Consider the following 106,133-nt stretch of genomic DNA (forward strand, 5'->3'; position numbering starts at 1 on the left):
GAACATAACCTAAACAGGTCAGTAAATTGGGACACAGGATCTAGAGAGCAATAAATAATTAAACAAACCCAAATAAAAACTAGCTTGAGGTTACAAAAACAGTCCAGCCTAAGGGAACAGAACTAGGAGGGAAAGGACCTAGGAAGGGCCAATTCCCAACCCATTAAGAGCCCCATTAGGCTAATCCAAGCAGTCCATTCAGGAGCCTGCAGAGTAGGTCACGCCCATCAGCAGCCATTTGCCTTCCTGAGCTTTTGTAAACTCACCTGGGAAGGCCAGCCCCCTTTCAATCAGGAAGGAAGGAGGGGGGAGGAGCCAGCCAGGAGTATAAAGCTAGGCAGGCCATCGCGTGAGGCTCTCTGCAGACGCGTGTGGCCTCTGGGAACCCAGTGCCTCAGGAACTAAGTGCCAGGTAAGGCACAAGAGTTTAGCATCTGGGCGAGTTCAGCAGCAGGGCGAGGAGGCCAGGGCCCCAGACACTGCCCTTCCTCTTCCCTTGAGAAGAGGGCTGCTATCCAGTGTACGGTTTTTAAAAGGACCCCTAAATAAAACAACAACAACAACAAAAAAGCTATGCAGTCAGACAGCCAGCAGCAGGGTGGGGGCTATCCAGTGTTCTGCATCGAGTGCCACATGTATGATTATATGCCTCTGGGGCATAAGTCATGGGTGTGTCCTCGGTGCAAGGAGCTCCAGGCTCTCAGGGAACGCGTCCGCTCCCTTGAAGCCTTGGTGGCCGACCTGGAGAAGCGCAGGCAGCCAGAGGAAGACCGTGGGGAGACTTCTGGGGACCATCAGGCTTCGTCCCAACCTCAGGCGTGCAGCTCCTCGGCTGCCCGGGTGGGAAGTCTCGGGACTGGAGGACGTCATCCTGGAGAGGAGGGAAACAATCCACTAGGGGGGACCCCTTCTCCAGGGGATGGGCCCGTATCCGAGCGCACTCGGGATACTCCTCGGCGGGAGGGGGGTCGGGGGCTTCTTGTAGTGGGGGATTCAATTATTAGAAACATAGAGAGGGGGGTTTGCGACGGATGTGAGGACCGCATGGTGACTTGCCTGCCTGGTGCGAAGGTTGCGGACATCACTTCTCGTCTAGACAGGCTGGTAGACAGTGCTGGGGGAGAGGTAGCGGCTGTGGTGCATGTCAGCACCAATGACGTGGGCAAGTGTAGCTGGGAGGTCCTGGAGGCCAAATTTAGGCTTTTAGGCAGGAAGCTGAAAGCCAGGTCCTCAAAGGTAGCGTTCTCTGAAGTGCTACCTGTTCCACGCGCAGGGCCAGCTAGGCAGGCGGAGATCAGGGGTCTCAATGCGTGGATGAGACGGTGGTGTAGGGAGGAGGGGTTTAGATTCATTAGGCACTGGGGAACGTTTTGGGACAAGCGGGGCCTGTACAAGAGGGACGGGCTCCATTTGAACCAGAATGGAACCAGACTGCTGGCGCATAACATTAAAAAGGTGGCAGAGCAGCTTTTAAACTGATCCCTGGGGGAAGGCCGACAGGAGCCGAGGGGCATCCGGTTCGGGACTCCTCATCCCTATGGGATGAGGATGGGGAGGTTAGAGAACAACAAGACAAAGGCAGGGTAGGAGAAGAAATTGGGAAACGTAGGGTGATGGGATGTGATAGACGGTTTGGCACAATGAGAGGATGCGGGGACAAAGGAGCTAATAAGCAGCCTATCCTGGGGCATTCCGTGTATAAATGCTTTTATGCGAATGCCCGAAGTCTACGAGCAAAGGTGGGAGAACTGGAATGTCTGGTGACAAGGGAAAATATTGACATAGTGGGCATAACGGAAACCTGGTGGAATGCGGAGAATCAGTGGGATACCGCAATCCCGGGCTATAAACTCTACAGGAGGGACAGGCAGGGGCGTGTTGGAGGTGGGGTGGCCGTTTATGTTAAGGAAGGGATAGAATCCAGCAAAGTAGAGATTGAAGGTGGGTCCGACTCCACTGTAGAATCTCTGTGGGTTAAATTACCAGGCTTGTGCAGCAATGTAATACTGGGGGCGTGCTATTGTCCTCCAGACCAGAAATCTGATGGGGACCTTGAAATGAGGAAACAGATCAGGGAGGTGACAAGGAAGGACAGGGTTGTAATCATGGGGGACTTCAATTATCCTCATATTGACTGGGTCAATTTGTGTTCTGGTCACGATAAGGAAACAGGATTCCTTGACGTGCTAAATGACTGTGGCTTAGATCAGCTAGTCACGGAGCCCACCAGAGGACAGGTGACTCTGGATTTAATTTTGTGCGGTACGCAGGACCTGGTTAGAGATGTAAACGTTACTGAGCCATTGGGGAACAGTGATCATGCTGCGATCCGTTTTGACGTGCACGTTGGGGGAAGAATACCAGGCAAATCTCTAACAAAAACCCTTGACTTCCGACGGGCGGACTTCCCTCAAATGAGGAGGCTGGTTAGAAGGAGGTTGAAAGGGAGGGTAAAAAGAGTCCAGTCTCTCCAGAGTGCATGGAGGCTGCTTAAAACAACAGTAATAGAGGCCCAGCAGAGGTGTATACCGCAAAGAAAGAAGGGTTCCACTAAATCCAGGAGAGTGCCCGCATGGCTAACCAGCCAAGTTAGAGAGGCTGTGAAGGGCAAGGAAGCTTCCTTCCGTAAATGGAAGTCTTGCCCTAATGAGGAGAATAAAAAGGAACATAAACTGTGGCAAAAGAAATGTAAGAAGGTGATACTGGAGGCAAGCGAGACTTGCCTGATACTGATACTTGATACTTGATACTGATACTTGATACTGGAGGCATGGCCAGCAACATTAGGGGGAATAATAAAAGCTTCTTCAAATATGTTAGAAGCAGGAAACCCGCCAGAGAAGCGGTTGGCCCTCTGGATGGTGAGGGAGGGAAAGGGGAGATAAAAGGAGACTTAGAGATGGCAGAGAAATTAAATGAGTTCTTTGCATCTGTCTTCATGGCAGAAGACCTCGGGCAGATACCGCTGCCCGAATGGCCCCACCTGACCGAGGAGTTAAGTCAGATAGAGGTTAAAAGAGAAGATGTTTCAGACCTCATTGATAAATTAAAGATCAATAAGTCACCGGGCCCTGATGGCATCCACCCAAGAGTTATTAAGGAATTGAAGAATGAAGTTGCAGATCTCTTGACTAAGGTATGCAACTTGTCCCTCAAAACAGCCATGGTGCCAGAAGATTGGAGGATAGCAAATGTCACGCCTATTTTTAAAAAGGGAAAGAGGGGGGACCCGGGAAACTATAGGCTGGTCAGCCTAACATCCATACCGGGTAAGATGGTGGAATGCCTCATCAAAGATAGGATCTCAAAACACATAGATGAACAGGCCTTGCTGAGGGAGAGTCAGCATGGCTTCTGTAAGGGTAAGTCTTGCCTCACGAACCTTATAGAATTCTTTGAAAAGGTCAACAGGCATGTGGATGCGGGAGAACCCGTGGACATTATATATCTGGACTTTCAGAAGGCGTTTGACATGGTCCCTCACCAAAGGCTACTGAAAAAACTCCACAGTCAGGGAATTAGAGGACAGGTCCTCTCGTGGACTGAGAACTGGTTGGAGGCCAGGAAGCAGAGAGTGGGTGTCAATGGGCAATTTTCACAATGGAGAGAGGTGAAAAGCGGTGTGCCCCAAGGATCTGTCCTGGGACCGGTGCTTTTCAACCTCTTCATAAATGACCTGGAGACAGGGTTGAGCAGTGAAGTGGCTAAGTTTGCAGACGACACCAAACTTTTCCGAGTGGTGAAGACCAGAAGTGATTGTGAGGAGCTCCAGACGGATCTCTCCAGACTGGCAGAATGGGCAGCAAAATGGCAGATGCGCTTCAATGTCAGTAAGTGTAAAGTCATGCACATTGGGGCAAAAAATCAAAACTTTAGATATAGGCTGATGGGTTCTGAGCTGTCTGTGACAGATCAGGAGAGAGATCTTGGGGTGGTGGTGGACAGGTCGATGAAAGTGTCGACCCAATGTGCGGCGGCAGTGAAGAAGGCCAATTCTATGCTTGGGATCATTAGGAAGGGTATTGAGAACAAAATGGCTAGTATTATAATGCCGTTGTACAAATCTATGGTAAGGCCACACCTGGAGTATTGTGTCCAGTTCTGGTCGCCGCATCTCAAAAAAGACATAGTGGACATGGAAAAGGTGCAAAAGAGAGCGACTAAGATGATTACGGGGCTGGGGCACCTTCTTTATGAGGAAAGGCTACGGCGTTTGGGCCTCTTCAGCCTAGAAAAGAGACGCCTGAGGGGGGACATGATTGAGACAAAATTATGCAGGGGATGGACAGAGTGGATAGGGAGATGCTCTTTACACTCTCACATAATACCAGAACCAGGGGGCATCCACTAAAATTGAGTGTTGGGCGGGTTAGGACAGACAAAAGAAAATATTTCTTTACTCAGCGTGTGGTCGGTTTGTGGAACTCCTTGCCACAAGATGTGGTGATGGCGTCTAGCCTAGACGCCTTTAAAAGGGGATTGGACGAGTTTCTGGAGGAAAAATCCATTATGGGGTACAAGCCATGATGTGTATGCGCAACTTCCTGATTTTAGAAATGGGTTATGTCAGAATGCCAGATGCAAGGGAGGGCACCAGGATGAGGTCTCTTGTTATCTGGTGTGCTCCCTGGGGCATTTGGTGGGCCGCTGTGAGATACAGGAAGCTGGACTAGATGGGCCTATGGCCTGATCCAGTGGGGCTGTTCTTATGTTCTAGGGAAGAGCTGCAGCCCAAATCAGTCACTTGGGGGGGGATCAGACCCTGGAGAATGGTCAGAACAGGGTCTGTTCTAGGCATCCCATGCTGCATTGGGGAGGAGGAGGAGAAGCTGCTTGACTGGAGAACATGTACCTCCCATCCTGTCTGGGAGTTGCCAGGTCCAGACTTGGCTCCTTTGTAAGGAGTCTTTCTGTGAAGCTGGCAGGTGTTCCAAGGGTTAAAAAAGCATCTCCAGATTCTTCCTGAAGCGAATGGGGGTGGATGGGTGGGTGAAGGGTCAGAGGGAAACCACTTCTTGCTCCACCCCTTTCTTTGTTTCCACCATCCACCTGTGTGGGTCTCCAGCCTCCAGTTGAGTGCAGGGGCGGGGCGGGGCGTGAAGGTGCATCCCAGGGAAAGGAGCTCCCAGGTGATGAAGGGAGAGAAGGATCACAGCCAGTGAAGGGGGCTGAGAAGGCAAACTGTGTCTGCCCCCCCCAATGCTAAACTGGTGAGGCTGCTGCTTGTCTTGTGGAAAGAACAGCCTCTGAAGCAGGTGAGGGAGCAGAGGGGAAAACAGGTGGCTGTTTTATTATTCGAATTCCTGAGCCAATAGAAGTTTCCTGCCAGCTCATCAGTGGCTCAGTGCAACTGCAGTCACACTGCTCTTAAAGGGCTGGTAGCCAAGGCAGTAGCCACAGAAGGTAAGCAGAGCAACATCCTACTTGCTCAACCAGAGAGGACTGAAGCTAGGCAGCCTCGTCAGCCCAGCAACAGCCGCACTCTGCCCCATACCCCTCCTGGCAGCTAATGGGCTGTTTTATTGCTGCTACCACTACTGCTTTTGCTCTTAAGAAAGTCAGAAGAGCCCCACAAGGTCAGGCCAAAGGTCCATCTGGTCCAGCTTCCTGTATCTCATAGTGCCTCCCCCCCAATGCCACAGGGAGCACACAAGACAACAAAGGCATCCTGGTGCCATTCCCTTGCACCTGACATTCTGAGGTAGCTGACTTATAAAATCAAGAGTTTGCACATCCCCATCACAGCTTGTAACCTGTGATGGACTTTTCCTCCTCTATGTATTATGATTTTAATTGTATTTTTTGTGTGCATGTGGTCCTCACTGTCTCCAAATTTTGCCTTAGTGGTCCCTGAGCTAAAGTTTGGGAACCACTGCTTTATCAGAAGTCAAATGTTGCAAGACATCTGTCAGCAGGGCAAGTGGAGAGGCTAGGAGAACAAAACAGAAATACACATACATGCTTCCCACTCCATGCCATCCCAAAGTTCTAGGACTCCTGATATGAAGCCCTGGATACAATCAGTGATCAACATTCTCCACAGTCTTTAAGTTTGCCTTTCAGTTTTAAATGGAAAAAGTAGGATGTCAGTATTGTGTGCTGCCTCTTTAAGAGACAAGCCCAGAAGGCCTTGGGATGAGATGGTCATGTGTGAACTGAGCAGACAGTTTCAGTTTTGTCATGAAAGACTGTTGGACCTGTATGAAAGACTGTAGGCCTGGACAGTCCTAGAGACAGATGAACTAGAAACTAGAGATAGTCCACAGATCAGCAGTCTTTGTTTTTTTCTCCCACCAACCTACCTTCTATGCTCCGGGCTTTTCCAGTGAGTTGTTTAATTATTAGAGGTTTAATTGTTATTGTTTAATTATATAAGAGGTCATCTTTGGGTTGTTAGTATCATATATCCAATCAGAAGTTTAGTGAATGAAAGGCAATATTGTTCCCTCAAAGAAAATAATTATATGACAATTACCGACAGATCTGTATGTAGCCAGGAATATTTAAGGCTTTGCAGAATTTAAATAGGAATGAGCTGGAAAACAAAGAGAAATATACTAGCAGAAGCTGATATTGGTAAAAGCAAGGAGCACGAGAGGAACATCATGGCCTTGAAAAGATGATGCGGTGAGGTCAGACAGAAACATTGCCTGTCATTTTACAAAAGTATTACCACAGTGAGGGCTAGAAACTTGCTTTTTTATATGCAATTCCAGCATAGATGTTATACTGATGCTGTTCTCTGTACATGGAATGAAAGAGTCCTCTGGGTGGGATTCAGCAATCCCTTCTGTTTTTGAAGCCTCTTGGAGTAGGGCTATTTAACCTGCTTGGGCACAACTCCAATCCTTGTGCCCAAAAAGGAACAAATTCAGAGGAACTGAAAGGAGGCTAAGGAAAGGGGGAGGGAAGGGAGAGGAGAAGTCTCATAGTCCCGGAATGCAAAGAATGTAGTGCTGTGGCTAAGATGAACGTGGAACAAAACCACATGTAAAGGCCTCTGAATGACTCAGGGGCAGTTACACTCTTTTGGGAAGGAGGTTGTAGTCATCATTAAGGATCTGGAAGCAGCTCTTAGCCTCCAACAACATGCCACAGGAACTTCCAGCTCTTTGTCTGGAAGAGGAGGCCCCTCCAAACTCAGGCCAGAGGTCCCTGCAGCATCATGCACATATGCAAGGCTCACAACACCTCAGCAACCTCTGGCCCAAGTTCGAAGGGGCCTGCCCTTCTAAGGGCGCAATCTTACCCTGCGCTAGAACAGGCAAGCCAAGAAGCTTGCGCTTATCCAGTGCAGGATAGGGGCCCAAGGCGGTTCTGCCAGAGGCAAGGGGTAAGGCGCTCGTGTCACTAAGAGTCTCGTTGAACTTGTGCCACCTCTTGAGGTGGCACAAGTCAGAGGAGAGCAGAGCAGAGCGGCTTCAAGCTGCTCTGAACTCCCCAGAAACAAGGGTTGGGACTCAGCATAAGTGCTGGATCCCAGCGCCGCCTCCCACTCCCTGCCCGCCCGCCCCCAGGGCTGCCCACCACCTGCCCTCCCCCGCCTGGGAACACCTCCTCCCTGCCTCCTCCCTGCCCATCCCAGAGGCTTTCGTCGGCCCAGCCAGACCGACACAAGCCTCACCGAGGAAGCTGGTGCGGAGGCTTGCAGAGGCCTCCGCAGGCTGGCGCACCTCCATGCACTGGCCTGGCTTCCTCCCAAGGAGGTGCAAACGTGGCCTCTGGATTGCGCCCTAAATGAAGGATTGGGGTTTCTGCGGTGTTGCATGCATGCATGAGCCTTGCACATGCACGCGATGCAACAGCATGACACGGAGAGCAGCATGCTGGCTGCAGCGTGGAGGGGCGGCAGCAGAACCCGGTAGCTGCAAGACAAGAGTCCCTTCTCGTCCTGGAACGGAACCTTCATGAGGCAGTCAAAGCAGTCCCTGCCCACAAAACAACAGGTACAAGGCAAGACGTGGTGGTGAGCAGGACCTGGTGTCGCTTGTTTGTTGCAGCAGGAGCGTGCATGGGAAGCTAGAGAGCTGCAGCTGCTACTGCCTGCCTGTGATAGTTGATTGTATGCAATGTTTGCTTGTCCTGGATTGATGCATTTGGAAGTGAATGTGAATGATGTTTCTTCTAATTTACAGGGGGAAAGGGGACATGGAAATGTGTATGTTTATTCTACTTCTACAGAGAAATAAAGGGGAGCATCTCATTGGAATGAACTGTGCAAATACATATATATTTCACAGGACTTGCATACTGTGCTCCAATTGCAAAATTGGGGATTAGTCAGGACATTGAATTTTTTATTTCTGTTTTGTTGAGGAAGGAGCTAGGGAAGAACAAAGGGAGATAATATTCAGGCTTGTTCTATTGGTAGGGATGAGGCAAGGACTCAAATCTGCTAGAGCTGAAAGCCAGAGGCAATTGTGGGCTTTTTTCCACCCAGGGCCACCTCTGCCTTTGCCACTTCTCCAGTCCCGACCCAGGAGTAACTGCGGTGACGTCATCGTCAACACAATTACTTCCGTGGGGCTGCGTCCTCCATTTCCCTCTGATAGGGCCTTTCATACTGCTTCTAAGACTTTTGCGCCACTTCCATTGGAGCTTTTTGGCGCCTCTTCTAGTGGCACCCAGGAGGCATGCATCACCTGCCTCTGCCACCGCCACCCCAACCACAGTGCCATTTGTCCCCCTTGGATATGCCACTGCTGAAAACTGCTGTAGATTTGAAGCTTTAGCATAGAGTGACACTGTGTCACAGTGTTAAGTCTCTGTCTCTGGGATGTTGTAGCTGTGGACACTCTGCATTGGCAGGGGGTTGAACTTGATGATCTTGAAAGTCCCAATTCTGATTTATGTGATTCTGTGACATCCTGTGATGACCCTTCACATCACATTCAGCATTGCTTGTAGTATGATTTACACAAATAGCACTGAAAACCTGTGTGTGTGTGTGTGTGTCCTTCGTTGAAACCAGTAGAGTAAGCCTATTGAGTCCAGCATTTTATAAGCTGAATCAAGTTCAGTTCCAGAAATGCATACATTTAGGCTGTGTGTGTGTGATATTGTAATTTAAAGGTGCAATTTTTAATTATGCGGGGGGATGATGACGTGGGGGGCAACGATGCAGGGGTGTGGCAATGATGTATCACCACACCCACTCTTCAGGGTTGTTGCCCCACACACTGCATGGGAGGGGGGTCCATTATGGGGGTGACATGCTGGCCTCCCGTACCAGGTGACGCAAACCCTAGTAACACCACTGGAGCAAGGAGACCACTGCTGGGGCTTCTCTGCCTGGTTAGTCACCCCTCCTTTTACTGTGGATGTGGATTTTTTCTTTGTTGATGGACCACCAGTAGCAACAGTATTCTGGTTGATGGCTGCCATCCCCTTGTTTTTCTCTCCTCAATACATCATGCCACTATCTGTTTCCTTTCTTGAAAAAAACAGATATGTGCTAATAATTACATCATAAATAAAAGTGCCTCTGAACATGTACAGGACACTTTTAACTTTAAGCAACTGCAATCTGCCTCTGCACACACAGGCTTCCTTCTTCTGCACATAATAGAGCTCCTATGCATACCAGAGACTCCTGTGTTTAAAAATTCAGCACTGCACACACATTATGTCTTGTCAACACTGTGCTGAATTTTGTTTTTGCTGCTGCTGTGATTCTATATTCTTCCTATTGTATGCTTGTTTATTTTTCCAATTTTTTATTTTTCCTATTGTATACTTGTATAGTATTTGTTTTTTTTAAATTGTTCTTAAGACTACAAGTGGGGTCTCCATATCCACGGATTCTGCATCCGCAGATTTGACTGAGCGCGGATCCCCTGGACTTGCACTGAGCCAGACTTGGCCCAGCCTGAGCCCTCTGGCCAGAGCTGTGTTCAAGTCACCTCCAGAGGGCTTTCTGAAGCCTGCATGGGCCACAAGTATCCACACACAGCCTCTGCAGGTTTCAGAATGGCCTTTAGGGCCAAAAAAAAACTTACTGGTTTATGGAGGAAAACTGGAAGTGACTTTTTGCCCTTATAAGACATTCCAAGGCTCGGGGAATGTGTGCGGCCTCTGCAGGCTTCAGAAAGCCCTCCAGATATGACCAGAGCCCTGCTCTGGTTGTCTCCGGAGGGCTTAAAGGGATGAAATCTGCAGATTTGATTATCTGCTTTTTTTTGTATCCACAGGGAACCCGTACTGTTCCTGAAGAGTGATTCACAGCAGAATCCTATGCGCGTCCACTCAGAAGTAAGTCTCATTTATGTTCAATGGCGCCTACTTCCATGAAAGTGTATACTGTATATGATTATAGTCAAATACTTTTGAAAAATACCATAGATACTCACCTATAGGGTGAGAAATTTCTGCCAGTAAATCAAGCTTAGATCATCACCTCACCTTATCTCCGCTCAGGGGTGAGAGCTTTTCAAGCAACTCAGGAGAAGCTGATTTTTAAGCAGCACTGGAGAAGCAATGCAAAAATAATTAGAGAGCAACCCTTAGCAAGCACCAGCCAAAGTCCTTTTCACTGCTCCTGAGACTTCCACTGAAATCAAGCAAGCCTCCTCCTCTTTAGTAGAGCCTGCTGAAACCTCGGTCCATTTTGCAGTGGTCTTTTTTTTTTAAATACCAGAATGCAATCCTCATTTCCATTTGAAACAAAATCCCAGTTAGTGCACCATTACTTAAAAATAACACGGAAAGCAATGAGTCTATTTTTGAGTAAATTGGGTTGCAACGATGTGCAGCTGCACTTGTCACAGTAATTCCTTGTTGCTTGTCTCTCTGCTGTGAATTGAATTGCACACTCCCAGTTATGTGTTTTAAGTTGTATGTTATATGTTGGGCCTCTGGCCCTTTAAAGAAGGATTTGATTTATATTGTCTGGTACTCAGGACCTGGTTACAGATGTAAATATTACTGAGCCTTTGGGGAGCAGTAAACATACTTTGATTAGTTTCACCATGTATGTTGGAGGAAGAGTGCCAAACACGTCTGACACAAAAACCCTTGACTTCTGAAAGACGGATTTCCCTCAGATGAGGAGACTAGTTAGGTAGAAGTTGAAAGTGAAGGTATAGGTGGTCCAATCTCTCCAGAGTGCTTGGAAGCTGTTTAAAACAACGGTAATATAGGCCCAGCAGAAGTAGGTACTGCAATGGAGGAAGGGTCAATTAAGAGCAGTCCTGACTGCACCTTAGGCTGGCACAAGTCCCTTGCACCATTCCAGGAGGTGGAATGGAATAGGCAAAACATGCGCAGGGATGCGCACCAGCCCATGGAGGCTGAATCCGGCCTCCAGGCCGCTCAGGCAGGGAGGGTTGTGTCAGCTGAGCTTGGCTAACACAAGGGTCTGGGGAGGGCAGGGAGGAGGCGGGAGGGAAACGTTCCAGGACAGGGGGAGGGCGGGTGGAGGGTGGTCCTGGAGGTGGGCAACAGGGAGCTGTTATGCCAATTCCCCACCCCATTCCCCTAGCAATGCGGAGCGGCTGCAAGCCGCTTCGCTCTCTTAGAACTTATGCAACCTCCAGAAGTGGCACAAATCCAAGGAGACCCATTGGGGCTTTGGTGGCTTACCCAAGGATAAGGAGAAGAGTTTCCCCTTGCCTCTGGCCGAGCCACTTCGGGCCCCTATATTGCGCTGGATACATTGCAGACCTCCTGGCATGCCTATTCCAGTGCAAAATAGGATTGCGTCACATGTCTAGGAGGATGCCAGCATGGCTAACGAGCCACGCTGTTGAGGGCAAGGAAGCTTCCTTCGGTAAATAGAATTCTTGCCCGAATGAGTTGAATAAAAAGGAACATAAACTGTGGCAAAAGAAATGTAAGAAAGTCATACAGGAGGCCAAGAAAGAATGAGGAAAGCATGGCCAGCAATATTAAGGGCAATAATACAACTTCTTTAAATATGTTAGAAGCAGGAAACCTGCCAGAGAAGCAGTTGGCCTGCTAGATGGTGAGGGAAGGAAAAATGAGATAAAAGGAGACTTGGAGATGGCAGAGAAATTAAATCTTTGCATTTGTCTTCATGGCAGAAGACCTTGGGCAGATACCACTCCCCAAGCGGCCCCTCTTGACTAAGGAACTAAGGGCGCAATCCTAACCAACTTTCCAGCACTGGCATAGCTGTGCCAATGTGGCATGCACTGCATCCTGCAGTGGGGAGGTAGTCAAGGGGGCCTCCTCAAGCTAAGGGCATGTTTGTTGCCTTACCTTGGGGGCTGCATTGCGGCTAAGTCAGTGCTGGAAAGTTGGTTAGGATTGCGCCCTAAATCAGATATAGCAGTGTTTCTCAAACTGTGGATGGGGACCCACTAGGTGGGTTGCCAGCCAATTTCAGATGGGTCCCCATTCATTTCAATATTTTATTTTTAATATATTAGACTTGATACTACCATGGCATGTGATTGCATTTGGGGAAATGTTACAGATCTGTACTTTTAACAGGCTATTATGTATATACTTTTAACAATGATAGTCAATGGGACTTACTCCTGGGTAAGTGTGGGTGGGATTGCAGCCTAGGATTGTTAAAAATTTTCCTGCTTGATGATGTCACTTCTCGTCATGACATCACTTCTGGTGGGTTCTGACAGATTCTCATTCTAAAAAGTTGGTCTCAGTACTAAAAATTTGAGAACCACTGAGATAGAGATTAAAAGAGAAGACATTTCAGACCTAATTGACAAATTAAAAATCAGTAAGTCACTGGGCCCAGATGGCATCCACCAAGAGTTATTAAGGAACTGAAAAATGAAGTAGCTGATCTCTTGACTAAAATATGCAACAAAACGGCCTTTCCAATGCAATGTTTTTGCATTCATATCTGCTGAGAACAGTAACTGATTCATAAGATATGGGGATATGAAGAAACAAGATGGATTCATAAGTAACACCGGATTTAAGATTCAAAGAGAATCAAACAAAAACCCCTGCAGGGATCAAAGATCATATTAAAAATGTTCCTGCTGGCATCGCATCCCATCCCGCCTGCATTCCTGTAGCTGCTGTTCCAACCCAGCTGGTACTACCTCTCACAGGGAAGGGGGGGTTACCAGAATACTTGCATTTATGGGCACACAGAGATCAAATATTTATCACATTTTTGTACTACCCTTCCTTTAAGGAGTTCAGGATGGTGTTCATAATTCCTCCTTGCTTTTTGTCCTAACAACAACCCTGTGAGGTAGATGAGGTTAAGAAATAGTACTGGCCCAAGGTCATCCAGGAAGGTTCATGGCTGAGTGGGAATTTGAACCTGGATCTTCCAGGACTAAGTTCAACTCCCAAACCGCTGCATCAGGGATCAGTAACCAGTCGGTCACAATTGACCGGTTGATCACGGGTTGATTTTTGGTTGCTCAGGGCCTTAACTGGCAGAGAGGCAAGGGCGTGGAACATCGACTGCCACTAGGGAAGGGAAGCCGTGCCACATGGGAGGGGCAGCAAAATTGCTTCCCTCCCCCAGTTGCGTGCTCCCCCATTGCCAGTGCCACTGCCCACCTTTCTCTGCTTTAAAAAAATAGCAGAAGAGGGTGGCCGGCCTTCATAGCGGTGTGAAAAAGCTTCAAGAGTGGCTGCAGCTGAAGCAGTTAGTCATTTGGTAAAATAGCTCACGTATATCTGTTGGTCACCTACCCACGCATCACGCCATCCTGGCTCTAACTACTGTATACATGCTGCTAACTATGAAAAAGTAGTACTGTCCATTCATACTTTAAAACTCAAAGTTTGAAAGTCTCGGCAATGGGCAAGAAGCCTTCTGAGGTTTCTCCCAGTGTTTTCAGCTATTTTCATCAGGAAACTGTAAGTATTATTTAAAACAGCAGGAGAAGCCTCAGAAGGTTTCTCGCCTGCTGCTGAGTGTTGCGTGAGGCTCCATTATGCCTCGGTGAGTATCCTGGGAAAGGGGAGTGGCATGTCGGGGGGGGGGGGACAACAGGTCACTGACCTGCCCCGGTCATAATGAGGGCAGGTCCATGTCTACTTGCAGCCCCCAACTCGTTGCCTGACCTGACCACAAGCCAAGTCACATTTGCTTACTTGTAAGTAAACGCAAACGTGTAGCTTCGTTTCACTTTCCATAGGGCTTAATACATTCGTCAGCTTGGAGGGAGGGACTTCCTTCTCAGGTGTGTTTTGGGGGCTGCGTTCATTCTGGTATCATTGGATTCCTCTCAGCCCACCCTTTCCAATGGACTAAAGCAAGTTCTCTTACTCATGAGTAAATGCACTATATGGCTCAGGGCACAATCCAAAGGGGGAGTTGAGCCAGCCCAAATTGGGCTGGCCCAAGAGTGTACAGTACTTTACAGCACTTTTGCACCACTCTGAAGGGAGTTAGGCCAGTGCACGGATTTGCACTGGTCTTCCCACACTGCTGCAGGCCCCGGAGGACAGGTGAGCTGCACAAGGCAAGCTTGGCCAGTGCAGGGATCTGGGGGGCTTGGGGAGGGTGAGAAGGAGGCTGGAGGGAGGTATTCCAGGGAGGGTGCTCCTGAGGGCAGGCGGGTAGGGAGTGGGAGGCAGGGCCAGGACCCAGCAGTTAGGCTGGATCCTGACCCCTTTTCCCGGGCGTTGCAGAGCAGCCTCTTGCTGCTCCATTCTGCTTGAATCTGCACCACCTCCTGAGGAGCTCAGATCTGAGTAGACCCATTGGGGCTGCTGCAGCAAGACATGTGGTAAGGGAAAGCAATTCCCCTTGCCTCGAGCTGCACTACTTTTGTCCCCAAACTTGTGCTGGATAAAGTGCGGGCCCACCAGTCTGCCTGTTTCCAGCACAAGTTAGGATTGGGCTGCCTGTTTCACATATTAAGGGATACCTCTTTCCACAAGGCTCTGTCTTTGTGATCTGAACCATGTGGAGTCAGTTGAACATATCCTTCTGTTCTGTCCCTTGCATAAGACCCAGCGTCGGGAACACCTTATGCCCATCCTAGCGCGCTTCCGGGGATGGGCAGAGGCAGATGTGCTACAAGCACTTTTGTCAGCAGAGAAGGGAGAAGCTCTTATCAACATCTCTTGCTTTGTCGCCATAGTCATAAGTACGCGGGAAATGAGACTGGAAGCTTAGCCCTGTATGACATCAGCTAATGGGGGCACTATTGACTATTGGATTTTTCCTGTGTGTGCCATGCATTTATGGATTATGGAGTCATCTTCTGATCTTATATAAATTTTGAATTTTATTCTATGCCAATAAAGGTTACAACAACACTTTCCATAGGGCTCTGTGCATTTGCCTTCTCAGCTTTCAGCTTATCAGCTAAAACTCCACAACCCACCAACAATCAGGCTGCAACCCACAGTTTGAGAAACCCTGGCATACACAATTTCCTGTAAGTAAGTCAGATTGAACACATTGGAACTTTATTTTTGAGTAGACACTCAGAAGCTTGTGCTGTAATATTTTATGTAACATGGGATAAGTATGTCAGATAAGTCAGTATGAACAAGGCACTTTTATGGGGTTTGATCAACCATGAAAGTTTTTTGTTTTTTTTTTAATTCAGCATTGAAATACAGTATGCATTTCCCTGTCAACTGGAAAATGTGCATTTTAACACTGAAGTGCCACAATTCCTACTTTTTTTTCAGTGCAAAAAATGCAACTCATTTTCAGGTTCTCCTGCAAAAGTAGCTAGGGCTGCAATCCGATGCACACCTTCCTGGGAGTAAATTCCACTGAACACAATGGAATGTAGTTTTGAGTAAACTTGTATAGGATTGCACTGTAAAGCAATCCTGAGGTTTTTATGCCTGAGGTGGCTTTCTTGGAATAGCATAACAATATATATCATGTCTGAGCTTAGGCAGAAAGGGCTCTGGAAACAATGTATTTTTTAAGCAATACCAAGTTTATCAAATTGTTATAGATTCTTTTAATACATGCAGACTGTATATGGGAGTAATGGGACTTTTGGATCACCATATAAAGTGCTACCATGTACATCCAAGCCAACCAACCATCTCTCAAACTAACTATTTCTGAGCAACCCAATTGTTTTTGTAAATCTCTCTCTCTCTCTCTCTCTCTCTCTCTCTCTCTCTCTCTGCCAGCCAATAAACGTACATGTAAATAGATACATAGTTGTTTTTTTTTTTAATGGTATCAGTCTAGAGTAGTAAAAAACACAACACTAAATAGAATGACTGACAATTTGCTTCCCTCTAATGACTGTCCAAGTGTGCTCTCTGAGGGCCCAATCCTATCTAATTTTCCAGGGCCAGTGCTGTGGTGCTAATGGGGTGTGCACTGCATCCTTTAGTGGGGTGGCAGTCACAGAGGCCTCCTCAAGGTAAGGGAACATTTGTTCCCTTACCTCCAGTCTGCATTGCAGCCGCACAGGCACTAGAAAGTTGGATAGGATTGGGCCCTGAGGTGGCTACCTCACTGGACTTCCTGGGGTAGAGTAAAAGTTGCCTTCCCCTACCATGTGGTTTGGCTTAGTTGCTTTAGTTATCTGAAACCATTTCTTGAAAAAACATATTCAGTGATCCTGTGCTTTACAACACTCTGAGCGCAATCCTAACTTACCCGAAAGGCAGTGGCCTAGATGTGCTGGCATAGCGTGGGCCATATCCAGAGCCAACAGTTGTACTGCATCCAAAGATGCTGGGGCAGCTGGCTGGTGCAAACACCAAAAGGGAGGGAGGGAGGGAAAAGGCACACAGGGAGTGGGGGGCCACTGGCACTGCGTCTGTGGCATGCCTGCGCAGTGCCTGCTAGGCAACCAAGTCTGGGTGTCCCTAGTGACCAGGGCGCACGCCCGCGCAGTGCCTGCCAGGTGACCGAGCCCGGGCGTCCCTAGCGACCAGGGCACGCCTGCGCAGTGCCTGCCAGGTGACCGAGCCTGGGCGTCCCTAGCAACCAGTCGTGCCACCACCAGGAGCAGTGCAGGAGTGTGGCATAGACAGTCAGCGGATCCACCACCTGCTCTCACCACACACCCCAGCAGGGTGCCCTGGGCCTCTAGGCATCTGGAGGAGATGGCAATGGTATTTGCTCCCCAGGGCTGCTGTCACTGCTGCCTCCATGTCAGCACCTGTGCACATGTGCTGGGGCAGGCAGCTGACAGGCTGCCTCATACGCTCGCATCATGGGGCCGGCGGCGACACAGCACTGGGGCGCAGGTGTATGCTGCCACCCACGGGCACGGTGTGGCTGCTGCTCCTGGGCATGTGCACACTGCCACCTACAGGCACAGTGTGGCTGGGTAGCTGCTGCCTCAGCAGTTGGTGCAGCCATCCCCTCTTGCATTGTGAGGAGGCAGCGATTGGTCTCCCATGCAGCTCCCAGCAGGTCCACCGTGTGTCCAGACAGGACATGGTGTTCACTCCCTGGACCAGCACCTCCTTGCTCTGTCCCAGCTTCTCCAAGGCACCAAGCAGGGCAATGTGCCCTTCACGGCCGGCATCCATGGTTGACTGCCACATCTGTCCAGCCTCCAGGTGTGCCACCTGGCCCCACATGCCCATCACTGTCCCAGGCACTGGCTGGGCTGGCCTGACCAGGGCCCCTGGTTCCAGGGACAGATTGCATGCTCCCCAAGGGGGAGGGCAGGATCTGCAGCTGCGCCTTCCACTGCCCTGTCAGTGGGATCCAGGGCAACAATGCCTTCCTCCACCCGGGCGACAGCACCCTCCTCTGCCTGGGTGATGAAGCCCTCTGCTGCCTGGGCGATGGTGCCTGCTCCGGCTGTGGTGATGGGGATGTCCAGCAGCCATGGCCAGTCAACCTCCATGAGGGCAGCGGCCTCGACATGCCCCTTGGGAAAGGATGAATCTGCAGGTGGACAGGGGGGAGTCAGGCCCAGCATGCCCTGACACCACCCTCCTCACCCATGCAGCGCTGCCCCAGAGCCCGTGGTGATACATGATGATGGAGACGAAGGGGTGCGTGGCAGCTCGGTTGCAGCTGTGCCCATTCCCCTGGTGCCCAACGGGGGGAGGCTGCATGGCCCGATGGCCCTGGTGCTGAGATGGGCTGGTCAGGCAGTGGTGGCTGACCTATGAATGACAGACAGGAAATAGGTAGGGGGAAGGCTGGGGGCAGCCAGGCCCCCCTGGGAGGCCTCCTCCCAGCCCAAGGACCCACCTGCAGCAATGCCATGTCCCTTCAACAGCTCCTTGAGCAGGAGGGGTCGGAGGATGGGGATCCTTTCCCAGGGACGTTGTCACTGCCACCTCCACGTCAGCACTGGTGCCAATTGCCATCCCGATAGCTGCACGGGGGACGCGGAGGGACTGGTTCAGGCACGTATGGCAGATGTGGCCGGTGGATCCTGCCACACCCAGGACGTCGACAGACACAGCCACTCCCTCAAATAATTTCTTCTGCAGTTCTGAGGCCTGGGTCCCCTTGCCCCCATCCACTGCCACCTCGGCATTCCCTGCTGCCAGCTCATGCAGCAGGGAGAGCTCAGCATCTGTCCAGTTGGCAGCATGGTGGCCCTCCCCACCCCCCTCTGAGGAGCCCCACTGGTGGTGAGAGGGGGGCTGTGTCCCTGCCCCCAGGCTGCCCTGGGAGGCCATGCAGTCCAGGCAGGCCTCCCCACTCCCTGGAATGCTTTCTCCCCTCCCCCCTCCCTGCCCCCTGCTTACCATGCCGCATCTTGGTGGTCCTGATCTGATTGGCAACCTTCAGTCTCGAAAGACTATGGTATAAGCCTGCAGCACCCAGTATTCCCAGGCAGTCTCCCATCCAAGTACTAACCAGGCCTGACCCTGCTTAGCTTCCAAGATCAGAAAAGATCTTGTGACTGCCAAGCAGCAGATGCTGGGTGCCCGCCCCGCACTAGCCCAGCACCAGCTGGTGCTGGGCTAGCACCAGCAGTAGTCCGGTGGTGAGGCCTTACAGCACGTTTGCAACAGTGCGCAGTAGCCGGAAGCCGCAACACCGAGCCCAGGATTGGGCTCTTATTTATCAAATATGCCTTTACCTTTCTCGCAGAGGCAACTCAAGTTGGTTTACAATAGAATACAGTCCTGCAGCAACTATTACCCTGCACATGCCTGATCTTGGAAGCTAAGCAGGGCCAGGCCTGGCTAGTACTTGGATGGGAGACCGCCTGGGAACATTGGGTGCTGTAGGCTTATACCATAGTCTTTCGAGACTGAAGGTTGCCAACCACAAATGGAATTATTTTTAATGTGCAAAAAAAAAAAAAAATGACACGTAGCAACACAATCAAAAAATGACATCCTTGAGCCCAGATAATTATATCAGCAGCTACCTCCAAACAAAAAAGCCACATTTTTAACTTGGCACTGAAACATGTGATGGCCATGTGGAAGAATCCACAGAATTATTATTCTTGTTCTTATTAACTTTATTTTTATCCCAGAGGGACTCAAGACAGCTTACAACAAAGTTTAAAACAAATTTAAAAAATAATTTAAAAACAGATAAATCAGATAAACAGATAAAAGCATATTAACAACAGATAAAAAACAGATAAAAGCATATTATCAACATATCATAAAAACAGTAGTTAGAAAAAAAGTAGTCAGGTAAAAAAAGTATAGAGCAGCAAATCATAAAAGGATCAGGCCTGTAACCAGGTTTTAAAAAAGATATTAACAGAAGTTAGAAAGATGTTTAAAAGGCCAGGAACTCAGAAGGCTTGTCTGAGAGGCGGCCGGGTTGGTGAGGCCGGCGGGTGGACACCATGGCATGGAGGGCCTCGTCCTTCTGGTGCTGGCTATGCGCACAGCGCCACAGCGGACACCATTTTTTGGGAGGTCTCCTCCCTGCGCTGTGCAGCCGGCACCATTTTGAGGGTGATGCAGGCGATGCGCTTGGGTGCCATCTTGGGGAGGTCTCCTCGCCGCGCCTACGCGGTGCCACTCGGGCGCCAACTTTGCAGCCGGCGCCATCTTTGGGCCTCAGGCGCCGGCTTTGCGCGTGTGCAGCTGGCGCCATTTTGAAAGGTCTTGGGCGACGATTTCGGCATCATCTTGGGGAGGTCTCACTGGCCGGCGCCAGTGAAGTTTAAGATTTTGCCAGATGATAAAAAAAGAAGAGTTAGGGCTGCCGGATCTGAAAATTTATTATGCATCATGTTGTTTTCTGTGACTAATAGAATGGTTGTTGCTGCAAAATAGAAAACTGTTGAATTTAGAAGGTTATGATTTAAGATTTGGTTGGCATGGATATCTATGGTATGAAAAATTAGAAGTAAATATTTAATTTTAAGAATCACTGTTAGCCATGCATTGTGGAGAATGTGGAATCGCTATAAAAACATGTTCTACAGTAAAATTCCAATCTTGACTTCACCACAGGAAGCGCCCTTTGGTCTGGGAACAGTACAAAGTGATAAAAGGTTATTATATAGAAATATATTGAATTTCACACAAGGACAATGTAAGTTGAAGTCTAGAGAAGAATTGATAGAAGAGGGTTTTAACTCTCAATGGTTCCTATATGTACAATTATCAGAAAGATTTAAAATTGAGAAAAAAATTATATGGATTTAAAGAGGGAGAGTCAATACTGGAACAACAATTAAAAGCAGAACAGGTATTCTCTAAAATATATAAGATCCCAATCCTGTGCTTGGCGGCACAGCTCCATGCCACCAAGCACTGTTGCAAACGTACCATAAGGCATGTTTGTGAGCCTCTCCGCCAGGCTCCCGCCCGTGCTAGCCCAGCGCCGGCCAGTGCTGGGCTAGCGCGGGATGATCACCCAGCTTCCGCGGCTCAGTGGTCTCCCGGACCACCAAACCATGGCACGGTAGGTGGAGGCGGGGGTGGGGAGGAGTTCTGGGGAGGGGGGAGGCCAGTGGGGGTCGGAGAGACGGCAGGCGGGAGGCGTGACGGGGAGGGAGATGGGCTGGAGGCGTGCCTGGTGGAGGGAGGGGGTGGGTCTGCGGAGCTCCGCTCTGCAGGATCCAAGGTGCTCAGGGAGTGCTCCGTACCCTACACAAGCACCTTTACTGCCGACCTTTTGATCGGCAGTAAAGTGAGTAGCTCCATTGCGGGGCTGCTTCCCTTACCCAGGAGAAGAGGATGAAAGTCCCCTTCTCCCAAGGTGCCTCCCACGATAGCCTGGGGTGCGCGGGATCCGGCGGCAGCCCTTCTCGGTGCCGCCGAGCCTGGGCACCCCGTGCAGCTCAGGACTGGGCTGTAAATTGTTATTGAAATTTGAAATGGAAGATGAACAGTTTGAAGAATGTATGATTCAATGGGCAAAGAATGTGGGTCATGGACTTTCAATTGAACTTGCATTGAACTTTCAACTTTCAATGTCAATATTAAGGAAAATGTATACAAGATGATTTGTAGATGGTATATGTATTGGCAACCTTCAGTCTCGAAAGACTATGGTATCGCGCTCTGAAAGGTGGTTCTGGCACAGCGTCTAGTGTGGCTGAAAAGGCCAATCCGGGAGTGACAATCCCTTCCACACTGGGAGCAAGTACAGTGTGTCCCTGGTCTGTCTCCCTGGCTATGGGAGCCCTTCCTTCTTATATAGCCCTTCCTTCTTATATAAGAAGCCCTTCCTTCTTATATAGCCCTTCCTGGTCTTATATAGATCTTATATAGAGATCTTATATAGATCTTATATATACCATCTTATGGAGATGGTATATGACACCAAGCAAATTAGCAAAAATGCATGAAATTATGTCAAATAGGTGTTGGAAATGTAAAAAACAGGAGATAATTTTTTGCCTTATATGGTGGACATGTTCTAAAGCAAAAAAATATTGGTCACAGATATATGCAAAGATACAGTGGATTTTAAAAACAAATGTACAATTGAAACCTGAAGTATTTTTGCTGGGCATGATAAATGAATATGTGGAAAAAAGAAGTGAGATCTTATATATGATAAGTGCGGCTAGAATACTTTATGCACAATATTGGAAAACCATAGATAAACTTATCACTTTTCTTAAAGTGAAATCAACAAAAACCTTTCTGAATAACTGGAAACCAATCATTGCCTCTTTGTGAGAGAGAGAGAGAGAGAGAGAGAGAGAGAGAGAGAGAGAGAGTAATGATTTAGAGCCCAATCCTGTGCTCGGCGGCAGGGCTCCATGCTGCTGAGCACTGTTGCAAAGGTGCCATAAGGCACTTTTGCGAGCCTCACCTCCAGGCTTCCACCCGTGCTAGCTCAGCACCGGCCAGTGCTGGGCTAGCATGGGGCGGTCGCCCAGTGTCCGCGGCTCAGCAGTGTCCTGGACCACCAAGCCACGGCACGGTAGGCGGGGGCAAGGAGGAGGTGTGCCAGGGAGGCCGGCGGGGGTGGAGAGAGGGCGGGGGGAGGTGTGCCAGGGGGTGGGCTGGAGGCAGGCTGGGGGGAGGGAGGGAGGTGGGTCCGTGGAGCTCTGCTCCACAGGATCCAAGGCACTCGTGTAGGACTCTGCGCCCTACATGAGCGCCTTTACCTTGCTGCCGACCTTTTGGGTGGCGGTAAAGTGAGTAGCCCCATTGCAGGGCTGCTTATCTTACCAGGGAGAAGGGGACAAAAGTAGCCTGGTAGCCTGGGAGGCACAGGATCCAGTGACAGCCATTCTCGATGCTGCCGAGCTTGGCCGCCCCGGGCAGCTCAGGATTGGGCTGCCCATGAGTTTTGGATTTGAAGATTAGTCATAAGAGGGACTGTCGGAGATATAGCTTTTGTAAGGGTAAAAATTTAGATCATTAATATAAATGCGGTAAGTTATTAGAACTTTTTGGCTTCACTCTTGCTGCACTGTTAGATATTTGATATAGTTTTTTATTTCTATTTTTATAGTCTATTTTTTGTTTGTTTTTTATGTATTTTTTGTATTCATACTTTTTGTATTAATGTTGTTTTGTTTATTGGTTTTCTTTTTAATATCCTTATAAATAAAATAAATATATCCAGGAAATAAGATGCTAGCTTGTATGGATCCTTGTATGGATCCAGCAGAGACCTTCTTATGGTCTTCACTATATCAGCCCAACCATCCACAGGCTATGTAACCCATGAGCCATCTTTTTATCATCTCTCACCATATTATGGGACTTCTTCACCCTGTCACACCATGGCCTTCTCTTACGCTCCTTTCCCACAGCCTTCTCTCTCTCCCTCACCTCCCTTCGACCCATTGTTTATACAAAGGTCTAAAACAGTATATGTCCAGTTCTTTGCAAACAAGATGGCTTTTCTGGATGTCATGTTTATCATTGGCTAGTTTCTCCCAGTCAGGGAAGACAAATATTTTTGCTTGGCCTTAAACCAACACAAGCCATCCTCTCTGGTGCCACACAGTGAGTTTTTGTTGTTGTTTTTCCCCAATCCCACCCCTTCCCCCTTTTTGGGACAGTTCTGCCTCCCCATCTTCCTCTCTCCTGTGACCACTTTGAAAATAAGAACTGACAAGAAAGACTGCCATTTTGGACTAGGGGAGGGCATGGATCAAGCTTCCATGCTTGAAGTTTTTTTCAGTCTTTTAATTTTTTTTTCCTTTTGGCAGGTGGTTGATGGAAACCACATGACGGTCTAGCTCTCAAGTAGTTTTCGGGAGAGAGAGAGAGAGTGTGTGTGTACGTGCGCGTGCATGCATGCAAGCGAGCAAGCTTGTGTGTGCGCAGTGAGCTCTGTATTTCATTGAAATCAGCTTGCCTACAAGAGAAGTCAACCTCCCTCAATTCCCTTCAGTACAGTACAGCCTCCTCCTCCTGTGGAAGGCTTGACAAAGCTCCAATCTGCTGGCGGAGAAAACGAAGCAGAAGAAAGGAAAGGAATTTAAAGACAGAAGGGAAAAGGTACTTGGGTGGAGAAGAAAGTCTGATCAAGGTTGTGATATCCAGGACCAAGTTCTGACTCATAAAAAAGGTATGTTTTCTTTTTCCTTTCTCTTTCATTCTGAATTTTACCCAATACATTTAAGCAATTGCAAAGTTTTTCTAATGGACTATCCTTGTGATTGAATGAGTTAAGTTCATTGGACCATGCCATAGGAATGGAACCCAGGAATTTGGACTTCCAGACCCATTTCTCTCACTACAGTACCCCCTTGCTCTAACTATCAGAACCCCCCCCCCCCCACGCAACTCTTTAACATCCCACTCTTCTCTGGGGGTGCAAGTCCTGGGTCTACACCACTGAGTCTTCTGACTATACCTATTCGGTACTGTACTGAAGCTTCCTAATTCTTTCCCACACCTACTCTCACCACTACAGATTACTCCTCTCAAGCCTTCTAACTACTGATACTATTTGTTTTTGTCCAAAGTTGGAGAATGGATACCCAATCTCTTCCACCTCTCTAACCCATAGAGAGCATTTCCTTTCCTGAGAAATGTGTGTGCGTGTGTATATGCATAATATATATACGGTACACATAATGGTGGAGTTGTGGAATTGTTATAACGGTTATCTGTGGCTGTCACTTCCCAACATTCTGCTCACTCTACCCTGCTCCCCACCCTGCAAACCAATGGGATCAGAACTGTTAACAGCTTGCTCTTAAATTCCCTTGTTCTTAGGTTTCCATTTGTTTTATCTTCTTGGCAGTTGACTGTTGAGAACCAGACTGGACTTCTCAGTTTTCTTGCTGCCTGGAACTATCTTCAGCATTCCCAGGCTGTTGGTGCTGCTGGGTTTTTTCCTTTGTGAAAGAGAACTTTGTAGATGAGCATAAGGCCAGGGGCCAGATTCTGGCCTCAGTTACGACCATTAAAGCCAAGTGTTGGCTTTGCCCTTTTCCTGCGTTTCTGAAACTTGAAGAACAGATAGTTCACACAATATATCTTTTCCTGAAAGTCAGAGGTAGCCCTGCCATGAAGCAAGATGAGAAGGCTGCCTAAGGCAGTGAATACTGTAAGTGTGACATAGTGAAAGATCTGAGCCAGGAAACTTCTCCTGTGCAAGCTTCCTTGCAATGAACAGGAGCTGCACAAGACCATAGTAGTGGGTTGTTTGTGCAACATGTTGCAACATTTGGATTTTCCACCCTGGGCATCAGATATTTTGAGGTAGGTGAGCAGTCCACATTACTCTGACAAAGGTACTCAGAGACTCATGTGTGAATTTCCAACTGTGCATCAGCTGGAGGCATGGGGACTGTAACCAAGGCCATGTCTGTGTTCACCTAGCTGACATGTAACACGTGTCCAAGAAAGGTTGGAACTGGTTATGTGGAGAGATGAAAATCATATTGTGTGCGCTATCCTGTATTAAAGGGGCTTCCCAATGGAATTTGGTCTTGGAATCTCCTTAGTTTTATCCCACTCTTCACTACTTTTTTTTCTTCTCTAAGGGCTTTGCGTGTGATGTACATTATACATTTCCTCCATTCCATCCCAAATTAAAATTCTGCATGAAGAAATATGGATATTGGGTCTGGTATAAATTATATAGAGTGAGGAAACTTGCTAAATTCATTTTACTTTGCATAACTGGCAGTCGGATTCAATGCAAAAGTGCCATAAGGCGCAGTTGGCACTGGGCCTCTGCTCCAGTGGAACGCCAAAGAGAGTGCGCTGGCAGTGAGTGCTCTGCCATGCAGTGGGGAGGTGTTCCAGGGTAGGGGAAGGGCAGGGGCAGGTGGGGAGAGGGAGGAACTGGGCAGGAGGAGGGTGGGCCCGAGGGTGGTTCAGGCCCAGGAGGGGGGTGGGGAAGGCAGCAGAGGCTGCTGTCGAATCCTACCCCCCTCCCAAACCTTGGAGCCTGACGTGGGTCTCCTCAATTCTTTGCCAAAATGTTCCTTTCACCCCAAGGAAATCTCTGATTGTTGCTCTGGCCCCACAGGATACCGCAGTGGCCATTTCAGCACCGCTGAACTGTGCAGTACCACACAAGCATAGGATTGGGGCCTTATTCTGTCTTTTAGTTATTTTATATCATTTATTCTCGGGTTACTAATCATAGAAAGAGACAAGTGCTGTCCCCGGCCACTGAAAGTCTTCTTCAACCACCTCTCTGGCTTTGGAAATTTCAGCAAATATTTTACTTACGCACTTTCAAATATAACTTCTCAGCCATAAGAGTTAGAAGTTTGCTTTACTGGGGGAAAAACAAAGATTCTGAAGACACTTAGGAACTTAGAAATTTCATGTGTTCCAATTAATACACCCAGCCCTGCTTACCAATACAGGTGTGCATCCTTTAACAATGGGAATGTGTTCCTGCACCCCCGTCGTTACGGGATGCTGACGTTAAACGACATCATCTGTTCAAAGTCTCCAGAGCCTCTGGAAGCTTTTCTGAGCCCTGCAGAGGCTGTGTGCGTCCGCCTTTTTTAAGCTGACCAGAAGTTGCTATTTTTAGGGCTTTTTCAGCCATTCTGAGCCTTGCAGAGGCCACATGCAGGCACGTGCAGCCTCTGCGAGGCTCAGAAAAGCCCCTGGAGGCGAAGGGAGCACAGCTCCCCTTGGCTCTGGAGCCTTGGGACAATAATCAGCAATGGACCGTCATATATGTAGCCCATCACTGGTCAGAACATTGCAAAGCAATGTTCACCCATACTATCACTATCAATTTGAGACCCCATTGGACTCTCACAGTCTTTCACAGAGGCTTTCTAGCGAAGGCTAGGAAAACATCTAACCGAACACCTTGTTTCCAACAGTGGCCTGTAAGATTCCTCTGGGAAACCCAGAAACAAGGCATAAAGTCAACTGTTTTCCTGTTATTTGTCCATTTAGCTCTCCTACCTGGCAGCTATTGATAAACCAATTCCTTTGTAAGTTACATACCCTGTGGGAGCAAATGCCATGAGTTCCTCATGGATTGTGTGAGATAAAACTTTTTTAGACAAAGTTTTGCCTATCTTGATCTCATTGCAAAAGAAGCCTTTTATTGTTTTCTGACTCACAGTAATGCTCCTCTTCTCCCCCAAACCAAAATATTAGACATGACTTCCTTCTAACAGCTTTGGAAACATCTTTGAAGGAATTATTTCTCCTCCCCACTCCTATTGACCATAGAACAACGCATCTCTCCCTTAGCTGGGGATGGAATCCAGATGCATTTACCTCACTTTAGTCTCATTTCACAAACCCCTGAGACCCGTGTCCCTACTCAGATTAGAACTGGTCCCACTGAGCCTATAGTTTGCCAATCCAGCACTGCAGATTTGGATCCAAGCAAAGCTTTTAGCTATAGACAAAATACAGCGCTCTGTTTCCTTGTGTTTGTCCAAAATGAGCAAGAAACAGCTTTTCATTCATAGCCAGTGTAAATGTTTGCAAACCAGCATGGCAAAATCCAGGATCTGTGGGAGCAGCCAATTCCCATCCTTGGAAGAAATTATATGGGGAGGCCCCAAGGTGGGTAGATCTCCTCCCTCCTTGATCCTCTTTCTAAAGAACTGCGCGCAAAAAAAAGGCAACAACAACCCAATCCTAACTTGTGCTGGAGCAGACAGGACAGCGGGCCTACACTGCATCCAGCATAAGTTTGGGGCCAAAAGTGGCGCACCCCAAGGCAAAAGATAACCATTCCCCTTACCTTGTGTTGCGCTGCAGTGGCCCCAATGGGTCTACTTGGATCTGCGCCACCTGACAAGGTGGCACAGATCTGAGCAGAACGGAGCGGCCAGGGGCCACTCTGCACCAGCTGGGAACAGTGCTAGGATTTGGCATAACTGCCTTATCCTGGCCCCGTCTCCTGCTCTCTACCCACCCAGAAATGCCCACTACCTGCCTTCCCCCACCCCAAAACGCCTCCCTCCTGCCTCCTCCCTGCCCTCTCCACACACACACCCCAGACCCCTGCATTGGCTGAGCTTGGTCGATGCAAACATTGGATCTGGGGTTGGATGCTGGGGTTGGATACAGCGTGGGGAGGCCGATGCAACTTCTTGCACTGGCCTCCCAGACTCTCAGGTTGGCACAAACGTGCTTTACAGCACGTTCAGGACACTCCTAGGCCTCCCTAAATGTAGAAAAGAGACCAAGTTATGAAAGGTCTAGATGGAAAGAGAAGCATGTAGGAAATAGGCAAGAGGTATGAGATTGATAGCAGTTGTCACTGCATGAAGGAGAATGACAAAGAACGGGGCGCAGAGGTTACCAGCAAAGCATGAGCTCAGTCGAAAGGGAGGAAAGCAGAACTCCTGAGTCCTAGCCTTCTCTGAGACAGGAGGTCCAGCAGGCTTGGGCAGGAAGGGCTGGGAGAAAAAAGTATACAGTCTCATCAAGCTGTCATCCTTGTGCCAAGGGCAGCTCTTCATTCAGTCTGTGTGGTTTTCTTGGCAAGCAGGTTGCTGAGCTGGCAGGCATGGCCCACTGCCTGCCACAGAATCACTGGGCTCCACACAGCCACAGATGACAGTCAAGTGGGCTCCTCCCAACCACACATGTGGCATTTAGGTACAACCTCCCCCTCCCTGTCCCATCCCATCTCCAGGAACTGGGTTTAGCTGATATGCCTATTAACCCTTCATTACAGTATCTAGCATTGGTCAGAATTCTCCCTCCTCTGTCCCTTTCCCCCCTCATAACACTGAGGCTCAAGATGAATTGATTTGCTGCCCTTGTGACCCTCAAAATGACCATGATGAACAGGATGCCTGGATGGACTCCTCCATGATGGGGTGCCCTTAGTCAATCACGAACACACAATCCTGGGGTCCCAAATGGGCTCTGCCTCATTATCTCTAAACATTATCTTATGCAGGCAGCTAGTTAGTTTGAAGTTATTTGACCCATCTTAGTTGACTGCACTAGCTGCTGAGACTCTTACTGTCCTGCCCCAATAACCAGTGACCCTTGTTTCTTTATACCAAACAAAGGTGATTTCATCTTCACGGTTCTGATCTGGGTCAGAGAATACTATCCATGGGAAAGGTCAGCATCTGCCAATAAAGAGTTCCTAGTGTGGGTGAATGGGAGGCAATCATGACATCATTGTGTATCATTATTCTTTATTCTTTCTAATGCTCTTTAAAATCTACTAGCACCGCCTCTGCCCCTGCCCCCTCTGACCCAGAAATAGGGCCGTGTGATGACATCAGCAAATTCCTTCCAGAATGGTTGGGGCCAGGCTGCCTGCTTCAGAAGAGCACAAACATGGGGAGTACCTGCCTGCCTCTGCAGTCGTTCTCTGCACAGTCGAGCTGTCAGCTCGGAGCGAGGCTGGCCAAAGTGGGTGGCCTTTCTCCAAGTGACTTGGCTGCAAGTGAAGGGGGACAGGACCCCAGCAACCATGGTGGGTATGGCACTGCTGCCTGCCACAGAGTGCCGCCCAGGGTCACAGCATCCCTGTGACCCCTACTCAGCAACACAAATGAGCAGTGCAGCTAGGGAGGCAAATCTCCCCCCAGTCAAATTTAGAACTGAGCCCAGGACAAAAAGATGTACAGGAGTTGACCACTTAAAGATGGGGATAGTTCTCCTGATCCCCTTTGTTATGCAATTAGGTCATTAAGTGAACATTCAGTCCAATCTATTGCCTTTGTTGTGTAAACAGACACTTCCTGCCAGACACCAGCTGGCTGCACAGGCTACTAGAGATAGATTGCCTCTTTGCATTAAGAGCCTCTCTGTTGTGTCAACATACACTCTGCTGCAGGCTATGGGAGATGCAATTGCCTAATTAAGAGTATCTTTATTGTGCTTTAACCACCATCATATATGCTGTCCCTTGTAAAGCTAATGGTTGTTAAGTGGCGTGTGCCTGTATTTTCCCAATCTTGGAAAAAGACTCATGTTTTTCTAATTCATTGGGAGCACAGCAGGGTCTTACGCCCTTTCAATTTTCAATTAGTGTTCCTCTCCCCAATTCTGATTTTATTGCTTTATTTATTTGCATGCAAACATTCTAAAATATCAAAGCACTTAATTAAAATAAGCAAAACTACAATGATATCCAGCACTTTCAAAAAATAATCAGGGCTGAGAAGGTGGGGATTCATGCAGCTTGTGGTGGCTACACCACCACAAACTGCCTTTGCAATCAAGAGGACTAGAGTTGGGGAAAGCTGGGATATTCAGGAATCTTCACAAGACCATTCAGAATCACTCTGGAGCCCTTCAGGCAGAGTATGGGGAAGCAGGGAGGATGTGCTGTGGTTTGCAGGCCTGTATTGCACTATAACCTCCCCTTGGCTTTGCTGTTAAAAGTATATTTCAGTCCCTCAGATGGTAGGGACAGAAGTGGCAGAGAGGCAGAAGTCCATGATTGAATTTTGCTTCTTCACATTGAGAGGTCTGGTGAGCTTGAGTGCATTTGACTGGGAGGAGCTGGGTTCTATTCATAAAAAGCAAAATCTGGTTTTGGTCCCAGGAGCTGCCAGAGGAAAGGAGGCAGTAATAGAGGGAGCGATGTGGAGGTCTGTTGTGATGTTTTCAAGAATTGTAAAAGTCTATGATCATGACTAGCTGAAGGAGTTTTTGTGCAGAAGATCCATAAAAAGATCCCCCTTTCCTCCCCCACAAAACTGGGACACAATCCACTGGGATTTTCTTCTGATGTGGGCAGCCCAATCCTATACTGCACCGGCGCAGCCAGGGGGCATGGCCTGCACTTCATCCTAGGCAGCCTAGGAGGCAGCTGGAGGTCACCTTGGGGTAAGGGGGTATTTTTCCCCTTGCTCCGGGTGAAGCCCCAGTCCTACTTGGATTTGTGGCCCATGCAAGGTTTGTGGTCCTTGCCACCTAGCACAGGGAATGGATCTGGCACTGGCAGGCTAGCACATGTCTTATGGCACATTTGCAGCACTTAGAGCTGGTGCAGAGAGGCTTGTGCTCACATTGGCATTTTAATTAACTCACAGCTCTGCAAGTCATTTTAGATCTGATGAGGTTTCCTTTTGGAAGCCTAATGTTACTCTTCAGGATGTAATTCCTTTGAGAGGAATTTTATCAGGATGGTACAAAGTTTCTTTAGGGGCGCTTTGCAAAAGGGGAGGGGTGAAACAGAGTGGGGGAGGGTGGTGACAGATGAGCAGAATGGGGCAGGGAGGGGCAAAACAGGGAAGGGGAGAGGGTGGAGACAGCTGGAAAAGTCTTTGGAGCCTAGGTTTACCCGCCCATGTGACATTGGCAACTAGATACAGTAATACAGAAAACCAAACACACTCCTCAGTCTCTCTAAAATCTTTTAAATATAGAAGATCATGCAGAAAATTAGCATCATCATATTTAGGTTTGCACTAGAATGGAAAGTGTCTGGTGCATACCAAAACTTGCTTCTGCAGCAGCTGTAGCCTTGCAGCTGTGTCCCTGAGCTCCTATACTCTCCTTCATGGAAAGCAGATCCACAAGTCAAAGAGCTACTGTAGCAGTATAGCTTCCTCCCAGACTTGACACTGTGTTAAGGAGTGTCATGTATGCATTCCTTGGCCCAGCATATACAGCTTGCTAATAGCTGCAGTAGCTGCAGCTACACTCTAATGGTAGTGTCCCCAGCATCTCCTGAGGCCAAAAAGTCTGAGTAGACAGGAAAATGTAAGATCCCAGGAAATTTATGGGCCCCTTCTTTGGCTCCTGGGCCCCCTTTTTGACCCTGGGCCCAGGTACAAATTACCCCATTTACCCCCCTCTCCTAGGCCCTGCTACTCTTCTTATAAAAAGCAGCAGTTAGACAATCTCAGGAAAGAAAGAAATACTTGGTAGATTAACACTGATCAGAAGGAAAGTAAATTGCAAGGTAAATAATCCAGTTTTGCAGAACACTGAGTAGTTGGAGGCTATGACGTCACAAAACCACCTTTCCTTCTCTTGAGAAGTTGTTTAATTCTTTTAAATTGGATTGTGCCTTTAAACAAATATAACAGGCTGATTTTACTTTATTAATTAAATATGCATGTATGCAGTGTTTTCTACTCTTATTTCATGTGTTTCAAGACTGAATCCTGCTATTGGAAACAAATTCTGAAGGTTCAGTTTAAGGGTCAGAATAAATTGCATGATTGTGTCCTATATGTTTGAATTTCCTAAAGTAAATTAGAAAATTTGCCTCTCATGACAAGCAAGAACGTGTTCTCTTTTCTCTCTTCATCTCCAAATTCCATCAGAACTTCCCTTAGAATCTTCTCTCTGTTTTTTGGGTGGGCCAATCCAGATTAGGACTGTGGCAAGGCAAAGCCTTCCCCCACCATAATCCTGACCAGACACTTGTGTGTGTTATTTCATTAGGAAAATTAAGCACACAGGCCCTCGAATGACAACAAGGCTGCCTTTAACTTCCCTCTCCATGGAGCCCCATGAGGGGCTCCTCATATCTGTCTTTTTAAAACTTAATTTTTTAAAAAAATTTGGATTTATAGGCAATTATACATAATGCTCCCAAATGGGTAACAATTCCCCAGGAAGGTGCCCCCCCCCCCCACAAGACAGGTAAAATGGGGCATTTCTACTTGTCATTTGGCCAGTGGGCACTTGGCCAAGGCCCAATCAATCCTGAACTCAGCCTTGGGTAGGTCTGCAGTGTGCTAGCAGTGTGCAATGTGGAACAACTTTATAAAACAACAGGAGACCAAGATATAGTGGTGACATGGTTGGACTTGGGGTGCGTTTGCATTTTTGCATTGAGAATGTGTGCAATGCTAGTCCCTTGGGTTGTAGGGAGGGTGAAATGTACACTCTTAAAATAAAATAAATTTTTATTTTTATTTTGTCTGCCTGGACTAAGACTTGAAATTTGATCATTCATTGTTGGCTAGTATCTTTAATTCAGCACCTGTAGCACTCTGGGCAAATTACAAAACTAGTGGCTGTGAATGTGTCCAGCAGTGTTTCCATCAAAATGATTCTCTGTGGTCTGAATTTAAACTGTTTAAATTTAAATGTAGCAGCAAAGATGAAAACCTGAGATTATTGGCAGGTGTCCAAGGTATGGCTTGGATTAAGGTGCCCTAGGCCTGTGCTTTAGCAATAGTCTAACGTGCAGAAATTAATCAAGGGAAATGAGTTTTGCATTACAGTACTTTATCTCCATGCCAGGAAAAAGATGATTGAGCTTGATTTTTGCATTTCAGACTGTTTTTAAGGGGACAGGGCAAGATCAGTAAAAAAGTTAGCAACTTCATTTGAGAGAAGCTGTGGATGGTCATTGGAAGCATCTTGTGACATCTTCCTGGGAGGGACTAGAATTTTTGAGCAGCGGTAATGCATCAGTTAACATTACCACACATATGAATGGGACAAGCAGAGTCTTTTGGTCATATGGTCCAGTGTGAGCCCCTTGTAGATTAAACACCACAGCACATGAGTAAATGGAGAGCAGGCTGAACTCTGCATAAGAACCTAAGAGCAGCCCCGCTGGATCAGGCCATAGGCTCATCTAGTCCAGTTTCCTGTGTCTCACAGTGGCCCACCAAATGCCCAGGGAGCACACCAGATAACAAGAGACCTGCATCCTGGTGCCCTCCCTTGCATCAGGCATTCTGACATAACCCATTTCTAAAATCAGGAGGTTGCACATACACATAATGGCTTGTAACCCGTGATGGATTTTTCCTCCAGAAATTTGTCCAAGCCCCTTTTAAAGGCGTCTAAGCTCGATGCCATCACCACATCCTGTAGCAAGAAGTTCCACAGACCAACTACACAACCAACTTTCTTTACTCAAAGAAATATTTTCCTTTGTCTGTCCTAACTCTCCCAACACTCAATTTTAGTGGATGTCCCCTGGTTCTGGTGTTGTGTGAGAGGGAAAAGAGCATCTCTCTATCCACTCTATCCTTTTATTATCCGTGCATAATCTGTATGTCTCAGTCATGTCCCCCCTCAATCATGTCTTTTCTAGACTGAAGAGGCCCAAACACTGTAGCCTTTCCTCATAAAGACGGTGCCCCAGCCAAGTAATAATTTTAGTCACTCTCTTTTGCACCTTTTCCATTTCCACTATGTCCTTTTTAAGATGTAGTGACCAGAACTGAACACAGTACTCCAAGTGTGGCCTTACCATCAATTTGTACAACATCATTATAATATTAGCCATTTTATTCTCAATACCTTTTCTAATGATCCCAAGCATAGAATTGGCCTTTTTCACTGCCACCACACATTGGGTCGACACTTTCATCGAGTTGTCCACCACCACCCCAAGATCTCTCTCCTGATCTATCACAGATAGCTCAGAACCCATTAGCCTATATGTAAAGTTTTGATTTTTTTGCCCCAATGTGCATTACTTTACGCTTACTTACATTGAAACGCGCCTGTGTTTGTGTCCCACCACAACCTCAGATCCCAGTGAATGTCACTTTCTCTGAGAATCGGTTACTCCTCCATAAAACTAAAGAATTTCTTAAAGAGTTTGTTGTGATGACAATCCAATACAAAGATAGTAAAACACTCTGCATTTTATGTGTATTAAGTAGATGCTCAACAATAATCAGGGTTATGTGTGCTTTAAAATTTTTGCTGCATTTGTATTCCAGCTGAACACAAGACTGATACAAACGGAACACCTGTACACATATTTTCTTATGTTGAATAAATAGAATGACTGCTGAGTGCTCTGATGTAGCTCCCCTTCATTTCAATGAGACTTGTGCAGAACTTCCTAACTACAGTGGTTCTCAAAATTAGCACTGGGAACCATTTTTCAGAATGACAGTCTGTCAGGACCCACTGGAAGTGATTCATGGCTGGAAGCGACATCATCATTGTAGGCTTCAGACCTAAGCTGCGAACAGCCAGAGGTCCCATTACACAGTGTGCTCATGCTATTATTCTGCATAGCTCGGAATTCAAACATTCCAGCTCAGAAGTCAAAAAAGAACACAGACTCAGTGGCGTCACTAGGTTTCGCATCACCTGGTGCGGGATGCCAGCGCGTCACCCCGCATGCAGTGGGCGGGGCAAAACCCCAGGTTTACTTGCGAGTAAACGCAACCTTCTGGCTTAGTTTCACTTTCCATAGGGCTCAATACATTCATCTGCTTGGAGGGAGGGACTTCCTTCTCAGGTGTTTTTGGGGGCTGCATTCATTGGATCAGGACCATTCTGTTGTCGTTGGATTCCTCTCAGCCTGCCCTTTCCAATGGACTAAGGCAGGTTTGCCTATTCATGAGTAAATGTGCAATACGGCTCACTTTCACTTTCCATAGAGATCCATGCGTTTTTTGTTCTCCAGTTTTTTGGCCCTAACTTTTGATAGAAAGGAGATATTTCACTCTGATTTTTTGGATTGCATTCCGCTTGAAATTCCGCAACCAACGGTATATAATATGATGGGGTTACTCCTAACCACCACGATTTTATCGTGTCACCCCCCCTGTGCGCGTCACCCAGTGTGGACCGCACCCCACGCACCCCCCCCAGCGACGCCACTGCACAGACTTGGATCCTTCTCCAACCATATGGCCCTCCCCCCTTTTCCAGCAACTCATCTGTTCAGGGTAAAGCACCATGCCTCTCTCCCACGGGGAGCCTGTCCTGCCCAGCAGCTCTGTACCCTGTATTTTCAGCTCTGTATTCTCAATGATAGCTGAGCTAGGTACTATGCAACCCACTTGAAATTGACTCATGATGTTGTGGATGCCGACCTACAGTTTAAGAAATGTTGTCCTAACAGATTGTGCCACATATTTATTCACAGTAGACAGGCAGAGCCTTCCACCTCAGACACCAAAAGGCCCAGCTTTGTTAGCAATGTGCACTGCTATCTCCCCTGCCTGCAAATTTCCACAAATATACATGTTTCGTCTCAAGCCTCATTGGGCAGACCTACTTGTGTTTTGTCTCTGCCCAGTGCTGAGCGAAACCAGTGCCAAAGGAAAGAGAGTTTTTCACCAACCTGGCATCTGCCCCAAGACTGGAACAGAGAACTGGGTGTGACCCCCGCCTGTAATCGCAAACATTCATATCCTGGAATATAAAGCCTGCTATTGTGGGCTGGGGCAGGGGGGCTGTGGGCTTTGAAGGGATGTGAAGTGCTTCGGGAGAGACGCTAGCCTCCTGTAATTGTTGGCTACAGCCTGTGTAAAAAGCAACTTTTCCTGGAAGCAGCCCTTTTTTTCCCCAGAGAGAGAGAGAGAGAGAGAGAGAGAGGAGGGGGGTCATCATTCAGACTTTGGGCTGCACCAAGAGAGATGATCTGCTGAATGAAGTTGCCACCTTTTTTCTGGCATTATTCTTGTGCCTTCCATAGCAACCTGTCATGAAGAAAGTAAGTGAGCAAAACTGGGTGGGGTGGGGGAGAGTACAGGGGCTGGGGAGGCTGCCAGAGGGGTGTATGACAAACTGCTGCACCTCAAAATTTACCATTGTATTACATAAGAACATAAGAACAGCCCCACTGGGTCAGGCCATAGGCCCATCTAGTCCAGCTTCCTGTATCTCACAGCGGCCCACCAAATGCCCCAGGGAGCACACCAGATAACAAGAGACCTCATCCTGGTGCCCTCCCTTGCATCTGGCATTCTGACACAGCCCATTTCTAAAATCAGGAGGTTGCGCATACACATCATGGCTTGTACCCCATAATGGATTTTTCCTCCAGAAACTTGTCCAGTCCCCTTTTAAAGGCGTCTAGGCTAGACGCCAGCACCACATCCTGTGGCAAGGAGTTCCACAGACCGACCACACGCTGAGTAAAGAAATATTTCCTTTTGTCTGTCCTAACCCGCCCAACACTCAATTTTAGTGGATGTCCCCTGGTTCTGGTATTATGTGAGAGTGTAAAGAGCATCTCCCTATCCACTCTGTCCATCCCCTGCATAATTTTGTATGTCTCAATCATGTCCCCCCTCAGGCGCCTCTTTTCTAGACCGAAGAGGCCCAAACGCCGTAGCCTTTCCTCATAAGGAAGGTGCCCCAGCCCCGTAATCATCTTAGTCGCTCTCTTTTGCACCTTTTCCATTTCCACTATGTCTTTTTTGAGATGCGGCGACCATAACTGGACACAATACTCCAGGTGTGGCCTTACCATAGATTTGTACAACGGCATTATAATATTAGCTGTTTTGTTCTCAATACCCTTCCTAATGATCCCAAGCATAGAATTGGCCTTCTTCACTTCACCACCACCCCAAGATCTCTCTCCTGATCTGTCACAGACAGCTCAGAACCCATCAGCCTATATCTAAAGTTTTGATTTTTTGCCCCAATGTGCATGACTTTACACTTACTGACATTGAAGCGCATCTGCCATTTTGTATTACTGACCATAACGAAGGTGAGACTATCATCATAAGATTTTTAGAATAGGCCAGACCCACATTATGTCATACTGTTCCGCAGACTTTCAAAATTCTCAAATTTTCAAAATTCATGCAGAGAGTTCTTTTTGTTTGACCTGAAGGAACATCCTATAATATGAGGTTTGGGCAGGTGGTGCCTGTACGTCTTCCTGAAACTCACTATTCAGAATTACGTAGTTTTCTCTGTGGGCTAGACTTGTCCTGAACCATTCCAAAGGTGGTCTGGATGCCAAACCTTGATTGGCTTGAACAAGAATGACATTAGTCTGAACTGAACCCCAAAAATTAAGCAATTCAGTTCCCTTGTGATCACATATAAGAAAAAATTAAATGGTGATTTGACCAGCTGTCCAAGACAAGACCAGCGTCCTTTAACTTTAATGGTTGTGAGAACAGCTGCAGGCAGCTAGAGCTGCATCTTGCAGCTATTGAACTTCCCACTGCCACACTATAATGAAGGCATAGGACCTCAGTCCTCCTTCACTTTTGATTGCTAAGTATACCATGCTCTGTCCTGAGTCAAAGTTTAGATTTCAAGCCTCTATTCAGGGCTGGGGCACAGAAGCAAAGAGAACTTTGCTGCTAAGGCAAAGACTAAGACAAAGAAAAGAGTTCCTTTATACATGTGTAGAGACCCTTTAGCCCCTCCCCTCATCCAGTAATCAAAAACTTGTCCCAAGAAAGATTTGAGTTCTGGCATGCATTGCTCTGCTTTCTGTACAGAAATCTGCCCTGCCTTTGTACAGTCCCACTAGGAATGTCTACATCTTCAAAGCAGAGTAAAACAAAAGTTGAAAAGCACTTTCTGAAGTAAGGAGTGATTCCCAAAATGTGAGCCTTGGTTCACCAGCCAGAGGAGCCACATAATCCTCCTGAAAACTTACCGCCCTATACAATGTATAGCAGCCATTTTCAACCACTGTGTCGTGGCACATTGGTGTGCCACCAATGTCCCCCACCAGTGTTGGGGGAAGGTCATTTATTAGTAGGGCCAATGGGGGGGTGAGCCCCCCCCCCACTAGCAGCATGGTGTGCCTTGTCAATTGTCAAAAACCTGATAGTGTGCCTTGACAATTTTAGTGCCTTGTCAGTGTGCCATGAGATGAAATAGTTTGACATTGCTGATGTATTGGATTGTAGCCCTAATGGGGAGCCTAATGGGGTTCAATGTCCCAGTAGGCCAAGGGAGCCACTAGTTGAAAAAGAGCAGAGAGCTGATAACCTGGGCTCCTGTCCAACAGTAATGGTGCCTTCTTTCTACTCATTCAGGTTCCCTGTGAAGCATGACAGTTGGCTGGGCCTGTTGAACACCACTGCATGCATAAGGTGAAGATAAAAGCTGCCTGAGAGTAAAGATGGATCTCTATATCCAGTTCTTTGCCATCCTGATCAGTGGAGCACCGCATGGGTCAATATCACTCTTGATCTGCTCCTGCCAGAAAATAACTGGGCAGGTGGGGCAGGGGAGGAAGGTTGAACTTTCTGCCAGATCTGAATAGGGCTTTGACCCTGTGTGCAGAACATGCATGTTTGCCCCGTGTATGTCCCATGGTTCCTTGACTAGTCTCATAACCAGCCCTAGAAAATGGGAGTAGTCTGAATGTTTCAGTTTCCAAAAGTGGAAAAATCAAACTGATGCCTAAGCAAAAAGGCTCCCATTAAAGTAATGCCATGGCCAAAGTAATGCCATTTTAACATCAGCTTTCTGACTCTGCCTCTCGTCCTAAAATGCTTGTTAGCAAAAAGCTATGAGCCACCCCTTACCCCAGTGCCTCTGTTATAGGGATTACACTGTCTCAGGAGCCAGCTTTGCAAAACAGCACCTCAGAGGAGGGTCAGCTTATAGGTCAGCCTATAGGTCAGTCAATAGGTCTAGTGGGCTTTGTTATCAAGCTCAATGTGTGAAAGGATGTGAAGGCTGGAGGGAGGCGGAATGGGCAGAGGAGTGTGGAATTTTACTGGACCCTTGTGTATCATGCTTTACACGCTTTGCCTGTGTTCTGAAATGAGTATAAAAAGCTGGCTGCATCCCATTGCACTCTGAGGCACTTGGCCTCCTTGCTGCCTTGCTTTGGTACCAGCAATAGACAAACTGTTTTCTGCTATACTTTCCCTTGGTGTGTTCAATTGGAGGATCGGGCATGCTGTGCAACGAACCTCACGCTGCCTTTGTGGGTTCAATGCTGGAGCCCCCTGTGTCCATGAAATTGAAAGTTGGCATCCTTTCTTCCACAAGGGAGGGTGTTCAGTTTCCACATCACATACTGTATGACATCAGTTCACCCGGGCCCTTCTTTGTTACAGTAAATGGGAGGTGTGGGCTGGTACAAGCCAGTCATCATGATCTCACTTCTTCAGATGTTGCCATCTGAAACCCCACAACTTACTACAATTTTCCACACTGAGAGCTTGTTCTCTGTTGGTCTTACCGATGCAGTGTGGCCCAGATTCTTCAGAACAGGTTGGGGGGGGGGGCGAACAAGGGATAGGTCTTTCTGTGACCACTGAAAGCCTGGAGGCAGACTATAATAACTGCAAAATTACAGCCCTGCTTGTCTCATCCTTCTGCAATTACAGGATGCCTGCTTACTATCATATCCCAGGCAAAGTTATTATAAATTTGCATAGCTAAAGACAGTGATGATTTGCTATAGGAAACAGCAGGGGGGGTTGGGAAAACCTTCATTACTGGCCCCTCATTCATCTGTTTTGATTCCTGTTTGACAGTGGCAGATACCTCTTCACCCCACGGCTCTTGTAGTTTGGCATGGATGGAACATTGTTGGTTGCAATGCCAATCAGCCTGAAATGTGCCCAGAAGACTGTGAATCCTCTCTATTTGCGTTCAGGCATGTGCACTTGCACACATGTTTGTGTGCTGTCTTAGCTGTGCACACATAAAAACATACAATGCCCTCCAGATCACATATTGAAATGGTTAATAACTGTTGTATACAAGGCACTGTATGGAACACAGAAACCTCATAGTTCCCTGGGCTTAGAGCTTCTGTGCCTGGGTTGAACGATGAAACTTGTCACAGATTGACAGGAGGAAGTGCAACGGGGGAATTGAGTGTCAAGTGGCAAATCAGAGATGAAGCTATGATTTCAGTCACTTGTATTCCACCCATTTGCCAAAAGATGCACGGAGAGAAACACATCCACACACAATGAAAACAAAACAATTCCACATTTTTACAAAAAGCTATCAAAATAACATTTTGCTTTTGTGAAGTGGTTTTCAGGCATTCAAAGCACTATACAACAGTCATTGGCTCAGGGCCAGATATGATGGGGTCAGTAACATTTAAAATCATGCCTATGCCCCATTCACATAGAATGCGGAAGGAGATGTCATCAAAAGAGCCTCACAGGTTGGAAAGAGCAGAAGCCTTCCTCCCCTTTACATCACAATAGTATGTGGCTCCAGGCACTGTCCTCATCCCAGTTCTCTTTGGCTAGCAGAATCTTGTAAGTCCACCAAAAACCCAAAAAGTCAATGTTGTTATCCCCCCATCACAGACCAGGGTGGTGGCAGAGTCTCTTATTGCTTCTTCATAATAACATTTGGCAGCTGAGGCTGAGAGGAAAGAATAAAGGTGAATAGCATAGAGATGTTAAAACTGGAAACATGCATAATTAATTATTAAAAGGGTAACTTAAAAAAATTTTTGCATCTCTTTCTAAAGGCTGCAGGAGGAAGGTGGGTGAGTTCCAAAGCAGAATTGCACTGTCACAGTTTCCTACCCATCCAACCTCACAAAGTAAGGAACCATAAGCAAGAACTATCCCCCAGGAAAATCTCAGCTCTCAGCAAAAGATGTATCCCACTGATTCCAGTGGGGCAGCAATTCCCCAATTATATTGGCAACCTTCAGTCTCGAAAGACTATGGTATCGCGCTCTGAAAGGTGGTTCTGGCACAGCGTCTAGTGTGGCTGAAAAGGCCAATCCGGGAGTGACAATCCCTTCCACACTGGGAGCAAGTGCAGTCTGTCTCTGGTCTGTCTCCCTGGCTATGGGCCTTCCTTCTTTGCCTCTTAGGCTCAGACTGTTGGCCAAGTGTCTCTTCAAACTGGGAAAGGCCATGCTGCACAGCCTGCCTCCAAGTGGGCCGCTCAGAGGCCAGGGTTTCCCACTTGTTGTGGTCCATCCCTAAGGCCTTCAGATCCCTCTTGCAGATGTCCTTGTATCGCAGCTGTGGTCTACCTGTAGGGCGCTTTCCTTGCACGAGTTCCCCATAGAGGAGATCCTTTGGGATCCGGCCATCATCCATTCTCACGACATGACCGAGCCAACGCAGGCATCTCTGTTTCAGCAGTGAATACATGCTAGGGATTCCAGCACGTTCCAGGACTGTGTTGTTTGGAACTTTGTCCTGCCAGGTGATGCCGAGGATGCGTCGGAGGCAGCGCACGTGGAAAGCATTCAGTTTCCTCTCCTGTTGTGAGCGAAGAGTCCATGACTCGCTGCAGTACAGAAGTGTACTCAGGACGCAAGCTCTGTAGACCTGAATCTTGGTATATTCTGTCAGCTTCTTGTTGGACCAGACTCTCTTTGTGAGTCTGGAAAATGTGGTAGCTGCTTTACCGATGCGCTTGTTTAGCTTGGTATCGAGAGAAAGTGTCGGAGATCGTTGAGCCAAGGTACACAAAGTCATGGACAACCTCCAGTTCATGCGCAGAGATGATGTAGGGGAGGTGAGTCCACATCCTGAACCATGACCTGTGTTTTCTTCAGGCTGTCAGTCCAAAATCTTGGCAGGCCTTGCTAAAACGATCCATGAGCTGCTGGAGATCTTTGGCAGAGTGGGTAGTGATAGCTGCATTGTCGGCAAAGAGGAAGTCACGCAGACATTTCAGCTGGACTTTGGACTCTCAGTCTGGAGAGGTTGAAGAGCTTTCCGTCTGATCTGGTCCGGAGATAGATGCCTTCTGTTGCAGTTCCAAAGGCCTGCTTCAGCAGGACAGTGAAGAAAATCCCAAACAAGGTTGGCGCAAGAACACAGCCCTGCTTCACTCCGGTGAATTCCCCAATTATGTGCTGCAAAACAACAGCTAGCTTGCAATAAGAAATGAATGCATTAAGGGCGCAATCCAAACCTGCACTGAAGCAGGCAAGCCAGGAGGCTTGTGCTGCATCCAACGCAGGTTCATTGGCTGTAGTGGCTCAGCCAGGGGCAAGGGGAAGCTCTTCCCCTTACCCCTGGGTAAGGGCTGCACGCCCCAATGGGTCTCCTGAGGAGACGGGGATTGGGATCTGGCATAACCGCCGGGTCCCAGCCCTGCCCCACACCCCATGTGCTCTCCGCATGCCCGCCCCAAGGGCCGCCCATCGCCCGCCCTCCCCCCACCCAGAAATGCCCCCCGCCCCCCACGCCTACCTTTGCTGCTTGTGCCGGCGCAAGTGCACAAACACAAGCGGTGGTGTGGGAGCCGCCACGGAGGCTTCTGCCTGCCTCCGCATATCGGTGCATCTGAATGTGCCAACGCGGCTCCTGCCCACAGAGGCATAAATGTGCCTTATGGCACGTTTGCGACACTCCAGGGCCTCCTATGCCGGCATAACTGTCGGTTAGGATTGCGCCCTTAGTTAAATAGTGAAAGGTTCCTGTGAGCCTAAAGCATTTTCCCCTCCCAGAGGAGGTAACCCATGAAATCTCTTTATGATGATGGTTCCCTCCTTCCAATAAACTACCCACACAGTGAGGATGGGTAATTCTGCCAAAATCTATGCACATTCCATTGGACAATTAGTTTCAATTTATTTTTATTTTTATTTGATTTATTTGAAGGATTTCCATTATTCATTTACTCCAGATGCAGAGGCATAGTAGAAGCACCTGCCCTTGGGGAAGGAATTTGGAGTAGAGGAAGGCAGTTCAGGCTTATGGGGTAGCATGACAGAATGCACCAAGACCAATATGGGAAAGAGGCAGAAGAGCAAAAGGTAAAAGAGAGAGCGAGACAGCAAACGTGTGAGTGAGAGAATGCATGTGTATGTGGGTGTGAGAGAGAGAAAGAGAACAGCCAAGCAGCCACTGATGAGATGAAGAGCAATGAGACAAGAGACATAAATATGAATAATATAATAATCAAGGAGCAGGGAGAGAAACTTGAAGTGAGGTTTAGAATTGTTCATCCCCTGCATTACTTGTCTATACAGTTTTAAACTGGTCAGATCCAAACTGCAACAGCCTAATTTCCCCTTGATCCCATATCCTCCCTTTGAATCTTTCTCTTATAGCTCAATCCTATGGCCCCCATGCAGCCATACCGCTGGACCATGCACTGCATCCTATAGGGAGCAGTCTCAGAGTTTTTCTCCTCTGCTTCTGCAATGGGTCTACTCAGGTCTTTGCCAGCAATTTTGCTGGTGCAAGTCCAAGGGGATCAAGGCCAAGAAGGAAGAAAGGATACTGGTGGTGCTGCTGCCGCTGATACCATCCCCTTCATGGCCTTCGTACCTCCCTACCCAGTCTCCATCCTGGATGAAAGCAAGCATCACTATAGGAAAGCTCCTATAAACTGAAAAGGGCTGAGAAGATTCAGGACAAAAGAAAAAATATAGTGAGGAAAGGTAACTGGTACTATAATTGGAAGCATTCCATCATGAGGACTAGAAACTTGAATATGATTGGGAGCTACTGTAAGGCCTGTGGAGTAGATATGATGTGATTTGATCATAGTGGAAAAGAGAAATACATATTAGCCAGCACAAGGATTCCTTGTGTCGAGCCATGAGGCCCAACACCAGGCTCTGAATCTGGCAGGGCTCTGCTCTACAGTTCCACCCCCTCCCTCCCCAGTCACGCCTTCTTCCCGCCTTCCCTCTGCCTCCCCCCAACCCAGTACGCCTACCCCAGGCACCCCACTCACCTCTCCACTACCCGGTGCTTCTCAGGGAGCGCTTGGACACAGTCCACCAACTTCTGATCATCGCTGTACAAGCATAGGCTCACGCTGGGCCGGTTCTGGCACTGGGCCGATGGTAATGGTCACAGAGGTGCTGTATGGCACATTTGTGACAATGTGCGTGGCATTAAGCCAGCACACATTCATCAGGTTCGGGCTCTGAATTAAGTTATGTGAACCACTCTGAACACTCTAAAGCAGTATATAATTACTAAGCATTACTATTCATCAGAGACCCTTGAATTGTCTGGGCAACACCACACCCAGAATTCAGAACTATCACCAATCTGGATGGGGGGTGGGTGGGTGTCAAAAGTAGTTACATGTAGTGATTTATATCCATTTATTCCTGTAAGGAGCTCAGGGCAGTGATCAGGTGGTTGTCAAAATCACCATGAATTTGAAAGATGGGTTACCATTAGGCTATGGGCCAAATGCAGCATAATTACTATTGCCCTGTTTGCTTTTAAACATATTTGCTATATAGGTATAACCTACCATAGATAATCACCTATAAGTCAATGTCAAAGATAAGTCAAAGGCAGTTTTTGAGCCAAAAATCATGGAATTTTCTATGAACCTTGGGTCGGTCGGGGGTAAATTGTGAAATGCTTTGAAAACAACTGACCAGGAGTTTTTTGAGGCAGCAGCAAAAAGAAAAAAAGGAGGCATTTTGCTTTCTTCTCCAAACAGGAAGGGAGATGAAGGGGCTTATGGGAATTTTAGGCTTTGTGAGGAGTACAGTGGTGCGCTTCCAGAGCAGCAGCCCTCATACAGACTACAATTCCCTCAAGTGTCTTCTTTGTCTTCCTGTTTGGAGAAGAAGGTAAAACAGCTGCCTATAAATACTGTAATTACTGGTGAATAAAATACTCCTTTTTTTCTCCACCTACCTGTGTCTTGTTTCTCAGTCCATTCCCAACCCCACTTCACCAGGCAGCTGCTCTTAGAAGCTTTATTACTGTATTGACCTGTGTATAAGTCAACCCAGTTTTTCAGGGTCAATTTTAGGCATAAGTTTTTTACTTCTATATAAGTATATACAATAATTATCCATAGATTTTTCACCCACAGTTTTTTCTCAGTGCAATGAGAAGTGCCCTTTAAATTAAAGGAAAAACATCCCTTTACTCAGCCTTGCTTATCATTGTAATTCAGGAGAGCAGCAGCAGGCAGGCAATCAATCAAATTCTCTCCATGGGCTTAGGACAGCTTAGTTTCAGTTCACTAGACTGACCCCTCCCTTCCCTAGTGCTCATTCTTTTGAATGAAAGAATGCAAAGCGGAAGTGATTACCACATCCACTTTGCATTCTCTTTGCATTCCTTGGAGTGTTCCAGGGGAAGGGAGGGGTCAATTGCCTCCAAGTGAACTGAAACTCAGCTGTTAATTGATTACCTACCTGCTACATTACAATGGTAAGTGACACTATTTTTTTAAACCTCTAAGGGACATTTTTTTAAAAATTGATTTCATTTAACATGATTTTCCACATCCACGGGGTTCTTGGACCAAACCCCCGCAGATGCCAAGACACAACCTGCAGTCACATACAAAGTGGGTGGACAATATCAAAAGTGATATAAGGGGAGTTGAACTCTCCTGCTCTTTTATACCTTTCAATGCTGTAATGCTCTGGGCACTTTTCTCTGGAATCAGAGCTGGGTTTGGTGAAAATTGCCTGTGGAAGGGAGCAGGGGAGGTGATGCAGGAGGAGGACCAGTGTCAAAGATGAATGTCTTTAGGCAGCTACTGAGGGTGCCAGGCCCTCAGGAAAATCACTGCTGATGCACACATAGATCTCTAGCCTCTGTAAGATGGAATGATTCTCCCAGCTGATAGAGTTGTCCCATTGTTGCCTCCATTCTCTGGTCAAAAACTGAAGCCAGCCTTGAGTGGGAGAGGGGTCAGCTCCCCTCACTTGTTGTAATAGAAATGCGCAAGATCCCACGAGGAGATATGTGTCAACAGTGGCCCCTTGCTCTGGCAGGCAAGCATGGGGTTAATACCAGGACCTTAGATTGCAGTGGGTGTGCTGCACAGCTGCCGCCACTAGAGGCAACAAGGTCTTCAAGGATAAAAGAAGCACCTGGAGTGGAGAAAGACTGAGGGCAGTAGAAGGAAGGTGCTTGGAGAGAATGGACAGAATGACTGGAGACTGCTGGAACAGAGACTGGTGTGTGGCTGCCATGCCCAAGAGCTGCTGGAAACAAAGGTGTGGCTGCAACTGCTGGCAGGAGAGTGGAGGAAGGAGGAACTCTGCAAGTTGGAAAGGCGAGCCATCCTGGTAATGGGGCAGAACCCAGCAGTGCTTTCTGCAGAATTAGGGCTACTTCAAGTGAAGAGGAGCACTAATTAGCTAAAAGGGGGTGTAAGTTCTCTAGGCCAAGTTTGGAAATGGCATTTGGCAAAACACTTGTACACCTTGTTGGATGTTAAAAGCAGATACGCACCACTTTATATGTGAAAACATTAGCCCTGTGAATGCAAAACATGGCTGCCTCCATCATGACTAGTCTGATCTTCAGAAATGGTGACTGGCCCAAGGTCACCCAGTGAGTTTTAATAATGGGGCATATCTTTAACAGAGGAAGTATCTGCACTGCCTTACTGTGCAGTGTTAAAGATATGCCCCGTTATTAAAATTCACTGGGTGACCTTGGGCCAGTTTCAGCAGACCTTGAGCGTCTTTTGTCTTTGTGTTCTCTCCAGTGGCATATCTAGGGAAAATGGCACCCACAGCAGGCGGAGAAATTGCACCCCTGCCCATACAGAGAAGGGGAGATCATGGGGTGGGAAGCCAGCCCTGTCCCACCAAGGGTATTTATTCACTTGTGCATTTGCAGGTACAGGTTGAGACTAATTATTCGAATGGGTTCCAAGCACTCATGTGGATGGCAAAAACCCAGGGCAGATGTCCCCACTTATTACACCCTAGATATGTCATTGGTCTTTTCACAGCACACACTGATGTCTCTTTCTCTCTCTCATTCACTCTCCCCTTCTCTCTTTTAGTCTAACTTGGCAGTACCTGCTATGGAACACCTGCTGCTGCTCGTGCCACTCCTGGGTTTGGTGAATAGCTACTTGCCTTTTGCACAGAAAGACTTCTTGGACTTTGCCATGGATGACCCCACTGTCTCAGAAGAGGAAGAAGCTTCGGGGATCTTCCCAACTTCAGGAGGAGCAGAGACTGAGGACATCTTCCCCTTCTATCCAGGCCTCTGTCCCTTTGGCTGCCATTGCAACCTTAGAGTGGTGCAGTGCTCTGACCTGGGTAAGTGTGGGTGCCAGAGCAGGGAAGCCAGGTTAGGAACTAGGATTCTGTGAACAGAGACAAAGATCTGTGGCAGAGCATAGGAACACCAGAAACTGCCCTTGCCCTGGGTCAGACTCTGGTCCATTTCAGGCCAGTGCAATCTACATGGTCCGGCAGTGGGTCTTTACTAGCCCTACCTGGAGATGCCGAACAGGGCTGAATAGGGATGGTCAAACCAGCACGGTTTGACTCCAGTTGAGTCATGCGTCTCCACCCCCCTTGTGAGTTGAGTTGAGTTGAAAACTAGTCCTAATGGGCGGACTTTCCAAGTCACCCAGAGCATTTTCACAACTTGAAAAGACTTGAGTCACTTGAGTCTTTCCCTTTAAAAAGTCAGCTCCATGAAAAAAGTGGAGCTGCTGCTGGTCTGTGTTGGAGTTCTCTTTAACCACTCCCCCCCCATGTCCCCAGCCCATCTGTAAACAAGGCGGAAGGGGATGGGAGGGGCTGTCTGAGACAGAAGTGGTAAGAGGGAGGGAGGGAGGGTCACATGCAGCAGCTGGCAAGCTGAGACTTACCAGTACAACCCAATCCTCTGCAACTCTACTCAGAAATAGTCCCATTTGCACCAGTCATTTGATGAGGCTTCCTTCTCCTGAGTAACAACAAATTCTAAAGGAGTCATGCAGTTGGAAAGAGTGATTGTTATGAACTGCCTCCCCTTCCCTGCCTCCTTTCTCCCCCTCTCTGGGCTTCTCCAGCAAATTCTAAGGCAAGAACCCCCTTGGGCTCCTCCTCCTACCCTCCTCATCCAGTGAAACAAATCAGACTGCCCATCCTTCATCCAATGATTATGGGTTCCTTCAGAGATGGACAAGAGAGATGGACTCCCACCCCCCTTCCTGCTTGCTGCAAAAGCAAAACATTTATTCTTCCTTGCCTCCCTGCCTCCAACAACAGGCTGGAACTTCCCTGTTGCTCACTCATCTGAATGATGGCTCCATGAGTTCTTTCACACCACAAAAAAAGTAAGCCAGCACACCCAGACACAGACAGACTTGAATCCACATGCATGGGGATTAAGTGCCAAGTCAGTGGCCTTGGACTTGAGTCAGTGCCAGAGTCGTCATCGCAGGTGACTTGAGTGTACACAAGTCAGAACAAAACACGTATTTTTGCTACTTGGACTCAAGTAACCCGACTTGAGTTCCCATCCCTGGGGTTGCATCATGGGCCAGCCATATCAGGTACAGGCTGAGGACCCATGGGACTCCAAGTGCTCATCTGGCCAATCCTGAGGCCCCCAATGTGGCATGACTTGTTCCATGATGTGATTTGCACTCATGCTTGTCATGTGCTTTGCTGTCCTCACCTGTTTTCCCCATTCAGAACAGAGCTTCTTCAGAGGACCCTATAATGATGCAGGAGCCTGTGATGAAGCCCATTCACAGATGGCCAAGAGTGGTGGGAGAGGAGTTAACAGTATCTTGCTCTGTCATCTCCCTGGCTGCTGGATGCTCCCCTGGTTCAGTGCCATCAAGGCTCAATTGAAGAAGCACCCGGAGACTGTTCCCCTTTACTTTTCCTGGCCATCCATACCTTTGGGCGGCCTGTGTATGTACAAGCACGTATGCAGAGTACCATGGGAAGAAGATGGACCACCAGCATCTGACACAAACACTGATGCTAGGTGCTGAATCTGAAAACATCTACGTTCTAAGCACGTGTTCTGCCACTGAGCCAATGCTCAACTCCTAAATGCTATGGTGTTCCTCTATGATCCCATGTAGTTTGAAACTGCACACTACCCTGCAGTCTGAGTTCCCACTGTAAAGCAGAGGGGAGGGGATTTAAAGCCCAGCATGGACAGATGGATAAGAGGAACAGAAGCCTTCACCTCTTCATGCTTTTCTCCCAAAGCCACTCCTACTCAGCTGTTTTTCTTCTGGCTATTTCCTGTCACAGAATGCCACCAGAAGGAAAACAGTTAGGTAGCAGAAATAGGGGTACAGGTGGGAGAAAGGGTTCAGCTCCTCCTACCTGTTAACAGGCTTTATTGAAATCTCCATCCCACCCTACTTTATGGGGCACTGGTGACAGAGTTCTGATATGTGTGCCTCCTACCAGTATGCTAAGCTGGACCCTGAGTTTAAGTAATGTTTATACACTTTCAAAGTAACCCCTGAAGAACAAAGTGTGCCAGATGCATCCACCTGCATCCACACAGAACAGGCTTAGCCCAACTTATTCACTGCTTAGCACCTGCCATGATCTTGCCTGTGGTGCTTTAACCAGAGCTAACTTGTTCATCCATCTTAACTTGTCCTATCCAGGTCTCAAGGAAGTCCCTAAGGAAATTTCGCCAGACACCAGCTTGCTGGATTTGCAGAATAACCAGATCACTGAGCTGCGCAAGGATGACTTTAAAGGGCTGCACCACCTATATGTATGTAGCATAAAAGCTCCATCTCAACTCTTCTCATGGTCTCCACTGATAGATAGCCAGCAGGTTCAGTTCTGAGAGAGTACACCAAAGCTCAACCTTTTATTTTGTGCCAGGGCTCAACCCTGGAACATAAGGAGAAAAAACCAACTGTGCCTCAGAGCAGGTTCAGAGTGGGTTCTTTCACTAATTCCCATCTGATCCTTTTTATTCACACAACTAGAATTAGGCACAGGACTTCCAGTATTTCTGCCAATGGCATATCTAGGTGGGCAAGCGGGGCAAATGCCCCAGGCACTGTGCTGGGGGGGGGCACCGCTGTGACCGGCACCCCTCTCCCAGTACACCAAGAACTGGACAGGCCTTTGGTCTGATCCAGCAGGGCTCTTTTATGAACCGTGTTAAGATTGGCTGCTCTCCTGCAGCCACTCTCGGCATGGTTCCCAGCTGTGTCTGAGACCGCTCCCTCTTCTCCCCTTTAACAAAAGGAGTGGTCCTTAGGGTGGCGGGAAGTGGCGCTTGCCTCCTCCGATTTTGGAGGAGACGTACGCTGCTTCTCCAGCTTTGATGGAGCCTTTCGCGCTGCTTAGAAGCAATGTGAATCACTCCATCAAAGCCAGAGAAGTGTCACGCATTGCCTCCAAAATAAGAGGAGCCGCATAATGTTTCCCATTACCCCCAGCAGAGGAGGAGGAGGAGAAGAGGAAGGAGGCACTCAGATCAGCAAGGAACCACACTGAGAAAGGTTGTGCTCCTGCAGCGACTTTTGGCCTGGTTCCTGGCTGTGTCTGAAGGCCAACTGCTCTTAACGAAAGGGGAGGGGGTGCCCTTCAGAGCAGCATGGAAGCGATGCACGCCTTCTCCAATTTCAGAGGAGATGTGTGTTGCTTCTCTGGCCCTGATGGAGCCTTCCTTGCTACTTGTAAGTGGCACAAAGGGCTCCATCGGAGCATTTTGGGACCACTGGAAGTGGCGCACATGAGGCAGGCACTACCCACCTCCTGGAATCAGCGCTCACTTGTCATGGTGCTGCTTCTAGTAGCCCCAAAGCACGCAGATGGAGCCCTTCATGCTACTTACAAGCATGGAAGGCTCCATCAGGGCCTGGGCTGCTTCCTCTCTTCCCCCCTCTTTCAAAGGAAGGAGGCAGCTACGTGGAAGTAATTGCCGTGGCGATGACAGTTCCGGGTGAGAGGCAGAGGGGTGGCAAAGGCAAATGTGGACTCAGGAATGGGAAAGACCAGGACCACATCTGACTTCTGCAGGACTTTTACAAGACTTCTGTAAAAAAAACCTCTGGTTCTCTTTTTTTGTCCTATTTCCTTACTGAGATGTCCTCAATTCCCACACCATTTCTAAAGCACACTTTCAGCACAATTCTATGCATGTCTACTCAGAAGTAAGCCCCACTGGACATATTCACAAGTGGACATATTCCTAGCGAACTGTATATAGAGTTGCAGCTTATAAGTTAGAAAGAATTCATTGTTGGGTAGTGCTCTTAGCTTGCTTTCTCCAGCACCCTCTGCTGGTACAGCTGGGATGTGCATCCATAGTTTCCACATTATCTCCCTAGTACAGGGCTTTTCAGACTGGGGTGTCACAATGCCCCAGCCTGTGGACCCTGACCTGTTTGCCCTTAAGGGGCAGGGGCAGACAGGAGGCAGGGAGGAGGCAGCAGTGCGATCCCCAGGATCGTGCTGCTCAGGGGGGCTGCAGGGGCTTGGGTACACTTACCAGAGCCTCCTGCAGCTGACCGGGGTGTGGGAAGCCCTGTGCGGCTGTCTGCAGGGCTTCCCAAAGCTTCACAAGTGAAAGTGAAGCAATCGTGCTCCAGTTCAGCTAAATCAGAAGTGGAACACGATAGCTCCACTTTCTTTTCAAGCATTGGGGAGCCCTGCAGATAGCCGCGCAGGGCTCCCTGCACCCCAGAGAGGCTGCAGGAGGCTCTGGTAAGTGTACCCAAGCCCCTGCAGCCCCCCCTGAGTGGATCCCCAGGATCGTGCTGCTGCCTTCCCCCCACCCCCGCTGCCTCCCTCCAGCCCCGGAAGAACTTACTGCGGCTTTCAAACTCCCTGGGAGTTTGAAAACCGCAGCCCTAGTGGATGGAACTCTTACAGAACTCTCTCAAAGCATCTCTTCCAGCATGTACCTGAACTGTGAGACTGAAATAGTGAGGACTCCCCACAGTTTAAATGTCCACTTTTAAAGGCAGAAGAAGCGGCCTTTTACTGAGTCAGACCAATAGCCTCTCTGCAGTACTGTATTTGTCTCCTCTGAATGGCAATGGCAGAGATCTTCTCAGCCTTGCTACTCAAGATCCTTTAAATGGTGATGCAGCCTAGCTCCTTCTCTATATGCAATGCCTATTGTCTATCATTAAATGGGGCCTCTTCATGACTAAAGGTTTTCTCCCTACCTTGCCCCCTTTTTGGACTGGAATAGGTGAAATTGTCTCAAAGTCTCTTTCACAGCGACCCATTTGAGGGACTAGGCATTGCTATTTGGATGATGATGATCCCCTTCCATTACTGTATGTGACCCAAATACCTTGCCGCCATGAGATCTGTCTGTGTATCTGTGTCTACAGGCCCTGGTACTAGTGAACAATAAGATCTCCAAGATCCATCCAAAGGCCTTCAGCCCTCTGCACAAGCTGCAGAAACTCTACATCTCCAAGAACAACCTGGTGGAGATCCCACCTAATCTACCCAGATCCTTGGTTGAACTCCGCATCCATGACAATAAGATCAAGAAGGTTTCTAAGGATGTCTTCAATGGGCTCAACAACATGAATTGCATTGGTGAGAAGGGCATGCTGTGAGACTGATTCCCACTTCACTTTCCCTCAGGCAACCTCTGAGGACTGCCCCTTTCCAGAAATTTTCTTCTCCCATTTAGATAAATGGTAGATAAATAAGAGCAGCCCATCCTATGTCTGCCTCTCTGTCTAATTTGAAGAACTTACAATTATACCCTGCCTTTCCCATATTGAAGCAACTGCCCAAGGTGGCTTACAAAACTCCATAATAAATATATAATGTACATTTGCTAAGGTTAAGCACTGACCTATGCAATACATCTCCAAGAGAATTTTCCAAAAAGTTTTCCAAAAAATGATAAAAATAGGCATTTTGCAGGAATGAATATTCTCCCTGCAAAACACTACCCCTTATTTTGATTCAACATTATTTTGTCTTGTTTGTTTTTCTTCACATCACCCATGATTTTTCAGCCCTCAATCATAGTCTCATTCTAGTGGGCATTCTTCCAAGCAAATAATTTTCTATCCTGTCCTGGGGACGTCTGAGGTCTTTGGAAGCTTATTTATTTATTGATTTTATTTATTCAATTTATATTCCGCTTTTCTCCCCTAAGGGCAAGGCAGCTTATCAGAGGGTGCCCCTTTATAGGCCAGACTGGGTGAGGCAATTCTTACTGAAATGATCCTTCTTGTTTTGTATTTTTTTCTTGTTTTGTATTATATTGGGGGCATCCCATGAGGGTGCATGCTCCAGTGGCGTAGCTAGCGAGGGGCAGGGGTGGTGATGGTCTGCCCTACGTACCAGCCTTGTGGGGGGGTGACACCACAAGAGACCAAAATCGCTAACATCACAGTGGTTAGGAATAACCCCATCATGCTATATACCATTGGATGCAGAATTTATGGAAGAATGCAATGAAGACCAGAATGAATTATCTCCATTCTATCGAACGTTATGGTTGAAAAGCAAAAATGCATGGAGCCCTATGAAAACTGAGCCATATCATGCATTTACTCATGAGTCGGCAAACTTGTCTTAGACTATTGGAAAGGGCAGGCTAAGAGGAATCCAGTGACACCATAATGGTCCCAAGCCAATGAATGCAGCCCCCCAAAAATACCCAAGAAGGGAGTTCCTCCCTCCAGGCTGATGAATGTATTGAGCTCCATGGAAAGTGAAACTTGTTTGTTTGTTCTCACATACTAGTAACAGAGGGGGATTGCTTTAAAAAACCCATGAGCGTTTTCCTCCAGCTTGTTTGGTTTGCCTTTTCAGAATCTCAGCATCTTCAGACTGAGATGCTGCAGGCTCTCTGTGCTCCAGCCTACACAAGCAAAACAGCCCAGCAAGCAAGTCTTCCCAGCAATCCAAAGCATGAGATTTAGGCTACAATCTCCACACTTTCCTGGGACTAAGCTCCATTGACTAGAATGGGACTTACTTCTGAGTAGGCAGGCATAGGACTGGGCTCTGCAATCCTCCCCATGCTTTCCAGGGAGTAAGCCCCATTGACTACAATGGGACTTACTTCTTAGTAGAATGCATAGGACTTAAAAGCTCAGCATCCTGCCTGCAAAACATGGGGGACAGCTGGCAATGGGAGCAGGAGGCAGTTGAGAACCAATGCCTTACTTTTCTTCCATCCCCAAGTGTCAAGCTGTAGTGCTATTTGCTTGACTATATGCATTCAGAGCGCGATACCATAGTCTTTCGAGACTGAAGGTTGCCAACAATGCAGTTTGCCTAACTATGCAATTTGTGTAAGATCATGTGTTTCTGGTTGATTTGACACAATATGAATTTTCCCAGTTGCAGAAGTTCAGGACCACCACCACCCCCCCATAAACCCATTCCACCTGTAATTTCCACCTGCATGCCAGGAAGTGGGTGGGTCATCTGCACTCAGAGCATGTTCATACTGAAGATTTGCAAAGAGGAGTCGGTGGATGAAGCATCATCCAAGGCATCCCAATGAGAATAATGGAGAAGCTTCCCTAAAAGACAGTTGCCTACCATTACTTTTTCCCTGCAACAGGGGAATGTTGGATGCATAGCAGGGCACAGAATATCAGCTCACAGAGGATGTTAATTCCTAGGGAACTATTTCAGAGCATGTCTCAGAATCTCCTGTTCTGCACAGGGATTTCTGTGGCAGTGGTGCAGAGCAGGGACATAGAGCAGGACCTTCCCTGTCCTGTCAGCTCCGCCTCACCAAGTTTCTCAGTGGCTTTGCAATCACTGGGGAGGTTAAGCAGCTGGTACCAAAAGCTGTAGTCTCTCCGAGACTGAGGGCCCAACAGCGGTGTAGCTAGGTAATTTGACATCTGGGGCCCATAAATTTTTTATGACAGAATTAATTAATTCATGTTTTTATACCACCCTTCCTCTAAGGAGCTCGGGATGGTATGCATGGTTCCTACCCTTATTTCATCGTCACAACAACCCTGTGAGGTAGGTGAGAGATCATAATATGACAAGAAATTAATAATAATAATGGCCAGAAAATAAATGCAGTGAACATTTCCTCACAAGCAATAGAAGAAATTCTGCATCAAATGGTACAGCATGATGGTATTATTTCTAAAAGCTGTGATTTCCACAATTTTGGTCACTAGGGTGTCACTCCCCTCCCCCAAAGATATCTCACTGATCCCTTTTGAGTTAAGGCAGTGGATCTCAAACTTTTAGCACTGGGACCCACTTTTTAGAATGATAATATGGCTGGGACCCACCGGAAGTGATATCATGGCTGGAAGTGAAATCATCAAGCAAATTAAAAATAATAATTAAAGAAAAACAAATAAATAAGGGGAAGCCAGCCCTGTTCCACCAAGTGAATTTTCTCTATAGCCTGCCTACAAATAACACCCCCCCCTATAAAACGTCAGTGAGATTTTCAGTCCTACCCAGTGCCCAGTTCAATTTAAGTTCTTATATTTCAAGCATATCACTATGGGGACCCACCTAGCTTTACAAGTCTAAAATAGAAAAAAACTCACCAGCTGAAGCTTCTGTTTTATTCTTTTTATGGGGGAGGGCTGCCTTCTGGAGCATTTGTTGAGATCTGTGTTCATCAGATCAGGATCATTCTGATGGCCTCACATTGCCTGACCTGACCATGAGCCAAGGCAAGTTTGCTTACACATGAGTAAATGTGACAGTGTGGCTTAGTTTCGCTTTACATAGGGCTCAATATATTCATTAGCTTGGAGTGAGGGACTTCCTTCTTGGGTGTTTTTGAGGGGCTGTCTTCATCGAAATCGGGACCATTCTGGTATCATTGGATTCATCTCAGCCTGCCTTTTCTGATAGTCTAAGGCAGGGGGGTCCAAAGTTTTTGGCAGGAGGGCCACATCATCTCTCTGATACTGTGTCGGGGGCTGGGGAAAAAAAGAATTAATTTACATTTAAAATTTAAATAAATTTACATAAGTTTACATAAATAAATATATTAAAGATGAACTTATATGAATGAATGAAGGTCTTGCACAAAGCAAGGCTGGCCTTTCCTTCTGCTACTGCATCACAGACGTGAAACAGCAAGCAGTGGAGGAAGCCCTCATCCCACAGCTCACGCAAGAGGTCAAACAGTCACCCTTACGCTGAGAGCAGTTGTGTCAGGCCAGTGCAGGCTCCAAGAAATCTCCAGAGGCTCATTGGAGACTGGGGGCTCCCTGAGGGCCACATTGAGAGGCCTCGAGGGCTGGGGTTTGGGCACCCCTGGTCTAAGGCAGTGGTTCTCAAACTTTTCTGGCCAGCCACTCCCCTGATCCTTGTGGCCATTGGCCAGGACTCCCCATTACAACACCTTACCTCAGTTACCCCCAAAATGGGGATGAAGGTGTTATAATTATACACTAGAAACAAAAAACAGCTGCCAGCAATCTGAGGCTGCAATCCTAACCACAATTACCTGAGAGTAAGCACCATTGGACTTACTTCTGAGTAGACCTGGTTAGGATTGTGCCCTGAGTTTGTTAGCAGCATACCTGGAGGGTTTTGGAAAAGGAGGGGGGGAAGTGATGAATTTGCTGGGGGAGGGGAAGACTTTGTTTTGTGCGTATCTGCTAATTGCAAACTGAGATCCAGAAAGTGTTTGGCTGCAATCCTAACTTCACTTTCCTGGGAGTAAGTCCCATTGAACACAATAGGACTTACTTCTGAGTAGACCTAGCTAGGATTGTGCCTTTTGTCTTGCAATAGCAGCCAACGTGGGAAGTGCCCCCCCCCAAAAGGAGGCAGGAGGAAAAAGGGGGAAGGCTGAAAAGGAATGGGTATTTTTATTTTTTAATCAATTTTTGGAGACAAAACCATCAAGAGTGGCTTTTTTTTCTTTTTTGAAGGGGGAGGAAAAAGAGAAAGGTGAGGATCTTTGGTTAAGCTGACACAGATCCCAAGCCTATGTAGGTCTACTCAGAAGTAAGTCCCATTTGAGTCCATGGGGCTTACTCCCAGGAAAGTGTGGACAGGATTGCAGCCACACAGAGCAAGATTACAACTCACCCCAAAGTAGATGGGGCCTGCTCACACACATGCACCCCAGCAAATACAGGTGCCACTCCTATTCCCCCCCCCAGGCAAGATGGAGGAATGCAGGCTGTGGCATTCGGACACCCCCCTTCCACTAAGAGCAGGCTGGGCTCCCTATTTCCCAAGCGAAGAAAAGCACTGTGCTGCCTGTACTTACTTTTCCCTCCCAGTTTGAAGCCTGCCAGGAGCGTCCCCTGTGCCGATGAGATGCAGCACCTCAGCTGCAGCTGCCCAGCCAGCCTTCTCTCCCACCCACCCCCGCCATGTTTCACATGCCCTCCCCACCTCACACTGCCCCACCCACCTTGTTCACAGCTGCAGAAAAGCAGCAAGTCAGCAGGCAGCACGTACAGCTGAACTGAGCAGCTACAGCCACCCCAGGTACCTCACCCCTGGAGGCTAATCACACCTCCCTAGGGGGCTGGGATGCACAGATTAAATACCTCAGGTCTAAGGCAAGTCTGCCTACTCATGAGTTAATGCGCCATAGGGCTCATTTTCACTTTCCATGCATTTTTGTTTTGTTTTTTTGGCTGTAACTTTTTATAGAATTGAGATGTTTTACTCCAGTTTTCTTCATTACATTCTGCGTAAATTCCACATCCAACAGTATATACCATGATGGTATTATTCCTAACCACTGCAACTTTAGCAATTTTGGTCACCTGTGTCACCCACCCCAAAGCTGGTACCTAGGGTACCAGCTGCCCCCTCCTTGCTAGCTACACCACTGGGGCCTGATCCAGACCCTTCTTTGCATCTGGTCATTTTACAGAGACTTGAAGAAAATAGGACAAAGGCTGTAGAAAAGTTCTACCATGTTGGTGTTTATTGTGATGAGTTCTATTATGTTGTATGCTATTAAAGAAGGATTTTGATCCTATACATGACCCTGTTTCTCACTTTACAGAGATGGGTGGGAATCCCCTAGAGAATAGTGGATTTGAACCTGGTGCTTTTGACGGCCTAAAGCTGAACTACCTGAGAATCTCAGAAGCAAAACTTACTGGTGTACCAAAAGGTAATGCATTTCTTCTCTCATCATAGCAATGCCCCCACCCAGCTGCAGCCAACTGTTAACTTAAGTCTTCTTGCACTCCCCCCCAGATCTACCTGAAACTCTAAATGAGCTACATCTAGACCATAACAAGATTCAGGCAATTGAATTAGAGGATCTGATCCGCTACTCCAAGGTCTACAGGTACTGCAAGTTGGAAAATTACTCTGTGATGATGTCTATGATGTCATCAGAAACCTGTGGGTTAGGAAATTTTTTGTGGTTTGTTGCAGCTCTTTTAGGCCCACATACTGTGGTGGTGTGAATTAAAAAAATAAGTCATCTCTACCCCCCATGTCTTGCCAAAGGCTAACATCAGATGTCCAATGAAATGAGCCTGCCTAGCTTCAGAGCAAGACCACCTTTCTAGTGAGGAAGCACAGCTGCAGCCACCACCCAAAAGAGTAAAAGACCACCAGAGAAGAATATGCAGGTACAGGATCACCAGGAATGGGCAAATCAGTTGTGGCTTGACTTGAGTCAAGTCTCTGCCCCCCCCCCCAAATGACTCAACTAAAAAACAAGTCATAAGGCACTTTCCAAGTTGCCCAGAGCATTTTTGTGACTCCTAAAGGCTCAAGTCAGGAACCTTTTCCCTTTAAAAGTAAGCCACAATTCCATGGAAAAAAACAGAGCTGCTGCTGGTGTGTGTGTGTGTGTGTGTCAGATTTCTCTGTAACCACTCCCCTGCTGTTCCCATTCCATCTGTAAACAAGGTGGGAGGAGGTGGAATGGACTGCATGGGAGTGGGGACAGAAGGAGGAGGATCACATGCAGCAGCTACAAGATTTATCTGGATGACCCAATCCTTTGCAGCTCTACTCACGAGTAGTCCCATTTTTGCCAGTCATTCAGTGGGGCTACCTTCTCCCAAGTAACAAGGGAGCTCACAGCAGCCATGCTGTTGACAAACATGATTGCTACAAACCTTCCCCTCCTGCTTCCCCATCTACTTTTTCCCCTGGGCTTCTCCAGCCAATTCCAAGGCTGCAGAACCCCCCCTTGGCCTCCTGTTCCTGCCCTCCCTCAAATCAGACCACCCATCATTAGTCCAATGATCATCATTTCCTTCAGAGATGGGCAAGAGAGCCCATTCCCACCTCACCCCCTCCTGCATGAATGCAAAAACAAACATTAACCCTTCCCTGTCTCCTGGCTGGAACCTACCTGATGTTCACCCAACCTGAATGATGGCCCCACTAGGTCTTTCACAGTACAAAAAAAGTAAGCAAGCACAGTCACTCAAGGCTACATGCCTGGGGACCAAGTGCTGATTCACTGGCCTTAGATTCAAGTCAATTTCTGAATCATCACCACAACTGACTCGAGTGTACACAAATCAGTGAAAAACACTGATTTTTGCATCACAGTCACCTGACTCAAGTTACCATCCTTGAGGATCACCATCAGAAGGTCTTTTTTATACTGAAAAGGATTTGCAGGGTCCTCTGATATTGGAAGTTGAGTCTTATGAGTGATGCCTCATAAGTAATGGGAGACCTGACTGTGCATGATGCTTTAGGGTGGATGGATTCTGATGAACATGGGGATGAGCTAATGCAGCAAATGTTCTCATTTGCTCCTTGCCCAGAGCCAAGAGCCCCTGGGTACCTTGAGAAGCAAAAGGCTAATACCTTGAAACTTCAGAACAAACCCTGAAGTGTGGCAACTCTACAGATGTCTTGGAATTAGGATTGGCTCTTTCACATGTGGATCTAACTCATAGAGTCCTCCAAGACTGGTGCTCCTCACACCATGTGAGGAAGCTGCCTGACAGCTAAAAGGCTTCCCCAACTCTGTGTGTGAGTGTGAGTGTGAGAGAGAGAGAGAGAGGGAGGATTGCGGTGTATGTGTGATCATATAGCAGGTTACTCTTAGACTGCAATCCTTACATACTTAGCTGGGAGTAAGTTTCACTGAATTCAATGAAAGTTCTGACTATACATGCAAAGAATTGTGCTATAAAAAAGGAAAACCTCTCTCTCTCTCTCACACACCCCTAGTCAATAACTAAATGGTATCCAATTGTTATTATTAGTTACAATTACTATTAGTTACAGTTACAATTGCTGTTATACTAACATGTTGAATAAATGGTTTCTCTGTGCAGACCAAATATATCTAGTGCTCTACCAGGCATAGCATACCAGATGCATATTTGGCATATATACATGTAGCAACAACTTTGGGAGCAGCAGGACTCAGAAGCCCAGCTGCTAGATATAGTGCAGGCTCAAAAGCAAATGAGGGGGGTTGAGAGAAGAAACTGGAGCAGCAAGGAATCAGAGCAATGAATGAGAGGGCAGACAAGGATTCAAATGTAGATGCAGGGAGGAAGCTGGAAGATGTTTGCCCAGCCTCCAACAAGCCTTTTTATTGAGTCTCAAGCAGCACAGAACAAGCTGGGTTACTTTCGGTTACAACGATAACATTAGCTGGCTCTAGCTGACCACAACACATTCTTAGATAAGAAGCACGTCTCCAAAACACTGTCTCCCATCCTGTTTATGTAGGTACCAGGCAGTGAATCAAGGCTGCAGCTCAGAATGTGTTCTGAAAGCAAAGGCAGGTTTGCCTGCGTTATATTGCCAAGGTTCACTAAGCCTTTATGTTACTATGCATATTTCCTACATATACATACCAATATTTAATATCTCCACTGTGCCAGGTGTGTAGAGAATTATTATTTAATTCCAGAGCATAACCTGTTGCCATTTTGGTTATGGAAGAACACAATTCTCATAATTTTGCTAAAAATAGACTTAATTCAACATTTAAAATTTTTTTTACTATTTGGAAACACTGGTCATAACAAAGAAAGCACTTACATATTTATTTAAAATTGTTGATACCCTGCTTTACTAACCAGGGATAGCCAAGGCAGCTAACAATAATTTTAAAACACTGGCCTATCTATTTCTGCTCACTTTCCTACCAGCTCAGGTAAGTCATTTTGCAGAGCCTGTATCTTTGCAAGACACTTACTGTTCTCTCATAATGAATTTTGTTACAAAAGAGCTGCAACTCTACACACATTTCAGCAACTCTTACACTCTGTATAGGCACTTACGGGGAGAGCACATAAGAACATGTGTTTACATGTATATGCAAGAGAGGCAATATGTATCCCCAGAGACTTAGCTTACCCAACATTTTTCCAAAGACAACAACAGGGACAGTGTTTCAGAATATCATTCTGCAACCAGTTCCAGGATACCATTTTAAAAAAATGACCTTGGTAAACTTGGATAGTCGAATTATTTCACAAATGTACCAACTATCCAAGTTTACCAAGGTCTTTCTTTGTGGTTTATATTTGGGTTACAGTCTATAAATAGTTATAGACATGCTCTCAGAGCCATATACATCCTCATCTATTTAGCAAGTGGTTTTAACATTCAGTTCATGAATCGGCCTCTAGAGCCATGCTAGTTACTTGCAATTTAATTTTCTTCCTTCTCTGAAGCATTTTGACTTGGACAACAGCAGTGAAGGAGAATCTGCTTTTTCCCTCTTCCTTGAAGAGCCTGTTTCCAGGGCCAGCCCATTCATGAGGCCAACTGAAGCCGTCACCTAAGGCAGGGGTGCCCAAACCCCGGCCTGGGGCCACTTGTGGCCCTCAGGGGCTCTCAATCAGGCCCTCAGGGAGCCCCCAGTCTCCAATGAGTCTCTGGCCCTCCAGAGACTTTTTGGAGCCCGTGCTGGCCCAACACAACTGCTGTCAGCAAGAGGACGACTGTTCGACTTCTCACCTGAGCTGTGGGACAAGGGCTCCCTCCACTACTTGCAGTTTCAAGTGTGTGATGCAGCAGTGGCAGTGAAGGAAAGGCTGGCCTTGCTTTGTGCAAGGCCTTGAGCTACTGCAAGACCTTCATTCATTCATATAAGTTCCATCTCTAATTTATTCAAATTTGAAATGTAAATTAATTTAGCCCCCAGACACAGTGTCAGAGAGATGATGTGGCCCTCCTGCCAAAATGTTTGGACACCCCTGACCTAAGGCAACAGATTGGTTGGGAGGAGGTGCCAAGCTCTGTCCGCCTACTTGTCTTCACTACTCCTCTTTCTTCTTCCCACTCTTTGGATTGGAAAAGGAAGGTGGGACAGAAAGGAAGAGGAAATGTGGAGGGGAGGGGAGTGGTGACCTAGAGCATTGGAGAATGAGAGGGGCAGAGGCTGGCATATTGTTGAGTAAAGGGGGGAAGCATTTGGCATGCTTCCTCAGGGATCAGGAGTTTTTGGGCCAGCCCTGCTTCTTCCTGCAGTTAATCACCCACTTCTTTTGTTAAAGCAAAACAATATCTTCTCGGCTCCCTGCTCCTCAATGGGATTTCTCCAACTTTGACTCCCACTTATTGGCTCCTGTTCTGCTTCCCTGCACCAAACCAGACATGACGTGCATGCCAAAGATCTGTGAAGAGTGTCTCCCCTAATTTAAAAAGATGTTCCCAGATGCTCTGGGGTAGAGCTCAAGTTTGGATTTGGATTGGGGTTTAACTCTTTCCCCCACATTCTTTTTCCAGTTGAAAGTTCAAGTTTCAAACTTGAAACAAATTTCAAACAAGGAAATTTTGTTGAATTTTGTTGAATTTACCAAATTTCCACAAGGAAAAACACAGAAGTAGATATAGGCTTTAGAAGCCTAGACACACAGAGGCACATGTAGCTCACTCCGCTAGGTCTAATTCAACCCATGAGATTACTTCCTGGGAGTCTCTCCCGCCTCCATTGTTTTTAGTACCCTTTTTACCAACTGCATTTGCCTTCATCACTCATATTTTGAACAGGTTTTCTTTGCTCTGCCTTTGCACCACAGAGACTAGAAGTTAGCAACCTTAATTCTCTGTTTCCCTCTTACCTTCCTTTCTCTTCTCCCTACAGGCTTGGTCTGGGACACAACAACATCCGCATGATTGAAAATGGCAGCCTGGCTTTCTTGCCTATTCTACGCGAGTTGCACTTGGATAACAACAAACTATCCCGGGTTCCTCCAGGGCTGCCTGGCCTCAAGTTCCTGCAGGTACTAAGGAACCTTAGTGTGGCTTGTGAGGGATCCAAATACATGTAGGAGTGACTTTTTGCATGATCCAACCTTGAAGCCAGCAAGTTTGGACAGTTTCTTGGGCTGAAATTTTCCAGATATTAGGCAATTGACAGCAAGTGCCATTATCTTGGCGCTCTCTCTGTCCCTGACATGACTGCATCCCACACTAACAGAGTGTGCATACCGGGGTCCCTCTGTGGATTCTCTCTTTAGCTACCCTACTTCTCTCCATCCTTCTCTGGCCATGGCTTTGCTCTTTCTCCCTGCTTTTCAGAACATTTCTTGGCCCAGATTGCCTACAGGCTCATCCCCACCCTCAAAACTGCAGCTAGACTTTCACCAAAACTTATAAACAGAATATGTTGTTGTGTAGCTATATGTATTCCATAAATTCCTTGGAGACATTGCACAAATGCAGAATTGGTATTATTATTAATTATAAACTTTATATCCTGCTGCATAGCCAAAAAAGACTTTTCTACAGATTACAAATGAAAACATTCAATACAGTAAGAAAAACAACATTGAAAGTGATACATACAATTATTGGGCATAGAATTTTTAATTCTGAGACTTTCAGCTTACATGCACATGCACTCGCTCACGCACAAGCCTCTATCGCATGAAGTAATGGCAAGCACATTGGTAATGCGTAATTAACTCTAAAAGCCTTATTGAAAGCAGATCTGGTAGATAGGAGTTGGGTAAAGCACTCATTGGTTCTCTTTCCCTCTGCTTTGCAATCGGATTTCACTGATTTTTCTGGTCAATTTCATCTTCATCTTGGCTTCAGAGGAATGTTACTGAGGAATGTTACATTTTGGCTTGTTACTGGAAATCAAAGCAAACTGCTTGAAAGGGGGACTTTGGTTGCTTTAAAAAACACTTTGGTGCACAGCTCAGGTTTTTAGAAACTAATTTACAAATTGCTTTTGTTCATTAAGTGGCATAAGCAGGCAACAGATTGCACAATAAGCTCCATTTTCTTGCATTTTGACTTATCAGCTCATACATGAAAATATATAAGGTCACCTTTTCAGTCGAACAAGTGATCTGATTTAGATAGCTTACCTAGGAGGATAGGGTGTCATGCAAATATTTAGAAAAAAAGATTCTTTGCCAAGATTCCAAAAGCTGCAGTAACAACTGAATTCAGCAACCTGTGTTCATGAGCTAATTTGCATGATTTATCTTATTTTGCACAATATTTTGCAATATTTACCATTTGGCATGTAATGAGGGTTAGTAATGAGGAGACACAATGATGGCCCACATCCCCATGTTGTCTGAATCCCATAAAATGCTGCCCCTGCATGCTTGCAACCCCTGTTGATGAAGGGGGAGGGGCAAGTGAGCAGCAGGCAGGGGATGAGCAGATGAATGAGCAGGTAAGTGGGACTGAGCCATGGCAGCTTCCCCCCTTCTCCATCTAGCCCTGTAGCTTCAAATTGCTTCTCCCCTGTGATCATAAGCACTGAGTGGGCAAGGAGAGGTGATTTGGAACCTGCCCTTCCCTTCCTTTGTTTACAAAGAGTCTGCAGCGCAACTTCCCTCCTCCACACCACTTCTTTTTCAAATTGAACAGAAGTAATGCATGCTGGGAACCCAGCATGCATTGTTTTTGTTCATTGAAAACAGAAGCAGCGAGAAGCAGGAAAGCTTCTTACTGTGCTTCTGTTGAGAAAAGGAAGGGAAGGGGGATGACTACAAATTACCTCTCCCTGTCTACTTACTGCTTTGGGTGGGCAGGGAGAAGCAATTTAGAGCCATGGTGGCTTTCCTTTCCGCTGCAATCCTCTTCTAACTTTTTTCTCAGCGAGTCTGAAGATCATAGCCCCTGGTGGTCACCCCATCAGCAGGTCAGAGAGGGCAGTGGACAGGCAGGTAGCATGTTTATCCATTGGCTCCAAGGGTACTGCACCATGTGACTGTTCCAGATCACTTCATGACAAGAAGAAGTGAGGAAGAGGTGAGGACGGGACAGTGAAACCCCTCTAACATTCTAACCCCTCTAACAAGATGAATATATACATCTTGTTCAGCAGCTCCTCGGGCTTCAGAGTTGAATGACCAGATTCTATCATAAAGATAGAGCAATGGAATTCATATTCTGTTGTCATAATATGTGTGGTGCCACTGCAAATGGCATGCCACCGCTAAGCACAAGGGAGCCACCAGTGGAAAGACCAGTGGCTCGCCATGCACACTTAACAGCCCGGAGCAGGTAAGGCAGCAGAGGTGGTGGGGAGTAGACTGGAGGGGTAGGTCTCAGTTGCAAAAAGGCACAGCAGGTCCTTTCCCAGATTTTCCATTCCACTCTGCCCCCTTCCTCTCCTCAGACTTGCACCAGCAAAATAGCTGGCATGGTTCTGAGGAGAACTATAGGTGATCCAGTGGCCTACCAGGAAGTAAGAAAAAGTTTTTTACATACCTCTTGCTGCCTGTCCGTTCTCCCCTATAACATGCAGCACGTTCTGTTAGCACAGCTGGATGCTGCAGAATGGTGGGGGGAAAGGACGGGGCTATTAAACCATGAGGGCTAGAAAGTTGCTTTTTTAAAACAACATTTGAGATTCTCAGCAAACTGAATCCCGGAACCAGGGCCACAATCTACAGTTTCTGTGCACCAGTGGCATAACTAATGGTCAGAGGGTAGCAATTTCACCAGGCAACAAGCTTTATGGGGGCGAGAACCTGAGCCTGACACTGGTGGCCAAAATTGTGAAAACCTTGGCATTTTCAAATAATACCATCATGTTATATACCGTTCAATGTGGAATTTAATACAGAATGTGATTAAACATCTAAATAACCAGAAAAGAAAAACACAACTGCTTTATGTAACAAAAAGTGGATTTTCTTAACTCGGAACTGACCAATGAGACTGATTGTTCCGAGAGCCAATTAGGTGTTTTTATGATACAGCAGGGAACCAATAAGGTGTTAATGTGGGTCAGCTTGCATTTCCATGTATCATAATATTGTTATGCCTGCGAACTTGGTAAGGTACTTTTTCAAATTTAGCAGGGGGAGAATAACTGTGCTTCTTCACCCCAGCAGTATCTCTTACCTATACGGGGTACACTTTTTATTTATTTAAATTTAACTTTGTCGTGGAGGGGGACTACAAAATTTGATCCCTGGAAGCAGATGCCTTAGCTATGCCACTGGCTGAGAGGAGGCAGCAGAGCAAGTAGGCAGCAAACTGCTGGGGGGAGAAGGCAGATTTTCCCCCACTTTCACTTTTTTAAAAGCCTGGGTGAGACATCATTTCTGGTCATCATTTTTAGTTTGGCACAGGGCTACACGAACATTAGCTACGCCACTGCTCTGCACTCCAACAGAACCTCAGCACATATGACAACCGGAATTTACGGTGCAGGGCCTGAACAAATTACACTTCTTCAAGGCTTCAGGTGCTTTGTGAGTTGATGAAAGCAGGCACAGTTGGCATCACACCTTTAATCAAGTCTTGCTTCTCCCGTAGGTTGTGTACCTTCATTCCAACAACATTACTCATGTCGGGGTGAATGATTTCTGCCCTGTAGGCTTTGGGGTGAAGCGTGCCTCGTACCATGGCATCAGTCTCTTCGCTAATCCTGTCCCCTATTGGGAGGTCCAACCAGCTACATTCCGTTGTGCCACTGACCGCCTGGCTATCCAGTTTGGCAACTACAAGAAATAAAGAAATTAGAGGAGGGTGATGGGGAGGGGGGGAGGGGTAGTAAAGAGACAAAAAGGACAACAATGGGAATACTGGAGGGGGAGGGCAGGAGTATGGTGATGTGGAAGCAGGGGTGCCACTTGGGGCAGGGAGGGAGGAGCCACAGGCAGAGGGGAGGAGCCACAACAGAAGAACAATGGGATTGGTGGCACAATGCTAGTCAATACCCAGGGAAGAGAATGGAATGAGAAGTCAAATACATAGATAAAAGCATGGAGGGAACTAGACACAGATTTTATAATTTGACTGGCGTTTCACAGTCTAAATCAAGGATGGCCAAGCCACAGAGCTGGCAGTGTGGGCAAGACGTCTTTGGTTCTCCGTCATCAGAAGCTGTCATCATGGGACATCCAGTGTTCTCAAGGCATTCCCAAACAACCCCCCTGTAATACAAGTTCACTTGTGTCTGGGGCCACAAGTATTTTGAAATGCAGGCATTCTGGTACATTTTTTCCTTCTGATGACCAAAATTTTATCAGCCCTCCCAATGATAATGCAATGCTCTGGACATTGCTACACTACAAAATACACTTGTACACAAAATACACAAGTGTAGTCCTATGTGTAGTCCTATAAAGGGTAGTCCTATAAAAGCATAACATAGGAATTGGCCTTGAAATTCATGCACAGATTAAGCTCCTGGTTAAGTACCCTAATGGTTGTAGACATTCAAAGCAGACAGTCCTGGGGATATCTCATAGCTCCTGTTTCTGTTTCAGCAGTGCTGGTTTAACCATGAAATGAAATTGTTGCCCATGCAGCAAATGCATCACACTCAGTGTTAGTGCCAGGTTATGCTCAGCTCCTGGGTTTGCTCCAGGAACAATCCTGGTCCCACTCACTCCCATGGCTGCCACTAGGTACTAGGGCTTTATCAGTGTGCCACCTGGCCAGCCCACATGACACTCTGATCCTTGCCCATATGCCTCCTAGCCCTAGGCACCATCGCACATTACAGCAGGAGGTGCTGTAAAAGGGATGGGTAAGCATTCTGCAGTCTGTTGGTTTGCATTTCTTCTAACATGCCAAAAAAAAAAAAAAAAGTTTCCAAGCATCATTTTTAAGAAACTATCTTGAGAAAGTTGTCCTTTGGAGCATCACTACAAACTCTATACTTATGCTATAATTTGTTTTAGACTTGGTTAGCTGTCACTCCCCCCCCCCCCCCCAAAAAAAATTGTGGGTATTAAAGTGGTGAGAATACTGCCAATTTGCTGAGCTTCTCTACCCCCCACCTCCCCTTGCTATAATTAAGCACATAACAGTACAATTCTAACAGTACAATTTTATGCTTCTCCACTCAGAAGCAAGCCTCATTGTATAGAATGGGACTTACTCCCAGTTAAGGTGTATAACCTAAGAAAAAGCCCAAATGGATTATGCTCCATGGACCATCTAGTCTAGCATCCTGTTTCCCACAGAGGCTGACCTTTGGAAGTCTACAAGCAGGAAATAAATTGCTCTCCTAGAACAGTGACATTTTAAGCCTATAATGTAGACATATTATTTTTTAGTGACTGCCCTTGACAATATGGGTTCCAAATCTGCTTTATCTGAAATGCCCATGATTCTTGCCCTTCTTACTATCTTTTTAGTAAATACAGCATTTGGGCTCTTCTTCTAGGGTGGGTGCGGACCCACTTCACACTTAATATGGCGGTTGTCCAAAACATTACAATTTGAGCAATTGAGGTTCTTGGCATTTTGTGGAAATTCAGAATGCGACATACTGTGAAAAGAGGCCTCCGAACTTATGCCACCATAGCACCTGACTTCAGCTCAAATCTATGAATAGTTTCCCTCCTCCAAACCAGATCTTAACTGCCATGGCAGGTGCAACTTTTTGGCAAGGTTGGGAAGGTACAGGAGCCCATCAACCAAGATTTTGGCTCTTTCTTGGTGAGAGCACAGTCTAGACAGATTGATGCCAATACAGTATGCACTGCCTCCACTCTGCAAGGACTTGCTTCCAAACAGAGTGTGCTAGTGTAGCAAATTCTAAGGAATTATCTCAGTTCATAATCTCCATTCCCCAAGCGGTGCCTTCACATACCTTGACAGTTGGAGCCTTTCAAGGCTCCTTCACATAATTATATCCATGACCCCAAATAATGTTGCCAGGTCTCCTGAGGTGAGAGTGCCACCTCAACCATTGGCTAAGCCTTACCAGCTAAAGCAGTGGTTGCCAACTCTGGCATTCCTGGGGGGGAGGGGAACACTAAAGTTCTTTAGGTGGCTGCAGATGCAAAGCAGCCCTGCCTCCACTCCTTCAGAGCCAGTCACAACTGCAAAAGCTTTGGAAGAAACTTAGTGTTATGCTCCCCCCTCCAAAAAGAGTAGTGGTTTCTGACCTTTAAAGAGCCTGTGGACCACTGAGGCAGAAATTGAAATCTTCATGACCTACGATCAACTCGCCTACCCTTTGCGCAAACAAACAAATTTAAACTTAAATTTGTAATAATTAGAGAAGATTTATTAAAGATGTATTCCACTTATTATTTTTAGGGAAGATTTGTGAGTTATGGCTTTTGTTGCTGGCTGCAGCTGAAGGCAGTCTATTCTCCATCTCTTCTGGTGGTCCACAGGGAAGCATCTCCTGAGTAAGCACTCCCCCACAAACTACCAGAGAGAGCAGAGAAAGGAGAACCCATAGCCGTGCTTGAATGGCACTGGAAGTGATTGAAGGCAAATTTTTTTTCTCCTGAGTCCTTTGCAGACCTGTGACCTGCAGACTAGTGTATTAAAGTGTTTTATACAAAACAGTTTATTATAGTGAATAAGTGAGGAAATTAGAAAAGGCAAGATCCAGCAACCTTCAGAGGGGAAGGGAATATACACTGTAAGAGAAGGTCCCACCATGTCACTTTTTATATGACTTCTTAGTCTAGTTCTTACTCCACATACAACTTGATTGAGACTCCTCTGAGATAGGGAATGTTTCTGAGTTTCTGTTGACACCGTTCACCACATCCTGCATATTTTAGTCCACAAATACATAGTGGAATCCAATTAAATGAATCTTGTTTTGGTTCTACTTACTTCCCCTGTGTACTACAGTGCCTATATTATATTCAGCCAGCCACTTAGTAACCATTTACACAGCTCCTAGCAATATCTGTGACTTCAGCCCCAGTGCAATCATGTTAATTAAGCAGAACTGCAATGCCTTGAAATGAATTGTGTTGTTATTTCCTTAAATGTCAGCAGTTAGAAGTATGGAGTCACTATACTTAACTCAGTGGTTAACTTAACTTTCTGGTTGAAAAGGAGGACACAAACATGGGGGAAAGGAGTTGTCCTAATAGGGATTACTTGTGAATTCAGCCCCTTTGTTCATGTATCTTCCTATGTATCTTATGTAGGAAATCAAAGTAATTTTAAATTTTTGATGGATAATGGTACCCATTTTTCTACAAAATCTTTTTGGTGGAAACTTTGTGTAGTTGTGAATCTGACTTTGAAATTTATGACTCTCTATGCCATAAATTTGCTTTTGATCTCTTTTTTTTAAAAAAAAAAAGATATCTCATTGTATTCCCCCCCCCAATGTTCTCTTAAACCATGTGCAACATAATTTCTGTAAAGGTGTTCAATAAAGTTAGTTATAATTTCCAATGCATGTTACTGTGGACTATTTTGCATAATTGATTAGAGGAGATTTTCCTCCTTGGAAATGCCAGTTAAGACAAAGGTCTGCTTCCAACATGACATTATTTTGGTGTACATCTGACACCTTCAATCTTTTTCAAGCTACAACCCCAATAAATAGATTAAAAAATAAAGTATGAGGCTGGGAATCTGGCCACTCCCCATGCAAATCATCGCCCATTCCCTGCCCTTCTAGCACTCTATCTCTTACTCAATGACTCCCCCTTGATTGAGGGGGCACATCCTCTTGGGGCACATCCATATCTGATTGAGAAGAACATTGTGTGTCTATCTTTACAAGGACATGGTGGGAGTGCAGTTGTCACCCTTAAGTAACTACCAGCTGATCAAAAGTAACTATCAGATCAAAAATACTTGGAAAAATTGAGAGGGACAGAAGTTAGTATGGTTGGTTCTCCTTATACACAAATTTGCTTAACTGCAAGGGGCAGAATTGCCATCTAATCCTCATCATGCATGACTGTTCTATGCAAATTCTGTACCAGTTTCAAAAGTTGAAATGGAATGGCGAATACATCCCAATAATAAAGGAAGTCCGGTTCTTCCTCAAAGTAAACAGCAAGTGGCTACAAAATGTTAATGATAGCATACATATAGGAGTTAATAAAATGGCTGAACTTGTGCATAGGTAATTTCTATCTTTAGGAATTAATGAAACTGCTAGGAGGATAGTAGAAGGTTGTTATTATTGTCAGTAATACAATCCAGTGGGAAGAACACAAGCATTCAGGTGGTTGACCAGCTGCCCAGACGTACACTTATCAATTTTACTGAACTGCTGCCTTCAGAAGAAGTATTTACTTGTCATAGTAGATTGGCTGATGGAATGGGTGGAAAACTTTCCTGTGAATCAAGCTATTGCAGCAACTGTGTGTAAACTTCTTCTTAATGACAGTCTTCCTAAATTTGCCACCCACAAGTCATTGGCCTCAGACCAGGATCCTCATTTCACAGCAAAGGTATGCAAACATACCTTTTTTGCAATACCTTTTTTGCAATGCATACCTTTGTATGAGGCAATAGGTCCATCACACACTTTGACATCTGCAGAGTTCTGCACAGGTTGAGCATAAGAATGGAACTTTGAAATAACTTTTAAATGTTTTTAAAACTTAAGAACAAATGGACAATAGTTTTTTCCTTTCGCTTTGTATATTATTTAAACTGTACCTAATAGCCAAAGCACCAAATGAACTTCAGTTTGGACATGTTCCTCCTACTTTGGTTCCATGAACCTCTCTTCCAAAGTCCAAATTTGGTAGAAGGATGACATCTAAGATAGTTACATCTGAGGTTGTTTACACCACATTTAAGGAGGCACACAAGGGAAAATTTTGTATCTTTGTGTCCCTTTTAATATCTGTATGCCTTATATATTTTATATCCCTTTTAATAAAGTGTAATATTTACTGGAACATTTGTTTCAATCTCATCTCTAAGTCTCAGTCTTGTTTTTAAGGAAAATGAATTTCTACAGAACACTGGTTTGGCATTCATGACAAGATGGTGACGTCATCACATCACAGCAATAACATAGAATCTTGTTGGGAGTTCATGCCTCTCTTGGTGCAATTCTGCGCAACTCTGGGGTATGCCTCTCATGTCCTGAAAAGATCAAACACGTGGCCAGTGCCCCAGAGTGGCATAGATTCACACCCAGAGTGGCTGCCACTTCAGGCTTGATTGCTGGTCTTGGTGGTGGTTTCCATCGCCTCTGAGGAGACAGAACACACAGAGACAGAATCACACACAGAGACAGAGTGGCTATGAGGTGGCCCAAGGAGAGGGTAGCTGAATGCTGTGCTGTATTACTTTCCAACAACATCAAATCAAAGAACAATGTAATTGTGTGAGGCTTGTCTGCTTTTGTATGAAACCTTGCCTTGTATGAAACCTGCTTGACTAGGGTTTTGAATTCTCACGAAAATGTTGGCTAAACAAATGCGTGCACATTCATTCAGGAAATATCTCTATACTTTGCACATTTAGAGTGGTCCTTGTTGTTGGGTTATTAGTGTTTACTGTTTGAGTATATAGAAGTTGCTCTTGAGTCAAGATAACTATTTAAAGGAAGAAAGTTAATGACAATTTTTTTAAGGTGTTAATGGCAGAATGGTCTCCTATTACTTTACTGTTTTCAACTGACTCTTAATTAGAAAGACTAAGAAGACTCAGTTTTAATAATAATAATAATAACTCAGATTGGTAGTGAATAAATGGACTGACAGTGACATCTGCTGGCTGGTGTAAACTGATTTAATTTTTTTCCTTTGAAAAATATAGGGAAATACACTGACTTTTTAATTTAAAATTAAATTAAGTATAAGAACAGCAATATAATAATGTGGAAAAAAGCTAATACCATGGAGTAAGCAAAAGACAAGTACTAGCACAGAGATTGCCAACATGGCAATTGCCAACATGCAGAATTTAGTTCAGGTTAAAATAGAATCAAAATTAGACGCCGTTCAAAGAGCTTAAAAATCTGAAACTAGAATTGGGAAAAGATTTTGCTCAGATGGAAAAAAAACTATTAAAGAAAAAAATGGGAGACACATGAGATGAAGAATAAAGATAATGTAGATTGTACTATCGGATGGTACTGAAAGCACTGGATACAGGTTCAGATACAGTTGATTTAAGAACAAATGACACCTGAAATCTTTTTGTTGGTTATGATTCATGAATATATGGGAAAAAAGATTTGAAACTTAATTTTTTTATATGAAGTGTGGCTAGAATGATTTATGCACAATGTTGGAAGATTACAGACACTCCATCGATAGAAAATGGTGGACGAAAGATGTGCACTTTGCAGAAATGTACGAACTGACAATGTTACTTAAAAGAAATCAACAGGAAACTTTATGAAGTACTGGAAACCAATTATTGACTTTCTGCATGAGAGAGAATAATGGGTTGTGGATTTTTGAAGACTATATAAGATTATTCTGAAATAACAATTTGAAGTGGGCCGTTGAAGATATAATGTCTGTATGTGTAGATTACTTATAAAGCTACAAGTAATTAAACTATTTACTCAGCTAAATTTTTACAGGTTTTCATACCTGCACTTTTTATGTATTTTTAATGTTGGTTTTTTTTCTTGTGTGCTTTCTCTTCTCTTTTTTCTTTTATTATAATAAATAAATTTGACTTTATTTTATAAAGTTCAATTTAACACACAATAAAAAAACAACACACACACACATATGTATAAACATGCCAGTGGGCCATTACCACTGACACTACCCACCCTTTGCCTACGCACACACAAACATCTTGTTTTCTTCCCTTCTGTTGGTTGCTCCTGGCCCGCTGGAAAAGTCTGCTATCTGGGAACACTGAACAATGGAGATATGGGGACATCTATAATTCATGGTGTGAGTGACTGATGACTGTAGCCTCTTACAGGGGGGAATCGTTCTTGCCCTGCCAGCTGGCCAGCAGTGCCCATTAGCTGATAGCTTTGCTCAGAAGAACCTGTATGGCAAGTCCAAAAAAATTAATAAATCATTATGCTTTGGGAACTTGGGGAATCACTCTTGCTTGAGCTCCATCATCCTGCTAAGAAAGAGAGTGTGCAGAGCTGCCCAACTGTTTGTAGTGCTTTTTTTCTGCTAAGGTAGCTGTCTTGTCTGCTAAGGCAACAGAGCGTTGTCTTCTTTATGAAGAAGAAAAGCCCCAACTCACAACATCTTGCACTTCTGGGCCATTATCACAGTACTTAACATCTATGGAAAGCAGAGTAAGAACTTTTTATTCCACCAGGCATCTGGAGACAGAGACTGGAGATTTTGAGAAAGTGGTGCCTGGCTCCTCTCCCTGCAATTTGCTGAGTTGTATTGGAGTTTTTAGAATGTTTACTGTATAGTTTTGAGCACTGCTTTTTTTGTTTTAAAAAAAAAAAAAGTGCAGGAACTCACAACTTGTTAATCATTTATTTATTTATTTATTTATTTTTAAACCATTTTTTATTGGAGAAATAAAATATTTTTTATGTGCTTCCCCCTAAAGATGAACTTACTTCTGAGTAGACATGCATAGGATTGGGCTGTCAATCTCCACATCCCCTTCCCCCTAGCTACTTTTTCTACACATGAAGAAAAATACTGTACAGGTGCACTTGTAGCATGTAGTATGTAGTGTGGCACTACTTCGAGGAGAGGAAGCAGTGAATGGATTCCGAAAAATGGCTTACATGAGTTCCGTGTAGTAAAATTACTCTAAGCAACTGTGGGAGTAAGAACAAAAAAGGAATTCTTACACGAGAGGGGTCCTTAGGTGCACATAGAAACAGCTACATTTGCAAACAAACCATTAAATATGGTTTAATTCAGGTATCAGAATACTCTGTGTCTTTGGGAAGTCGCTTGGCATGCAATTGTATGTTCTCTGCTGCCCTGAGCAGCTGCTGTGCATTGCTGGCTGGCAGAGGGCATGCTTGTGGGGGAAGGATGAGGAGGATCTCTGGCAAGGCTGGGCAGCACGTTGTACACACGTAGAATCCCTTTTCACCTGCCCTTAGCATGTGAAAACAGGTGCAGATATATATCTCTGCCAGGATTAAGAGCCCAACCCTAGGTATGTCTACTCTGAAGTAAGTCTCGTTCTAGTCAATGGAGCTTACTCCCAGGAAAGTGCCTAGGATTGCAGCTTAAGAGCCCAATCCTATGCATGTCTACTCAGAAGTCCACTTTAGTGAATGGGGCTTACTGTGGATAGGATGGCAGCCTCAGGGCCCAATCCTGTGCCTGTCTACTCAGAAGTCAGTCCCATTAGAGTCAATGGGGCTTCCTCTCAGGAAAGTGTGGAGAGGACTGCAGTCTCAGAGCCAAAGCCTATGGATGTCTCCTCAGAAGTCAGTCCCATTAGAGGCAGTGGGGCTTCCTCCCAGGAAAGTGTGGAGAGGACTGTAGCCTCAGAGCCCTTCCTCTGCCTGTCTACTCAGGCTGCAAGGCTATGACACTTTCCCGGGAGTAAGCCCCATTTAATACAATGGAACTTACTTCTGAGTAGACACGCCTAGGCTCCTGCTGCAGATTGGCACGGGGGCTGCACAAGCCAGCTTCCTTCCCCTCCTCCTCAGCCAAGCCAGTACCTGGGTGTTCCGTGGGTGCTGCAGCCTGTCTCCCTGGCTGGCTGGCTGTCCGCCCTCCTCCTCCTCGGCATAGGCACGTGTCCCCCGCGCCCTCCACTGGCTTGGAAGCTGCGCGGGGAAGCAGAGCGCGGGGGGAGGGGAGGCGGGCTGGGCTCAGGTGAGAGCTTGGAGATGGGGGCAGGAGGGGGTCATTGTGTGGTCAGGCAGGGCCAGACGCCCACCCACCCTGCACCCCCAGCACCCACCCAGCGAATGCCTCTGTTTTGCTCCCCCCCTCCTGGAATGCCTCCAAAGGGGAGGGGCCCCTGCAAAAAGGTGCCGGAACTCCGTCCCCCCCCGTGTTCCATTAGAAAAAAAAAGCCCTGGTTTTGAGTATGATTTTATATTGTTACATCTTGAGGACTGACAGCCCAATCCTGAGCTGTACAGAGCTGCAGCGGCACAAAATATAGCTGCTGCCACATCCTATACACTTTTGTCCCCTAGCCCTGGGTAAAAAAGTTGGCAAGTGAATCAAGAGCCTCTGTGTCAGGCAAGTGAGACTCCCGCCTTCCTCCCTTCCCCCAGAATGCCTCCTCCCCACTGCCCCAAAACACCTCCTCTCTCTGCCTGCATCCCCTCTCCCTGGGAATGGCGCCTCCCTGCCTCCCCCCACACCTCACCTCCATGCAACCGCCAAGCGGCAGAGCTTTGGTGGTTGCCTAGCACTTGCCCAGTGCTCATCCAATGCTAGGACAGTTCGGGATTGTGCCCTCATTGAGCTGAAACACCGCTTAATAAATTAATGTGATAGCACTGAGGGTGTCAATCACCACTGGCATAACTTTGGGATTGTTGTATATGCTCATAGTTGTTTTGCTCATTGTTGCGATATGCTCATAGTATCCTAGTCTTATTACCTCCACAAAAACTCTCATTTGCCCACAGGACACTTGTAAAGAGGCCTCTCATTTAATGAACCACAGTGGAATACATAAAAACAAGTGTTATTTTATCTATGGATGCTATGGCTTCAGGCCCAACATTGTGCATTCTTTGCAAGTTGAAAACAAAGTGGCAGTACTGCAGAGATGTTGCTGGGCTATTTCTGAGATGTGATCCTGGTAACCCATCTTTGTCAGAACAGGCAAACCAATGTTATCAGTATCATCTGCAACTTTTCCAGATCAGTACCCACAGCAATCACAGGTTGCAATATATAGCACAGCTTTTCCCATACTGTGCGTCAGAACTCACCACTGGGTTACAACCCAATTTTTCGTGCCTGAAAGATCTACTTAAAGTAGATTTTTTTAGACAAAAAAGTGTGCTCCCTACAGACCACCTACACCTACAGTGTGCTCCCTCACAGACCACCAGAGAGAATGGTGAATGAATTGCCCACAATCAGCAACAAAAGCAGCAAGTCCCAAATCTTCACTATAAGTAATAAATCTCTCATCATTGCAATTGTATTTTTTGTGTGAAGTGATGGGGTTGTATGCAGGGCCCACGAGAAGGGGCAATTTGTACCTGGGCCCAGGGTCAAAAAGGGGGCCCAAGAGCCCAGAAATTCCCTGGGAGTTTATATTTCCAGTCTTACCAGGACTTGCTGCCAGGCTGTGTGTGTGGCAGTGGTGGTTGCCTGCAAGCCATATATGCTGGATCAAAGAGTGCATGAGTCGTGAACACTGTCAAATATAAGAGCAAACTGGCCTGCCACAGTAGCTCTTTAGCTTGTGGATCTGTTTACCTTGAAGGAATAAACCTTCCTCGCCCACCCCCCCCCCCCCACACCTGCCTGCTGCACCTATCCAGGGGCCTGAGGAGAGTCAGACACATGTCTGTGATGGACAAGTCCTGCAATGAATCTCCCGTTGCATCCCCACCTGCCCTGATGTTGCATTGGAACTACTGCTGCCCTGAGTACCGAGAGTTCAGGGGTAGGCCATCTGATGGGTCAGTGTCCAAACTGGCTCATTTCAGACACCACCCATGATACTTGGCCAGAAGAAGGGAAAGTTAGTGATTAAAAGCCCAAAGATGATGATTGAATTCCCATTCCCAAACAAAAGACGATAAAGAAGGTAAAAAGGGCATGTGAGAAATATGCAGAAGTGTGTAGAGCCCTACCTAAAAGATCTACTATGACCAGATGCAAAAACATCTCTTTTATAGTAATGTAAAGGTGAATCATTATTCACTTCCACAGCACCACTGTATGCTTCCATACAACTATGGAAGCCCTTTGTTCTGTTGAATCAAAATACTCTGATCAGCATTTGTAACTGGAATTCAGGCGAAAAGAAATATTTTTTGAGCAAGTCATTTTTCAGTCCATCCTATGTCACAGACCATTGTGGGGCTAAAATGAGACAACAGTTATGTCAGGACCTTGTTTAAAATGCCACAGGCAGTCCTAAAGCCTGACTATATTCAGAATTTCTCAGCATGTTGAGTTTGTTTTTGATTTCACCACCAAAGAACTACATAGCTGGACCTGCTGGCAGAACATTCCATTTAGTAAATAAGGACTTACAGTCCTTATTTCTGGTTTAGATTTCACTGCCACCATTAATTCATTAGGTAGCGTTATGCAATTCTCTCATTCTCAGCTCCCATCTGTTGCTTGATGATAAGTCTGACCTACCATTTAGGGCTGTTGTGAGGATTATTGAGACACTGTATAAAATTCATAACATTATAAGCATGCTCAGAGAGCATGGGGAAGGTGTAAAATGTGCACATGGTCTTTTCCTCCTAACCTTTCCCTGGACCCATGAGAACTGATAATAACATTTCAGGCATTTAACAAAGTGGATTCTAATATACAAAAGCTTTTAAGTCTCTGCAAAAGACTTTACAAGACTGTCATTTTCGCTGCAAGAGAAAACCTGCTTGGGAAAAATGAAACTGGCAGTTGTGGTGTCCCTACACATGTATCCCATATATACAATAGCACTGATTAATAATAATAATAATAAATTAACAATAATTAATAATAATATTGCATCTGTTTAATCCTTTGTCCTAATTCGAATTCCTAGCCCCGTTTTGGAAAGGAGGAGCTCACACACACCCAGGATGTATCTGAAACTGCTGGCAGAGCAATGACTGCATGCCTATGCCGAGGTTACTTCATAAGGAGGTACCATTCGTGTGGAACTCCGGCAGTCCTGCATCCCTGCATCCTTTCCATCGAGGATGGAGAGGCCGCTTAGAACGTACCATCTCCGGAACCGACGGAGGGGGAGGGAGCGCCCACCAGCGAGTTCCATCCCGGCATCCATTGGTTTCTCTTCATTTAGGGATGTGGTAGGGGCAATGAGGAGGCTGGGGGATGGACCTAGATGACTGAGTGGGGGGCAGTAAGCCGAGATCTGCGATTGGCTCTTGCCCTGCTTTCACATCCCTCCCCCCTCCGCAGTGGTTTCCCTCCTCCTTCCCCCGCCTCCCCTCTCCCTATGCTGAGATTTGCAGCTGGACCAGCGCTCGGCAAGCCCTCTCCATCCTTGCAGGATGTAGCCGCTGCGATGTCAGCCGCAGCATCCCCAGGTCTGTAGCGAACTGGCTCCCCCCCCAGCCCCCCCTTCTCTCATTTCCCTCCTGGGGGGCAAATTAGGCAGACGGCGCTCCCCTTTCCCTTCCTCTCGGTTGGATTCGGGCCAAGGCAGAGAGAAAGAGACGGAGCAGCACAATTTCCACCCCACGTTTCATTCCTCTTCTCGCAGCGGATTCCCTGCCCCCTTTTTCCATCTCATCTTCTCGCTTCTAGCATGCCCTGGTGAGTACCTCCTCACGGGAAGCCTTTATTTCGACGGGAAGGATATGACTGCCCTCCCCAGTCATACAGCCTGAGGTGGATGAATGAAAGACCCCCGCCCGTCCTCAGGAAAAGGGGAAAAAGGAAAAAAAAAAAAAAAGGGCCAGGCGTAGCTCCATCGTATGTCATGCAAAAATGTGGGTGGGATGGCGGCTGGACAAGTCGCTGCAGCAAGGAAGGTTTGGTGATCAAATCGCTTCTTAGTGTAAGATGCTCTCCCTTTCTGCCTGCATCCTGTATTATTGGGGGCAGGGTCTACTGGAAGCCTTGAAGGATGCAGAGGCGGTTCTAGTATAGGTCCATCATTGGTTGGTATGCTGGAAGGGAGAAGGAATGAGCCAAATGTGGAGGGGGATTAGTCCGGTTCCTGGTCCTCCTCGCATCCATTTCCCCTCCCCGTATTTCTCTCCACATGCACCTTGCAAAGCCTAGCCTGCCGGCATCTCAAGGTGACAGCAACGTATTCCTCCTATGTGTGTGCGTCTCTTTCTCTCTCCGTCCATGTGTGTGTGGGGGGGGGGGGGGTGAGGGAACGCTGGTGACGTACCTGAACAGCTCTGTAAAGGGGGTGGGGGGGTATCTTTCAAAACCAATAGGGTTCTCCCGCCCACCCACACCCACTGCAGAGCTGTACCTGCATTAAACTGGGGGCAGGACTGGGCTAGGAGTTGGGAGCTAGCTGGCTTCTGGCAGTTGCAAGCCTCTCCCATTCCTGCTGCTTTACCGTGTTGCTCCTATTATCCCTCCCCCAATGCCTCACTTAATGGAAGAAGGGGTGGAAAATAAGAACGTGTGAATGCGATGTGCGCAGTAATCGCTCAGTATCTGTTCTCGTCGCTGCCCCTTCTTCCAGTAGATTGGACCATGATTTGAACTGTGAACCCCCAATACAGACTAATAGGGGAAGGGATGCCTGAATGCATTTAAGTCAATGGAGACAGGCATGCACAAGGCAAATAGGGTTAGTTTTGAATGAAGACGTCTCTTGTTCCCGGAGTCTGTTAAACCAAGCCCGTTAAATCTGGGGTTACAGACAGATTTTAAAAGTGTCCGAGGAAGAGACAAGTTGAGAAAGGCTGTCGAACTGAAAAGGGAGGAATGGATGGATGGACAGATGGAGACAGAATTAATGAAAACAGTGATGGCAGTAGGAGAACTGCATGAGTAGATGGCTGGTTGAAACACACGAGGAGGAACGTGGGAAAGTGGTAGCAGTGAGAGGGCAAGTATATAAGAACGCCGTGGTCTGGAGCAAGCCCTGTATTGCATCTGCGGTTAGTCAAACGCCTGAAAGGTCCAAAAGCAGGTGGAGAAAGGCGGTGAACGGCCACCCTCCATACTACCCGCTGCAAGACGAGGCTGTCTCTGCACCTCGAGGGTCCACTGGCCGAGAGCCATTTCCCCAGGCCGGTCCGAGGATAGGTCTCGTCCATTTTGCCCCGCAAGCCATTGAAGTGCTCCTGGGCGGCCATTCTCATGAGATCGCGTTACGGGGTGGGCGACTCCGGCAAGGAATGTGGTGCTCTCCTGGGAGTCCGAAGGAATGTGCTCCGGCTCTCCAGGCAGCCATCGAAGAGACCAGCGATGTGGGGGGAGAAGGGGCGCGACGCTGCCGCCAGAGTTGGCCACGGAGCCTGCCAAGGGCACCGGCAAGCGCCCACTCCGCGCCCGGCTTTGGCGCATTGCTCGGGATGGAGAAGCGAGCGCGTCGGGGCTTTTGTTTTTTTCATGGCACCTGCAGGGGAGCGGGCGGGATCCACAGGCTGCTGGGGTTGCCCTTCGCCGTCCCTGATTTGCTGAGTGGCTCTGAGTGGCAGCGCGCAGAGGCGGCGAGAGGTGGGGGAGGAGGAGAGGAAAGTTCGGTGGGGAGGGATCTGGGAGCCCAAGTGGCCATGAGGAACTGGCCGCTGCCTTCTCAGCAGCTGTGAGGTCGGAGGATGCCAGGAAGGGAAAGGGAGGGGAGGTGTGCCCTTCTGGAGCCTTATTCTGGGGCCCTTCCTTCTCTGGGGAAATCCATCTCAGTGCTTAAGATGTGGGTGCAACAGCGACACTTCCCTATTATGACTGATCGTGAATTCTGCTGCCTGATCTAAGATGGGCGAATAACCCACTAGGCAGTTTAGGTACAGACTTTGAGCACCAGCAGGCCTCCCCCTTCCAAGAAATATTTTTCTTTTGAAGGAATCTATTATTTCAAAAAAAGCATGAGGATGGTCAACATGGGAAAAATCAGAACCTTTCTAGACTTCCTTAGACCCACTACGTACATGATGTTATTTTTCTTACTACTCAAAAAGGGGGCATCCTACTAATGCAGATCAAAATAATGCAAAGAAAGCTGATCCTGTCATGTATGTGATTCTTTTTCTTTCTTATAATCACACACAAATAGTGTAATTTGTTTCATTCTACGGTATAGTGCTGCTTTTTATTTTAAATTACATATGGGGGACTTTGTATTTACCTCTGTTACCCTGCACATGCCTGATCTTGTTTGATCTTGGAAGCTAAGCAGGGCCAGGCCTGGTTAGTACTTGGATGGGAGACCGCCTGGGAATACCAGGTGCTGTAGGCTTATACCATAGTCTTTCGAGACTGAAGGTTGCCAACCATGGGGGACCAAAATCTTTTCAGTACTTAGGACTTCTAAAGGTGTTAGGGCCCAATCCTATGGGGCCCAGTGCTTGGTGGTACACTTGCAGTGCTGGTACAGAGTGTTGCAAAACTTCCATAAGGCAGTTTAGCGCTGGCACTCGACACTCAAGCACTGGCTCAGAGGCCAGCCCTACTTGGTGATGGGCCTCCATGCCATGAAGACACATCGGGTGAGCACGGTGTCTGTGAGGTCTCCCATCGACCAGGGAAGAGGCTTTTCGGGACAGGCTGGACAGAGGATCATACCTGGGAGGGGTCTGGGGTGGCAGCAGACGCTGCTGCCAAATCTTGTGCTTCCTCACAAGCCAGAAAGTCTGAAATGGGCCTTCTTGGTCCTGCGCCTGGTAATTACTGAGCACAGATCCAAGGAAATCCAAGGCTGTGGAGTAAGGGAACATTTGTCAAGCTCCACAGCCAGCAATTCTATGCCTTGGGGCTGCCACGAGGAATAGCAGTGCTGCAATGGCTGCCACTGTATCCTGGCATAGAACTGAGCTGCCCGTTTGGCCCTGGTCCTGACAGTTTGGGGCTTTTTCATTTAGAGGAGAAAAACAAAAATCATGAATATTTTAATCCCTCTTACATTAGACTAGATTTCATGTTCATGCCTTGAAACTCATTTGCCAAAGAGAATTTGGCAAAACAGGTGGTTTCTTTCTTTTTTTCCTTTCTCTCTGATTGTGGGTGGGGCTAACACACAGCCTCTCTCTACCAGCTGACAAGCTTTCTCTTTCTGGAGAGCAGCTTCAGAAGAGAAACCAAATGTGGGTGGCAGAACACTGATAAGCACTAATTACATTAAAAGTAACTACAATTACTTTCTAGAAAGGGGTTTTAATCCACTATATACTACTATATTGTGTTTTACTGACAATCATTACAACGTCCATCAGTCAGTTAGCCAGTGCGTCCACCTTTCCTCTAAGACCTTCCTTTTGCCTCTCCAACTTTCTCCAACCTTCTATTTACACCCACAAAACTCTCCCTCTTTCAGTTGCTGCTTTTTATCCCTGAGGGCCTTGTTCTCTCCCCCCCAATTTTTTATTGTAATGTTTGCTACATTTGCTTTGACATTTCATATCATTGAAATCTGTATGAGTATCCTTCACTATCCAGCTGAAGCTGAATTTATGTCTATAGAGTGCTATCTATCTGAAAGCAGAGGACCTTGAGCCAAATCATAACTACACAAAGGTTAGGACCTAAGATACAGTTTGTGCTCAGCAACACCAGCCACCATGATTGGCAGAAGTGATTGTGAGGAGCTCCAGAAGGATCTCTCCAGACTGGCAGAATGAGCAGCAAAATAGCAGATGCGCTTCAATGTCAGTAAGTGTAAAGTCATGCACATTGGGGCAAAAAATCAAAACTTTAGATGTAGGCTGATGGGTTCTGAGCTGTCTGTGACAGATCAGGAGAGAGATCTTGGGATGGTGGTGGACAGGTCGATGAAAGTGTCGACCCAATGTGTGGCGGCAGTGAAGAAGGCCAATTCTATGCTTGGGATCATTAGGAAAGGTATTGAGAACAAAACGGCTAATATTATAATGCCATTGTACAAATCTATGGTAAGGCCACACCTGGAGTATTGTGTCCAGTTCTGGTCGCCGCATCTCAAAAAAGACATAGTGGAAATGGAAAAGGTGCAAAAGAGATGATTACAGGGCTGGGGCACCTTCCTTATGAGGAAAGGCTATGGCATTTGGGCCTCTTCAGCCTAGAAAAGAGATGCCTGAGGTGGGACATGATTGAGACATACAAAATTATGCAGGGGATGGACAGAGTGGATAGAGAGATGTTCTTTACACTCTCACATAACACCACAACCAGGAGACATCCACTAAAATTGAGTGTTGGGAGAGTTAGGACAGACAAAAGAAAATATTTCTTTACTCAGCATGTGGTTGGTCTGTGGAACTCTTTGCCACTGGATGTGGTGATGGCGACTGGCCTGGACGCCTTTAAAAGGGGATTGGACAAGTTTCTGGAGGAAAAATCCATTATGGGGTATAAGCCATGATGTGTATGCGCAACCTCCTGATTTTAGAAATGGGTTGTGTCAGAATGCCAGATGCAAGGGAGGGCACCAGGATAAAGGTCTCTTGTTATCTGGTGTGCTCCCTGGGGCATTTGGTGGGCCGCTGTGAGATACAGGAAGCTGGACTAGATGGGCCTATGGCCTGATCCAGCGGGGCTGTTCTTTTGTTCTTATGTAACCTGAAGTCTCTGGGCTGGCCAGGTCAGGCCAAGTATAACTGTGAGGAGATTTAATGAGATCAGAGGTTGGAGTCTGGCTGCCCTATTCTGGGATAATCTCATGTGGGTCTCTGTTGTTAATCAACATAATGCTGAGAATATGGCTGATAAACTGCATTTGGGAAAGGATTTTGGTCTGAAAAACTTCTAGTTTGTGTGCCCTGCCCTGCCTTCACATTAGGAGAGCTCCCTTCTTTGTGCTGCATAAATTAAAGAGTGAGTCATAACTATTGTACTGCATAATTTATTCTGAGTTTGGAAACCATAGAGAAGGGCAAAGAATTATATAGGGCACCCAGACTCCTATCTCTGATTTCATTAAATCCTATTCAGCAGCTTTACTTGGTGTCTGAGGTTTTGCCAAACAACATTCACATTCCTTCAGTGTTCATCTGGGCTAGAAATTTATTTTTCATGTGGAAAGGTAGGGTCCTTAGGAAGTCAGTGGTTCATTCCGTAGCGCATCTTATCCATAGAATAATGGCGTGTACACAGTCCCCCTTATAGGCTCACTTGCTTGAGTCATCAGGTAATCTCAGTTTTGCTGGATACATTAGGTTGGGATAGCAGAAGTAGCTTGCCATGGATTGTGTCTTGGATTGTAGGGTGCAGAGCATTTTGTCTTGGATGATGAGGGCTGAATTTGGTGGCTTCATTCTAATCGTCAATGAATCTTCATCCATTCATCAGCTGTAAGCAGTTAAAATATATTGAGACTAATGCATGAATCCAGATGTGAATGGCTGGTATACTGTTGCAAGTTTGCAGGTGGGTTAATCAGAAGTAGAGTCAATTGCAAGACAGGGTTTGAGTTTAAAAGTTCATCTGAAGGGCAGCTGGAACAGAGTCAGCCAGGCAAACAGAGCATTAAGGTGTCAGAGCAGATGCCAGACTGAGAAGAAATAGGTAAACAGAGCTCAGACCTGTATGGGAGCTTGCTTTTTGTTTTAGTAAGAATCTACTTCTTACTATCTACTTCTTACTACTTCTACTATCAGCAGCACCAAGTTTCTCCTTGACTTGTCTTGTCAGTCTGCATGTGACAAGGCAGCAAAATTCTGAGTGCTGGCTGATCTCAAATAACAAATATCTGCACATACAAACATGCAATCCTATACACTCTTGGGAGTAAGCCTAACTGAACGCAATGGAACTTACTTCTGAGTAGACATCAATAGGATTAAGCTATTAGTTTGTTAAAGCCCAATTCTATCTTGCTCTGGAGTAGGCAGCCCAGGAAACCTGTTCTGTATTGAGTCCAAGGTTGGGACAAGAAGTGGCTCAGCGGGAAGCAAGGGGAAACTCTTGCCACCACAGCCCCAATGGGTCTCTTTGGACTTTTGTGCCATTGCAGGAGGTGGCACAAGTCTGAAGAGAACAGAGTGGCTTCAAGCCACCAAGCTCAGGGACTAGAGTTGGGATCTGGCATAACAGCCCCACTTCCCGCTCCCTGCCCACCCAACCTAGGGACTGCCCCAGAACTCCCTCCTGCCTGTCCTCCCCAGACCACGGCCAATGCAAGCCTCCCTCCCCAAGTTGGCACAGAACTGAGCTGTGGGCTGCTGTGGGTCTCTGGTCCCAGCCGACTCCCGAGGAGGCACAAATGTGCTTTTCAGCACATTTGCATCTGGCCCAGTGCAATTTACCATTTTGAGGTAAACTCTGCTAAGCCTTCTCTAGGGTATGCAGTGGTAATTTACATGCCATGAGCATGTACACGTTGTGCCGTTTACAATTCCCAGTTGATAGCTCCTTTTTTAAAATTCCCAGTTGATAGAGGAGATAACTGGAAAATTTAAAAACCAGATTCCTTCTTGTCTCAAATCACACCTTGAACTTTAAGTTCCCAACTATTGGAGAATTTTGGTTTGCTGCCAACTAATTAGAAATTTTTTATAGTAAGAAGCCTAGAGGAAAGCAGGTTTTTCATTTAAGTTCTATCAGGGTACAGTAGCACAGTCTGAGTTCATGGCATGTGTGTTTGGGTGACAGCATGTTCCAAAATGCAAGCTGCCAGGGCGTAAAACCAGGGCCTAGGAGAGGGGAGTAATTTGACTACACTGCAGAAGCAAGACTTGGTCCACACAGGACACGTTCCTTCTAGTGCGAGCCTAGCTATGATGATGCTAATTTTCTGTATTATTTTCTATATCTAAAAGATTTTAGAGAGATTGAAGAATGTGTTTGGAGTGTGTTTGGTTACTGTATCTAGCTGTTGATGCCACATGGGTTGGTAGACTTTTCTGGCTCAAAAGACTTTTCTGGCTATCTCTATCCTCCCCCCCCCCCCAGCTTGTTTCACCATACCTTGCCCCCATTCTGTTTGCCTATCACCACCTTCCCCCGGTCTGTTTCACCCCTCCCCCTTTGCAAAGATGCCCAAAAGAAACTTTACACCCTCTGATAAACTTCCTCTCTAAGGCCCTGAGTTAAACTACTAGATAGCTGGGAAATCGTCAAGGTATCCTTCGCCTTTGGGACAGTCATGGTTCTATGAAAACCAGGGCCCCAATTAGCTGGCTAGCAAAGACTAGGTTGTGTTGAAAAATACCTGCACTAGAATCTTTCCATTCCAACCACTCTCTGGCCATTACCTCAAAGTTCACATGGTGCTGATGGAAAATGCCTTCCAGGTTGGTTTGCATGATAGTACTTGAAGAACAGAACAGTTTCCTCAGCCAAAGACCAAGAGCATTGCCGATTGGCCCTACTCAAAGTAATTGAAGTGAGGTCATCACATCACCACAATTACTTTGGGAGGGGGTAGCAGGTGATAGGTGTGACCTGGGTTCTTTGTGCACTGTTGGCTACTCCAGCTGTTCTGTATATCTATTAGGAATGCTATGGGCAGGTCTGTTTGCCCCATCTCCAAATGGATAAAATATGCGTTGGAAGGATTAGAAAAGAGTGCCCAAAGAACTCATAGGAAAGAAAATTCCACATTGCAAATGTCAGAATTTGAGCTTTTTAAGCTTAGAAAAAGGTGTGTGCAAAGTATGATAGGTGATTAATGAGAGGAGTGGAAGACCACAAGAATTCATGAGTCAATAAAAAGTTTACTAGCAGTAGCTTCAGGTCATTGCAAAAGTGACTTCTGTCTTTCATTGAGGTGATGCCCACTAAAATAGATGGCAGTTGATGAAAAATATCATGGTGGGAAGATCGCAGTAGCTCAAAATTATTATTATTAATTAATATTAAAGTATTTATATCTGCTTTCAACAGAAAGTTCACAAAGCTGTTAACAGAGAAAAATCAAACAAATTGAGCCATATCAATCAGTACTGAGGTGGTATTTCTACCTGAAGTGATACAGTTCACACTACCACCTGCATAATCTACTTTCTCATTTTCCAGTAGTGTAGTGGATGTGTGCTCTTGGACGTATTGTAGAGCTTAGCGCCTTTAGCTAGCAACTACAAAACTAGAAAGACTATCAGTAACTCACTCCTGTGAGGTGCACTGCAGCAGATCGACTGACATTGACCAAAAAGAAAAAACATAAGTGGATCATATTCAGTTTTATCTAGTACAGCTACCTGTATCTATCAAAGCCCTCTGGAAACTCACATGAAGGAAATGGAGGTGATGCTGACTGTATAGAATTGGGGACATATTGCCTCTTAACATAAAGGTACATGCAAGGTGCCTTTGTAGTCTTGGTACCAGAAAAACTAAGGGCAATAAGGGAATGGGCAGAAATGCACTGGTGGCCAATTCCCTTGTTAAGATTGTGCCACTTATGACCACTATAAAGAACTTTGATACTACTAAGAGAGGAAGGAGACCTTATGGATGTGTGCCAGCCTTTGGACGTCAGGCACGGGGCATGCCACATGGGGTGACCCACCGGGGCAGCAGGTCAGTGCAAAGGTAAGCCCACACTGGCTGACCCTGGATCACAGGGGTCCAGGAGGGTGGGATGGAGGCACTTAGGAGCTGGAGGAGGGTGAGTGGCAGGCAGGCCTATAGGTTGCTGGGGTTTGAGAGGAAGGCATTACCAAGCTACAGCACTTGTTTCAGATCCTTAACCCCGGTCCTGGTCAGCCTGGAGCAGTTCTTGGCTGCCTGCATTTTGCACCATGTCCCCAAGTTGGTGAAGATCTAAGTAGCTCTACTGGTGCTTCTGCTGCTTTACCCAGGGTAAGGTTCCTGTTACCACAGGTCAGTAGACCCCAGGCATGCTCTGGATTCAAGGCAGGCCTTCCAGGGTTGTAATAGCCAGGCTCTAGTGCTGGGCTGCCCAATCTTGAGATGCCTAGAGTGCTGGGCTGCTGTGGCACCAAAAATGGTTGCTGTGGCATCCTGAGTATAACCAAGCAGCTGCTGGCAGCTACCTACCCCTGGCTAAGGGTCTCAGTCAGGAGTTATAATGGGAGTCCACATGAAGCAGGCAGAATGCGGTGTCAGATATAGATCAGAACTGCATGAGATTTTCACTACCCCCCCCCCAAAAAAAAGGCTTTTATGACTACCAAAGCATATGGAGGAAATATCAGAAGCAAAAAAAGTGACAGAAAAAGATGTACAGTCATTGGGATGAAAGTGCTTCAGTGCCTTGCATAGCTCTTTTTCCATACAATGTACTAGCATAACAATGAATTCTACCAAAATGCCATAATAATAATAATAATAATAATAATAATAATAATAATAACAACAACAACTTAATTTTACCCCACCTTTCTCCCCGAAGGGATCCCGAAGGTTAAATATGTACAAATTATGAGCAATTATGCAAATGTGCTACATTTGCACAATCTGTGCAGGGTTACCAAATTCAACATCACAAAGTCAAAAGTCACTGAAGTTAAGCTTTTCCTGTAAGCAAGATCAGCAACGTGTGGGGTTTGAGGTCCATGGAGTTCAATCTGAAAGAGGAGCCAGGGAGATCTGACTTTTTGCCCTTGTGACAGGGCAAAAAGTCCACTTTCCACTTGCAAGTTCCACTTTTATTTTCCTCCTGTGAGTTCAGTCATGGCCTCCAGCCCTGATTTGATCCCCAAGCCTGCCTTTTCCTCAGGGAGCCTGTCCTGGGCCCTAGAGCCAATGCATTAAGCTGCTTTGGCCCTACACCAAAGATCTACTTTCAGCCTAAAGAGCAGATAATGGTTCCATTAGAAGCCAGGTCTGGAACTTGTATTGCCGTTCCCAGCACCAGCTGAAACCACACAAGGCCTGAGTAATGACCTAAATGGGGAAGAAGAGATTGAGTCAGTCCCCATCATTTGCCCCTTCAATTTCTCTTGGCCAGACACAGAGAAGGCTGCATTACAGCAAGGAGCTTTAGTGAGCCGGTGAGCCGGTGGGCGAGCTGGTGAAGTGGCATATGCTGCCCAGGATCAAATAAGGTTTCGTAGCTTCCCCTCCACAAAATCAAATTTAATTAACAAATAAAAAGTGTTCTCCATACTGGTTGGAGACCCTGCACTGGGGTGAACAGGGATAGTTATTCTTCCCCTGCTAAATATAGAGGAGAATTATTTGAAAAGAGCTGACTCATACTAACACTTTATTGGTTCCTTGCTGCCTCATAGTAACTATTCTCTCTCTCTCTCTCTCTCTCTCTCTCTCTCTCTGCTGGAGAGAGCTGACTTTCATCCTCTGCTTTCTGGGAAATGTTCACTGTGTATTTTCTAGCAACTTCTTCCTCTTGGCTGCATAAGAGGTAGAAGATCATGGGGTTCTACACAGTTCAAACTCGCACATTTTAGATCAGGAGAAGCATTTTGGGACATAGCTAGTGTTCAGAGCCAGGATATGATCACGAAAGATTTATGATGAGCAGAGCCTGGTGATCTTAGAACAAAGAAATCATGCACCAGTCCTATGCTACGCTCCTGAAGCTAGGTGTCTCCAATCTGCCCTCTTTCCTTCCAGCCAGGTTATACCGCCAGGAGGCTTTGTATCTTACCTTGGTGAAAGAAAGCAGGGACCAGTCATTACTTCCCTCTGCTCCTGAATCCAGGTGTCCCCAATCTGCCCCCTTTCCCTCCTGCCAGCCCAAAACGCCAGAAGGCCTTGTATCTTACCTTGATGAAAGAAAGCATTGACCAGTCAGTCCTTTTGCCTGCTCCTGAAGTCAGGTGTCTCCAATCTCCCCCTACCCCTCCAGCCAGACCAAAACGGCAGAAGGCTTTGTAACTTACTTTGGTGAATGAAAGCGGGGACCTGTCACTACTTTGCTCTGCTCCTAAAACCAGTTATCTCCAATCTGCCCTCTTTCACACCAGCTAGGCCAAAACACCTGGAGGCATTGTATGTTACACTGGTGAAAGAAAGCAGGGAGCAGTCAGCCCTTTCCTCTGCTCCAATCTCAATTCTGCCCCCTTCCTCTCCAGCCAAGACAAAATGCCAGAAGGCATTGTATTTACCCTGGTGAAAGAAAGCAGGTCCAGTCAGTCCTTTCTTCTTCTCATGAATCTAATCTGTCCCCTTCCCAGGCCAGGCCAAAACACCAGGGGGCGTTGTATCTTACACTGGTGAAAGAAAGCAGGGATCAGTCAGTCCTTTACTCTGCTCCAGTCTCCAATCTGCCTCCTTCCCCTCCAACCAGGAGTCTCTCTTCTGCTGTCTCTAATCCACAGCCTTCCCCTGCAGCCAGGCAAGAACACCAAGAGGCTTGGTATCTTACCCTTGTAGAAAAGGCCTTTCCTTTGCTCCTGTAGCCAAGTGTCCCCAATCTGCCTCCTTCCCCCCCAGCCAAGTCAAAACACCAGGAGGCTTTCTATGTTACCCTGGTGAAAGAAAGCTGGGACCACCCAGCCCTTCCCTCTGCTCCTGAAGTGAAGTGCCCTGTCTTCTCCATTGTTGGCCTGCTTCATCCATCGAAGATAGTGCTGATTCACCTCCTGCCTTAAAAGCACTAGCGACTTGGAGTGGCTTTGTGAATATAAAGGCTATAAGAGCAGCCAAATGTTAGGTATTTTAGATTCAATAGTCTCTAGTTTGCTTTTAGGGTTGAAATTAGAACTTCCAGTGAAGTGGAAATTTCACCTGTGAAATAATCTGTGCAAAAATTCAGTTTTTTCCCTTTAGTTCTGTTCAGCACCCTTGTTCTTCCAGAAGACTACTAGACAAGTCACATGGATGACCACACTCAATCAGGTGTCATGGAGTAAACAGCATCACAACACTCTGTAGCCAATCAGATTTAACAACATGATAGCATCAGTAAAAGAAACTGAGAGCAATTGAAATAAATAGAAGTTAGTGAATGTTTTCACAAGGAGTGTCAGAAAACCTTCCAAAAAAGGACAATGGTTTTTTTTGGCACTGGTGAAAATGTTCAAAGCAAACACTTGCGACTTGGCTCTAGATATGTACAGTATTTATTTGAAAATCTGTAGACTGAGATAGAAATGACCACGATGCAGCACCAAAGCACTGGCAGTCTGAAGTACCATCAGTTCAGGCCATCACAAAAGCCAACCAGGCAGAAGAAACAAGTAATACAAGCCTGTTTTCCAGTGAAAAACACATTTAAGAGCACTTAAATGACTCCTGTAGGAATTCTTGCCAGAGTTTATGACTGCAACACCATCAAGTAGTGGTAGAGGAATGGAAGGTTCTGTTTGTTTCTGTTGTGTCTTGACTAATGATTCAGGTCTCAAAAGATGTTGGTAATGTAACAAGCCTTTTAAATAGATTTATAAATGGCTCTGGAAAGGCTCTAAACACAGGGCTACAGCTATTGTACTCTTACTTTCTTACTCTTGGCTTTAGGGCCTAAGAGAGGGAGGTAAAGAGGGTAATTTGTACCCGGGCCCAGGGTCAAAAGGGGGGCCCAGGAGCCAAAGGAGGGGGCCCAGAAATTTCCTGGGATCTGAAATTTTCCTATCTACTCAGATTTGTTGCCCATACAGGATGCTGGGGACACTACCGATGCCATCATGGTGGGTAGACCTGGGCTCCAAAGACTTTTTCAGCCGTCTCTACCCTCCCCTCACCCTGCTTTGCCCCTCCCTGTCCCTATTCTGATCACCCGTCACCACCCTCTCCTGCTCTGTTTCACGCCACCCTTTGCAAAGGGGCCCCAAAGAAACTTTGTACCCCCTGATAAAATTTCTCTCAGAGGCCCTGCTTGGCTTATTCTTAACCAAGGGACAAAAGAGAGGAGAAGAGACTAGAGGTTGGCTTGTACATGAAGGACAGTATATACACAGTTAATTCCCTGTGCCTAAACACACTGTACTCTTCCATATCATCATCAGTGAATGACAACTGGGAATGGGGGAGTTTTTCACAATTCTCTAGTAGATACTACTCATATACAGAAGCCTATGGTCTTCTAAAAATCAGGCTGCTTCTCCCTGTTCCATACTCACCACTTAGGTGCATGGTGTAGTGGTCAGCAGGGTGGCGTCACCAGCCAAGGTACTGCCCTAAACCTTGAGTCCAATGAATGGAACCACTCCTTACGTTAAGCACATGCTCTAGATCAGTGGATCTCACACATTTAGCACTGGGACCCACTTTTTAAAATGAGAATATGTCAGGACCCACCAAAAGAGATGTCATGACTGGAAGTGACATCATCAAGCAGAAAAATTTTTAACAATCCTAGGCTGCAATCCTACCCATGCTTACCCAATAAGTCCCATCTACTATCACTGTTAAAAGAATATACATAGTACTGTTAAAAGTACAGGTCTGTAACATTTCCCCAAATGCAGTCACATACCATGGTAACATCAAGTCTAACAGATTAAAAATAAAATATTGAAATGAATGGGGACCCACCTGAAATTGGCTCACCTGAAATATAGAAGTGTCTCCTCGGTGAGCTAAATAGTTCTTCACTACAGTAAGCAATAAATGCTTTAATGGCACGTTTAATGGCAAGACCAGTCTGAGTTCTGGACAATAGAACAAGATCATCAGTGTATAATAAGGCAGGAACTGGTTTGTTATCTAGGAATGGTGCATGTATATCTAAATCAAGTAATTTAGGAACAAAGTCATTGAGATAGAGATTAAATAAATGTGGCGCAAGAACACGTCCCTGCCTAACCCCTCTTTCAACAGATATGGGGCGAGAAATAGCTCCATCTTTGTTTAGTGAAACATGTTTATATGAAACATATAAGGAGTTTCCAGTATATAAATTCATTATTAATTTTAACACTCTTTTAGAACATTTATCTCCCGATCTTGTCTGATCTCGGAAGCTAAGCAGGGTCAGGCCTGGTTAGTACTTGGATGGGAGACCGCCTGGGAATACCGGGTGCTGTAGGCTTCTACCATAGTCTTTCGAGACTGAAGGTTGCCAGCTATTAGGCATAGATGTAGAATTCAATTTATTCCAGAGTCTTGCGTGAGACAGTCAAAGGCAGCTCTTAGATCTCTTCAACTTAAACCTATTGATCAGCGTTATGACTTCCTTGCAAGTAACAGGTTCCCATTCAGCAAACCGTGCAAGATGGATCTCAAAGTTCAGATCTGGTTCATGTTCATGCATCTTGTAAAGATTTAAAAAAAATTTTTTCCCAATTTACCACAGATACAGACGATCCAACAACACTTTTTGGTTTCAGCATTGGAGTAATTAGTCACCAAAGAGATATACCAGACTTCTCATTGGCTGCCACGATTATCCTATTCCATGTGGCTCTCATAAATTGCTGCTTCTTTGTTTTCAATAATGCTTTATATTCCCTTCTAGCTCAAAGCAAGGAGGCATGTGCATCTGGTGTAACGTTTCCCTTAAAAAATTTATAGTGTTGTTTCCATTGATTTTTTGCTGTCCTACAATCATCAAACCATCTCTTTGTCTGCCAATGAGTTTTTGAGATTCTTCTGTTCCTCTCTTTAGATAGCAAAATAGGATTAAACATTCTAAAATGTGATTACATATTTTTGGATATTATAGTTATGACTGATCCAAATAAAATTTCTTTTTTAAGCTCTTGTACCTTTGCTGCACAAAGAATTTCTTTGGCAGCTTCAGCAGTTTTGGTTATCCATTTCTGCCTTAAAGAGAGTATCTGAGTTTCTGTTTGACCAATACTGGAGTGTAACACATCTTCAACTTGCATCTTAATGGAAATAGGAAGATGATCACTTATTACCTGAGCATTCACTGTGAAGTCCAGTACTTTAGGATAATTTACATCATCGATCAACATATACTCAATGACATTAGCTCCTTGTGGTGAAATGAAGGTATAATCACCACATGGATCAACTAAAGCAGGGGTGTCCAAAGGTTTTGGCAAGAGGGCCATATCATCTCTCTGACACTGTGTTGGGGGCCAGGGAAAAAAAGAATTAATAATAATAATAATAATAATAATAATAATAATTAATAACTTTATTTTTACCCCACCTTTCTCCCTGAAGGGACTCAAGGCGGCTTACAACATATTAAAAACATAATTTAAAAACAAATAAAAAACATATTAACACATCATAAAAAACAGCAGTCAGAGTAAAAAGAATAGGTAAAAAGAGCATAGAGCAGCAGCAAGTCATAAAAGAATCAGGCCTGTAAAAAATATTAAAAGATGTTAAAAAGATGTTAAAAGGCCGAGAACTCAGAAGGCCTGTTTAAACAGAAGGGTCTTCAGGCCTCGCCGAAAGGTCTCAAGAGAGGGAGCCATTCTTAAGTCAATGGGAAGGGAGTTCCATAGCATTGGTGCCACTACTGAGAAGGCCCTATTTCTTGCAGCCGCCCCACGTACCTCCCTAGGCGGCGGCACTTGTAAAAAGGCCTTCTCTGATGACCTAAGAGGACGAGCTGGATTGTACGGGAGCAGGCGATCTCTAAGATACCCTGGTCCAGAGCAGTATAGGGCTTTAAAGGTCAATACCAGCACCTTGAATTGGGCCCGGAAACGAATGGGCAGCCAGTGCAGCCGCTGGAAAAGCGGACTGACAAAGTCGAACCGCCTACCTCCAGTAACCACACGGGCCGCTGCATTCTGCACTAGTTGCAGTTTCCGAACCGTCTTCATGGGCAGCCCCACATAGAGCATGTTACAGTAATCTAATCTCAATGTCACCGAGGCATGGATCACCGTGGCCAGGTCTGCACGATCCAAGTACGGCTGCAGCTGGCGCACCAGCCGAAGCTGAGCGAAGGCCCCCCCTTGCCACAGCCGCCACCTGGGAATCCAGGAGCAGCTGTGAGTCCAGGTGGACCCCCAAGCTGCGGACCTGCTCCTTCAGAGGGAGTGCAACCCCATTCAGCGCAAGCCGATAGTCCAGCACCTGCATCAAGGATTTCCGAACCAGGAGAGCCTCTGTCTTATCCGGATTTAATTTCAGCTTGTTAGCCCCCATCCAGATCCTCACTGCCTCCAGACAGCGCTCCAGGCCCTCAACCGCCACCCTGGAGTCTGGAGGAAAGGAGAGATAGAGCTGGGTGTCATCAGCATATTGATGGCACCCCACTCCAAACCCCCGGATGACCTCTCCCAGCGGTTTCATGTAGATGTTAAATAGCATGGGGGACAGAATTGAGCCCTGTGGCACCCCGCATCTCAAGGGCCAGAGTGTCAAACAGGCATCCCCCAGCACCACCATCTGGGACCGACCCTCCAAGTAGGAGTGGAACCACCACAAAACAGTGCCTCCAGCTCCCAACTCGGCCAATCGGCCCAGAAGGATACCATGGTCGATGGTATCGAAAGCCGCTGAGAGGTCCAGCAGGACCAACAGGGACGCACTCCCGCTGTCCAGTCCCCGGCGTAGGTCATCCACCAAGGCGACCAAGGCGGTTTCTGTCCCAAAGCCCAGCCTGAAGCCAGATTGAAAAGGATCCAGATAATCCGCTTCATCCAAGACCCTCTGGAGTTGGGACGCCACCACCTGCTCAATTACCTTGCCCAGAAATGGGATGTTGGAGACTGGCCGGTAGTTATCCAACACAGTGGAATCCAGGGAGGGCTTCTTCAGGAGGGGGCGAACCACCGCCCGTTTCAAAGCGAGTGGTAACGTCCCCTCCATCAAGGAAGAGTTGACCACCCTCCCTGTCCACTCAGCCAGCCCACCCCGGGCAGCTCTTATCAACAAAGCTGGGCAAGGGTCAAGCAGGCAGGCAGATGGCCTCACACTCCAAAGGAGTCTGTCCACATCCTCAGGCTGTACAAGCTGAAAAGAATCCCACAACACAGGACAAGCAGTTGCCAAGGGGACATCATCAGACACTGTCAACGTGGCATCCAAGTTGTGACGAATACGATCGATTTTATCTGCAAAATGTTGCGCAAACATGTCACAGCGGCTGACCGTGTATTCCTCCTGGTCTACTGGGGGGGCCTGATGGAGGAGGCCCCGCACCACACGGAACAGCTCTGCCGGACGGTTGTCAGCAGACGCAATGGTAGCAGAGAAGAACGATCTCTTCGCTGCTACCACCGCCACCGAATTAATTAATGTTTAAAATTTGAATAAATTTACGTAAGTTTGCATAAATGAATATATTAAAGATGAACTTATATGAATGAATGAAGTTCTTGAAATAGCTTAAGGCCTATAAAAGGCCTTGCACAAAGCAAGGCTGGTCTTTCCTTTGCTGCTACTGCTGCAACAGAGACGTGAAACAGCAAGCGGTGGAAGAAGACCTCATCCCACAGCTCACGTGAGAGGTCAAACAGTCGCCCTCACGCTGAGAGCAGTTGCATTGGGCCAATGCGGGCTCCAACAAATCTCCAGAGGGCCAGAGGCTCATAAGAACATAAGAACAGCCCCACTGGATCAGGCCATAGGCCCATCTAGTCCAGCTTCCTGTATCTCACAGTGGCCCACCAAATGCCCCAGGGAGCACACCAGATAACAAGAGACCTCATCCTGGTGCCCTCCCTTGCATCTGGCATTCTGACTTAACCCATTCCTAAAATCAGGAGGTTGCGCATACTCATCATGGCTTGTACCCCATAATGGATTTTTCCTCCAGAAACTCGTCCAATCCCCTTTTAAAGGCGTCTAGGCTAGATGCCAGCACCACATCCTGTGGCAAGGAGTTCCATAGACCTACCACGCGCCGAGTAAAGAAATATTTTCTTTTGTCTGTCCTAACCCGCCCAACACTCAATTTTAGTGGATGTCCCCTGGTTCTGGTATTATGTGAGAGTGTAAAGAGCATCTCCCTATCCACTCTGTCCATCCCCTGCATAATTTTGTATGTCTCAATCATGTCCCCCCTCAAGCGTCTCTTTTCTAGGCTGAAGAGGCCCAAACGCCGTAGCCTTTCCTCATAAGGAAGGTGCCCCAGCCCCGTAATCATCTTAGTCGCTCTCTTTTGCACCTTTTCCATTTCCACTATGTCTTTTTTGAGATGCGGCGACCAGAACTGGACACAATACTCCAGGTGTGGCCTTACCATCGATTTGTACAATGGCATTATAATACTAGCCATTTTGTTCTCAATACCCTTCCTAATGATCCCAAGCATAGAATTGGCTTTCTTCACTGCCGCCGCACATTGGGTCGACACTTTCATCGACCTGTCCACCACCACCCCAAGATCTCTCTCCTGATCTGTCACAGACAGCTCAGAACCCATCAGCCTATATCTAAAGTTTTGATTTTTTGCCCCAATGTGCATGACTTTACACTTACTGACATTGAAGCGCATCTGCCATTTTGCTGCCCATTCTGCCAGTCTGGAGAGATCCTTCTGGAGCTCCTCACAGTCACTTCTGGTCTTTACCACTCGGAAAAGTTTGGTGTCGTCTGCAAACTTAGCCACTTCACTGCTCAACCCTGTCTCCAAGTCATTTATGAAGAGGTTGAAAAGCACTGGTCCCAGGACAGATCCTTGGGGCACACCGCTTTTCACCTCTCTCCACTGTGAAAATTGCCCATTGACACCCACTCTCTGCTTCCTGGCCTCCAACCAGTTCTCAATCCACGAGAGGACCTGTCCTCTAATTCCCTGACTGTGGAGTTTTTTCAGTAGCCTTTGGTGAGGGACCGTGTCAAACGCCTTCTGAAAGTCCAGATATATAATGTCCACGGGTTCTCCCGCATCCACATGCCTGTTGACCTTTTCAAAGAATTCTATAAGGTTCGTGAGGCAAGACTTACCCTTACAGAAGCCATGCTGACTCTCCCTCAGCAAGGCCTGTTCGTCTATGTGTTTTGAGATCCTATCTTTGATGAGGCATTCCACCATCTTACCCGGTATGGATGTTAGGCTGACCGGCCTATAGTTTCCCGGGTCCCCCCTCTTTCCCTTTTTAAAAATAGGCGTGACATTTGCTATCCTCCAATCTTCTGGCACCGTTGCCGTTTTGAGGGACAAGTTGCATACCTTAGTCAAGAGATCTGCAACTTCATTCTTTAATTCCTTAATAACCCTTGGGTGGATGCCATCAGGGCCCGGTGACTTATTGATCTTTAATTTATCAATGAGGTCTGAAACATCTTCTCTTTTAACCTCTATCTGACTTAACTCCTCGGTCAGGTGGGGCCGTTCGGGCAGCGGTATCTGCCCGAGGTCTTCTGCCGTGAAGACAGATGCAAAGAACTCATTTAATTTCTCTGCCATCTCTAAGTCTCCTTTTATCTCCCCTTTCCCTCCCTCACCATCCAGAGGGCCAACCGCTTCTCTGGCGGGTTTCCTGCTTCTAACGTATTTGAAGAAGCTTTTATTGTTCCCCTTAATGTTGCTGGCCATGCGTTCCTCATAGTCTCGCTTGGCCTCCCATATCACCTTCTTACATTTCTTTTGCCACAGTTTATGTTCCTTTTTATTCTCCTCATTAGGGCAAGACTTCCATTTACGGAAGGAAGCTTCCTTGCCCTTCACAGCCTCTCTAACTTGGCTGGTTAGCCATGCGGGCACCCTCCTGGATTTAGTGGAACCTTTCTTTGCGGTATACACCTCTGCTGGGCCTCTATTACTGTTGTTTTAAGCAGCCTCCATGCACTCTGGAGAGATTGGACTCTTTTTACCCTCCCTTTCAACCTCCTTCTAACCAGCCTCCTCATTTGAGGGAAGTCCGCCCGTCGGAAGTCAAGGGTTTTTGTTAGAGATTTGCCTGGTATTCTTCCCCCAACGTGCACGTCAAAATGGATCGCAGCATGATCACTGTTCCCCAATGGCTCAGTAACGTTTACATCTCTAACCAGGTCCTGCGTACCGCACAAAATTAAATCCAGAGTCACCTGTCCTCTGGTGGGCTCCGTGAATAGCTGATCTAAGCCACAGTCATTCAGCACGTCAAGAAATCCGGTTTCCTTATCGTGACCAGAACACAAATTGACCCAGTCAATATGAGGATAATTGAAGTCCCCCATGATTACAACCCTGTCCCTCCTTGTCACCTCCCTGATCTGTTTCCTCATTTCAAGGTCCCCATCAGATTTCTGGTCTGGAGGACGATAGCACGCCCCCAGTATTACATCGCTGCACAAGCCTGGTAATTTAACCCACAGAGATTCTATGGTGGAGTCGGACCCACCTTCAACCTCTACTTTGCTGGATTCTATCCCTTCCTTAACATAAAGGGCCACCCCACCTCCAACACGCCCCTGCCTGTCCCTCCTGTAGAGTTTATAGCCCGGGATTGCGGTATCCCACTGATTCTCCGCATTCCACCAGGTTTCCGTTATGCCCACTATGTCAATATTTTCCCTTGTCACCAGACATTCCAGTTCTCCCACCTTTGCTCGTAGACTTCGGGCATTCGCATAAAAGCATTTATACACGGAATGCCCCAGGATGGGCTGCTTATTCGCTCCTTTGTCCCCGCATCCTCTCATTGTGCCAAACCGTCTATCACATCCCATCACCCTACCTTTCCCAATTTCTTCTCCTACCCTGCCTTTGTCTCATTGGAGACTGGGGGCCGCAAGTGGCCCCAGGGCCAGGGTTTGGGCACCCCTGAACTAAAGTATTCCCATTTATAATGGTTAGTGAAAGTTTAGAAGTCATATTAACCAATCTAGCTCCTGCCTTGTTAATAATTTTATCCTTAGAAATGCAGGATCCTTCTACGGCATTATAACAGAAATTTTTTTTTCCCCAGAAATTAGAGGATAATAATTCAGTCAGCCCTTTGCTCCTTTCTCCAATCTGTCCCCTTCGCCTCCAGCCAGGCCACAATACCAAGAGGCTTTGTACATTACCCTGGTGAAAGAAGGCAGGGACCAGTCAGCCCTTTCCACTGCCCCTGTAGCCAGGTGTCCTCATTCTCCTCCAGCCAGGCCAAAATACCAGGAGGCTTTCAATGTAATACTGGTGAAACACTGGGGACCACCCAGCCCTTTCCACCCAGTAACACTGGGGAAGACTGGGGACCACCCAGCCCTTTCCTCTGCTCACGAAGCCAGTTGTCTCCAAACTGCACCCTTAACCTCCAGCCAGGATTTAACGCCAGGATCTGTCCCCTTCCCACCTAGCCAGGCCAAACCACCAGGCGGCTTTGTATCTTACCCTGGTAAAAGAAAGCAGGGACAAGTTAGTCTTTTCCTCTTAGTGAAAGAAAGAAGGGTCTTTTCCTCTGCTCCTGTCTCCAGTGTGGGCTTGTATCTTTCCTTGGTGAAAGAAAACAGAGACAAGTCAGTACTTTCCTCTGCTCCTGAAGCCAGATGTCTCCAAACTGTCCCCTTTCCCTCCAGCCAGGCCAAAACACCAGGTGAAATCTTAGCCTGGTGAAAGAAAGCAAGGACCAGTCAGTCCTTTGCTCCTGTCTCCAATCTGCCCCCTTCCCTCCAGCCAGGCCAAAAGCCAGAAGGCTTTGCATCTTACCTTGCAGTCAGACTTGAAAGGAATGGGGAGGACCTTCTGGGTTTTCCATTTTCCTTACAGACAGTTGGGAGGACCTTGCGTTTATCCCTGATCTCTACTAGGAGCGAGTTCAGTGCCTCTGAACTGAAAGCTTAAAGCCCATGAAGGGCACAGCCACTAGCCTAACCTGGGATCACTGGTGCTCTGCCTGGCTACCACTTTTGCAGCAAGGGCCTTAGCACTGAATTACATTACATACAGGGGGGAGTCTTCTGTGAAGGCTACAACCAAGCAAAATGTTCTTCAAGGTACTGCATTGGAAAGTGGCCTTGGAAAGCCTGGGGTCCACAGCAGCTAGGCCCTCAACCCATGCCATGAAGGTGCAACACATTAAAGAGGCTGCCCATAGGTTTTGAAGTCTCTCTTGAGTGCATTTTCCACCCGCCTGTTGCAGTGTTCTTTGGGGCCCCTTTCACACTCTGAGGGAAGTATTGCTGAGGAGGCAGGCACTGCAACGGGGTGGGTCCACCCCAGGGAATTTGAGCAGATTCAGCACCTTTTTGGGTAGCTCATACAGAAAGAGTATGGGTAGAAAAGAGGTACCCACCTGTTTGGGTAGCTCATGTCAGAAAGAGTGTCAGAAACAGCTCATACAGTCTGTGTGGCATGCGCCTGGATCTGGGGGGGGGGGTCCTGAATGGGGGGGTCCTTCATTCTACCTCAACCGCCTTCCTGAATGGCTCTGGGAAGGGGTCCGTGGTTGGCTTGAAGACATCAGGTGAGAAAAGGAATTTAGACCCCTGCTTGACTCTTGTGGTTCAGCAGGATCTGGGCCACCATTGGGAGCCAGGTCCAGGATACCCAGTAGGCAGATGAATAGGTCCACTGGGAATAGTATCGGACTCCTATGAGTGGTCCTCCTCGCCAGAAAGTTCCCTTTCCTCCCTGAAGTCGTCTGATGGCTCTCGGGTATCTGGTTCTCAAGGTTCACAGAGGATTGGGTTCTTGCCCCAGGATTTTGCCTTGGCAGAGAGGGCCTTTTGGGACTTTTGCGCTTGGGCTTGCCTTTGAGTGCTGTCAGGGCTGCTGGAATCCAACTGAGAAGAGGGCAAAGGTGTCCTTTTCCAGCCACGCTTGTCTTTAGATATGAGGCCTTATGGGCTTTTTAAGTTTTGGTTTCAGACATAAGGCACTTGACAATGTCCTCCAGCTGGGACTGGAGGACAGCCCCCTCTTTTCCAGGTCCCCATGGAGCTAGAAGACTGGCTGAATTGAGGCCCCAATTCCACCACATCCTGGGACTGGGTGCCTGTATCCTGTGTGGGGTCCTTGGAGCTCATGGCTGCTATCTTCACACAAGTTGGGGGGGGGGAATGGCCTGTGCCCCCAAGCTGAAAAGGGACCACCATGGTGGAGAGTGGTTCGTTCAGCCTCTGTGCTCTGCTGGCTCTATGGGGGCAGAGCAGCAGATGCTGGGGCTGCCCTCAACCTCCCCATGTTTGAAAGCTCTGGTGGGGTGAACAAGGCGGGAAGATGGAGGAGGGCCCCCTCACAGCTCTCCATGGCATCACTGATAGCCTGATGGCCTCTCCATCTCCTGTCTGTCTTCCTTCTTTTTCTTCACTTCTGGAGGTTGCACTCCACATGACCAGGATATGACCATTCTCCTCAAGAGGCGAAGCCAGTCTGGGGAAGAGAAAAGTTTCCCAGCAGGGAAAGTCTTCACTTTGACTGACTCAGCCTCCAGAGGGGAGGGGCATCCCAGAAGTAACAAATGTCACCCCTTCCTCATCCAGAGAAAGACAAAAACATGGTGTATAGAAATGAACAACTTATATGTAAGCGTTAGGTTGGCTACCTTATGCAAAACGAAGTGAAAGCTGATTATTCTTTATAATACAGTATAGTAGAAAGATAACAGTGTTATTTGTAGATTTTTCCCACTGATTATCCTTATGCAATCTTGTTGATGGAAATTTTAAGAGTGCCTTACCTCTGGAAGAAATTCTAACTCATTAACTAGTGACTGTTCACAAGCTTGATCTGAGATTTGGATTGATTGTGTCATTTACCCTGTTTCAGTTCTAGGATATGGTGAAATTTGTATATATGTCAATGAGCTGTTGTTTTTCTATCTCTGAAAGAAATGGCAGCAGTATGTGAGAAGCTTTGTATGGTTTATTAGCAGCAGGATACAGTCATTTAGGGCTGATCTAGAAGTGGTTAAGGAGCATTGTCTGTTACTAGGCAGCTACAGCTTGTTTAAAGATCCAAATGATTAAAGATTTAATCAACTGCACCAACCAGAAACAAGAGAAGTGAAGAGATACAAGTGAAAAATTGGCCAGGGCTACAATAGCATTCTGCAGTTTGGTAATCGTAGTTTTGCATCAAGAATCCCAGTTCCGTAATCTGACTAAAAATAAAGTTTACATAATATATCTTATTTTGCATAGCTCACTGGTTCTCAAACTGTCTGGGAGTTTGAGAACCAGAGTAAATCTTTGAGGGGTAGGAAATTGCTATTGCAACCTAGAAATCTCTCTCTCTCTCTCTCTCTCTCTCTCTCTTTTTTAACATTCTACAAGGCATAGGATGGCATAGAATGGCAGAGAGATCCATGGGGCTCCCTGCATCCCCCCAGACCCTAGCAGCAGGTAAGTTAAATTAAAAATAGTCCCCCTTCCCCCGCAGCAGTGCCATCCTGGGGATTGCGTCCCTGTTTTCTTCTGCCCCTTAAAGGGAAAGGGACCAGCTGGTTCTCCAGCTGGTTCTCTAGCATACCATGGCTTATTCCACTATTGGAAGCAAAGAGCATAGTGTGAAGAATAATTCTGAACAAACGCCCTGCTCTCTGATTTTTGGAAATGTGATGTAGCTGTTCACCAGGCATTACCAATATAATTTTGACCGATAATTAATCGCAATCAGTTGATTGTCACTTGCTTGCTACACACTTGCTTGCAAACTTGAGCCCTGCACATGCCCGATCTCGTCTGATCTCAGAAGCTAAGCAGGGTCAGGCCTGGTTAGTACTTGGATGGGAGACCGCTTGGGAATACCGGGTGCTGTAGGCTTATACCATAGTCTTTCGAGACTGAAGGTTGCCAACCAACCAATGAGGTTCTCAGGAAACTGAATAATTTTGCCCCCACTGCCATACGCTGTCTTGTCAAGTGAAACACCACTACAATATGAGGGATGTGAAAATCCCCCCATGACTACACGCGAGTCCCAAGTCTCTGTCCTTGCAACTTGAATCCTAATGGATGGCTGTCGGGACTTGTCTGGAGCATTTTCAGGACTCAATGTAACTTAAGACACATGTCTTTTCCATGCATGTGTCAGGTGCGTGCACAGAAAAAACTGAGCTGCCGATGAGGTGTGTGTGTTGGAGTTCTCATTAAAACACTCCCTGCATGTCCCCACCCATTCTATAACAAAGAAAACAAAAACAAAAGCTCTGCTTTTTCCTCACAATGAAGGCAGCAGTTCAGACTGCACTGATCAGTTCCTGATAAACCACAGACATGGAACACACACACACACACACACACCCCATTCACATAATAACTTGAAGTCTGTTTGTGTCCACTGCTGGGCTGAGACTGAGCCCTGTAGTTCAAAACACATGCATTCCAGTTTAGTGGACAAATCAGAAGTCACTTTTAAAGAAGCCTCTGAAAGGGGCGTGCACTCATCCACAGATAACTGAATCCACGATTATGGGATCTGCAGCTATGGGGGCCCCTCTATGCTGCCTTAAGCTTGTGAGCCAGAATTCATAAGAACATAAGAACAGCCCCACTGGATCAGGCCATAGGCCCATCTAGTCCAGCTTCCTGTATCTCACAGCGGCCCACCAAATGCCCCAGGGAGCACACCGGATAACAAGAGACCTCATCCTGGTGCCCTCCCTTGCATCTGGCATTCTGACATACCCCATTTCTAAAATCAGGAGGTTGCACATACACATCATGGTTTGTAACCCGTAATGGATTTTTCCTCCAGAAACTTGTCCAATTCCCTTTTAAAGGCGACCAGGCCAGATGCCATCACCACATCCTGTGGCAAGGAGTTCCACAGACCAACCACACGCTGAGTAAAGAAATATTTTCTTTTGTCTGTTCTAACTCTCCCAACACTCAATTTTAGTGGATGTCCCCTGGTTCTGGTATTATGTGAGAGTATAAAGAGCATCTCCCTATCCACTCTGTCCATCCCCTGCATAATTTTGTATGTCTCAATCATGTCCCCCCTCAGGCGCCTCTTTTCTAGGCTGAAGAGGCCCAAACGTCGTAGCATTTCCTCATAAGGAAGGTGCCCCAGCCCAGTAATCATCTTAGTCGCTCTCTTTTGCACCTTTTCCATTTCCACTATGTCCTTTTTGAGATGCGGCGACCAGAACTGGACGCAATACTCCAGGTGTGGCCTTACCATCGATTTGTACAACGGCATTATAATATCAGCCGTTTTGTTCTCAATACCTTTTCTAATGATCCCAAGCATAGAATTGGCCGTCTTTACTGCTGCTGCACATTGGGTCGACACTTTCATCGACTTGTCCACCACCACCCCAAGATCTCTCTGGCATCAGTGTATTTTGCTCCCAGCTAGAAGCTACTGAAGACGAATGGGTTTAACAAGCTCTTTAGTGCAAATGAATGTGCTAGGGGAATGAAAATGGAAATGTGGCAGTTCCTACTAACATTTGTTTATCTCACTGGTTATATCTCAAAAAGGCAGCACTAATGAGTTTTTTGTAATGAGCAAATGTATTTAATTTTAACCTTGGTTTAATCAAACTAACAGTTTTATATATCTACTCAGACTTTTTTTTTGGTGGAACTAATTGCTTAGGGAGGTAAAGGGCTCTCCCTCATTGGAGGTCTTCAAGCAGAGGCACCTACTGGAGATGCTCTAGGAGGACTTTCTGCCATGCATAGGGGTTGGCTAGACGACTTTGTGTGTTTCTTCCAACTTTATGATTCTATGATAGGCCACACTTACCTGAGAATAACTCCCATTAAACTCAGTTTTCTCTTGAGTAGACTTGCTCAGTATTGCTCTGCAACAGTGCAATTCAATGCATGCAACCCAGAAGAAAATCTCACTAGATAAAATAAGATAATCTCACTTACTCCCAGAT

General features: G+C 46.6%; 1 protein-coding gene and 2 pseudogenes across 1 annotated transcript; all 3 read left to right on the forward strand.

Moving 5' to 3' along the window:
- Positions 1-23,565: 23,565 nt before the first annotated feature.
- Positions 23,566-66,792, forward strand: BGN (biglycan). The gene is made up of 8 exons (XM_066614792.1): positions 23,566-23,824; positions 47,017-47,278; positions 49,594-49,706; positions 52,294-52,507; positions 57,909-58,019; positions 58,106-58,199; positions 62,937-63,075; positions 66,587-66,792. The coding sequence occupies exons 2-8, from the start codon at positions 47,038-47,040 to the stop codon at positions 66,782-66,784; spliced, it is 1,110 nt and encodes a 369-aa protein (XP_066470889.1). The 5' UTR covers positions 23,566-23,824; positions 47,017-47,037; the 3' UTR covers positions 66,785-66,792.
- Positions 66,793-81,851: 15,059 nt separating this feature from the next.
- Positions 81,852-81,970, forward strand: LOC136642940 (5S ribosomal RNA; annotated as a pseudogene).
- A 21,969-nt stretch (positions 81,971-103,939) lies between these two features.
- Positions 103,940-104,061, forward strand: LOC136642609 (5S ribosomal RNA; annotated as a pseudogene).
- Positions 104,062-106,133: the final 2,072 nt, after the last annotated feature.

This window comes from Tiliqua scincoides, chromosome 2, assembly GCF_035046505.1.
Source record: "Tiliqua scincoides isolate rTilSci1 chromosome 2, rTilSci1.hap2, whole genome shotgun sequence".
In the NCBI taxonomy this organism is placed as follows: Eukaryota; Metazoa; Chordata; class Lepidosauria; order Squamata; family Scincidae; genus Tiliqua; species Tiliqua scincoides.

Coding starts and splice junctions, on each gene's coding strand:
- BGN (XM_066614792.1), top strand. CDS start 47,038: ATGGAACACCTGCTGCTGCTCGTGCCACTCCTGGGTTTGGTGAATAGC. Junction 52,508..57,908: donor CAACAACATGAATTGCATTG/GTGAGAAGGGCA, acceptor CTCACTTTACAG/AGATGGGTGGGAATCCCCTA. Junction 58,200..62,936: donor CGCTACTCCAAGGTCTACAG/GTACTGCAAGTT, acceptor TTCTCCCTACAG/GCTTGGTCTGGGACACAACA.